This window comes from Myodes glareolus, chromosome 17 (genome assembly GCF_982192425.1).
Source record: "Myodes glareolus chromosome 17, mMyoGla1.1, whole genome shotgun sequence".
In the NCBI taxonomy this organism is placed as follows: Eukaryota; Metazoa; Chordata; class Mammalia; order Rodentia; family Cricetidae; genus Myodes; species Myodes glareolus.
The window spans coordinates 20,956,359-21,099,743 of record NC_142042.1 but is presented as its reverse complement, the minus strand read 5'-3'; the positions used below and the strand labels follow the sequence as shown (position 1 = coordinate 21,099,743).

At 43.8% G+C, this 143,385-nt stretch overlaps 4 protein-coding genes, 1 long non-coding RNA gene and 1 other non-coding gene across 9 annotated transcripts; 4 read left to right on the top strand and 2 right to left on the bottom strand.

Annotated features, from left to right (window-relative positions):
• Positions 1-53,869: 53,869 nt before the first annotated feature.
• LOC146891189 (uncharacterized) lies at positions 53,870-65,057 on the bottom strand. 2 transcript variants are annotated; one of them, XR_014997541.2, is made up of 3 exons: positions 64,919-65,057; positions 62,819-62,889; positions 53,870-54,265 (listed from the first exon to the last, which is right to left on the bottom strand). It is a non-coding gene; the product is annotated as an uncharacterized LOC146891189 (long non-coding RNA). The 2 variants fall into 2 exon arrangements; XR_014997540.2 differs by lacking the exon at positions 53,870-54,265 and adding an exon at positions 58,234-58,569.
• A 9,123-nt stretch (positions 65,058-74,180) lies between these two features.
• On the top strand, positions 74,181-76,408 carry H2az1 (H2A.Z variant histone 1). Its single transcript, XM_087897542.1, has 5 exons — positions 74,181-74,338; positions 74,754-74,831; positions 75,115-75,228; positions 75,590-75,719; positions 75,957-76,408. The coding sequence occupies exons 1-5, from the start codon at positions 74,336-74,338 to the stop codon at positions 76,016-76,018; spliced, it is 387 nt and encodes a 128-aa protein (XP_087753668.1). The 5' UTR covers positions 74,181-74,335; the 3' UTR covers positions 76,019-76,408.
• A 1,007-nt stretch (positions 76,409-77,415) lies between these two features.
• On the top strand, positions 77,416-126,906 carry Dnajb14 (DnaJ heat shock protein family (Hsp40) member B14). Of its 2 annotated transcripts, XM_085677659.2 has the most exons (8): positions 77,416-77,614; positions 91,502-91,673; positions 99,732-99,877; positions 111,446-111,631; positions 113,075-113,169; positions 113,860-113,969; positions 114,450-114,622; positions 119,473-126,906. In XM_085677659.2, the coding sequence occupies exons 1-8, from the start codon at positions 77,482-77,484 to the stop codon at positions 119,595-119,597; spliced, it is 1,140 nt and encodes a 379-aa protein (XP_085533785.1). In that variant the 5' UTR covers positions 77,416-77,481; the 3' UTR covers positions 119,598-126,906. The 2 variants fall into 2 exon arrangements, with proteins under 2 accessions (XP_085533785.1, XP_085533786.1); XM_085677660.2 differs by lacking the exon at positions 91,502-91,673 and having other exon boundaries at positions 77,418-77,614.
• LOC125414869 (U6 spliceosomal RNA) lies at positions 123,755-123,858 on the bottom strand. The gene has a single exon (XR_007236427.1). It is a non-coding gene; the product is annotated as a U6 spliceosomal RNA (small nuclear RNA).
• A 2,886-nt stretch (positions 126,907-129,792) lies between the features above and the next one.
• On the top strand, positions 129,793-140,460 carry Lamtor3 (late endosomal/lysosomal adaptor, MAPK and MTOR activator 3). Of its 2 annotated transcripts, none has more exons than XM_087897540.1 (7): positions 129,793-129,931; positions 130,147-130,192; positions 131,288-131,322; positions 135,306-135,364; positions 138,453-138,586; positions 139,033-139,096; positions 139,621-140,460. In XM_087897540.1, exons 2-7 carry the CDS (start codon positions 130,184-130,186, stop codon positions 139,692-139,694), a joined length of 375 nt encoding a protein of 124 aa, XP_087753666.1. In that variant the 5' UTR covers positions 129,793-129,931; positions 130,147-130,183; the 3' UTR covers positions 139,695-140,460. The 2 variants fall into 2 exon arrangements, with proteins under 2 accessions (XP_087753666.1, XP_087753667.1); XM_087897541.1 differs by having other exon boundaries at positions 129,819-129,941.
• On the top strand, positions 137,498-138,010 carry LOC125414706 (translation machinery-associated protein 7). The gene has a single exon (XM_048456839.3). It carries the CDS (start codon positions 137,555-137,557, stop codon positions 137,747-137,749), a length of 195 nt encoding a protein of 64 aa, XP_048312796.1. The 5' UTR covers positions 137,498-137,554; the 3' UTR covers positions 137,750-138,010.
• Positions 140,461-143,385: the final 2,925 nt, after the last annotated feature.

The following is a 143,385-nucleotide window of genomic DNA, read 5'->3' as shown; positions in this document are numbered from 1 at the left end:
TCTCATCTAGGAAGACATGGCCTAGGCTGGAAGGTCCACATATGCTGGGCTATCAAGAAATGACGTAGAATGAGACCCAAACTGCAGCTCATGCAGGGATATCAAAGCTAGGAGGTCATTCTCTCACCTGGCCAGCTCTCAACAGCCCAATTCCAGGCGGAGCCACCTTAGACAAGGAGGAGTGAGCACTCGAAACCTAAGAACTTTCTTTACTTGTAAAATAAAAATAATCGTGTTCTCACCTCATTGTATTGACTGAAATTGAGCTCTTGTGTGTAATGTTAGATATAAACGGGGCATTGACAAACAGTAGCCGCTATCGCTGGTACTATTTCCCAGGTACTGGACTGGGCACTGAACCCTAGTGGTCTTGGACATTAAACCCAAGGACCAAGCCTGCTCTCCTGGAATGTACCCACTGACTGTCTTCTGGTCACAGAGGCCAAGCGAAACTCTTGACAAGGGCAGAAAACCTTCAGCTAGCCCACACTTGGCCCTCCAGGCACCCACTTCTGCAGAGAAGCTGACCCATGTGTGGTCACAGACAGGATACACTTGAACACACTCTGTCCTGGGCACTCTGCCAGCCTTGTCAGCTCAACAACAAGGCTCTGGGATTTAGAAGAAGTTCAGAAGATTAGTCATGGAAACAGCTTAGAAAGGAAAGGCAAACCAAGGGTTCCAGCAGAAAGTACGCATGCGCACTCAAGAAAGAAGCACGGTGTCGTTGACACTATTGTGAAGAAGTGCCTGCAGACGCTGCCGCTGTGAGCCGGGTCTGAAGGAAAGCAGGGAAGCATGGAGACCAGAATCCTGGAAAATCCTGGGAAGTCTCGCTTAGAGCGTAAATGCAGTGGTTAGCTCCACATGGAGGGACATTCTGGTAAAGCAAAATACTACTAAATGTGTGTATTGTGGTATTCCTGAATTTACTGAGGATAGACAGAAATCTGAGGCTATGCTGCATGATAGAAGTGCTTCTTTCGTTTTCCCTCTCGAGAATGAAGTGGCCACAGGATGGCAGTACAAGCTAGGGGATAAGGCTTAGCCATGCATTCTATTAACTTTTTTTGTTTGGTTCGTTTGTGTTGTTGTTGTTTTGAGACACAGTCTCACTTGCCCAAGACTGGCTTGGAATGAACTGTATAGCAGAGGAAAACCTTGAAGTCGGAGCCTCTTCCTTCTACCACTGAGTGCTGGGATTGCAGGCTTAGTTTACGTATTTAGCTTACGTGTTGCTGGGGATTGAACCCATGGCTTCGGGCAGGCTGGGTGAGCATTCTATCAAGTGAGCCACATCCCTGAGTCTAATTCTGGAAACCACATACAGCCTACAAAACCCTAAATCATAGAGGTCTTTGATTAGAAGTAATTTCTGAACGGAGCATGGAAATCCTTGTCCACAATTCTGCTACTTGGGAAGCTAAGGATGACTGCAGCTAGTGGGGGTGGGAGGGAGGGGGGAGCCAGCAGGCTTTCCCTCTGTGAGGTGACAGCCCAGATGGAACAACAGAAGAGTAATCATGCAGCTATCACGTGGGACAACTACTGCCTGGGTAAGAAAGAGTGTGCAGTAAGCCCAAGAAAGTGAAACTGGGCCAGCTACTCTAGTTCACACCTGTAACCTCAGCACTCCAGTAACTGAGACAGGAGGATTGCCAGCAGTAGAAGCTACAAAAATGTGAATTTTGCACCAGTGGGAATTTAGGCCTGTTTCCTTGGTGCCAGAATATCTACATAATAGTGGATATTAGTGGGGCCCAGTCAAAAATGAAAACACAGGCTCTCCATGTAAAAAAAAACAATGAGAAAGAGAGAGAAACAGGGGAAGGGGGAGGAAGGAAGGAAAAAGAAAGAAAAAAAGGAGGGAGGGAGAGAGGAAGGGAGGGAGGAAGGAAAAAAGAAAAAAAGGAGGGAGGGAGGAAGGAAAATAAAGAAAGAAGGGAGGGAGGAAGGAAGGAAGGAAGGAAGGAAGGAAGGAAGGAAGGAAGGAAGGACGGAAGGAAGAACGGAAGGAAGAACGGAAGGAAGGAAGGAAAGACGTTCATTGCAGCAGCAGCAGAGAGCATGCGCAGAAGTCCAGGTGCGGGTCCTCATGAAGCCGGCCCCACCCCACTTCCTCTAGAACACTGACAAGCACAATAGGCTTGTAACACAGATTTATGGGGTGGGGTAGAAGGAGGGAAAGGAGGGAGGAAGAACAACAGGTAAAACAAATGTGACCCAGGATCTTGGGAAAGAGAACCTGCAGGCTGCGACCGCTCCAAAGACTCTAGGAACCCCTTCTCAAGTTAAGAAGGTGACAGCAGCGGAAGCTTTCCCGACCAAACAACCCCACCTTCGTCCCCCAACACAGAGCAAGACAGACTGCTTCGCAAAAGTCCAGGGCGCACAGGCCCATGAGGAGCTAATTGTGAGACTGCATTTCTAAGGACAAGGGAAGCTGTCAGAATCCACCCTCACTGTTTCGTAGCACGTGTGTCCACGGGGCTGCAGAAGCGCAGACACACACACACACACACACACACACACGTGGAATCGCACTGTGGGTCCCTGTGTTATTGGCTGGGCTGGAGTGAAGCAGTGTGAAAAGGCCCTAGCCCTGGGAGGGGAGATGTCGTGGGCACAGAACTGTGCTTGAGAGGGAAGTGTGAATCAGAGGTGGCCTTGGAATGACTTGGAAGCAGCCTGGGCTAAACATGTAAAAAGTCCTGCGTTCAGCCCCAGCATTGCGCCAGTCAGGCATGGTGGCACACACCTGTAATCCAGCGCCAAGGGAGTCAAGGTCATCTTCAGCTATATATTAAATTTAAAGTCAGCCTGGATACATGAGACCCTGTCTGAAAACTAAAAAAAAAAAAAAAAAAATTAAAGGGGAAAGGACCCAGCAATAGTTTAAGAGTGGCCATACAAAACTTTTTTAAAAATTTAGATCTGGGGTCATCTCTGTAGCTCAGCAGGTAAAGGTCTTTGTCACCAAGCCTGACAACCTGAGTTTGATTCCTAGGTCCTGCCCTGTAAAAGGACCTTTAGCTTCCACGTGAACACTTAGATTATGTAAAGGAGCTGCAGAGAGACAAGCGGTAGAGAGAAAGAGAGCCCTGGCCTGCCTTAGGCAGGACCGTGTTTATTATTCATGGCACGGGGACATCTTTGTCACCCACGTGTGCAGATGAGGATGGGATGTGGCCTTCACACAGGGTCAGAAGTCACTCCCATAGTACACAAGGAAAGCTAGGAAGCTATCAAACACCATGTTGTGTGTGCTCGCGTGTGCGCGCACACACACACACACACACACATCCCAAATCAAAAATTAATTATTTAAAACGTTTAGATCCCACACCATCTTCACATTTCACATGGTCATTTGTTTTTTCGTTTCTCCACATGAACTGATCAGAACTCACCCTCACCAGAAGCCAAAAAGGTGCTACCCATGTGTCATCTGTTAAATAAACTACTTAATAACCTGAAACAGAAAGTTGAGATGTCATTGTAACAGTGTGGAATAGTAAACATTTCAGAGTGGCAGGATCATACTGATTTAATAATAATATTATTAAATTTAATAATAATATTATTAAATTTATAATTTAATAATTATAAATTATTAATAATTAATAATTAATAATTAATTTATAAATTAATTATAAATTAAGAATTTAATAATAATATTATTATTAAAAATAATAATAATTGCATACTTTAAAAAAAAGAAAACACCTTCATGCAAATAAAAATCTCTAACTGCTCCCAACCACTTTTGGAATAAAACCCCACACGTGCCCCCAAATTCCTTCTAGACTTGAGAGTCCTCACGTGAGGTCCTCCCGCCCACGCCCAGCATCCTCTCAAAGCCTGTCCTTCCTCTGGGACATCATTCCACCTTCTCGAAATGGGAGGGAACATTCCTGTCATTTTACCCTTTGGAGGGTGAACTTCTACTCCACCCTCAGACCTCAGGTGGAAACCATCAGGGCTCCTCAGGGAGTCTTTCTCTGGACCCCCCAGCCCTTCCTTTATCCCTAGAGGGATCTTTAAAGCTCTTCACCCTTTGCATGAACACTGGGCATCTCTGACCCCTTTCACTTTAACCTTGTGGTGCTCTTTGGTTCCTGTTTGTTTGTGTTCAGGTCTCCTGAAGTAGCCTAGGCTGCCTTGGAATTCACCATCCTCCTGCCTCTTCCTCTCCAGCAATGGGGTCAGACAGCCGCCACCACACCCGGCTGTATGGTAGCTGATGGGTAAGCAGCCCAGAGCAGCATTCAGTAGACAAGTGGAGAGAATGGCTCTGAAAGCCTATGATGCGGGTATGCAAGGGCTGGATGAGGGAGGCCGAGCCACAGAGCGCTTTGCGATGTAAAACAGGTGCCCATAATTTTACTTGCCAACAACCGCAGCTTATCTGGAGGCCAGATTGCCTTCCTTGGCCTAGATTCCTTCCTACAGGACAGCATTACCATACATTTCCTTTTAGCTAAAGCAAAGGGAAAATCCCCACCCTGAAGACATTGCGCGTCTGAGCTCCTAAAGAGTGATGAAACTCTCATACTCATTTTCTCCGGGAAATGCAGGAAACACTTGGACACTAATGTTCTCCCACAGGCAGAGCATCAAAGTAGTTGGGTGTGGGGCAGGGCTCCTTTCTCAGTGAGTAGTTACCATCTCAAAAGGGTTAGAACCAACACCTCCTGATTTAATGTCTGTCCTTGAGAGCTTTCCGGGAACTTAGCTACTCCCTAATTGACAGAACAGCTCACCATGATGCTTCTCAAAGACCAGCCCTGGGGACCCCTGACTGTCTTAACGTGGGCAACAAGCCTGCTCAAAGAGTAGTGGGGGCGGGGAGGGGGCGCAAGCCCAGTCTTTTCCTCCCAGGAAATCTTACTCGGAACTTCAAGAAAGCTTGACCAGCTGTCTTTGCAAACTCCCCAGTGTTGGAAACTCCACACTTAATTACCCGATCCCACAGAGCTTGCCTTTCACCCTACCCTGCCTTCTTTCCTGTTGCTTTGATAAAATACCCTGACAGAGCAACTCAGGGAAGGAGGGACTTGTTTTAGTCGGAAATTCTAGGCTACAGCCTATTATCACGGGGAAGTCCGAGCAGCAGGGACTTAGAATGTGTCCACAGTCAAGACAGAGACAGTCTGGTGCGGTGGCCTGGTGTGGCCTTCAGTCTCCACAATCGGGAGGCAGAGGCAGGGAGATCTCTAGGAAGTCAAGACCAGCCTGGTCTGCACAGAGGGCTCCCGGACAGCCAAGAATACAGAGAGACCCTGTCTCAAAAAGAACTAAATAATATCAAAAAGATTTTAAGAAATTATTTTTTAAAAAAGGCAGAAAGAGAGGGCGGCGGAGAGAGTGGTTAAGAGCAATTCCTGTTCACACTGAGGATCTGAGTCCAGTTTCCAGAACCACACTGACATGGCAGCAAACTCCACCCGCAGCTACAATTCCAGGGAGATCTGACAACTCTGACCTCTACAAGCACTACTTTCTCTCTCTCTCTCTCTCTCTCTCTCTCTCTCTCTCTCTCTCTCTCTCTCTCTTAACATATACAGAATTTCAAAAACAAAAAGGGTAATGTTTTTAAAAGAAGAGAGAGGGGCAGGGGAGAGGGAATGAGTACACACTCGCATGCTTGCAGGCACCCGGGTTGCTTTCTCCTTTCTAAATAGCCCTACCCAGGTATTCCTTGTTTTCTTTCTTTGCTGATCCTTAGTATAAATTCTTGCTTGTTGCCTGGCAGTGGTGGCACATACCTTTAATCCCAGCACTTAAGAGGCAGAGACAGGTGGATCTCAGTGAGTTCCAGGCCAGACTAGTCTACAGCTAAGACTGTTATACAGAGAAACCATGTCTTGAAAGAAAATTTTTTTTTTTTTTTGCTTATCCACCTTTAAATCCTTTCTTCCTCTCCTCGCCTTGATGGCTCTGCTGAAGACCCCTGAATGACTGTGGAGTCTGTAACCTGCAGCCAAGGTTAAGGAACTTTGTTAAGGAACCTTGTTAAGGAACAAGAATGTTCTACTATCAAACCTGAACTCCTGTCATACACCATGTCCCCCAGATCAGCTGGGTGTCGCCCAGAGTGATGGTTAATATTGTCCACTCTACAGGATCTAGAATCAGTCACCTCGGAAGTGAATCTCTGGACATGTCTGTGAGGGAATGTCTAAACTAGGTTAATTGAGGAGGAGACACCCACCCTGAATGGAGCACCATCATTCCATGAGTTGTGGTCCCCACATCATTAAAAAGGGAAAAGTTAAAATAATGAAATACAATAAGAAGGTTTATTATTTGGGGGCAAAGGCTAACCGGGTAAAACCATCACCTTCCTCCCCCACCCCCCTCCCAGGTTCTGGGCTTCCTGGCTGTGGATACGGTATGGCCGGCAGCCTTGTCTCAAGTCCCAATAGCCATGACTTCTCCTAGCACCTTGTACTACATCTCAAACTGTAAGCCAAAATCAGCCCTGCCTTCGCTCAGTTGCTTTCTCAGATATTTGGTCAGAGAAATAAATATTTGGTCAGGTGAGAAAAAGTCAATATCTGGGCCGTACCACAGTATGCAATTCACCCCTCAGGAGCAGCCCCTCCGCGGTAGAGAGGAGGGAACAGGATGAACTAAGTGGGCAGCCCCATTGTCTGTTCAGAGAAGAAACAGAATAGAGACTGGAAATGGGCGCATGCTGATCTCAGTTCTCAGAAAACTGAATCTGTAGCTAGAGTTCAGCTCAGGGATGGAGAGCCACCTGGTCTAAGCAAGGCCCTGGACTCACCTCCGGGGACAGGGGGTGGGGTGGATCTTCAGCTTATATAGTTTATACAATAAAACTGCATTATGAGTCTTACAACGTCGGTTCAAATTTCTGGCATCATTTTACGCAAAATTACCTTTGTTTTGCTGAGTCCAAGTTCCCAGATTATTCCCACCCTCTCAGTTCACAGTACATGTATGGCCCTGTCCTGCTTGCTGACGACTCGACGGTGTCAGTAGTCAGCATTTAAACTACTGCTCTGAAAAACACGCTTTCTAGGAGAAATGTTTGCTGATTTTATGTGTGCCCTTGTCTACTCTGTTTCCCACGGTCCTGCATAGTGAACATGTGACAGATATGAGCAGGGAGTGGGGGCGGGGGGGGGTGGCTCAGCAGGTAAGAACACCTGCTGCTCTCACGAGGACCCAGGTCTCATTCCCAGCACCCACACAGAGGCTCCCAACCATTGGTGACTCCAGTCTGAGCAGATCAGATGCCCTCTTCCTACCTTCACGGGACCCAAGCACTGGGGAAGCATTCATTGAGGACCAAACACTAACACATGTAAAATAAAGATCAAAAAAAAAAAAAAAACCAACGAATCTCAAAAAGAGAAATGCAAAAGGAACCGTCAGGCATAAACACTATCTTGGGGCTACCAAATACTAACACTGATTTCTTTAAATAAGGATAAAAATCCAGATATGAACATACTACTTTTTAACGTTTTATTGAACTAACACCAAAAATAATTCTTAATTTTTTTTCTATGTTAATGGGGTAGTGGGGGACACAGATGACATAACCAGAACCAAGGGAAAGCCTGAATAAAAGCTACAGCTTCACCTGCTTTCAGTTGCTGGCTTTTATTTTCAATTTTAGTGGTCGCGTGGCTAAGTGATATAGTTCCATTAGCTTTGCTATCAGTAACATCTCTGCGATGTGGGTCACCATGGAAACAGCTGCCCAAGATGCTTCCCATAGACTTGGAGGTAAGCAAAACCAGCTGAAGCCATCCGCCTTTATCTGAGCCTGCATCCATTTGCCATGGACGCCTTTTGACACCAGATGGCAAAAGCTCTCTCCTCGGAACATACTGATGACATTTCCCAAAGGCTAAGGAACATTCTCGGGTTTAATTACAAACCTGGTTCCCATTTCCTGTTATCCTATTACTTTTCCTCAAGCCCTGGACCTTTCAATTTCTTTCCCACTATGGCCTCTCACTAGGCCGGCTTCAACCTCATGACCCTCCCACCTCAGCCTCCTCAGTGCTGAGATTTGTTCTGCTTCATCATCTCTGGGCACCCCTCAGCTCTCTCCTCGAAATAGGTTTGAGACCCTTTCTCTGGCTCTGAGGTCCCCTCTCTCGTTGGCAAAATCTATTGTTTCTGTAATTAGCATATTGAGGGACGTACAAAATGAGCCTGATTCCGTAGGGCAGTCACGAGGCGGCAGCCAAAAGAGTACAGTTTAAGTCAGAGTCTGGGAGGCCCAGTGCAAAGCTGCGGAATTATCATATGAAAGGCACATGCTAATGGGAGATGGGCTGCTGGAATCACACACACACACAACCCCAGACCTGAGCCAACTAAATCAAGCCCCTGGTACAAGACCACAGGCGCTACCCAGTGTCTAGAGGTGACCTGTGGCTCATTATAACACTAAAGTACGAACCCTGGGTAGAGATTGTAATATGCTAACGAGACATGTGACACTTGTTATTGCCCATAGAACCACGTGTGACAGAGCAGGACCGCACTATGCAAATACCCGGAAGTCTTCACGGAGACGTGTAACCCTGCCCCTATCCTTTGTTTGGGTGTGGCCCCTTAGCTTTTCATACTTTCCCCAGCTCCAGCCTGCTACCTCCTTTGGGAAAATCTTTTTCTAATAAACTTCCGCCTCCTGCTAAGACTGCTCCATTCCTGTGTCTGCTCCAGTACACGAGAACCCGGAACCTCTCCAGATGTGCCCACAAAACCCCAGTACCTGCTGCTAACAGTCAGATTAAACGTCCATCAAATATTTAGCACTGTTTTATGGCCAGCACTTAACCTTCCTGCTAGATTTCCTAAGCTATCCAGTGTGATAGGGCACACTGACTGCTCATGGCCACAGTACCCAGCACCCCCAGCCTCAAACATCATGTTCCCAAACCCCTCCTTCCTATACTCCCAGCCTGTGGTAACCACCATTCTGTGGCCTCTTCAGACTTTTCCATACGATGAGGTCATCAGTGCTCGGCTTCTGGTGCCTGACTTATTTCACTTGGCAAAATGGTTTCCAATTCCATACATGTTGTCATGACAACAGCCTTTTATTCTCCTTGTAGTTGAACAGTATCCAGTGGTTGATAGGTACTTTTTTTTTTTTAAATCCATTCATCAGTCAACAGGCAGGTTGTTTCCATTCTTGGTTTCTGTGAATAAGGCTTTAATAAACATGGGAGAGCAGATGCCTCCTCAACATATGGATCTCATTCCTATTGGCTCTAAATACCCAGGAGTGGAACTCCGCATAGTCCTATTAGTGTTTAGGGAACCTCCACACTGTTTTCCACGACGGCTAGACTGATTCACATTCTGGAGCCACTGTGACGCACTAAGGGCTCGCTCTCATCCACATTCTCACAGTACCCACTGTCTTTGCTCCTTTCGGTAGTACTCTTTCTTCCTAAAGCACAGTGACATCTCTCTGTAGCTTTGTTTTCTGTTTATCTGATCGTGATGTTGTGGGGAGCACGTGTGATGTGTGAGTACTTGTGAAATCCAGAAGAGGGTGTCAGTGAGCTACTCAGTGTGGATGCTGGGACCCAAACTCGGGTCCTCTACAGGAGCCATCTTTCCAGCCCGCAAATGTCCGATTCATGGTTTTTAAGATGTTCCAACAGAAAGGGAGAGATGTCTCAGTGGTTAAGGATGCTTGTTATGTATCCATAAAGTCCTGAGTTCGGACCCCGGCACTCATATAATGAGCAAGGTGTGGTCTTGTCTTTGCCTACAACCCCAGCACTGTAGGATGCTGACTGCTGGGGCTTACCAGTGGCCAGGTTCACAAAATAACGCGAGCTTCAGGTTCATGCTAGAGATGAAGACCCTGCCTCGGAGAAATTAGGCTGAGGGTGATAGAAAAGGATACCAGAAACAGTCCTCTGGCCTCTGTGTAATGTGTGTGTGTGTATGTGTGTGTGTGTGGTGTGCAATGTGTTTGGTGTGTGTGTGTAATGTGTGTGTGGTGTGTGTGTATGTGTATGTGTAATGTGTGTGTGTACGTATGTTGTCTGTGTGGTGTGTGTATGTGTAATGTGTGTGTACGTGTGTGTGTTTGTGTGGTGTGTGTATGTTTATTTTGTGTGCGTGTATGGTATGTGTGTGTTTGTGTGGTGTGTGTGGAGGAATTAGCTTCTTGGTTTTCTTGCACACAAATCTGTATTTTAAACTTAATTATAAATTTATAATAAACAACTTGAAATATTTCAAAACTCAGGGCTGGGTAGAAGGCTTAGTTGGTAAATCTCTTGCAGTGCAAGCATGAGACCCCCAGTAATTAGAACAGACTTTAGTTTCACCCCTTCCCAGTGCCTAGAGGAGGTAGAAACAGGAAGATCCCAAGGGCTTGCTGACCAGCCAGCCTAGCTAAATCAAGGAGTTCCAGGTTGAGGGTAAAAACCTGGAAAAAAATCCCGTGGAGAAAGATTGTGTAAGGCAGGCAACATATACACAAGCACTGGTGTATACTGGTGTCTATACATTGGTCTCTGTACACAAGCACACATACACGTCCATGCACTTGCAAGTGTGTGCACACATACACATGCAAACAAAATCAAAATTAATTGAATATTTGAGATATTTGGACAAAAAGGAAATTAAAAGAGTCTAATTAATATAATCCTAAGACTCAAAGACTTTCAGGAAAGAAAAGGGCTCCTCCACATGCTCTTTCCAAGTTTGGAAGCTTCTCTTCCCACCCTGTGCCCATTGTGTCTGCTCAACACAATACCCTTGTCCTGCTCTTGCTCTTCCAAGTCTATCACACAGGGTTAAAAGTCTTCAGTGAATAGTGTCTCGCCTGTGAGGAGAGAAGTTTGGGGATGCATTATTCAATCTCTTCCGACATGGATTATGTCAATGGAGTAAGTTTCTTGCCCCAGCTTGATTTCGCTCTGTTGTTCCAGCTCAGCTGCAATGGGTTCGCCATTGAGATCATGCCCGTCAGTCTGGGAATTGCAAAGATTCGAGTCAAAACAGCCTCAGGAAAGAGGGGGATTTCTTTAGCACATCCATATGTGGATACACGTGGTATTTGTGCTAGTAAAACACGTGGTCAAGCTTTTGACAAATGCTCGAAAGAATGCATACATATTCTGCGTATTTTCTTTGGTGTGAGTGTCCCGAGAGGAAAATGGGAGGAAACAGAGCAAAGAAGGAAAAGCATGAGAAAGTTTCAATTGTCTTAGTAACGTCTTCGAGATGGTGCAAACCAAGGCTGAACATCAAGCCGCTGCCCTAACCCCAGCCTCAGAGTTGACAAAGTCACCAAGACAAGTATGTTTTCATCTGTAAGATCCTGGAGTGTGACTGAGCACGGAAGCACTGTGAATGCTGGTACGCACCTGTAACCCAGCACTCGGGGGGTGGAGTCAAGGGTATCAGGAGACCAAGGCTATCCTTGGCTGCATAGCAGATTATGGGCCAACGCTGGCTATAGGAAATTCTGTCTCTCAGAGCAACAACGAAAATGAGTGAGAAAGAGTTAAGGAAATGCATCTGAGATCACGGCAAGAGGGTAGAGGCACAAACAAATTCGAGAGACTTTATCCTTGGGAGCGGGACAGCAGCTATTCTCTCCAGGCTTGTAAGATTTTAATTTCCCCACATCTTCTGCTATTACTGTTTCTATTCATTCATTCATGTGTGTGCACATATGTCAAAGTGGGTGTGTAGAGGCCAAAGAATAACTTGTTAGAGTTGGTTCTCTCCCTCCACCATGTGAGTTCTGGGGATAGAACCGCGTCATCGGGCCTGGTCACAGTGCCCTTTTTACCTGCCGAACCATCTCTCCAGTTCTGACAAGCTTGTTTTTTTCTGAATTATATTTATTTATTTGTATGTGTATGTGTATGTGCATGCATGCCATGGTAAACATGTGGAGGGAGAGAACAATTCACAGCAATTGGTTCTGTCTTTCTACAGCTGTAGGGATAGAACTCAAGTGTCCAGTAATATTCTTTAAAAGAGCAGCTGCGAGCCAGACAGAGGCTGCCAGAGCAGTACAGATTCCCCACAGCGAGCGGCAGAGCTGGCTGTGGACAGGCAGGCAGGAGACAGAGACATGGACATGTAAAATGAGATTAAAGTAATTATTCGGGGTTATGGAGAAAAGGGGGAGGGGGCAGAGAAAGAAGGAGAGAGAGAGAAAGAAAGTCAGAAACAGAAAAAGGGAGAGAGAAAAGACAGAAAACACGTGTGCACACGCCAAGAGAGGAAACAGAAAGAAAGAAAGAAAGAAAGAAAGAAAGAAAGAAAGAAAGAAAGATGGCCGCGAGAGGTCAGAAGTCGCTGGGAGTGGGCGTGGCTTGCCCCTTAAAGGGACCAGAGACCAAAAGGAATAACATCCAGGTTTGGTGAGAAGCACCCTCCCCCACCCCAGCCATCTTGACAGTCCCTCCACTGTTATCTAAAGGTAATGGAGAGTGTAATTTTTTTGGATGACGTTTCCTTAGGATTAAATGTTAGTTAATACATGCCATATGTGATATCTTTTCAGGTACTCTGCTGGTGCACTGGCCTCTAGAGATAGTTCTGTAGTTTACAAAGAAGACCTTCAGCAAACTGAATTTTCACAGTAAGAAAAAGGGAGACATAAGCCATTGTACCTTCTCCATGCTCCCTGGATCTTCAGTGTATACCCATTCCTATGCTAACCAGGCCTAAGATAACAATACAAAAGCACCATCCAAACACACACTCATTTTCTGTAAGATTCACACACACCTCCACAACAGCTTTACTTTATCACACCTTTACGTGAGCACACAGATAGCAATTCTGTTTGTATTGTTTGTAAAAACCCTTGGTTTAAAGGAGTCTTCCCTGGCCCAGTGTAAAAGAATGGCCAGCCTCCCTAGTGGGTCCGGAGCCCACACTTGGCCGGTCCTGGACTAAATGGGCTGTCAATCACCGCCCCTCGTTTACAAGGCACCAGGATGCAGGAAAAAGGTGTTATCTGCTCAAGGGCTGATCTACAGCTTAAATGTGTGGTTGGCTCCTCATATACTCCGCTGGGAAACACAGGCCCAGAACTGTGAGGGCCGCTCATCTTTCTGGGTGGGAAGCTAAAGCAGGGCATCTCGTCACCATAGTTACAGCCATTCTGTCAGTAGTCCTGAGCCCTCCTGAACCCAGAAGATCAGTTAAGAGGCCAGCGGGGACGGTGAACGGCTGCTCCACTGACAGCCGACAGCCACGAAGGCTGGCTGTGGCCCTAGAAGCTTAAAAACCCCTTCTCCCAGTTACTCGGGGTTGAACTCTTTCCTCTGCATGGGTTATGAGTCTCGGCTCCAGTGCACTGGTTCCCATCTTGTCGATTAAACCTCGTGTGATTGCAGCAAGGATGGTCTCTCGTGAGTTACTGGGGGGGGGGGGGGGGGTCGTGTTATCCCGAGACTTGAGTGAGAGTCTCCCCACACTGAGGGTCTTTCAAGGCCATGGACGTAGGAGATGCTGGGTCCTGGGCTGCAGGGGCAGAAGAGAGAATCAGAAGGCAGACTGGACAAAGCCTTCCTACTGGGCTTTGTAGGCACGAAGGAGCCAGTGGGATTCCAGACAGAAAGCAAGATTGTCAGGTTTGATCACAATTGTCTCTCTGGAGAACATACCAAAAACAGAGACCCGTCCCGGGACGGGAGGCGCATGCTGCAGCAGCGAAGCACTGTTTGTGTTCAATGTACTTTTCTTCTCCCTAATATGTATTCATTTTTTAAATTCCTGAAATTACAGGTTAGTTTTTGTTATGCTTTCGTTTCTAGCTGTTTTGTGGATAGAAAAGACAAGCCAGGTGATAATGATAAATACTGTCTTATGAGAGACCTAAGTTTAATTAGTCCCTTTTATAAGCGTCTGAATTGTAGCTGGATATTTGACTCAGTTAGTAGAGTGATTGCCAGGCATACACGAGGTCATGGGTCCAGTCTCCTGCATCAGTTAAACTGAGCGCGGTGGTGTACATGTCTGATCCTGGTATTAGGCAGGAGGATCCACTTCGGGTCATCCTCAGCTACATATGGAGGTCAAGGCCAGCCTGACACACATGAGACCCTCCTCCAACAAAAGAAGCACTCGAGAATCTAAGACATTTTTTTATTAGGCTCTCATGCATGTTTCATTTCAGAAACCTGAAGCCTGCCCATAGTGAGAAGTCAGATAGTCTTTTAAAGACTCCCAAGCAGAACGAACATCTATAGAACTCCCTTAGAAATAAATTAATTCAAGTAGTTATAATGTATTCTGGTGGAGGGGTGGAAAGGAGAAATAACACTACCAAAAAAGGGGGGAGGGGGACAAAGGGGAAGCCAGGGAAAGCTGGAAGCTGTACTGCGTGGTGTTCCCTGGGTAACAGAACATCTTTCTCAGCGACCTTGCACTGATGAGTCAGAGAACCTAGACAGTACTGAATCCCAGCAACATCCTCGTGAGTCAGCGATGACTACAGCCACAGTGGCTCCCATTAGCCAGGACAGCTGAGGAGGTGAAAGGAGTTCTCAAGAATGGCAAGGGCCCCCCCCAAAAAAAAACAAACAAACAAAAGAATGGCAAGCCCCCCCCCCAGCTCTGGGGTGACATCCTGCATCCTGCTAATTTGAGAGAAAGGCTACTAAATTTTATTTGGAAAAAGAGATTCAGGTCCTAACATCTTTAGGTACTATGCTAAAAAAAGACCCATTCCATACACTGTAGCAAAATAAGCTCCTCCTTTTCTTGTTTGGCAGAAGTGGCAACAGACCTAGGGGAGATAAGTTATAGTCCAAAATCCACACAGCTAATAAGTGACTCAATTAGAACTGGATACCAGTAAGTTTGGGGGAAGCGGATATCCGAGTGTGCACACACGTGTGTGTATGTACATGTATGTGAGTACTCTTACCAGTGTGGACATGTGTAGAAGCTGGAGGTCAGTGTGAAGGGTCTTCCTCTAATACGCTCCACTTCACTTTTAGAGTCAGGATCTCTCAGCCAACCTCCACTACACTGGCCAGTCAAGGAGTGTTCACAATCCCCCGTCTCTAAAGTCCATCATCACTGGGGTTAAGCTTATGCCAACAGAAAACTACCGCCGCTGCGGCTTTCTCTCTCAACAATATTCACAGAAATGGTCCATCTCCAACCTCGGTGCTTCACCAGCCTAGGGTTCTTGATGCAAATTCTGCTGAAATAAATAGCTCTAGGGTGGGAACTGATAGTACACATTGCCCACCAACCAGCTCCTGGATGAGATGATTCTGTCCTCCACAACATCATGATTAGCAAAGCTATAATGAGCAATACCACTATAGCTGTGAGTTCTATGTTATCATTCCCCACAAAGGATGTGGGATCAAAGCCTTCCACCTTGAGGGCTGGATTATAGTATGTGCCATAATTGTCTATGTGGTATTGTGGGTAGAACCCAGGGCCTGCCTCTTGCATGTTAGACAAGCATTCTACCAATTGTTATGTCCCTGACCCTATTTTTATCTTTGTGACTCACCCCCAGGGGTGTGTGTGTGTGTATGTGTGTGTGTGTGTGTGTGTGTGCAACTGCACACATACCTCTGCCAATCAGAGAAGGTCAAAAGACAACTCTGAGGAGTTTTCTTCTACATTGTGGGATGGAACTCAGGTCATTGGCATACAGCACCTCTACCTACCCAGCCACCTACCTGGCCCCAGTCCTCTTTTTAGTAAAAGAAAAACCTGATCATAGTAGCTTACACCTGTAAGCTTACTTACATCCAAGTAATCTGGAGGCTGAAATAAAAGGCCTGCCACAAGTTCAAGGGTGGTGTGGGCTACAGAATGAGACCTTGTTTCAACACTCAAAAAACCCAGCAAAGAAGAAGTATGCTGTGCAAAAAGGCAGGAGTGTGATGGATTGGACCTAACCAAGGACTGCAAAGGCTCTAAAAACCTGCTGCTTTTCTGTTAATAATGCTCCATGTGCACATGCTGGGCTGTATTTAATTGCAGTAGAATTATAACTGAGGACCTCAACTCTGACAGGCGTTGATTAGATCACTGTGGACTGAGTATTGAGCACTAGGCAGGCGTATGGTCTGGTTTACGGTGAGCAGGTACCAGAGGCCAAAGCAGAGGGGAAATGAGAGGGAAAAAGAACAAGCACCCGTTTTTCTGCCTTAAGAGCACTTTTTCTGTAACACATGCCACACAACAGCGTCTAAGAATAAAACGTCTCTTTTCAATCCACAGAGGATGAAAAGGGGCTTCGAGGACGGCGCTGCAGAGCCCACAATTATTCTTGAACAAAACTAACACATTCAGTCAGTCCTTGGTTTTAATTTAGCCTGTTGCCAAGGAAACATCAATATCCGAGTATATTCAAAGCAAATCTTTCTTCTTCCGTGGTTTTGAAGGGACTGTTTACTGAAGGAGCAGCCATCGAGTGACTCTAGCAGACAGGCTTAACACCACTCACTAGATGAATCCGTTGGGGCTCCCTGTGCCTTCGTTTCCTTAACAGACAACGTAACATAATTTTCCTACTGTAGTCCAGAGTGGATCATTATTGTTATGACCTGCTCCCTTTAATTGGCATATGGTTTGACGTCTCATTGGAAATGGTGAGGAACACATGGATTTAAACCAAATCTCCTGATTCTGCATAATGCAATAGAAAGGAATGCAGCAAGGATCCCCTATTCACAGGTGGCGTGTCACTTGCCTGCAGTGCCAGCTGTTGGGAGGTGGAGACAGAAGGATCAGAAGTTCAGGGGCAGCCAGACCTACATGAGACTCCTATCCCAACAATAAAAGAGAGCCTCATTTTCTCCTTCAGCAGCGCAAACATGATAGTTGGCAAGCTGAAATGAACTGATGGAAAGTGAGGCACAGAAAGACATTTTAGGAGGCCTGTCTTGGGCTGGCATGATGACTCGTTGAGTAAAGGCACTGGTGGGCTAAGCTTGACCGCTGGACTTCAGTCCTTGTGACCCACATGACACAAGTAGGGAACTAACTCCCGCAGACTGTTCTCTGACCTCCACACAAATGCTGTGGCATTGAGGACACACACACACGCACACACACACACACGCACACACACACACACACAAATTTAAATATCTTATAGAATATGTGTGACGGTACACATTTACCGTTCCAACCTTCCGGAGTGAGGGAGGGGCCTGATGAGAAGTTTAACATCATCCTCAGCTACAGAGGGAGTTTATGAGATTCTGTCTCAAAGGGCACAAAGGGGAAAGATGGCCCTGCAGTTAAAAGCACAGAGGACCAGAATCCAGTTCTCAGCACCAATGTCTTACAAACGCCTGGAACTCTGGCTCCCGAGCATCCAATGCCCTTTCCTGACTTCCTTGGCAAGGGCACATGAGTGGCATGCACTCACACATGCACATACACATAAATAAGCATAATAAAAATCTTCTAAAGGGAAAGAAAAGAAACATCCCTTTCAGCTTTGTAGCTTATTAGAGTGAATTTCATATAACCCTTTAGGGCAGTAGGCAACGTTGGGAAGACATGTAGTAACTTTCTTAAACACATTTACTCCAAGGTTTAGTCATTGTATCTAGCACATCCCATGCCACTTCCTCCCATCCGCATGCTTCTTTCGTTATTATTTTGTGGTATTTGTGGAGCATGCTCAGATCTTGGTGAGACTCTGGGTCTCAAAGAACAACTTGAGGGAGTTTGTTCTCGCCTTTCACCATGTGAGTGGAGGCATTCAGACGCCTTGAGTCCATCACCTGCTGGGCTATCTCGGTCCCCGTATTTCTGATGCCGATTACTAAATACAGCCCATGACTTGGCCCCATTTCAGACACTACAATCAAACACTGGGCAGTCTGAATTTTCTAGATTACATGCCAACAGTGAGACAGTTCGCAGCTATGAGCAAAACATGAAAGTCAAGTATAGCTCATGGGTTGACACGATGACCCTGGGTGGGTACTGTGGCCATGCCCACCAACAAGAGTTGCAGTGGCATCCCACAGGTGACAGGGATAAGAAAATCAATGTGTCGGATACATTCTGATTACATGTATTCCCGGCCCAGCTTCCCACGTGTAGCCTTTCCGTGACAGTTGATGTGAGAACAAATAAGACCGGTAAGAAATCAAAATGAGAACGATCCCAGCCAAGTGGAACCAAGACGCCTTATTTGGAGCATGTTTGCAAAGGGCCTCTGCTTGTGAGAGTTAAATGGCAGCAACGTTTAAACTCGATTTATTTACTTCCCTGTGAGTCTGCCTCTGACTAAGAGTGAGTGCTTTCTCGTGCCTAACAGCCTTCGCACAACCTCTTTCAGTGTGAAAATTCAGACTGCCCAGCGCTTGACGCAGTGTTTGTGTGAAAGACTGTGCTGTGTGTGGTTCTTAAGCCTTAGCTGGCGCACGCAAGTATGTTCTCCGGCAGCCTTGGGAGAACAGAGTAAGTTTAGGGCAGAGAAAGAGCAAGAGAACTTTCTCTGCTTTTTTTGGCATGGGGGCTCGTGCAGAAGGGCTGAGGCTAGCTCAGGGGAAGAGTGCTTCTCTCATGGAGGTGAGGCCTTGCATTCCAACCCCCACACTGCCAGAGAAAGTGAACAAGCACTATGAGATGCCGAAGTCTCCTGAAGAATAGAGCATGCTATGCCACGCTGCCTAGTAATGAATTGGACCCTGAGCTAAGAGTCTACAAGGTGGAGTCTTTAGATAATTTGCATAAATCAATCACCAAACACTGTCTCTTCAAGGTATTGGCAGATAATCCTTGATGACAAAAAAAAAAAAAAAAAAAAAAGAATCCAAGCATCAGAGCAGCTAAATGGGGCGGCTGGAGACACCCAGATGCCAGTCACCATGGTCTTGTAGGGGCATAGAGGAAGGGGCAAGGACAAAGGGCAGCCACAGGATGTCTCTGAGCCAACTAAATGCACACCAGTTTATTGCCACCCTCTTGCTCTCTGGATGTCCTGCTTTTCTCCCGCTTGGATTCTGTTGGCAGTTACCCCATAGGACAGAGAGGGAAGGAGGCTCCAATACAGCAGGACCCCAATCCATCACAGGCTGGCACTTAAAAGTGAGTTCCCTTTCCGTCTTAATGGACTGGTGAGTCACGCCAAGCTTGGTACCTAAGTACTGTCTTAGGAAAGCCAAACATCAGTGGCTCAGGCTGGGGATGTCGCTCCATTGTTAGAGTAATTGCCTGATATGCAAGACATGTGCATAAAACTGGATATGGCTGGGCACACCTAGGACCCCAGCACTCAGTAGGTGGAGGTAGGAGGGGACGTCAGTTCAAGGTCAAGTTCAACAGTTCAAGTCAACAATAAAAGGCAGACATGGAGTCAGATATACATACACCTGTAATCCCAGCACTTATAAAGCAGAGGTAAGAGGATTCTTCAAGCTTGAGGCCAGCTTCTAGACCAGCCTAGGACTATATAGTAAGACCCTATGTTTAAAAAAAACCAACAATCAACAAAACACAGGATTGGGCACGGTAGTTTATACCTTTAATCTCACCACTCAGGAGGTAGAGAAAGACTATCTCTATTATAAATTTGATGCTAGCCTGGTCTACATAGAAGTTCCAGTATAGCCAGGGCTACATAGTAAAATCCTGTCTCAGAAAATAAGTAAGTAAATAAATGTAGGCCTGGGCTACACAGTGAGCTCCTGATTCAAAGCAACCCCACAATCTACTTTGCCACCGGCTTTGTGACCCTGTGCATATGTGACCCTCTACATGTCTTCAAATACTTGTATATGGGGGTGAGGATACCACCCACCTCGTAAGATTTTTATCACTAAAGGTGATAAAATTTGGGGGGAAGCAGGTGTTGAGACAGTGTCTCATAGAGTGCACTGGCCTCAAACTTGCTGTGTGACTGAGAATGATCTTGAACTCCTGATCCTCCGCTTCCAACTGCCCAAGTACTGAGGTTACAGTGTGGTCCACCACCCTGGGCTACTTAGGAAGTGGTTAGAAAAATATCCTACGTATGGAAGGAGTTTGGTAAATGTTCACTCTTGGACTATATTATTTTCCCCTTTTTAGAATTTTTTTTATCATTTTAGAAAGTGTCTGTCTGTCTGTGTCTGTGTCTGTGTGCGTGTCTGGATGGGATGTGCAGGTATCCTTGGAGCACAGAAGTGGGCATTGGATCCCCTGGGGCTGTAGCTACAGGGATTATAAGCAGCCTGCTGTGGACACTGGGAACATAACTCAGGTCTTCTACAAGAGCAGTGTGCTCAGCATACTCTCTCTGCTGCTGATTCACCTCACCAGCCCCTACTTTTCAGTTTCAACAATGATCACAACTATTTCTCCCTCCTGCAAAAGACATTTTGCAATAGAAAGCGTTAATAGACTAGAATACCATAGAAACCTGATAGAGCAGAAATCGAAGCGCAGAGACATGAAAACAAGCCTATTTTATGCAGAACACCACATGCTACAGATTAGCTGATCGAGACTTTAAAGCCTTCGGTGGCTGCTGCTTAGCAGATCTAAAAAGCCGAGCAGTTCTCACAGACCTCTGTGAAACAGAGGCTCTTCTTCTCCTCCCACCACTGGACAGAACGCTGACTGACTGAATGAAGCTTAGCTGGAGAGAACAGGAAATGAGACAAGGAGAATATCCTCCGTGCAGAAGAAATCTCTCGGAAAACTGACAAACCACCTCACTTCAAGGGTTATGAGCTGCAGATGGTAATGTTGGAAGCCCAATGTCAACTACTACTCAAAGCAACTGCCATCCAAAGATCCACAAAAGGGTTGAGTAAAAACACTACCTACGAAACCAAATGACCTGAGTTTAAACCCCAGGCACTCCCGTGTTGGAAGGAGAAAACCAATACTCTGATCTCGACACTCACACCTGTCATACACACACATACACACACACACACCCTCACACATGCATGAACGCATGTGCACACACACACACAAGATAGATACATGCATACATACATACATATACATACATGGATAGATAGATAGATATACATACATGGATAGATAGATAGATAGATAGATAGATAGATAGATAGATAGATAGATAGATAGATAGATGTATATTTTTTTTAATTTAAAAGAAAGTTTCACAAAGCATTGCAAAGCCACTCTGGATAAGAGATATCAAAAGATCCTTGTTCTAAAGCATGCAGGATGTGAGCCATGGTTTAGAAAAAAATCTTTGTTCCTTTAGTTGTCAAGAACTTGCTCTCATATTTATTAGTTTGTTATTTATGTATTTATTTAGTTTAGACAGGGTCTTACTATGTAACCCAGGCTGCCCTGAAACCTGATATGGAGACCAAACTGGCTTTGAGCTCATAGATATCCTCCTGGTTCTGCCTTCTGAGTGAGGATTAGAGGCTTGCTTTTAATTTAAATGATGCTCTCCAGAAGTTCCTGGTCAACTGGGATTCCCCACTTGTAGCAACATGAAGAAGTCTCCACACCCGTAGGAGAGGGAGTGAGTTAATGATGCAAAAAGGCTAAACCAAGAACCCATATACCCAAAAGTCAGTGTCAGAGCCAAGAGAATACCTATTTAAACTCATTCTACAGCACCAAGGGGAGCATGTGCCACCTCACCTAGGATTCAACATGAGAGTCTTCACAGTAAAACCAGAGACCTCCAGAAATCATCTTAAAACATCAGGAGCCAGCTGGGTTTCTTATTTGTTTATTTGGTATTTATTTTGTTTGGTTTGTTTGTTTGTTTTTTGAGGCGGGTTCACCAAAGCAGAGGCTGGCTTTGAATTCCGTAAGTAGCTAAGAGTGAACCTGATCCTTCTGCCGCCACCTCCCAAACTATGGGATGTTTACCATATTCAACTTCCCTTATTTCAAGCCTCTAATCCTTTTTTTAAAAATGCATTTGTGTGTGTGAGTGTGTGCATGTGATGTGTTTAGCAAATACCTACCTTGGCGCACATATAGAGGTCAGAATACATCTCAAGGGAGTCAGGAGTCAATTCTCACATTCCAGAGATATGGGGACCGAATTCAGGCTCTCAGACTTGAAAGTAAACATCTTTACCCAGAAGGTCTCACCCACCCTCAAGCCTAGAATCCTATGTAACGCGGGATGTTCTCTTCGAGGTAATCCTAGAACATTTTATTTTTTATTTTTTGCAAGTTCCATAGACAACAAACCTGCCTTTCTGGCAGTTTCAGAACAGTGTGTGTTGACGGAGTTGCCCCCAGATGGGAATTTCAAATCTTCATTCGTCAAATAATCTGGGCTGGGGATATAGCTCACTAGCAATCGCCTGCTTAGATTGTAAGTCTCCCACTTCTATTTCCTGGATGTTGAGAATACAGGCGTATGTCACCATGTCTGGATAAATAATCTGCAGTTTTTCACATTTACATATGTATTTATTCTTTGGGTGTAGGAGTGTGCATGTACCACAGCATCCATGTGGATGTCGGAGGACAACTCTCTGAAGTCAGTTCTCCTTACCATGTGAGTTTCCGGAACTGAACTCGGGGGTCCAGGCTAGGAAAAAGGAGCCTTTACCTACTGAGCCATCTCTCTGGTCTTCCACACCCTTTTATATAGAAATATCTAAAATAAGAGTGTTAAGATGCAGTGAGCCATGCTTACGGCTAAAGCAGACGTGTCTTCTTAGTTTAACCTTCTTCTTTTTTCAGCTAAAACTACAATTTTCTGACACAAGATGATGGCCTTTGTTTATCATCAGAACATAGGTCTTAAGGGTCTTGGGGCCTCATATAGTAAGGATTTGTTTCATTCCTATGGATTTAAACTGAGTACTCTATACTCTTATTCAGAGAAAGAAGGGGAGTACAGAAGGAAAGGGAGGGAAGGAGGGACAGAGAGAGGGGAGGAGAAAGGAAGGAAAGAAAGAAGAAGAAAAGGAAAGAAGGGAGGGAGTGAGTAAGAGAGGGAAAGAGACAGGAAAAGAATTGCCTAAGGCAGCAATCATAGCTCATGCCTGCAATCCCAGGATTTGAAAGATGAAGGTGGGAGGATTTGTGAAGCTGGTTGGGGCTGCAGCAAAGAGAGACTACCTTAGAAAACAGAAGGGGAAACACAGTCCCTAAAATTACCTTAAACAATATCGTGTCAGAAGCTAGCGCCCACATTGGGTATTGTCCCCTTTCCTTAGGCAGCACCCTCCTCTTTAATGCCTGTGATTAAATCTATATTAAACCTGTTTGCTGAAGAACTCCAACTCTGCTTTCTACTGACTCATCTTGGAATTCTCCCTGTGTGGCATCGTCAGATAGTGTCTGAACCAACCAGGGCTGCAGCAAACTCAGTGAGGAGCTGCTGCCCCAGCTGCCGGGACAAAATGCCATCGTGGCTGCTCACCACAGGTTCATGGAATGACTTCAGAATACGGGTCAACGACTACAGTGCCCTGAACGTGCTCGATCTCATCTGATCTCAGAATTTGGTCCGTGGCTCCCTGCACACCCATGAACCTTGATCCCCTTGCTGTGTGACGTCGTTACTATTGCCGTAACTCCGCAGGGCAGAGTAAAGAAATGGGTAGAAAGTAAGCCACACAGAAAGTGGTGCCTGTCAGTACACGAGGACGGTTTGGAGAGAATGTCACTGCCCTCCTTTCAGGGATTTGCTCATTTGGTTTTTCTATAGGGATGTTAAAGGCAACCTTGGGTAGTCATGTCGTGAAGCTTGTCGTGAAGAAAAGAATGCAGGAAAGAAACCGGTACTAAGGAGGGTGGGAAAACAGAAAATGCACACCCGTGGAAAAGCATCCCTAGCCGGGCACAGTGGCGCATGTCTTTAAACCCAGTCCTCGGACGTAGAGGCAGACAGGTCTCTGTGAGCTAGAGGCCATCCTGGTCTCCAAAGTAAGTTCCAGGACAGTCAGGGTTACACACCGAGAAACCCTGCCTTGAAAGAAAGAAAAACAGCATCCGCATGCCAAGGAGGGTGGGAAAACAGAAAGCACACTGTTGAGGCTCTTTCTTTGGATGATCAACTCTCAAATAATGATCCAGAGACCTAGCTTAGGCTTGTGCCCAACTAGCCCTTTAAACTTAAATTAACCCATTTATATTCATCTGTGTTCTGCCTTGGAGGTCATTCCTTCTCCTCAGTACTATTATTCTTTTTAAAAAATAATAATGATGGGATGGCCCCGGGCAGCTCACGGAGCAGCTGCTAGTGGCTGTGGGTCCCCGCAAGATCTCCAGGGTGGCAGCGCCATGTGGCCGGGGGAGTCAGGGTCCCCGGGCGAGTGGCAGAGTCAGGCAGCTGGATGCGGTGGACGGAAGAGTAAATGGACATAAGGCTATACATAAAGCTAAGCATTTATTACTTAAAGAAGGGGAGACATAGACAAACATAGAGAGAGAGGGAAAACACATGTGCACAGGGTAAGAGATGGACAGGAAAGAGAGAGCCAAGATAGCGACGAGGTCAGAAATGGCTGGGGTGGGCGTGGTTAGTTCTTAAAGTGTCCCAAAGGAATAACAAGTACCTTACATCCAAGCTCCTCAAGTCCCACCCAATCTCCCGCCTCTCAGATTCCTTCCCAGAGTTCCTATGTCTGCCCAGAAGTTTCACCTTTCCTCTCTTTATTAAACCAATCAGATGGTGCCTTAGGCAGATAAGGTGAAACAGACACATCTTCACAGTGTACAGAAAGATCATCCTACAATAGCATGACCCATGAAAAGTGGCCCCTAGCAAAACCACACACTGAATCAGTAAAATTACACTCCCAGTACTGGCAAACATGACTCCCATATCAATTCATACCTAGACAACAAGCTTCTACCCTTGAAACAGCTCCTGTCAAACGAGCCAGGCACAGTGATACAGGACTGCTAACCCCAGTACTTGGGAGCTCCAGCCAGGATGATGAGGGGTCGGAAGCCAATTTGCACTGCATAATAAAAACCTATCCAAAAAATATTTTTTTTTTCTGAGTTGTAGCAGTACTTTTTAAGAAACGAATCACCTGTTTGTCTTAAACTCATTCTTCGGCTTTTCCAGATACTAATATCATTATTCTTTTCTCTTCAAAGCACCCAGGAAATAGAAACACAGGAAGGATCTTCTAGGAATTCCAGAGACTTGGTGACTTGTAACCTGACTCTCCAGCACTATTTCTGGTTGTTGAACGTGGGCATAAAGTGTCAGGTCTGCCCAAAAGGTCCTTCACCTAAGGCGGAGGTGACCTCGTGTCCTCTACCTGCATCACCCAACAGAATAGGCCCTGGGCTTACGAGGCTGTTGAAATGTGGACCTAATTTCACTCACTCATCTCGAGCTCACAATGGAGACAGGGTTGCCTTCGAACAAGCGACGATCCTCCTGCCTCTCACTGCCTCAAGTGCTGGAATTATAGGTGTGCACCAACATTACACCAGGCAGCTCATTTAAAATTCATATAACCTTGCGTAGTTCAATAGTCAAAATGGCACAGACTATGTACTTTTTAGCTTTTTTACAATTACATCCACAGTCGTTGTGACTAATTTAAAAATGGGGGGTTAGAAATAAAGATAAATGAATAAAATTTTACTCTCACCAATAAGCGAAACTTTAAACTCAAGAAAAGGCTCAGTGGGGAAAGGTGTCTACCACCAAGCTTGATAACCTGAGTTTGATTCTGAAAGACTCCCGCGGGCGTCTTCCTTCGGGAGAGACCCCGTGCCCAAAGATCAGTCGAAAACACGCAGCCGAATGCAAGCAGCAAGAGGTTTATTGGATACGCAGGTACCTGGGGCGACCAAGTCTCTCGAAGGACTTGCGTGCCTGCAGGTTGGGGGTGAGGGGTTTTTATAGGAGAGCAAAAAGCGAGGTTTACAGAAGCAAGATGCAGGGTGGTAAATTCTTAACCTAAATAACAATGAGGGGACTACTCAGCGGTTTACTGTTCCTCTTATCCTGCCTCCCCCTTTCCTGGCTGGCGACCAGATGTCTGATTGCACAGCCCCTGACTCGTGACGAGCCCCGCTTTATACGTGACTCAGGTCTCGCAATCCTCTCTTTCTTTGTTTCTATGACCAATCCATAAATCTCCTGTCTTGAAGCCAGATAAGGCTGTCCTTGCTCTAACCTCAGGTATCTTTGCTCAGCATTCCGGAGGCCCTGAATTCCGGAGGCCCTTAATTAAGCCTGTTATTTGCTCAGCATTCCAGAGGTCCTGAGCTAGTTATCTGTGAACCTTTGCAAAACGGTATAACTGTGGTTAAAACGAGGGGTCCTTCAATTCCTGGGAACCCATACAATGAGTGGAGAGACTTGACTTCAGAGAGTACTCTGACCTCCACAGGGGAACTATAGCATGGGTGCGCCCACACAGAAACACAAAGAAATAAAATATAAAAGGAAGCATGAAAACAAGATGGCTCATACCTGTAATCCAGGAGCTGGGAGACAGAGGCAGGGAGCGTGCAACTAACTCATAGTCAGCGAGCGAGACCACACAACATGGTCCAGGCCGCTAGGGCTAAAGAGTGAGACGCTGTCTTAAAACAAAACAAGACAAAAATGGGTGGAATGGATGTACAGACAACTGGCTAAAAGGAAGTAAAAACAGAGAGAATAGTTGAGTTTCACAAAGGATATAAAATGAGTTTTCAGAGAGTCACAATGACAATGATGAAGAATATAGTTCAAGAATAAAATACCTAAAACTATCTCTCAGCCAAATCTTAACAATCTTCTCTCTCTCTCTCTCTCCCTTCTCTCTCTCTCTCTCTCTCTCTCTCTCTCTCTCTCTCTCCCTCCTCCCTCCTTCACTCTCTCCCTCTCCCTCCCCCCTCTCTCTCTCTCACAGACACACACACACGCACACACACATACACACACACACACACAACACAGGCACACATGCTCACACACAGGCACCCGCATGTGCACGGCACGCTCTAGCTACCATGTTGTTCTGAGCTAGACTACATGATAAATAACCAATGTCTCCAGCCTCCAGTTAGCAGAGGCCCTGGCCTGCCTGCAGCCCTGTGAGCCTGGAGTCAGGCCATCCCTCATTCAGACCTTGAGAAGAAACAGCTCGTGAAAATACACTGACTGCAAACTCATGAGGGCCCTGGGGCCCAGATCCCTACACTGATAAGATCCTGCATGTTTTATTAGTAGTAGAGCGGGAAGTGACGACAGTTAGGAGGCTGCTGTAAAAAATGGAGGTCACAGTGGAGAGATGCAGCTGGATGAGCTGTGGAAGGAAGCAGCAGTGAAGTAGCCGGATTCTGAACGAACGTGTCGAGAGTTTTGCCGTTTGAACGTGGGATGTGAGAGGAAGACTGTGCTTTCTTTCCTATTTCTTTTGAGGTTTTGTTTCGTTAACTGCGTCTGTCTCTGCGACCTCCACTGTCAGCAGAGTAATGAACCGTGGGAGGCAGAAGGTAGTTTGGGTCGGCACCACTAAGTAGCCAGTGTTGGTTCAAAGTTCAGGAGTCTGACAGCAACCCCCCAGCCAGGTAGTTTATTTTAGGCATTTTTTTCTAATCTAAACTATTTTTTATTGATTTTATTGATCTATACATTTTTCTCTGCTCCAGCATATTTTAAGCACAACGCAATTTGGTAAAAACACTCCTGGAGATAATTAACTCAACCCTGTGTACCCAGCAAAGCATACATAGAGGAATAAAGTAAGCTAAACAAAGATTGAATATGACAACATCAAAACTCTTTGTAAAATACATGCGACATCATCTGTAAAGATGGGCTCTATAGATTGAGAAAAACAAGCGTACCATAGAGCCTGGGGGAGGGATCTCAGGGTCTCCACTACACAGATACTGAGAAAGTCACCAGGCTATTGATCACGTCTGCCCCCAGCCGTCTGGTTGGAAAACAGGTTCTGCAATCCTTCTCCTGAAGGGACAACCCTGTGTGTATTTAACATTCCAGGTTCCTGTAATGCTCATCTATGAGAACAAGGACCTCTGTGCCTCCTACAATTAACACCCAATTTATCTTTCTCTGCCTTGTCTTCTCAGTGTCACGAGACACCCTTACTAAAAGCTGAAACAATACTACACATCTTGTCTATTAATGTATATAACACAGCTGCGAGCACCATTAGTTCATTCAAGGACTTTGATATATTGGTTCTATTTCTATTTATAAATGACAAGTTAAGTAGATTACGGGCTTAATACGAGTTTCACTAAAATAATCTTTATAAAATAGTAACATTCTTTTTTAAAAATTTATTTATTATGTATACAACATTCTGTCTCCATGTATGCCTGCACACCAGAAGAGGGCGCCTGATCTCATTATAGATGGCTGTGAGCCACCATGTGATTGCTGGGTCCTTTTTGAGGAAGAGTCTCATGGAGCTCAGGCTAGCCCATAACTTGCTACGTAGCTGGTGACCTTTCGCTCCTGACCCTCCAACCCCTACCTCCCAAGGACTGATGTAACAGCAGATACCAACAACACTCAGTTGAATGCATTTTTTAATTACCTTTGCAGACATGGACCTGTAACTCCAGCACTCAGGAGATGAAGGCATTGGAATCTGGTGTTCAAGCCTAGCCTAACTAGAAAGTGAGTTTGAGGCCAAGCTGAGTATATAAGACCTTTCTTCAAAAAAGTATCTAAAGTCCTTTTAACTGTGATTTAGAGATGAAACTGACCTACGTGTGTTGAAGGCTTACTCCCTAGTTGATAGTACTATTAAGGGAAGTAGAGGAGCTTCGGGAAACAGCCGAACCTGAAAGCAGTAGGTCACTGGGGTCACATCTCTCTGAGGGTTTATCTTAGCCCTGGGCCCCGCCTGTCCTCACAGTGCTATCTTTGTTTCTCAGTCAGTCTCAAGTAAATAGTCTTCTCCTCTACATATCCTGCCACTGAGATGCCCTGCCTCTCCTCAGGACCAAAGAAATAAAGTCAGCCTAGCAAGGATTGAAGCCTCAGAAACCAGGAGCCCAACTCAATGTTGTTCTTAGAAGTCACTTCTCTCAGTTTTTTGTCATGGGGATGAGAAACTAATGTAACTCTCTGTTTAGTTTGGGCACCAGCATGTCTGCTTGACGTCTCAAGCCGCTGGTTCTGAAGAACGTGGCTACATCAGCAGTGTGTTGATGTTCCCTGGTCTTTTCCCTTTACCCTAGTCCTCTGCTTGTAACCCATTCCACAAGCCTATCCTGGTCTATGGAGTCAGTTCCAACCCAGCCAGTACTCCGTGGTAAGATTCACTATAGGAAACAACAGAAGACAGGAACTCAGTGAAGATTTACTTAAGCCCTAAGCTGTGTCTACCTCATTCGCTGAGCGGGGCTAAGAGAGTCAACACGTTCATGGCATCTAGATTTGAAAATCAAGTGTGGTGACGCTCAGAGCACTTAGTCTAGTGCCAGGCTGTGGTGCGGGCACCTTCTGCCGTCTGTGTTCTCTGGTTCTTCAGGACACCTCCTCCACTCAAAATATGTGCTGAATGCCTAGATTTGCTCAGGCACGGTGGCACCCATCTGTAATCCAGCACTCAGGAGATAAAGGAAGGGATGACCAAAAATGCAAGGTCATCCTTAGCTAGCCAGTGAGAGAGAGGCCAGACTAGGCTATATGAGATGGTGACAAAAAGAAAGATAGGTTAACAAGATGACTCAGCAGGTAACAGCATTTGACACCGTGACTGGTGACCTAAATTCAGTACAGATTGACTTATTTATTAATTTATTTATTTATTTATTTATTTATTATGTATACAATAATCTGTCTGTGTGTATGCCTGTAGGCCAGAAGAGGGCACCAGACCCCATTACAGATGGTTGTGAGTCACCATGTGGTTGCTGGGAATTGAACTCAGGACCTTTGGAAGAGCAGGCAATGCTCTTAACCTCTGAGCCATCTCCCCAGCCCCAGACTGACTTCTTTAAGTTGTCGTGTGACCTCCACCTAAGTGCTGTGACCTGTGAGTGCTTGTATACACACACACACACACACACACACACACACACACACACACACACGCACGTGCTTGCACTGATGGGGGGGATGCCGGACCCAGCAAAACAAAACCTAGACTTACTTTTAGCATTTGTTACCATAAACAAATTATAGTCCTGGGTCTCAGCCTTCTCATAGCAAAATTTAACCCCCACCAAAGAAAAGGGGAAAAGGTCACTTGGGCAACGAAGCCTCTCCTCACAGCTTGGCTGATTTTTCTGTGTTCAGTGCTGTAAATGATTGGTCAACAGATAAGGAAACAGGAAAGATCCCCCAAAGCCATAAAAAAGGGATTAAATAACAAATGTGTGTGTGTGTGTGTGCGCGCGCGCGTGCGTGCACGCACAAAACTGCAAGTGTCACAAAGTATTGTTCAAATGTAAGATGCTGACTTCTCTTGAGCTCCCATCTCCCTCATGCTTCTGATGGCTGCTAATCTCAATGTTTCCAACACCAAGCCTCCTTCTCTGACCTCTTTCTTCTTGAGTTGGTATGTTTTCCTCCTGGGATCTCAATTTATATTATATATAGATGATAACACGAACGTCTGTTTGAAAAGCGTGTTCCATCTGAGCGTTCAATTTGAATCCTTGATATTCCTCACAAACTCAAGATTTCCAAATAAAGTTCGCTCTCTTTTCCCTCCTGACAGAGCCCCTCCGCGCTTCCCCCACACTCAAGCGATTCCAAGTCCTGATTCCTAAATGTCTCTCAGATGTTCACACTTCCTCCCGTCTGTCACAGACCTCATTTAGACAGAGCTCTTGTCACCTGAATGACTCAGCAGTCTTTTTGAGACCAGGTTTTACATACCCCCAGGCCATCCTTGAAATATATATATATATATATAGGACAACCTTGAACTCTTGATGCTCTGGACTCCGCCTCTTGAGTATTGAAATCACATCATGCTTGATTTATACCTTGCTGGGGTTTGCACCCAGGGCTTTGGAAATTCTAGGCAGGAGCCCTACCAACTGAGTTACATCTCTAGACCCTTAGCAGTCATTTTCTTCTTTGTTTGCTTATTATTTATTTATTTATTTTGTATATTGTGCTGTGTGTGATATAAGTATAGTGTGTGGGGGTGTGTATATGTGGCGTTTGTATGGTACATGTATGTGGTATGTGTGTATGTGTGTATGTGTGTGTGTACTCTTGCATGTGCACAGGTGAGACCTATTTTTTTATTCCATGCTGAAATCCCTCCTGGTTTCATTTCTTTGAGGGGTAGCAGGTATACAGCGTCCACTAGCCATTTGATAAGAGAAGGGGAATTGCAGGGAGAGGTATATGTCAATGGAGCCACCAGGAACACTGAAAATCTGGACTGGCATCTTTAAAGGCGCTGGTGCTGTGTTTCTAGCTGCCACAGAGGCCTAACTTGCATTTCCCCATCTGTTGAGAAAACGCCATCTTGACAGTCACAGAAATCTTGGTGCTTGCTACCTGAGTCTGAGGCCCAGGACCCACCCAAAAGGGGATAATAGACTCTCAAAGTTGCCCTCTGACCGCTAGGGACAACCCACCCACCAGACATACATGATAAACAAATACATATAAAATGTTTTAAAATGAAGACAAATAAATAAATAAATAAAGGCAAGTAAGATTTCTATGATGGTCATGTAAAGGTGGCTTTTTCTCCGCAGATGGAAAAATACAAATCAGGCCTAGCTGAGGCCTATGTCAAGCACCTTCACCCTTTCAGCCATCTCTGTAGCCTTTATCTGTATCGGAAGATTTGACTTTTAATGCTTTAGGAGAGTAAGTTAAATAAGGGATAAGACAATTTTTAGCTATATACAATTTTTGTGTATATGGCTGTTTAGTCTGCATATACGTCTGTGCCTGATACCCAGGGAGACCAAAAGAGAACATTCGAGCCCCCTGAGTTATAAGCAATATGGGGTACCAGTGCGTGGTTGGGGTCGAACCTGAGTACCCTAGAAGAGCAGCCAATTCTCGTAACTGCTGAGCCATCTTTCCAGCCGCAAGTTTCAAAGGGTTTTAGATGTTTGATACAAACAAACACTAATTCTGCAAAAGATAGTCCTGTAATTATCCGGCCAAGTTGATGTATCACATGTGATTGCTGGTAACTGACTAACCATTGAAAATGTAACACTACACGTCTGTTATCAATTGTTTTAAGTGCATTTTAAGGAGTTTTCGCTTGTTTGTTCCCTAAATTTAATGTTTATCTGAAATACATTAATTGGCTGATTAGGGAAATGCAAATTTGTGTAAATACAAAATACTGATAAAGCCAAGTCTCTTGAGGCATTCCTAAAATCCAATACACCACATTTTGCCAATGAAGACTCGGGAGCCAGATGCTGGGGTGAAAGCCTGCTAGCTCAGAGAGGTAGAGAAAGCACCCGCCTGATCTTTCTCTTCCACAAACATCACAACAAGAGAGCTCTCACCTGTAAAGACTCAAACAAAACTCCTCCAACCACATGTCCCTCCCTTCTACTTCCTGTGTGCGGCTCTCCATCCTCCTGATTTCCTCTCTCTCTCTCTATGGCTGTTTCCTATCAACTGGTTGCTTGTTGATCGTGTTTACAGTATCCAAGCAGAAAGCTCTTGGATTAAAAGTGTGTGCTAAGGGCTGAGCCACACCACAACTAGAAACAGGGTTTTGCACTAAATAACAAAATCTCAGGGTTCATAGCATGAACAAAGATCCTACAGGGTTCCAAAGCAAGCCATAAAACCCGAAGGCAATGCTGGGAAGAATCCCACGTCTGCAGGAAATTCTCTCGTTTTCATTCCAGTGCAGGTGGTGACTGCAATAGCCTTAACCATCTGATGTGATTGGGCTAATCATTAAAGGTTAGAAGAGTTAAGTCAAGTCTTCAGAATGTACAGGAGTCAGGCAAACAGGCTTGCCACAAGATTGGGAAGGTTTGTGGAATATGGGTTCTTGGTGGGCTAACTACCCTTGATTTAAGAAAATGTTTCTCATACAGTTAAAGGCAAGGCTTGCAGTTTTTAAGCTTCGTCCCCGCGTAGCTCTGGTTCCTAACCAGCTGCCTGGCTCCCTTCTTTCCTTAAGCACACCAGTTTCCCCTTTGGAAACCTGGTCATGGATTATCAGTCTGCGCTGTTGAGAGGAAGGAAAGAGGCTTTCCAGTGGAAACCAGACCCCAAATCTCTTGCCCTCCCTTCCTCCCTCCCTCCCAGGACACTACATATCTCATGGTAGAGTTGTCCGGTTTCCAGCTCAGCCTTCTGAGCACCAGGCTAAGTTGCTTGATAATTTAAAAAGGAATGAAGGAAAGCAAGAAGGCAGGAAGGAAGGGAGGAAGGAAGGAAGGAAAGAAGAGGAAAGAAGGAAGGGGAAGACAGACAGACAGATCTGGACTGAGGCACAGTTGGCAGACTGTTTGCCTAGTTTGGACCAAGTCCTGGGTTGAACATCCAACCCTACATACACCAGGTGATGATAAACTAGCTCCCCTTAAGCAATAAGGCCCATGGTTAATCCAGAGTGACCACTCACGTGTTAGGTCCCCAAAGGCCTAGGGAGCATGTATAGACAGCCCCCAAAACGAACAATCCCAGCAAAGATCTCCTCCAGTTCCAGTCAGAAGATCCATAAAAGGTGCTGGTCAGGGCAGGGCAGCGCCTATGCACCCTAACCCCTCCCCCTCTCGGATGTTTTCCTCTCTTTCCCTTAATGAAATGTTTGTTATGTTCACTCTTGGTCTGTGCTTACTCATTCTGGGATGTGAGACAATGGACTGAGAAGCCACAGACTCAGGATGGCCCCGGTGACTGATCACTGACACCCTAATGCCCTGAGTTAGGTTTATCAAGAAGCAAGAAAGGCTCTGTCCTGTCAAGGAACATACTTCACACCCACGCCTGTAATCCCAGCACTTGGGAGGTGGAAGAGCAAGGGCAGAAGTTCAAAGTTTTCCTTAGCTAAATAGTAAGTTCGATGCCAACCCAGGATATGTCAGACCCTGTATGGAAAAAAAAAAAAACCACAAAAATCTTCAGGCAAAGATGATAAAGCAAAGAACTTATATAAACTCACTATTGTAATATTTTAATGAGTCATTCAAAGTACATAGCACATATCTAAATGTACTTAGGACACTTTTTATGTCATCAAGAGAGCAATCGGATCATGTTGCATAACTGCTGTATGTTAATATCAGAGTCCATCTTTAGTTATCATGTATTTTCCTTATAATTCACCAGATGTGCCCATACAGACTACCAAAACCATTCTATTCAGAGTATCATTCAGTTTGATTGTTTGATTCTCCATTAAAGATGTCAGAACGCCCAAGTTCTGGTCTCTTCCACCTGTAAGCTGTGGCACAATTCTGCAATCTCAGCACTTGGAGGTGGAGGCAGCAGGGTCAGGAAACAAAGCAAGCCTCAACCCCATTGCAAATCTGCATCCAGCCTGAGCTACATGCCCTAAAAAACAAAACAAAACAAAATAACAAAGCACTCCACTTGAGTCAGGGGTTTGGGGATCAGGCTTTCTTCTTTGTTCATAGAGATCTCTAAAAGGATTTTTTATTAAGCCTTAACTTTTCATTCTTTCAGCACGCTGCCATCGTGTGGTTGCTTTGCTCACTCACACACAAATCCTTCAGGGCCTACATTGCTGTACAGGGACCCCTGCTCCACCAGTGGCTGAGGAGGAGTTCCCCCAAACATCGAGACCAAATAGGATAAACACTTCCATAATTAGTCTAGGCTATGATCTAAATATGTGTGTAACTTGCTAACTTTGTTCCGTATGTATGGTTTGCTAAAATGCAAGACGGAATGTTAATACAAAATATGGAGACATTAAGATTATAAAAAAGACTTGAATGTAGTGTCTGGCAAGAAAGAACCCTGGAGGACAGTTAAGACAGGATGATCATCAATTCAGTCTCAGCTGTATAGGGAGAGCCGGTCTCACAAATGATGATGATGATTATGATGATGATGATGATGATGATGATAAAATCCAAAATTAGGATGTAATTTAAACAAAGCATTTCATAAAATACCGTGAGTTTTGAGATTTTGTTCATATGATAGGGCTTTATATATGATTTTGTATATTCTTTCTTGTAAACACACGAAAACTCAGAGAAATTCATAGAATTCAACTCTATCATATTCGTGGGTGTGTAGAACGGGTGAAGGCGGGAGGCTCAGAAATCGTCCTCTCTGGTGACTACACAGTGGGCTCCAGAGTAGACTGTATATTGTTCAGTAACAATTAGCTGGGCAGTGGTGGTGCATACCTTTAATCCCAGTACTCAGGAGGCAGAGACAGGCGTACCTCTGCGAGTTCAAGGCCAGCCTGGTCTACAGAGCGAGTTCCAGGACAGGTTCCAAGCTTCAGAGAAACCCTGTCTCAAAAAACAAAAACAAACAAACAAACAACAAAAACAAGTGAAAGAGACATTGTTTCGGGGTTAACTTCCTGTACTGGGCCCAAGCAGACCAGACAGAAAACCCAGTGTCATTCACATTCTAAATTTGTTTCTCCGTGCTCCTGAGACGTCAAAATTAGAGAGCTAACAGCCCAATTTCCCAAGCAAGTCTCGGCTTCAATCAAGAATTTCCTTCTGCTCACTCCTCTTACAAAGCAGAACCCAATGTCAATCAGTTAGCATTCTCTCGTTGGCCTTAGAAGGAAAGCAGCTTCACGACGGCCTGTCTGCTCTGTGTCCTCTTTTATTTTCTTCCTGCTTCCTCGGCCTTTCCCTGTTTATAAACCAACTCCTGCCAGGCCCACAGAGCACGGACTCTGGTTTGTGGAACACAGCGTCGCCCTGTTCCAGAAAGGCACTGCTATAATTTTGTCCTCGGCAGAGTTAGGAGGTCTCAGGTCTGCCCACGTTTAGGGGTGCTGTCATCTTGGTTCTCGCCACAGCTTTGTTCCCAAGGAAGTCAGTCCAGCCAATAGAATCGTTTGCAGTTTCCTGGGCACCCCTACTGCACACTCATTGTTTTAGATCACCCACGAGATTAAAGTCACGGTTTGATGGCATCGCCCTTCCCCCAAGTTCGTGTGCTGAAGTCCTCATCTCAAGCACCTCAGAACACAACCTTATTTGGGAATAGGTTCTTTATAGAGGTAATAAAGTTGAAATGAGATCATTAGGATGGGCCCCAATTCAAGGCGACCGGTGTCTTTATAAAAAGAATAAATTTGTCGCAGTGACATTTACAAAGGGAAGATGCCATGTAGACAGAGGGCAAAGGTGGCATCATCAAGTCCAGAGTAGAGTCCTGAATCAAACCTTCCCTCACCATCCCAAGGAACCCGCCTATCTCACAATTGACGGTGAATGTCTTCAACTCTAAGGTCATACATTTCTATTGTTCACTGTCTCCTGAGTCTTTAACGCAATTTTTGAAATTTCTGTGTACTTTTAAGTGTACGGATGTTTTACCAGCATGTATTTCTGTACCCCATGTGTATACCAGGTGCCCATGGAAGCCAAAAGAGGGCAGGCGATACCATGGAATTGTAGTTTACAGTAGGCGACGCTGTATGGGTGCTCAGAACTGAACTTGGATCTTTGGCATGAGCAACAAGTGCTCTTAACCACCGAGCCATCTCTTCAGCGCGGTTTCTCCAGACTCCTGAACATTTGTTAGGAGAAACTCGAGCCAAAGAAAACTGACACACCCAAAGTCAAAGAATGCAAATGCAGCAGAATGGGCTGTTTCCCCTCTCTATTAACCTTCAGCGCCAACTCCGGCACTCTGCTGTTCCAAGCTTCCTCTTCATTGCCTTCCTTTCCTGAAACAATCCTTCCACGCGTGAACAATTTCCTCCACCCTCCACAGACAGAAGACTCAGAGCCAAGAGAACTGTTTCCCTTTTTTGCTAGTCGCTGTTAAGTTTCTAAATTTTTTTTCATTTGAGAGCACTCCTTAGGCTGGCCCCCTGCTGGCAAGCCATGAACGTGTTAATGTGTTGTAGCCAAAGCTACTTTAAGTGTACTGACCAGAAACCAGCTCAAAGTAGCTGGGAGACAGGGAGGGCGAGCGCCTGGGGGTGCAGAAGCATTCTTCTTGGGTAGCAAATAACGCAAGCAGAAGAGAGAAGAACGCTTTGGCTCTCTATGAAATGGGAACCTGTGGGCAATTATGTTTTCTTTCCCCACTTTGGCATCTGACAGGACAAAACCTACAAGAGCTAGACTGAATATCCACGCAGTCGAATCCTTCAAAGCTGATACAGAGAAACGGAATGGATAAAGGGCAAACACGTCTCAGCCATCTGTTCCTCTTTTTAAAAGAAGTCAAACTTTTGGCTTAATTCTTTAATAAGAGCAGAAGACATTAGTAGAAATTTAGGGCTCGGAAGAAGGCATTATTTTTCGTGTCTATTACTCATAGCGTGGGTTAGAATATTGGGCTGCATTCTAAACACCATCGAGATATAAATCAACAGATAGTGTCTTTTGGCACTTGTCAAACCAGCAAAGGTGTTGACCTACCAGGAAGTCTAATGGCAGTGGTTAGCTCCTAGGTTACATGAGAACATTTAGTTACACACGTTCTTCTGTGTGGCTGGGACAGCACACTGGCATTCCCTAGCCCGAGCCCATTGGTCTGAGGCAGGATGGAAAGGCGATAGGTGTGCTTCAGGAAAAATCATTTATAAATACATCTTTCGTAAGCTAAAAATTGCTTTCTTAGGTTCCATCAGGAAAATATGTACAACATATTTTATACAACTTATGTACAACATAAGTTACACTTTTTTTTTCTTTTTTTCTTTTTTTAAAGACAGGGTCTCATTATGTAGCACGGCTTGCCTGAAACTCACTATGTTAAACCTAGCTAGCTTCAAACTCAGGTACTGGCCTGCCTCGGCCTTCTGAGTGCTGGAATCAAAGGTGTGTGTGTGTGTGTGTGCCACCAAGTCCAACATGGTTCCATCCCTTAACAAACAAAGTGTGGAGAGAGTCCGCCCCTCCATAGAGGTTACTGGAATTTACTATCTGATGTTTGCAAAGAGCTACCTCTCTTCCACCGCTCACACTGGCCGCCGCTGGAGCTAGCTCCCGAAGGTCTGTCTTACACAGGCTCACAGCGTTCTTTAAACCGCTCTGCAGGGCAGCCCAGGAAAACAGCACCAGAAGCAAAGGCCTGGCCAGTGACGCTATCAAACGAGCTAAATGTTCTTTCCACGCAAACTTTACCGCCGTCGTTGGTTGCCCTGGAGACCCCGCCCCCTTTGTAATCACTCGGCTCTGCTCGTAAAGATTCTAAAGAGCAACCAAGCGATCACAAGCCAGCTGTCCCTGCTCTTCCAGCCCCAAGCGAATCTTAGATCAGCGTGAGTTCACTGACAAGACTGCAACAGTCTGTGTGCACCTCAGCGGTGTTGCTGCGGGGTTGCTAGAGAGGCACAGTCACTCAGCATGTTAAAATCTCTGCAACAGTAGGATTCCTCTCAATATTTTATGAGAAAATGTCCTATATATTTTGTTTTTAATCCCCAAAACCCAACATTTTTTGTGTTTCATCTCTCGCTGTGTGTGTGTGTGTGTATGTGTGTGTGTGTGTGTGTGTGTGTGTGTGTGTGTGTGAGAGAGAGAGAGAGAGAGAAAGAGGGATATATTTGTGTAGTGTATATACACACACATGCTCTCTCCTTCTCTGCCTTATTCCTTTGAAACCAGATCTGTCAAAGAAGCTGGAGACTGGTAGTCAGTAAGCCTCATAAATGCTCTTGTCTCCATAAAGTTGGTAAACACTAAAGTTAATAACAGTAACAATGGTGATGATGATACTTGGACAGCAATAGAGGAAACACCTAGTGTTGATAGTATTTACGCATGTGCTTTCAGGCAAATAGACCTCCACACACATGAAAATCCCTTCAATTTGAAATACCTTATTATTAAGAATGTTACGATTTCTGAGAAATAGGTTGATGGTTATCAAGACAGGAAAGAAGTGATCTTTTCCCATAACTGAAAATTAAGCTCTCAATAAGCACAAATGCTTAGTTCATTTGGACCGTCAAAGTTCTGAAGATAGAATTTAATGTATGGCGGAGGAGGCAGCAACAGATATGGCCCAAAATGCATGAAGAAATTGAGAAAGGATATTTCACTTTTAAAATATTAATTTGAATTATCTATCAAATGTTTTAAATATTTCAGAAAGAAAAGTGTTTAATGAATCGCAGCACATACACACATTAAAAATAATAAAAATTAATTTTTAAAAATTTATTGATCCTAAGCCCACATGGGAAGAAAGAACCAACTCCTGTAAATAGTCCTTTGACCTCCACAGGCACACTGTGGCGCTTCAGCATACACATGTGCACGCGCGCATATAAACGCACACAAACACACACACGCACACACTAAGTCAATGAGTGATTGTAATTTGAAAATACAGTTATTTTGTAATATTTGAAGAATCTTCTATAATTAAGGGACCGGTTCTACACAAGGGTAAGGTGTTTTGGTGCCTGTAGAGTTCCACATTAAAGAAGTGGAATGCCAAGGACAGGGTGGGTTTGACTTTGGGCTAGGCCCATAGAACATGGAAAGTTCTGTATCTCACATTAACCCCAGCCAAATCTGCAGAGCTGGGATGGGGACCGTATTTAACTGTGGGTAAGACATGCAGGCCCACAGATGAATGGAAAGTTCCACAACCATGAGAACTGTAGATCCAGGCAGGACACACAGGTGGAGACTAACCCTCTGATGGAGACTTCAGATAAAGCCTCCAGCCCTAAATACTAGTCCCCTGGAGGGAAACCAATAGTTCAACTCTACTATGTCTTTATCCTTTACCAAACATTGAAAATACCACCACTGAAAGAAAAAAAGGGGGGGGGTGATGAAGAGATGACTCAGAGGTTAAGAGCACATATTCTTACAGAAAATCATTCTTTGGTTTTTTGAGACAGAGTTTCTCTGTGTAGCTTTGGAGCCTGCCATGGAACTTGCTCTGTAGAGGCCAAGTTGACCTCGAACTCACAAATATCCGCCTGCCTCTGGCTCCCAAGTGCTGGGATTAAAGCGGTAACTGCTCAGTTCTGAAGACCATTCTTAACTCCAGCTCCAGGGGACCCGATGCCCGCTTCTGATCTCTTGTGTGCACCAGGCATGCACATGGTACACAGACATACATGTAAGCAAAACACCTATATACATAAAATGAGTAAATAGGAAACCATTTTATAAAAATGAATCAAGGAGAGAGAGGCTTGAATTTAAAAGAGCAAGAGAATAATTTAATCAAGAAACTAGCAACATCTGAGCAAGTCCCAGAGAAGAAGCTACAACAACACGAAGGTCTGAGGTAGCGGAGCTCCGCACCAGTCCCTAATCCTACAGTGATGGCACCTAAGGCAATGAATGACATAGAAGACCTGCTGGACAAATCATACAAAAGATTGATAAGTATGCTCAAATGATAGAAAGAAGACATGAGTACATTCCAGGAGAACTGAAGGACCAAGCTGGATGAAAGAAGGAAGCCAATCCAAGATATGCAAATGGAATTCAACAAAGAGATAGAATTGTTAAAAGAAACCCAAACTGAAATGATGCTGTAAATGAAAGAGAAAAACCAGAGACTATCATAGATTAAAAACGCAAAGACTCTTGGGAATTTTTTGATTTATGATTGATGTGAAAGGGCCCAGTTCAGAGCCGGGCGGTGGTGGCACATGCCTTTAATCCCAGCACCAGCACTCGGGAGGCAGAACCAGGTGGATCTCTGAGTTCAAGGGCGGCCTGATCTACAGAGCGAGTACCAGGACAGCTAGGGCTACACAGAGAAACCCTATCTCAAAAAGCTAAAAAAAAAAAAAAAAAAAAAAAGAACAAAACACGGGTGTGGGGGCCACAGCCCATTAAACATGGTGCGTGGTGCTCTCTGGGCAGGTAGTCCTGGGATGCGTAAGAAAATTGAGAAAGCGATGGGAAGCCAGCCAATAAGCAGCATTCCTCTACAGTCTCTACTTCAGTTCCTGCCTCCAGGAGCAAGGCAAGAGTCTTGACTTTTCTCAGTGAGATATGTGACAGGGCAGATGTAAGCCAAATAAGTCCTTTTCTCCACGAGTTGTTTTGGTCGTGATGTTTTATCCCACCAACAGAAACTCCCATGACAGTTGACCTTTTTTTGTTTTGCTTTGCTTTGTTTCTTTAAGGCAGGATCTCCCTATATAGCCCCACCTGGTCTGGAACTTATAAATCCTCCTGCCTCAGTCTCTTCCTAGGTGCTGGGATTGTTAGGTATGTATCACCTATGGGGTTTTTTTTGTGTGTGTTATAAATTTTTTATTTTTATCTCAAACATTTATCTATGTATAGCTTATGTATGTGTTTGGGCACTCATACATTCATACCCCTGTGTGCCTGGAGGTAACAGAACAACTTGCAGAAGTGGGTTTTCTCTTCTACTGTGTGGGTTTGGGGAAGCCCACTCAGGTCGTCAGGCTTTGACAGCAAGCACTTTACCCGCTGAGCCACCTCCCTGGTGGCCCTGTATTATCATTTTAATGTCCCTAAAGATGATCAATTAGCTAATAATTTTGCCCAAATGTGGTTTTGTTGGCCTGTGGTTTTTGCAGGCTTGGGGGTTGGGCTGGTTAAGTTTTTAGTCAGCTTTACACAAACTAGTCTCCAGGAAAGAGGACATTTTATTTTATTTTATTTTATTTTGAAAGTAATTTTATTAAATTATAAAAGTTTCCATTTCCGCCCTCTTCCCAACACCCTCCCACTCCCCCCACTCCCTCTCCTCCTCCCTCTTCGTCCCTTAGGGCAGTCAGGGTTTCCTGACCTGTGGGAAGTTCAAGTTCCTCCCCCCCTCCCTCCAGGTCCAGGAAGGTGAGTATCCAAACAGACTGGATCCCCAAAATCCAGTATATGCAGAGGAAACAAGTCCCAGTGTCATAGTCAATGGCTTTTCAGAAAGACTTCGGGCCAGCCACATTCAGAGAATCCGGCCAAATTCCGAGAATCTGGTTAGATCACGTCCTCGTTCAGTCCCAATCCAACTGGCCTTGGTAAACTCTCATTAGATCCGTCCCCTTGTATCAGTGGGTGATAGCATCCCTCGCAGTCCTGATTTCCTTTTTCATGTTCTTCCTCCTTCTGCTCCTCATTTGGACCTTGGGGGGCTCAGTCCGGTGCTTATCACCATAGATCCTTCATCTGGCGAAGGACGGCGATACAGACGGAGACCCACATTGGAACACCGGACTGAGCCCCCCAAGGTCCAAATGAGGAACAGAAGGAAAGAGAACGTGAGCAAGGAAGGCAAGATCAGAGGGAACCTTCATCCAACGATGGATGGCGATACAGAAAGAGGACATTTTAATGGAAGGATTGCCTTCATCAGATTGCTTTTTGGACATACCTGTGAGGTATTTTCTTGATTAACAATTGATATGGATCAGTGCTATGGGTGACGCCAGTCACCCCTAGGCAAGTGCTCCTGGATTATTAAAAAAAAAAAAAAAGCTGCGTTAGCCAACGGGAACAAGTCAGCAAACAGCACCTCTTCTTGGTCTCTGAGTCCATTCTTGCCTCAAGATTTCTGTCTTAATTTCCCTCAAGGATGGACTCTACTTGTAAGCCAAAATAACCCCTTTTTAGCCAGTGTTTTACCACAACAATGGAAAGCAAGCTACACTAGGTATCAAACCCAAAGCCTAGTGCATGCTAGACAAGCCCTCTACCCTGTGAGCCATCCCCAGGCCTGATCAGAATTTCCAGTAGATGAGAAGGGAGATTTGATATCATCTGAAAGCTGTCAAAAACTTTCTCAAAAAGCCCAAATGGCAAATCCTTGAGGCTTCCTGTGCTCTATGGTCTCAGTTATTACCAACTGAAGCTACTTCCACACTCTCGAGGCCCGAGGCTCAGCTCTAACAAGCCTCCTTTACAAAGCAGGTTTGTAAAGCAGGCCCGGCAGAAGCCTGAAGGCAGGTGGTCTCCACCAAAATTCCCGCTAAGACTTAGGCCACAAAGCATCAGTGTTGAGGGGAGGCCCTTTAAAGGGATTGTTACTTTTCTCCTAAAAGTGAGTTCTCATTCTCACAGGACTGGATTAGTTACAAAGAGAAAGAGATTGTGGCAAAAAATAGCACACGGCTCCCACCAGACGTGGCTGCCCGATCACACGCTCTGCAGCCTTCCGGAACCATAAGAATCAAAAGTAAACCTCTTGTCTTTATAAATTGGTCTCTGGAGTTCTGCTAGAGCAACAGAAAACAGGCTAAGAGTGAGGCATGGCTTCACACTCCCTATTACAGGTGATAAATAAAAGCCAACAGAGATTGGAGGACAGATCCTTAAATGCCCATCACAACAACTAGACAGAGTGCTTAGAAATCAGGTGGAGGGGAGGTCTGAGCAATAAAACCACTTCCTAGGCAGCAGGGACTGCGTGAGTCAGGGCACAAACCCCGCGGTGACAGCTACAGGCCCTCTAAATATGCCTGTGCAAAGGAACAACGCTCTCGGGATCCTGGATGAAGAAGCTGCAGGATGTTTAGAGAAGGGTTTTAAATCACGGTGGCAAATGACCAGCCGTCTTGATGCTCTGTTTGCGTTGGAACCTTGCAGATCATAAACTCCCTCATTACGCTATTGTTTCGTTAGATGGAGCAGCAGAGGCTCAGGGATCTCTGTGAAGTTCGCTGTGCAACAGCCTTAAACATCAACTAAAATCCTAAGAGTTTTCACAACTCCAGAGATCCGAGAAAGCCCAAAAGCAGAGGTGAGGGAGAATCGCAGCCCAGCTGCTTTCAAGGATATTCTGGCGTTTGGGAACCACCTTATTGAGGTATGACTGACACACAAAGAACTGTGCATCCTTAATGTGCATAACTGGATGAGTGTGCACTTGCCAGCCATTACCTTGGTCTATGCCAAACATTCTGGGACCGTTTCCTCCTGCCTTCTTGATAAACAGCCATTATCGGTTTTGTTTCACTAGCGTTGTTTTCAAAGTCATCCAGACTGCATTCTCTAATGTCAAAAGCAACGTCAAAAACCTGCTCCAGGTGTCGGAGAGACCCCTGTGCCTCTGCCTCTTCATTTCCGACACTCTGCACGGTCAGATTCTTGTTGTGTAGCAAATGACAGAAAACGATCCCTGTCATAGTCAGCTTCAGCTGCCAACTTGAAACCAATCTAGAGTCACCCAGGAAGAGGAAACCTCGGGTAATGAATGGCCAAAACCCAAATTGGACCACGGTCAGGTTGATGAGGCTTTTTCTTAGCTGCTTATTGATGTAGGAAGCAGGTGGGTCTGGGCTAGATAAGAAAGGACGCTGAGCAAGTCAGCAAGCAATGTTCCTCTATGGTCTTCGCTTCAGTTCCTGCCTCCAGGTTCCTACGTGGGTTGTTCTTCTGGCTTCTCTTGATGATAGATTGTAATCTGCAGGCTTGAAAAAAGAACCTTTCCTTTCAAGATGGTTTTGATCAATGTTTTATCACAGCAATGAAAAGCAACTAGGACAATCCCTGAAAATGTGGTGGGTTTTTTTTTTTAAGATTTATTTTTGTGCATGTGTCTCCGGGTAAGCATGCCATGTGTGTGCAGGCGATCACAGCATCCAGAAGAGGGCTGTCGTTGTTTTGTGGTTTAACACTTTGCTCTTTGGGGGCCCGCCACTCAGCTCCCAGATGGACGCTCAAAGACGTTTTTTTACTCACGAATGGCCGGCCCTAGCTTGGCTTGTTTCTAGCCAGCTTTTCTTAAGTTAAATTATCTCATCTACCTTTTGCCTCTGGGATTTTACCTTTCTCTATTCTATATTCCTTCCTTTCCTTCTTACTTTATAGTTGGCTGTGAGGCCGGTCCTTGGCATCCTCCTCTCCTTTTCTTCTTCTGTTTCTTCTCTCTGCCTGCCAGCCCCACCTATTCTTTCTTCTCTGCCTTGCTATTGGCTGTTCAGCTCTTTATTGAACCAATCAAGTGTTTTAGACAGACAAAGAAACACAGCTTCACAGAATTAAACAAATGCAACACATCTTTGTATCATTAAACAAATAAACCACAGCCTAAACAAATACTACAAATCTTCAACTAATATTCTACAACCAAGGGCATTGGACCCCCTGGAGCTAGAGTTACAGGCCACAGTGAGCTATTCAGCATAGGTGCTTGGAAGTAAACTCGGGTCCTCTAGAAGAACAGAAGACACTCTTAACTACTTGGCCATCTCCCCAGCTCCTGAAAGAATGGTTTTAATCATAGCTGGTCTTAGTAAGAAAGTCATGCTATACTCTGGCTCTAAAAAGCCCATCTGAAGCCCAGCCTTGTTCTCCAGCCTTTGGTGCCCTTAGGTGGTGGAAACTCTGGAAGCCTGGGTCTAGCTGGAAGTAGTTAGACCACGAGGAACATGATAGTGAAGGGCATGTTGTTATCTTTATCCTTTTGCTCTGCACACTTCTTGTTTACTTCCCAGCTGCCGTGAGGTGAACAACTTTTTCCACCAAACACAGCAATCATTATGCGCTGCCTCCACGCCAACCTGACCACCAAGGAGTTCAATGGCCACGGTCTGAGGTGTCTGAAACCATAAGCTGAAGTGAACCTCTCCACTTCTTAGGTTGATTCTGTCAAGTATTTTAATACAGCTCACAAAGCCACTAACCATTTGTTTCCTATTATAACATAATGCCTGAGACCATGTATTTGACGAAGACAGCAGGTTTGGACTGGTGGGATGGCTCTGCAAGTAAAGGTGCATGCCACTAATCCTGACTGCCTGAGTTTGGTCCCTGAGACTCACACTGTGTTAGGAAAGAACTGACCCCTGTCGGCTATTTCCTGACCTCCACATGTGCACCGATACACACATGCACAAAGGAGTAATGGGATCTGAGCTGGAGACCTCACAAAAGCCAGATATGTGTTACGCTTGTCTAGCAATCCCCCTGCTTCTGCCTCCCCAGTAGCTGCGAGGTCAGGCTTATAACATACCCTTGGTTTTTTGTTTGTTTGTTTGTTTGAGGTTCTCTTGGAGCTAGCAGGCTAGCATGGATCTCTGCGCCTCTACAACCCTCCCTACTTTGAACAAGCTACTCTTATTGACTTCCAAATGTTCCACTTACAAAACCCACCTCCATAGACTCTTGGGGTTAAATTTCCACTACATAAACTTCGGAGGGACACATGTAAACTATAGTAAGCATTTAACACTCATAAAATCTACCCTCTTGTCAAGGCATATACTCTTTGTGGTTTTTTTTTATGGCACTGTTAGGAGAACTAAATGATAAAAGAAATCATATCACTGTCTTTTTATCAACTATTGAACACGGAAAGAAATAAGATACTTAGGCAGTACTAAAACCAACTCCGTCCAATAGGGGAAGCCTTATGCTTTGAACAGCACTTTGCAGACCTGAGGATCAAAGAAATTAACTTCCTTCAAATCACAGGCGAAGAGCAGAACCAGAACTGAAGTGCCAAAATTAAATTAGACGCCAAAAGGTTAGTAACCCCAATGACTTGGGGAACCCAGTCATTCCTTTTCTTCTGATTGGTCTCTTCATTCCTGAGCCACTGCTGACGACAATAACTACCACACAGCATCTGGGAAAACAAATGGAGGTGATGCATGCGTCTCTACTCTGCCAGGCTCAGTTCCTTTCCCCTCTTCCCTGACTGTTTTACTTTGCTTATTTTGTGTAGCCCAGGCTGGCCTCAAACTCACTACATAGCTGAAGATGGCTTGAACTCTTTCGTTTTTCTGCCTCTATCTCTCCGGGGCTGAGACAGCAGGCCTGTGCCACCATATCTGACGTTCAATAATTTTTGAAAGTGTTATTTTATTGCTGGAGAAGCCCTTAATACACATGCTACTATCTGAACCAACTGTAACTGTACAGTGCAACACTGTTGGCTAGAGATAGGATGTTGTACAGCACATCTCTACAGCTTATTAGCTTGCACAACTGAAACTCCATGTCCAGCAGTTGGTCATTCTCACTACCTCTTCCTAATAGCCACTCAGAACCAGAAAGTCCCTGGGAAAGGATATAGCAGGGTCCGGGAGACACATCTTCATTGGTGAAGTACTTGTCTTGTAAGCACTGGGTCCAGCGTTTGATCACCAGCTGCCGTGATTAGTTTGTTTGTTTGTTTGTTTAAGCCTGGTATGGTGGTGCCGTGCTTGCAACCCTGGTGCTGAGGAGACAGAGACAGATAGGTTCCTACGCCAGCCTAGCCTAGTTGGCAAACTTCAGGCCAGGGAAAAAGAGCTGTGTCAGCAAACAAGGAAGATGTGCAGCACTGAATGCAGGACTCCAGCCCCGGCTTTAGTCAGGCCGTACACGTGTGCTCACGGGCACACCAGAAGATGCACGAACGGACAGACATATAAATCAATGAACAGAGCCAGAAATATGCTTCCATGGCTAAGGACAAACCTAACCACATGAGTTAGACGCCCAGGACTCGTAAGGTAAAAGGAGAGACCTGGTTCTCAAAGGTTGTCCTCTGACCTCTACACCTGCTCCATGCAAGCATATATACATGTACATGCAGGCATATATATATATATATATATATATATGTATATATATATATATATATATACACATGCTCAATTAAAAAAATGCAATAATTAAGAGAGTTAAATAAACAAAGGTAGAAATCTGGTCCATATGTAACCTTCCCTTTCTTTGAGACAGCATCTTAAGATGTAGCCCAGACTCTCCTCAGTATGGTGAGTTTTCAGCCTCCATCCTCTCCCCCACTTCCCCCCCACCCCCGTCTGGGACTGCAGGTGTGTACCACCCTGCCCACCCTGTTTGACTCATTTGCCAGTCTCCTTCAGTTTGGCATCTCAGGTAAGGCAACATGATTGGTTTAGGTCCTAGAAAATCTCAAAGACCAATTGGAGCTGCCAGACCGAGTATGTGCACTTTAAATAGGAAGAGGGAAGGGAGTCCTGATCTCAGAAGTGCTGTACCCAACCAGGCGCCACTGGTCCTTCGGTGTGCAGTCTTCTAATTGGCCAGACACTGAGAAAGAAAAACACTGGGAAATTACCTTCTGGGGAATCCCAGCAGCCTACTTCAAATGCTAATTAGTTCCTGGACTCAGTGCCTAGTATTCAGACGCAGTACCAGTAGAAAGAAAGCCACGCCTTATTTGTAGAGTCCTGTGGTGTCTTGTGATTAGATCTCACTTCTGGCTAGTTCCTCTTGCCCTCATTGGAGATTCTCCATATAAAGTATTTTACACTTTACTGACATATGTATTTCAAGTTCTTTTTTTTTAGGAGATAAAATGCCCCACCCCTATGATATTAGATTATAGAGTTAGCAATTATGCAATTATCTTTGAGCCGATTTAGACCTACCCCTTCTCAATTTTTAGGTGAGAAGCTATGAACCACAGTGATTATCCTGGGCGACAACTTGATTTTTGTTTTTATGCATCTTAAAAAGAAAAAAAGGAAGGTCACTGTCTTGCTCTAAGGAGGAAGATGGTCCACCTGAGATGGCTGGGGTGACACCGTGTAGTGGATGCAACTCTGAAGAAGTAGGAAGGGAGGATGGGGGAAAGCGGAACAAAGAAAAGACGCCACACCCGGGATCTTCGAGTCAGGCTAGTGACCCGTAGCAGTAAAAACACAGGATGCAGCAGATGAAATGGGTTTATGTTTGATCTAGTTACTTCTCTGCTGCCGTGATAAAACCCTCTTACCAAAAGCAGCTTGGGAAGGAACGATTTGACTTAGACTTCCAGGTCCCAGAGCATCTTGATGGAAGAACTGAAAGTCCTGGAGGAATGCTGTTAGTGCCTTGCTTATTGCCGCATTCTTGCTTGGCTAGCTTGCTTGCCTTCCCTCCTTTTCTTCCTTCCTTCCTTCCTTCCTTCCTTCCTTCTTTCTTTTCTTTCTTTCTTTCCTTCTTCCTTTCTTCATTCCTCCCTCCCTCTTTCTTTCTTCCTTCCTTCCTTTCTTTTTTTTTCTTTTTCTTTTTCTTCCTTCCTTCTGTGAGAGCCAAAGTTACCTTTTAAGTTTTAAGTACTGTACATTAGAGATCCTTGATCTACCAATCCCTTTCCCAGGGCAGATATGTCCTGAAATGCTGGAGGCTGTTGTTTATGGGAGATAACAAGCCTCATGTTTTCACTCCATTTAACAAGTTTGCTTGACCCTTCTGCACCAGACGTGCTTGATCACCCGCAGGAAATAAGACAGGACATACTCTTGCCCCCTGACTGGACATAGGTTGGAGGTGTGTCAGGATGTGAGCTTGCCCATAATTGGACCTGATGGGAAATGCAATAAATTATGGGTTTTCTTTCTTAAGCTGCTGCAAACTGTGGTTAGGGCCATTTCCCAGGAACCTGGGTGTAGACCTGGCCAGAGCCCAACCACCTGATCAGTATTTAATTAAAGCTTACTTCGAATTTGGCTTTAAACTGTGGTAGTGGTCTTATTCTCGATTGTGGAATTAACCCCCCCCACACACACACCATTTTGAGACAGTTTCACTATGTGTTCCCTCAAGCTCAAAGAGATAGATACACCTCATCTCCTTTCCTAGTGCTGGGATTAAAGAACTGCATCACCATGCCCGCTTAACTAGCTTTTGTATAGAGCCCAGGACCACCTGCCTAGGGATGGTGCTGCCCACAGTAGGCTAGGCCCATGTGTATCAATTAATAATCAATATACAATCCATAGATGTGCACATAGGGCAATATGGTCTAGGAAGTTCCTTACTTCAAGCTGGCCTCTCATATGTGTCAAGTTGACAGGTAGATCTAACTGGACAGTGTTATATGAATAAATAAGAGACTGTACAGAAAGTTTGATGAGAAACAGTGTGTGAAAGAAAGTTTCGCCAGGTGTGACAGCACATGCTTTTAATCCCAGCTCTCAGGAGGCACAAGCAGGCAACTGTTAGAGGCCATCCTGGTCTACAGAGCAAGTACCGGGACAGCCAGAGTATGTAGAGAGACTGTCTCAAAAACCAAAGCAAAAAAAAAAAAAAAAAAGAAAAAGAAAGAAAAATAGAGACACAGAGAGAGAATTCTAAGCTATGTAGAATGTGATGAGGTTGCAACATTCTTACCAAAGATGGAAAACACAGGACAAATAGGAATTGAAAACCATTTGAAAAGATGTGTCAAAGTCCGAAGAAGCTTAGAGGTAGTCCCAAGTGGCTAGACATAATAGACAGGCACTCCACGCTTCAGAACTGGATGGATTCTTCTGCAGTAAAGTACATTAGGAGGACAAATGTGGACCCTTGAATGGAGTCTGTGGGCTTGACACAGATGGTCGGGCGATAACACAGAGTCTAATTTCCTAATGGCTATGCTGTGGCTTAATTAGGGCAGCACTGGCATTTGCCTAACATGCATCAGGTTCTAGTTGTGATCTCAGGCACACACACACTTTCCTAGTGGTTTTCCTGAGCATCTACTTGTTTGCAAAAGTGTGTATATCATTAGCCACAGTTGTGTGTACGGCTGAGGAGCCATGCTGGGCAATCTGCCCCTCATAATACAACTGGATCTAGATACAGCCCTAGTCCAGTACGCTGCTGTCTCTTTGAATTACTATAAAAATTTAGATATTACTTAATAGGCAGTACAAGTTATGTCATGACATGGAATAACTATTATAAGCAACCCATTATAATGTATGAACTTGATATGTAAAACCAAGTTTCAGTATTAAATCAGAAGATCACTTAAGCAGTTTTGCTAAGGGTAGGGACGTAGTTTTGGGGTAGAGCACTTACCAAGCAAGTATACAGCCCTGAATTCCATTCCAATGCTGCAAATAATTTTAAAAAAGAACTTTACTTAAATTTCTAAATGTTGTTGCTTTCCCAAAGTGAAATTTGAGTCAATTAAAATTACTTTAAATTTTTTTTGACACTTTCACACTTATATTTAATGAATTTTAGTTATCTTTGCCCCTATTACCCTTCTTTTTGTTTTGTTTTGTTTTGTTTTGTTTTTCAAGACAGGGTTTCTCTTTGTAGCTTGGTGCCTGTCCTGGCACTAGCTCTTGTAGACCAGGCTGGCCTCATACTCGCAAAGATTCACCTGCCTCTGACTCCAGAGTGCTGGGATTAAAGACATGAGCCACCACTGCCCGGTCCCTATTACTCTTCTTTTCAGTGACTCTAGATTGTATCAAGTTGACATAAAACTTGCCAGCACAGTGTAAAAGTACATTTTATTCAACTTTTTGTAAACTTTCTAAACATAAACATTCAGCAATATAGTGTCGATAAGTAAACTCACCAGAGAAAAATACATGAACACGCTTAATGTTGAAAGAAAGTCTTTATTTGAATGGGGAACTTGCCTGAATTGTGCAGCCCCAATATCCTCACAGCACTTTGACTTTTATGCACAAAAGCCATATCCTAGTTGACATAATTCAGTTAACAAGAACAGTTATCAGGCAGCAGAACCACAGAAGCCAAAAAGCAAAGTTAGTCGTTTAGGGACTTCCCTAGGTACTGGAGCCATGCACTGGGTCTTTGATGGATTAGGTCTTTGTTCCCATTTTGGCAGGTGTTGGAACCCACATGCTGGGTTTTAAGGTCAGAATGGTGCCTCTAACGTGGCATCGGTTGTGCCAAGGTCTGGGAGCCTGTCACAACCTTGTGCTAATGGTGTGACCCTTCGAAGGTCCAACATACTCCAGAACAGTCCCTGCTCCCAAGACTAAAGGGGAAACACAAGTTGGAGTCCATGGACTTTTGGGGGGGGAGGCAAAGCAGATATTGTTGTTAGGTAAGGAGGGGGTTGGAGGAGAGAGATAGAGAGAGTGGATGTGAGAGAAGGAGGAGGTGAATATGATCAAAATCCATTCTATGAAATCCTCAAAGAATTCATAAAAAATATAATTACTTGTCAGCTCTATACTTGCCAGTATAGATCCAATTGCTTCACTGATGAAGAAATGTTAGTATCATAAGATGTGGTTCTTGTTGACCGATTAGAGAAAAGGGTTTAGTTTTATCTCCAAGATACTTTATAGTCAAGTCATCAATTAAGTAAACACATTTTTCTTTTTACATTTTAAAAAAATATTTATTTTTTAAATAAAGAAAAGTATTTATGTAATGTGTGTGTGTGTGTGTGTGTGTGTGTGTGTGTGTGTGTGTGTGTGTATGCACGTGCATGCGTGCACCTGCCTGAGTTCCTCTGTACCATATGTGTACCTGGTATCCAGGGAGGCTAGAATAGGGTGCCGAATCCTCAGGAGTTACAGGGGGCTGTGAGTTTGCTACAGTGGTTGATGTGTGGATGGGGTCCATGTGGAGATGTGGGGTTTTTTCTCCTACTCTATGGGGTCCAGAGATCGAATTCAAGTCATCAGGGTGGGCAACAAGTGTCTTTCCCCACTAGGCTATCTTTCATGCCATAAATGAATATCTTCACAGATGGTCAGAGTCCCACCTGTGGTCTCTTTCTCCAAGAGGGTATGGAAAAAGTTTAGGTTTTCTTATGATGACTCAAAATTATGTCGTAAGAGCAACTTTTTCTAGTATAGAAGGTTAACTAAATATCTCAAGCAATTCCTTAGAAATCTGAGCAGAAATAAGTAACAATACTGAGTATTTGCTTCAAACTGAATTATAGAACACTACTCAAAGCAGCCCAAAGTGCAGTTAACATGGCCTGGGGTCAGTGGGGGACACAACTTATCTACAAAGTTTTTAGGACATAAAACTATATTTTGTGCTGGAATTAAGGTGAACAAAGAAATCCGGGTGTGGTGGTATATGCCTTAAATCCCGTCACTTGAGAGGCAGAGGCAGGTGAATCTCTGTGAGTTCAATGCCAGCCTGGTCTACAGAGTGAATACCAGGACTATCAAACAGAGAAACCCTGCTTCAAAAAAACAAAACCAAAAACAAAGCAAAAAAAAATGAAAACAAAAAACAACAGTCAAAAAAAAAGAAAACGAGTCAACATCGGTACTATATTAAAAATAAGGGATTGCTGACACTATACTTCATAACTCAGACACCTGGGAGGTAGAGGCAGGAGGATCAGAAGTCCAACGTCTTCCTTGGCCACACAGTAAGTGCCAGGCCAACCTGGGCTGCTGGAGACCAGAACAAACAAGGAAAGACTGAGACTTTCAGCATCCTTGGATTATTTCAGGTATATTTTAATGGAAATTTTGTGTTTAATTGCTTGATTTTAAGAATGAATATGGCATCTGAATAGTTGGCTGAGAGGTTAAGAGCACTTGCTGCTCTTGGAGAGGATCTTGGTGTGGGTCCTGGCAGTCACACAGGGGCTGGCAACCATCGACCTCTCCACTCCTAGAGGTCTGACACCCACTTCTGGCTTCCTCAGGCGGCAGGCATGTGTGTGGTGCACACACATACATATAACCAGGCAAGCACTCTTACACGTAAAATAAGTGAATCTAAAAGATTTTTTTAAAAATCAGTGTGAATAATTCTTTACCTGTATAAAATAAAAATTTGTAACCTTTTCAACATTCTTTCAGAGTGGCTTTGTTTTGGGCTTTGTTTTGCCATTGATTTGATTTGGCTTTGGGGCAGCTCTCGCTCACATCAGCTGTGGGGCTTTGGACACAGTGATGACAGAGACATAGATTATTAAAGCACAGAGCCTGTTTGTTGGATCGTTGCCACTGTGTGGGGGACAAAGGCTCTCAGAAAGGACATGGAGCAGCCCCCATTCTTGAACCCAAACAACTTTGTTGTACCTGTTGTCAATACACACGGCCGAGGTTCCCACCATCTCCTTTGTGGCAAATTTCCAGACCTTTGAGGGCCTGAGGGGCATGCTTCCCCAAGCTCACAGCATGGAGTCACCTGTGAAGTCACTATTACATGCCCAGGACGGCATCACTGATGTCAGAGTAGCCACTCTATGTCTCTCCACCCTGCTGAGAAGGAGCCACTCTGCCAGCTCGACTGTGTATTCTTTATTTACTTACTTATTTTTGAGACAGGATCTTACTATGACGTGTCCCAAGCTAGCCTCCACCCCGTGGTCCTGCTTCCATTTCCCGAGTCCTAAGATCACAGATGTGTCCACCACACTCGCCTACTGCTCGTTCATTTTGCTATTTTGTCTTGGGATGATGGATGCTTTCGGGCTGACAAAGCACTTCCTGTGGTTGATGTAAACATATTTTGCTCGACAGAGGTATTCATAGAGGCTAATTAAACCAGTGTGTCTTAGCCGAGAAGTGTCAACGTCAGAACTAGGTCGTCTGAATTCTATTTCCTCTTGTGTTTCTTTGCTGCACCATTTCTTCTTGTCGCTCATGCTCCATGATGGTTCCCGGTGAATGCTTGCACAAGGTTCCTGTGTGTTAGTTTAGTATAGCTCAAGTTAAATAAAATTTGCAACAAATATATTTACACAGATAAATGTAGCTTTTCAAGACGGTTAACCCAGTCCCAAACAATAAAATATCCTTTATGTGGTAAAACCAGGAAGGGCTGCAAAACTAGCCAGACTGGTTTAATTCAGATATTGAGGCTGTTCTTCATAAGGGAAAAGGAGGAGGAGGCTAATGAGGAGGAAAGAGGAAGAAAAAAGAAGAAGGTGGTCAAAATGCCAAGAAAGGGCAAACTTGTGACCATGTGGCAGAGGTTTTTTTTTTATCCATGAACAATACGTCTCCAACAGTTTCACATCTGCCCCTCCATTCTGAACTCCTCTGAAATTTTTAAATCATGAATATAATACTCAACAGTCATCAATAATTTGCCATGTTCTTACTTTTCCTGCACCTAATTTTTTAAGTTGGCACATTTGTTTTCTTTTTGAATATAATATTTTAATTGTTTGAAAATATCATACTGAAAGACCTCCAGGGTGGGGAGACTCTCACTCAAGTCTCAGGATAACACGACCCCCCAGGAACTCACGAGAGACCGTCCTTGCTGCAATCACACGAGGTTTATTGACAGGACAGGAACCAGTGCACTGGGGCCGAAACTCATTTCCCACGCAGGGGTAGAGAGTTCGACCCCGAGTAGCTGGGAGAAGGGGTATTTAAGGGAAGAACCATCCAAAGAGGGTAGGAAAGGTGTTATTGGAAAATTCCAAAAATACCAGTGATGATCACAAGGGGGTAACTCCCTGTTTCTCAAGATTATAATCTAACTTTATTTTCAGCTAGTTCCTGAAATAGAGTCACTGAACTGGTTAATCTAGATTTTTTGATTCTTCTCTCCCTGCTTAGATTTTTGGCTCTAATTTTTTCTGCTAGAGGGGTCTGAATTTTTCCAGGTCTTTCAATACAATGCATTTTGAGCATATTCTCTCCCCACTGCTCACCCCAAGTCCTCCCACAGTCAGCCCTGCCTCTTTATCCCTCCACCTCTGTCCTGGCTGGATTTTGAAAACATAACACAAGCTAGCGTTATCTGGAAGAGGAACCATGACTGAGAAAATGCCTCCACTAGACTGGCCGGTAGACAAGTTTGTGTGTGTATGTTCCTGATGAATGATGGATGTGGGAGGGACCTAGTGCTGTGGGCCATGCCATCCTGAGTTAAGGAGGCTTAGGACATGTGAGAAGATAGCGGAAGTCATGGGAAGCAAGCTAATAAGTAATGTCCCTCCGGTGTCCAGGTTCCAACCTTAATTCTTGACCTGACTTTTCTCCACAAAAAACAACAATTTCACTGGAATAAAGCCTTTTCTCCCCAAGTTGCTTTGGGTCATAATGTTTATCACAGGCATAGAAACCTAAAGAATGTGGCCTCCATGACTTCTTTTTTAATAGGTTGCAACATTTTTTTTAACTCTTTTGAGGATATATTGGATATAATTCTTACCCAGGTGTTAAACAGCACAAACACGGTTTCCCACATTGTGAGTCCTTACATTTTGTTGCTCGGAACAAATACAACAAAGGACTTTTTGAAGAAAGGACAGCGAAAGTCTCACATCACTGTTGAAGGTGACTGCATTTTGATATCCTGCCTGTGTTCTTTTGCTGTGCGTCTTACATGACTGTGGCGATCCCGGGTTTGTCATTCTCTGTGTGGTTTGTCCTGTCGGGCCTTTTCTAGGGAGCAGAACCTTTCCGTGAACTCCCAGGCTGCAAACAATGTCAGAGGCTCTGAGCTCCCTGGCAAGAGGATTCCCTTGTTCAGGCTGCACACTTGCTGCGTGCTGTAACTTCTTTCTCTTCGTGTGACTTAGCACTTTCACTGTGTTCTCAAACTATTTGAACTATTTCTTGTTTTCTTTTGCATTTGAGCTGCCATCTTGTGCATGGTCTAGACTAGGTCTGAACTGGACTCAACTCAACCCTTTGCCCCAGACTCTGGAGTATTGAAGTCACAGGCTGGTCAATCCACATTACAGGAATTGTCTGAATCTTCAATCATTATTTCTCATAGTTCTTTCTTATTCTTCTTTGTTCTACATTGTCCTTAGCTCTACATCGTTCCACCCATTACAAACGTTCCCGGTCATATATACCCTCAAAACCTGAGCAATTTCCCAGCCCTAGCAGGACCAGAATTATTTTGCCCCATAGAAAATCAGATAAGAGTTTTTACAAATATATATACACACACACACACACACACACACACACACAAACATACATGCATGTGTGCATGTCTAGGTTGTAACATTTTAAAATAAAATCAAGAAGTTGTTTGATCTTATCTTTAAATATTTTTAATTTTTTTCTTTTTTGGAGGCACAGCCCTGTTGTGGAGCTGGAACTCACAATCTTTCTGTTCTTGTCTCCAGAGTGCTGTGTGAGCTATAGGTATCAATAAAAAATTAACAAATGCCTGGTGTGCTAGCATACACTTTTAATTCCAGCATTTGGGAGGCAAAGGCTGGTGGATCTCTGAGTTTAAGTTTAGCCTGGTCTTCATAGTGAGTTCCAGGTCTGCTAGGGCACCACATAGGGAGACCCTGTTTCAAAAATTGAGTAAGTAAATAAATAACAATATTTTTTAAAATTTATACTGGAGGTTGAACCCAAAATTTCAAGCATGAGGTTTGAATCCTGATAATAGTGTATTTCATAGGTACAAGTCTTCCGAAACTACTTTGACATGCTTTATTAGTTGAGCTAAAATGCCATAACCCACAAAATCCTCGTTCTCACACAATGGAAGGGTTGTTGTTTCTGCTTGTGAGATTTCCTTCTGTGACCTCAGTCTGTGCCCTTGTCTGCTGCTGTTTTGCTGACTTCTGTTCTTTCAGTGGTAAAATTCCCTGACACACCACTGGGAGGTGGAGGCGTGTTTTGGTTCAGTTCACGGGTACACATCCATCACAGTGAGGGAACTGGAAAGCTAGGATCGCAGCAGCTGAGGGGGCTGGTTTCATGGCATCCAGTCAGGAAGCAGGTTGCTAACAGTCTCAACCCACTCTCTGATTTTTACTGGATCTCAGATCCCAACTGTGAAATGGCCCCACCCATATGTCAGATGGGTCTTTCCCACCTCAGTAACCGTAATCTAGACAATCCCTCACAAACAAGTCCAGGCTTGTTTCCATGGTGATTCTAAATCCCAGCAAGTAGGAAATCAAGACTAACCACCGCTTCTGCCTAGGGAGTTGCATGAGCACCTCTCTCAAATGCAAAAGGGGCAGGGAGGCATACTTATCTCCTAAAGCTTTTGATGGAGAAACAACACATTGACTCCACGCACATCTGATGAACCAATCACATGCTTCCTGTCTCTGCAAGTAATAGACACCAGGAAATGGTTTGCAAGAGGACAGGGGGTTTGTTAGCAATGATCCGGTTTCAGCTACTCAGGACTTTCATTACCTGGTTCCCATTCTCCAGTCTGTTTACATTGGCAATTATGTTCATAACCCATGAAACAATCTTATAAGTGAGAATGTGCTTTGTCCTGTATTCAAAGTAGCTCATGGAAATGTGTGAAAAAGACTGAGCCAGGAAGGTTATGACAGATATAATCTCATAAATATATGCATTTCCACACCAGCAACCATTCAAGACGGGGTTCAGATTTGTGAAGAAGAATTGTGGGGAGATTTGGCCTCCTCCAGAAAAATGCAGTATGAATAAAAATGCTTGGTAAATGTATTTCAGTACCTGCCCCCAGCCTTTTAGGCCATCGCCACAGGCAACCAAGAGTAGAACGGCACTGCTCCAGGTCCTTAGGTGAAATTCCGATGGCATTAGAAATGGATCGTATAGTGAGAGCTATCCATAAACAACTTAATAGAAATCAGAAGCCAACTTAATAGAAAACACAGCAGATAGATACCATTTATTAATCTATAAATTTTATTTAGTGTGTGGTATGTGTGTGAGTTCAGATGCATGTGTGTCTCTGGCATTGGCATGACACAGCAGCTTGTGAGCAAAGGTCAAAGGATGTAACAGTTCACATGAAGAAGGTCCTCAGAGTCTAACGCATTTGAATTCTTGGTCCCCGATGGTGGCACGGTTTGGGTAGGTATAAGAGGTGTGGTCTTGCTGGAGAAAGTATGCCACTGGGGGGTGCAGACTTTAAGAGTGAAAAGCCTCATCTGCTTTTCACTCTTTTTGCTCTGTCTGCTCCCTGCTTGTGATTGGAGATATGAGTTCTCAGTTTGCTACCCTGGCAGCCATGCCTGTCCCTTCTTGGTCATGATGGATTCTTATCTCCCTGGAACCAAAAGTCCAAATTAACTCTTATTTCACAAGTTGTCTTGGCCATGGTATTTTATCACAGTAATAGAAAATAATGAATATAGAGAATAACTTAGGGGTTGGCTTTCTCCCTCCACTGTTCTGAGGAACTCAGGTCACCAGGTTTGGGCAAGGAGAGCTTTTATAAGCAGAGTCATTACACCAGCCCTAGGCAGACATTTTTTAAAGTTCTTGAGCCTTGATAAATATATAAATTATGCTACTGTAAACACCCTTTTAATTTAATGCTATTGTCATTAATCCCTTTTCTTTATCAGTGTTTCTTCTCGGCACTAACATTGTTGCTTTAGATGAGTGGTTTTCTGCTGTGGGACAATGGTCTTTTAATAAAACACTGATTGGCCAGTAGCCAGGCAGGAAGTAGAGGCGGGGCTACAAGAACAGGAGAATTCTGGGAAGAGGAAAGGGCTGCAGTCTTCACAGAGAAAGCCAGACACAGAAGAAGCAAGATGTGACTACCTCACTGATAAAAGGTACCAAGCCATGTGTCTAACATAGAAAAGAATAATGGGATAATTTAAGATGTAAGAATTAGCTAATAAGAAGCATAATAGGCCAACCAGCTTATAATTAATGTAGGCCTCTGTGTGTTTCTTTGGGACTGAATGACTGTAGGACAGAAACCTCTGTCAACAGTTCTCAACCTGTGACAGGTCACAACCTCTCTGGGGGTCAAATGACTCTTTCACAGGGATCATCTAAGACAGATATTTAAATTATGATTCATAATGGTAGCAAAATTACAGTTATGAAGTAGCAACAAAAAAAATTTTATGGTTGGGAAGCACCATAGCATGAGAAAGTGTATTAAAGGGTCACAGCATTAGGAAGGTTGAGAGCCACTGCTGTAGATGGTTGTATGCGAAAGTATACATTTATTATTTATTTTTGTTGTTGTTATAGGGTTTCTCTGTGTAACAGTCCTGGCTGTCCTAGAACTCACTTTGTAGACCAGGCTGGCCCTGAACTCACTGAGATCTGCCTGCCTCTGCCTCCTGCATGCTGAGATTAAAAGTGTGCACCACCACCGCCCAGCTAGAAGTATACATTTATACTATGTATCTCATATATACATATAGTCTGTCTTCAAGTTTTCTGTAGTTTATAATGTTAACTGACCAATCCCTTTCTTCGAATGGATAAGGTTTTTACAGCATCACAGAATTGGGGGTTAGGGAGATGGCCCGGAGGTGAGGAGTTCTTGCTGCTTTCCCAGAGGACCAAAGTTCAGCTCCCAGCACCACATCATGTGGTTCACAACTACATTGTGCTCCAGCTCCCAGGGATCTAACACCCTATTCTGAACTCTACAGGCATCTACACACATGCAGATGTGTGTACATTCATGCAGATACACACATGCACACGTTAATACAAATAGAAAATGAATCTTTTTAAAAAGTCACAATCTAATGGCATGAAATAGGCACTTCTACATTAGAATGATACAATAGCACGTACCTGGTTTTTATAAAACTTATGAATTTTCAGCATAGTTTGGAGGAAAAAAATGAATTGTTCCTTGTTTTTGTTTTTGCTTTGGGGGAGAGGAGAGGTTGGCATGGTCTCAAGAGTCCAGGCTGTCCTTGAACTTTATACAGCTAAGGATAGCCTTGAGCTCCTCATCTTCCTGCTTCAGTTTTCTAAATACAGTGATTGAAGGCAAGTGCCATTGTGACTAGCTTTGTTCATTGTTATTTTTATTTTATTTTGAAGATAGGATTTCTTTCTGTAGGCCTGGCTGTCCTGGAACTCACTATGTAGACCAGGCTGGCCTCAAACCTGGAGACACCCCACAGTCTCCCAAATGCTGGGATTAAAGGTGTGTGCCGTAACTGTCTCACTCATATGTTTTTACTTTCTGAGACAAGGTCTGTCCACATAGCCCTGGGTGGAGTGGAACTCACTCTGTAGATCAGGCTACCCTCAAACTCACAGAGATCTGCCTGCCTCTGCCTATGGAGTGCTGGGATTAAAGATGTGTACCACCACACCCGTGCTGTTGTTTTTTTGAAGATTTTTTTGATTATTTGCTGAGACTAGGTCTCACAGTGTATCCCTAATTGACCTGAAACTCTCTATGTAAACCAGACTGATGTTGTACTCAGAGATCCTCCTGACACCTGAGTATTATACTTAAAAACATATGCCCCTCCAGTAGTGGTGGCACATGCCTTTAATCTCATCACTCGGAGGGAGGCAGAGACAGGTGGATCTCTGTAAGTTCCAGGGACAGAGCTAGTTCCAGGACAGGCTCCAAAGCTACAGTGAAATGCTGTCTCAAAAAAACCAAACCAAACCAAACAAACAAAAACCATTAAATAAAATTAAAAAATAAAAACATATGCCCCACTCTAAGCATTTATTTTAAAAAAAACTTGTGTGTTCACGTGCACGTGCATATACACGCACATGAGTGCACATCAGTGCAGATACCTTGGAGGCCAAAAGAACACACTGGATCCCCTGGAGCAAAACTTACAAACAGTCATGAACTGCCTAACACAGACACTGGACACTAAACTCTGAAAGTGCAGCAAGACATCTCAACTTCTGAGCCATCTTTCCAGCCCTTCGGTTTTTTGTTTTGTTTTGTTTTGTTTTGTTTTTTTTATAAGATAAGCATACTGTTTTAAGATAAAGATATTAAAAAGGAAACAAAGAGAGTGTAATTTTCCACATCCTGTAGTGGGAAATGATCAATGGTCTGAACAGTTCCTGCCTAAAGAAGTTGGACCAGTCTATTAATGAAGGAAGAAACCTCTGCTTCCAGTTAGGATTCTGAGCAGTCGAGGTTTGCTGAAAAAAAAAAAAAAAAGTGAATGACTGCTTTGCAAAATGTTAGTAGGATGAACACTAGAGGACAATGTGCACAATATTCCTCTGAAAACCGGCGTCCATCTCTACGATGCTGTTCAGCGATATGTTCTGCAGATTTTGTTTACACAAAGAGGGCTGGGCTTGGTCTCTCTCTCTCTCTCTCTCTCTCACACACACACACACACACACACACACACGCACGCACGCACACGCATGCACGCACACACGCACAATGCACTCATGCACGCACGTGCACAAACACCCCTATAATCCCAGGAAGTGGCAGGTGTAAGTAGAAGGATCCACAGTTCAAGGTCATACTTGGGTCCTTTTACCAGGTTACAGGTCTTGTGTGAGAAGGAGGACTTCAGTCGTAAGAAGCAAACATTCTGCCACTGAGTTGCAGCCCTGCCTCTTGGCTTTCCTATAGATGGTTTGCTACTATATACACTAGACCACCAACTGTTTGCTCCGTCCTGAAAGCTTGTGAAGACTTTGAGAAGGTGAACTTGACAGGAGAAAGCGGACCACAGGAAGAGGTCTTGAGGAGTATGGGGCACCCCTTTTTATCTTTTCTCCCCTTCCGGATCTGAACCATGCAATAAGCTGTCCTAGCTGTAAACTTCCTTGGCCTTAGGCAGCCAAGTCCTCCCTGCCATGATAGACTGTATCACCTCAAGCCTTGAGCCATAATGAAACCTCCCTTAAGTGGTTTCCTGTCAGTTATTTGGTGAGAAAAGTAACCAATACACATTATAAAAACTAAGCAATTGGGTTTAAATGTTTTTGGCCCCTCTCAACTCACTATTGGAATTTAATCTCGGTAGTAGTTAGATTTTGTCAGCTTGACACAAAACTAAAGTCACGTAGGAAAAGGAAACCTCAGCTTAGGAACAGTCTCCACCAAACTGGTCTGTGGGCATGCCAATGGGGATTTTCTTGATTAATGATCAATATGAAAGGGCCCATCCCACTGTGGGCATGCCACCCCTGGGCAAGTAAGAAAGCAAACTGAGCCAGACTTCAGGAGTGAGCCAATAGCCAGCATTCCTTCATGGTCTCTGGGTTGGCTCCTGTCTTGGCTTCCTTTAATGATGGACTATGATAAGCAAGTAAAAGCCAAATAAACCCTTTCCTCCCCGTGTTAGCTTTGGTTGGATGTTTATCACAGCAACAGACGTTGAATTTGAACAGACCCTAGTGCGACTATGGGAAGCGATTGTGTCATGCGGGTCTGTGCTCATGAATAAGATCAAATGCACCTATGAGAGGTCTGACTGAAGAAGCTCATCTACGTTCACTCCTTGTCACCCGGACACAGTGCTCCTTCCTACCAGGGGGCGCAACATGGTGGGGCCGTCTCGGTATTAAGAAGTTTCTCTTACCAGATAATTTAACTTCCTGGAGTCTTGCTTCATCTTGCTTCATCTTCCCAGCTTCCAGAACTATAAGGAATCTAGAGGAAGACATGTGGAAGGAAGTGGGGAGCTAAACAGGAGCAAACTACTACATCTATATAGATTTACATATGTATGTATATATGTGTGTGTGAAAATGTCATAATGAATTAATAGAAAGTCAGCCTTTGATAGGAGATTGTCAATAAATAAAATAAAATGAAAAACAACAAACCCATTATTTTGTATAGTACCTTAAAATATTAACACAATTAAATTTTTCAATCTCAGTCATTTTAATATAGCAGCAAGCAGTGGATGGAAACATCCTATCTCTCAGTTATAGTGATATTTTATTTGTGTTTTAATAAATAAAGCTTGCTTTAAGATCAAAGTGCAGAGTCAGGCCACTAGAGGCCAGGGTGTGGTACCACACCCCTTTAATTCTAGAACTCAAGGCCACCCTAGGCTAGGGATTTAATCTGTCTAAAAGAGAAACAGATTTCACACAAAGGTGCTCCCAGCACTCGGGAGCCACACACCCTTAATCCCAGCCCTAGGGAGGTGGAGACAGGAGTGGTAAGGCTGGGCAGAGAGGGGAATATAAGGCAGGAGGAGACAAGAGCTCATTGCAGACTGAGGTTTGGAGAGCATTGGAGTCTGTAGTCACTCTAAGGACAGGATCGCCGTTTTGTTTGTCTGAGCCTTGGAAGAGGTAAGAACTCTCTAATGGTTAGCTACTTTGCTTTTCTGGTCTTCAGCTTGAACCCCAGTATCTGTCTCTGGGTTTTTATTTATTTGTGCTACACCTAGTTAAGTATGGTGGTGCTCTGGCTGTAATCTCAGGTTTGGGAGACTAAGGTGGGAATATCAGGAGTTTGAGGCCATCCTGGGTTACATGAAACCTTGGCTCAAAATACAAACATACCTTATGTCCTGCTGAAAACTGGAAGTTTTAAGGCTGAAGGAGATAGGAAAGTGGACAAAGAAAGACTCAGAGAATGAACACCGTAGCCATGTGTATCAGGGTTCTCTAAAGGAACAGACCTGATCAACTGAATGTGTGTGTGTGTGTGTGTGTGTGTGTGTGTGTGTCTGAGTAGTCCAACAATGGCTGTCTCCTGATGGGAAGGCCAAGGATCTGGTAGGATCTGGTAGCTGTTCAGCCCTTGATACTGGATGTCTCAATGGTCTCAATCTGGTGCTGGAGTCCCAGCAAATCCTAGAGAGCTGCCAGTCTTCCGTCTCTGTTGGAATCCTGAAGAAGTCAATTCTAACAGCCATGAAGGGATGTCTCGGGACCTGGACAGGTGAACTTGCCAGGGAGAGTGAGGTCAAGCAGGCAAAAGGCAACAGCTTCCTTCTTCCATGTCATTTTATGTTGGTTGCCATCAGAAGGTCTGGCCTAGATTTAGGGTAGCTCTCCCAACTCAAATGATCCAGATTTAGGGTGGGTCTTCCCACTTCAAATAATTCAATACTCAAAAAAAAAATCCTCATGGTATAGCCAGGTGCTTGGGTTTTATTTATTTCCAGAGACGGTCAAGTTGGCAACCAAGATTAACCATCACACCATGCTTTCAGTCTCGAATGAGTGAGTTTATCAACTATAGGGCAAGCAAAAGTAAAAGAACAAATAGCAAGTAGCAGACAGACAGCAAAGCATCATCAAATCAAAGCTTACTGCATCCAACAGAGAAGCCTGGGAAAGCCTAGTTAAGACAGCCATGCCAGAGTGTCTGACTGAGAGATGATACAGTCAGAACGGAGCACTTGCTGGATGAGCTTCAGGATTCCCAACTCCACATAGGTATTTTTATACCGTGGGATGAACAGTGGTAACCTCATTAGTAACCATTTGCCTTCCGGCTGTTTCCAAGGGTGCAATGTTTGTAATAGCCTTCATTGTTTGCTGTTCTTTCAATCTGTTACAGAGCCTGGGGCCAGTCTGCTCCAGGACAAGGCAGATTTAGAAGCTACTTGAAGTAAAACCTATTTGCTTGTTCTGAGTCAGCCCTCAGTAAGTATACACAGCTTATGACAATTTACCAATTTATATTACAAACAGGAAATCTCTGCCACGCCTACCTTTCAACTGCCACTTCCTCAGACCAACCTGCCACTCCAGACGCTAATCCAGTTAAACATAGAGTCTTCAAAAGCACCCCTCTACATTTGCTCTGTTCTTTAAACTCGAGATGTTGCCCACTTGGTGTCTAATCAAGTCTGTAGTCTGTAACAGTGTAACAGCCTTGGCAATATGGTCTTAATGTCTGAGTCATTGTTTGCAGTTTCCTTCTGGTCTGATACTCTCAGCTAGACTAAGGAAGGACCTATGACCAGTTTGTCCTTTCTCCCAGCTGCTGTTGCTTGGCAGAATGCCTGACACAGAACGACTGGCTACCCGTGCTTTGTGGTATCAGACTGACTGGCAGAGCCAATCTGGTGCTGTCATATATGCCACTGCTAGGGAGGGTTACAAAGCCTCTGCTATAATGTCCCTGGGTTCCATCTTGATTATATGGAGACAAAAGGAGACAAGCAAACAATCAGAACATGCTACGAATATACAATCAACTCCTTGTCATGTTACAAACATTGTGCACAAGGTTTTGTTAAATTATCTGGAGAAAGAAGAGTTATAAAATACTAACATAGGTAGTTATGATCCTATTTAAGAATATCAATGTATAGACATATTTCCCTATATTCCATAACTCTTAAAGATCAACATTAATATCTATCTATAATATTAGATAAATAATAGAAGAAACACCATTTATTTTTGTTAAAACAGTAAATGTTCCAAAATTCTGAAACTCTAATTTGATTTTTTTATAATTTATTTACTTTTACTTAATTTACATTGGTATTTTGCTTGCATGTCTATCTGTGTGAGGGTGTCAGATCTTGGAGTTAGAGACAGTTGTTAGCTGCCATGTGGGTGCTGGGAACCCGGGTCCTCTAGAAGAGCAGTCAGTGCTCTTAACCACTGAGCCATCTCTCCAGCCCATAAATTTATTTTTTTACTTAGCTAAAAGAGATGTTAGAGGGGGTTGTAGAAATGGATCAGAAGGCTAAATGTACTGATTGCTTTTCCAGAGAACTGGATTCAATTCCCAGCATACACACAGTGACTAACAACTATCTGTAACGCTAGTGCTAGGGACTCAATGCCATCTTCTGGCTTTCATGGGTACAAGGCACACACATAGTACATGGCCATACATGCAGACAACACTCCCATGCATATAGATAAAAATAAAATTAAGAAAACAAGTATTTTAAAAAAAATTAAAAAGATACAACAGAGTCCATAACCTGTGAAAGTCTGGGTTAAGTAGATTTTGCTGGTTATGCTTACAACTTACACCCTGCATTTGTGAACTTTGTCAAGTCAGTAGTCAGGAGAAGTGTGCTATAAACACATGGCTTTAGTTTTACCACTGAATTAAATGGTTCTCTTAGGGCCCAAGGCATCTCTTAACTATGTTTATATGAGGAATTTGGAAGAGCTATGGCTACTGTGACATGGATATTAATGCATCAGTGTGTATGTGCTCACCTTAGTAAGCCTTTGCACATTAAGCAGTGTTGGCTTGTTGGATTCTGTGAGTTATTTAATCAATGCAGAGACCACGGCTCAGAGTTCGCTTTACTCGAGGCCATGTACAAGTGAGCGGCTCTCTGCTTGGTTTATTCTCAGTCAACATTCTGTATTCTGTCACACTGGAATCCAGCTACTGACAGATGAATGAGTCTTTAAAGTCCCTCCACCCCATGTCCTAAGTGAACCACGATTCTCACAGGAATTTTCCGGTTAGAAATTCTGTCATTGTCTATAAATGTTAATATCTTTGGAAATAACTTGGGAATCTGAATAGGCATTTAAAGCAAGATGTAGTTGAGAAATTTAGAATTTCCAAGTGTGACATTATCTCAGATTCTTTACATGAAAAGCTAAGGACAGTGCTGGCACCTGAGGGAAGATAGTAACTGCTAATAGAAACTCACCTGTTAAAGCCCATAATAGCAGGACCATGTCCTTCACGTTACTTTATCTTTTTTGTGATAAGAGTATTTATTACATTGGTGACCGTGGGGCTGGGGCTGTAGCTCTCTGTAGAGTACTTGCCTACCACAAGGGAGGCCCCAGATTTAATCCCCAGCAACACACTCTACAAAACTGGTATCGCATTGAACAAAGGACACATAAATACATGTATTATCAGGATCACAACGACAGCAAAGATAACCCAAAATAGTAACACATTGCATCGTATCATTTTCAGCCCAGGAAAGGGACTGGGAAGCTCACCACACAATTACTGTGAGCAGAAGATAAACGAATACTGTCTTCTTCTTTGAAAGAAAAGGCAAACTTCTGTGGCTGTGTTAAACTAACTCAGAGTTTTAGTTGGGAGGCTGGCTGACTTGGTTGTATGTGTAAGCTACGCTCCTGATGCTGCGATAGAAGACCACGACCACAGCGGCTTATTTAGGAAAGAGTTTGCTTTGGCTTACAGTTCCAGAGGGGTAAAAGTCCATCGTGGTAAGGAAGCCTAACAGCAAGGGATAGGCATGGGCAGGGACAGGAAGCTGAGAGTTCACACTGTCAAATGCAAGCATTCAGCAGAGAGGGTGACCTGGAAGTAAAATGCATGAAATTTTATTCTCGAAATTCAGCCCCACCCCATGACATATTTCCTCCAACAAGGTTGAACTATGTAAACCTCCCCTAACAGCACTACCAACCTGGACCAAGTGTTCAAATGCCTGAGACTGAGGGCTGTACTGGTTAGTTTTATGTCAATTTGATAAGGCTAGAGAAAAAGGATTCTAAATTGAGAAAATGCCTGCAGGCAAGTCTATAATGCAAATTAGTGATTGATGTGGCAGGGACCAGCCCATTGTGGGTGATGCCAACCCTAGGCTGGAGATCCTAGGTTAAGAAAGCACACTGAGAACCAGATGGTGGTGACACACAACTTTAATCCCAGCACTCTGGGGGCCGAGGCTGGTGGCTCTCTGTGATTTCAAGGCCAGCCTGGTCTACAGAACGAGTTTCAGGATAGCCAGACTGTTTCACAGATAAACTCTGTCTTGAAAAACCAAGAAAAAAGAAAAATTAAAAAAAAAAAAACAGGAAAACAGCACATTGAATAAGCCATGGAGAGCAAGCCAGTAAGCAGAACTCCTCTGTATCGGTTCCTGCCTCAGGTTCCTGCCTTGAGTTTCTTCCCCGACTTCTTTGGATAACTGATTAAGCTGAAATAAACTCTTCCCTCTCCAAGTTGCCTTTGGTTGTAGTGTTTTATCACAGCAATAGAAACACTAAGACAGGAACATTTTTATTTAAATCATAACATTCTACTTCCTGGTCCCCGTAGGCTTGTGGATAAATCATAAGGTAAGTTAAGCTTAGTCAAACGTTCAAGGTCCCACAGTCTTTCACAGTCTCAACACAATTTAAAAGTCCAAAGTTTCTTCTAAGACACAAGGAAATCTCTTACTTGTAATCCCCTGTAAAATTAAAAAGCAATTTTCATACTTCCAGCATATAATGGTACAGAGTATATATTACCATTCCAAAGGAGAGGAAAAGGGACATTGTGAAAGCTAAAATTATGTTTTAAATTTAAATTACTTTGCATAAGAGAGCTATACAACAAAAATGCCTCTAACCAGTAAGTCCCAGTTGCCCAAGGGCAGATAATTTCCTGGAAGGCTGGGGGCTGTTGTTTACATAAGATAATAAGCCACGTGTTTTTCCTTCTGTAAACAAGTTCGGTTGCTCCAACTGCACAGGATGTGTGTTTGATCACATGGAGGTGACAAGTATATAGACAAGAAGTATGTCAGGATGTATGTTTGTCCCTGACTGAATGAAGCTGGGAAGTATGGAGGTCTGTGGGATTTGCCTGCATAAAGCCCTGACCAATGTAATTTGCAGCCATACTCCGGGAATCCCAGCTATGGATCTAGCCAGTGTCCATTGTCCTGGCCAGTATTTAATAAAGCTTGCTTCAACCTTGGCTAGAAAACTGTGGTAGTGGTCTTCTTCTCACCCAGGGGGATTAACAACATAATGAGGAAATGCTGGCCCAAAGCAAGACCAAACTCAACGGGGCAAATACCAAATTCTGTAGTTCTATTTCTAGTATCAAAGGCTCCACCTCTCCAGCTTTGTTGTCTACAAAACACAGCTCTTTCTTGGGCTGGCTCCATGCCATGCATGCAGATCTCCTTGGCAGGTTTCCCGTAGTCTGCATGGCTCTCAGCACTACTGTCTTCTAGCTTCCTAATACGCTGGTCTGTTAGGCTCTACTTATGCCATACGGCCACATTTATAGCTCAAAGACCCAAAGACTTCTACACGCCTCCAAAAGATATGGATCCGTTCTTATAGCAACACCCCATTCTCAGTACCAACTTTTGTATCAGGAACATTTCTCTCCTTGCCACCATGACCATGGCAACTTACATAAAGGGGTTAATTTGACTTACAGTTCCAATGGGCAAGTCTCTATCAACATAGAAAAGCATAGAAGCAAGTGGCAGGGATGGCAGGAAGAAACGGTAGCTGAGAACTCACATCTTTAGTTGTAAGCATTGTGAACTAGATGGAACTTGGGTGAAGCTCTCTGGCCAGGCTGCATCACCCAAATCTCCCCAAACTTGGGAACAAGTGTTTGAATGCTCAAGACTATGAGCAACATTTCTCTCATTCAACTACTCTTTGGGTGGCCTTTAAGCTTGCTGTTTCTACATCAAAAGAAGCAAAATACGAGTCAGGACAAACAGTTTAGAAATATAAATTACTTTGTTTATGCTTCTGTTTTATTTTCCTATTGCTGTGTGAAGAGACACCATGACCAAAGCAACTCCTACCAAAGAAAGTATTCAATTGGGGGCTTGTTTACAGTTTCAGAGACTTAGTCCATGACCATCGTGACTGCAGGCAGACAGGCATGGGGCTATTAGAGTCTGATCTGCAGGCACACAGGCAGAGAGAGAATATGGCTGGCATAGTTATATGAACTTCAAAGTTCATCTGGGCTAGAGAGATGCCTCAGTGGTAAAGAGCACTGGCTGCTCTTCCAGAGGTCCTGAGTTCAATTCCCAGCAACCACATGGTGGCTCACAACCATCTGTAATGAGATCTGGTGCCCTCTTCTGGCCTACAGGGATACATGCAGACAGAATACTGTATACATAATAAATTGGAAAAAAAAACAAAAACCAAAACCCAGCTCATCCCAAGTACACACCTCTTCCAACAAGGCCATACTTCCTAATCCTTTCCAGTTTCACTAACTAGGGACCAAGTATTCAGATATATAAGCCTATGGGGAAAATTCTCTTTCTAACCACCACACCTTCCTTGTTATCCTTGTATGTCATATATGTTATCCTTGTTTACGAAGCATTTACTGTGTGCCAGTCAAGCACAGGCTACCATGGACTTTGTGTACCCTTTTCCTTAATCTTTAAACAGCTATGTGAAAGCACTGTGAAACTTTAGTTTTCAAAAAGTTAATAACCTTTAATATAAGCTCAACATAGAAGGCTGTTATGATAAGGCTGCTAGTTAGTTCCCGGCTGCCCAGAACCAAAATAATCACACAGAAACTGCATTAATTAAATCATTAATTTGGCCCGTTAGCTCTAGCTTCTTATTGGCTAGCTCTTACATATCAGTTCAACTCATTTCTATTAATCTGTGTATCACCATGTGGTTGTGGCTTATTGGCCAAAGTTCTGTCTGGCTACATGGCTTCTCATTCTGACTCCACCTCCTTTCTTGGAGCATTCAGTTCAGTTTTCCCCACCTAGCTCTGCTCCCCTATTGCTCTGCCATAGGCTGAAAGCAGTTCCTTTATTAATCAATGATATTCACAGCATACAGAGGGGCATCCCATATCACCTCCCCTTTTCTGTTTAAATAAAAAGGAAGGTTTTGTGTGGATTTTAGTTAACCATGTAAGGTGCCAATTTGCTATAAGGAGGTTGTTTGTTCGTCCCGGCCACCCAGAACCAAAATAATCACACAGAAATTGTATTAATTAAATCACTGCTTGGCCTATTAGGTCTAACTTCTTATTGGCTAGCTTTTACATCTTAATTTAACTCATCTCCATTAATTTGTGTCTCAGCCCAAGGTGGTGGCCTACCAGCAAGGGTCCAGTGTCTGTCTTTGGCTGGGCTACATGGCTTTTCTCTTGACTCTGCCTTCCTTCTCCCAGCATTCAGTTTAGTTTTCCCTGCCTAGCTCTGTTCTTCCCTATCAGGCCTATCAAGCCAGTTTTCTTTATTTACTAATGGTATTCACAACATACAGAGGGGAATCCCACATCAGAAGGCAAAGGCAGGGGGATCACAAAGTTTGAAAGACTGGTCTTTATAGAAAGTCCCAGGCTACCCTAGACTACAGAATTAAGATAGAGGGTTTTTTTTTGAATTTTTAAACAACAACAACAAAAAGCCAGGTGTTAATGTGGATATTTGACTCTTTTGGCTTTTTGAGGGGTCCAACACTCAGCTCCCAAATAAATCCCACATGGAGGTTTATTTTTATGAATGTCCGGCCTTTGCTTGGCTTGTTTCTTGCCAGCTTTTCTTAAATTATACCGACTAACTTTGCCTCTGGACATTTATCTTTCTCCATTTCTGTATATCTTTCTTTCCTTCTTACTCAGTGGCTGCCTGGGTGGCTGCCCCTGATGTCCTCCTCTCCTTGTTCTCTCCTCCCAGAGTTCTGTTTATACTTCTCTGACTGCCAGCCCTGCCTATCCTTTCTTCTGCCTCACTATCGGCCGTTCATCTCTTTATTAGGGCTATCAGGTGTTTTAGACAGGCACAGTAGCAGCCTCACGGAGTTAAACAAATGCAGCATAAACAAAAGTCACACACCTGAAAATAATAGTCCCCAACAAGGTATGGTGGCACACACCTTTAAGCCCAGCACTCCTGAGGCAGAGCCAGGCTGATTTCTGCAATTTCTATGCCAGCCTAGTCCATAGAGCAAGTTCCAGGACAGCCAGATGGTTACACAGAGAAACCCTGTCTTGAAAAAAAAAAAACAAATAAAAACAAAAGGGGGGGGGGTGAGAACTAGGGTGATACAGTGAGGAGGCCTTGCAGAATTCATGTGTACTTGATTATGAGCTAATTTTGTTTACCATGCTCCAGTGGAGAAACAGTACATTCTTAGCTGGATTTTATAGCAAAAAACTTGCACAGAATTATCTGAGGAAAGGAATGAAGCTGGCTGTGAGGTAAACAGCAAGAAATCTCATCAGAAGTCAACGTTCAGTGTCATATTGGGTTTGGCTCAATAATTCTCTCTCTCTCAGCGCTGGGCTGTCAGCTCCTGACTTTGCAAATTGCTAGGCTGTTATTGCTCTACCAACGAAACTACTTTGAGGTATTTGGTTGTGGTTTCTTGTTTTGTTTTTTAGACAGGGTCTCACTCCATTACTCTACGTGGCCCGGAACTCACTGTGTAGACCACGCTGTCCTGGGATTCACAAGGATCAGCCGCCCTCTGCCTCCCCACTGCTGGAATTATGGATGTGGGCCACCACACCCCTTTACCTTTCTGAAACAGACTGTGTGTATGTAGTTCAAACTGGTCTTCTGTTTGTGAATCTCCTGGTGAGCCTACTAAGTGCTGGGGTTGCAGGAGATTTAAAGGTATTTTTGTTTTTGTGTCTTTTTTTTTGCATCGTATAATGGCATCATTATAATTCTTTAGTTCCAATAAGCCTTGGCATCAAAATTTTTGGGATCCTCTCTTCTAGCATTAATCTGGCACCAGAGAGGGTCCCAAATTTCATAAAAACTGAAGCCCAATATTATGTACAGTTTATGTTTCAAAATTCTTTCACATTGCTATACCATGACATAGAAAGTGTAATACGCTGTTGAACTGGTGGTATGACGCAAAGGGTAAAAATGCTCCCTGTACCAGCCTGACTACCTGCGTTCCATCCCTGCAGCCCATGCTCAGGTGGAGAGAACCCACTCCACAAGCTGTCATCTGATTTCCAAAGAAATCCTATGGCGTGTGCACCTGCACCCACCCACATGGCCACACAAAAATTTTTTATTTAAAAGTGTTACATATTAAGTACTATAAATATGAACGCTTTAGATCATTATGGTCTCCTGATGACACAGGTTTTGTCAAACTGCTAACTGCATGTCTAAGTGGTTGGCATCAGGACAGTACTGTGCTTAAAGTCCCGAACAAAAAAAGAACAAAAAAAGTTCTGTTTTTTTGTTTGTTTATTTGTTTTTCGAGACTGGGTTTGTAGCTTTGGAGTCTGTCCCGGTACTCGTTCTGTAGACCAGTCTGGTCTCGAACTCACACCAGAGAACTCTGGTCTCTGTTTCCGAGTTATGAGATTAATGGCGTGTGCCAGCACCGCCGGCTCAGTCCCACTTCTTTTAAACCCAGCATTTGTACTTGATTACGTGGACCATCTGTAACTGCTTGTGAATCATGTTACGGTTACCCCACTGACATTTACCCAACATTTTTCTTGTGGCAAAATGTTTAGTGTAGGAAAGCTGACACATAATAGCTTTGATGTTTCAATAAATCAACTTTCGATACTAGTCTATGAGGCGCATCCCATTGATGTGGAGTCTCCGCAAAATTATGGCTGACGATTTCATTATAATAACGCTCCATCCTAAGCTTTCTGTGTGCGGACAAAATTATTTGTTATCACCAAGGTAAGTTGGCCCCGCTGCTATTAGGAGACAGGATGTCCAAACAGGTGGACAGAAGTGGGGGGTAAGAGTCAGTCTATCAGGGAAGTGGTTCACCGAGCAGAGGCCGACCTGAGCCACCTGTCACAAAGGAGGAACTGGAGAGGACCTGAGATCTGCGGAAAGGAGAGGAATGGCCCGGCCGGAGGCGAGCTGCGAGGCCCAGGCTGTCAGCCAGGGGCCAGGCTAGACCGGGAGGAGAGCTCACGTGGTCGCCCGAACCCCGCGGGGAATCGGGTGGGGGGGGGCTGCGGTGGGGAGGACGTGAGCGCGCCCCTCCCCAGACGCTCGGCTCCTCCCTCCGGGCACGTGACGTCTCCGTCCGCTCGCTCGGTGGCGGTGGCGCAGCGCTCTGTTTCTGCCCTCCCGCCGCGGCGCCCTTCTTCTCCCCGGTCCGTCCCGCCGCCTCCCCCACTCGTCCCCCGCTACCCCGCACGCGCCAATCACCGCTCGAGCTCGCGAGCGCCCGCCCCCCCGCCCCGCTCCGTCCTCTCCCATTGGCTGGAACCTCAAGGACGCGTCCCGAAGGCGGGCGGCAACCATTGGTGGGCCGAGCCAGCCGAGTTCCCGGATGAGGGAACATTCTGCGGTATAAAGGGCGCGAGGAAGGCGGGAGACGGCGCAGTTTGAATCGCGGTCCGACGGAGGAGTGGGCGCTGGGATCTCGCTGCGCGTCCACCTGGCCTCGACTCTTTCTCGCTTGTCCGATCTTCATCACGGTCCGAGATGGTAACGTGAGAGTGGACGCCGGGCGGCGGCGAGCCGCGGGCTTCGAGCGGGCGGGGCCGCCGTCCCCGGGGCTTGGGGCGAGGCGGCGGCAAGTGGGGAGCGTGTGGAGACGGGGTCGGGACGAGCGGAGGGAGGTGTTTTGTGAGCCCGGAGCTCCGGGCGGGAGGCGACGGTTGGGTGGCGCGCGCGGCGCCGCTGGGAGCCGGCGCGGGGGCGCGCAGCCGCTGCCGCGGGGGCGCGCGGCGGGGGTCGGTGGGGGAGAGGGCGGGGGCGAGCGGCGGCCGGGAGACCCCGGCGGGCGGCAGCGAGCGCGCGCTGGCCCCCGGGACGCGCCGCCGTGGGGGAGGGGCGCGCCGCCTTGGTAATTCTATCCTCTCCGTCCCTCCCGGGCTCGCGGGCGTCGGCGGCGCCGCAGGCTGGCGGTAAGGCTGGAAAAGACTCCGGAAAGGCCAAGACAAAGGCGGTTTCCCGCTCGCAGCGAGCCGGCTTGCAGGTAGGTAGCCGCTGCCGCAGCCGCTGTCGGGGTGACCCGGCCTTTATCTCTGCACCCCTTTGCTTGTTTGTCGGCGCCTTGCATGGGTGTTCCATCTTTGCGTGGGTGATGTGTCGCGACTTGGCTTGCAGAGACTGAATATTGGGGCGTGTGTGGGGGGGCGTCGATCGCGCGTGTTACTGCCAGGGCGCAATGGTGCACCACCGTCCTTGGCTTTGGCGCGCACATCATCTTTCCGTCTTTGATCTTTGTGCATTTTTGTTTGTGTGCATAAAAAATCAAGTTCCCTGTGGGCCGTATTCACCGACACCTGAAATCTAGGACAACCAGCCACGGACGTGTGGGCGCGACCGCCGCTGTGTACAGCGCAGCCATCCTGGAGTACCTCACCGCAGAGGTAAACGGGAGTGTACGCCTGTGAGCTGGAAAAGGTTTGGGGGGCGGGGGGAAAGTGGCGAGAGGGAAGGAGGAAAGTGATGCAAGAAAACTCCCAGGCCTTCAGCGCGGCGCGGAGGCCGAGCGAGCACTAGAGGGAGCTAGTGTTCAGCCAAGGATCCTGCTGAGCCGGAGTTTGCTGCTCTTGCAAAAGCAATTGCGTGCCCCTTCAATTCTTTGCATAATTTGCATAGTTTTGTCATTCAGGTAGTGGGGCGGGGATGACGACAGTTGGTAGATTAAAAACACCGCTGAGGTTTGGCCAGCTTCATGGATTTCGACTGAAGGGAAGTTGAGAGATTGATCAGAATTTTGCCTTTTAGGTACTAGAGTTGGCAGGAAATGCATCAAAAGATTTAAAGGTAAAGCGCATCACCCCACGTCACTTGCAGCTCGCTATTCGTGGAGATGAAGAACTGGACTCTCTGATCAAGGCTACAATTGCTGGTGGTGGTATGTTATCACTGAAACTCCTTGCATCTCCACTAAGAAAATTATACTTTCATTGCTTCTAGAAGGAGGATATTTAAGTATATTTTGAAAAATCATGGTTTAGTTTACATCACTCAGTTTTTCTCTATTTGGACCTCATGGTTTTTAAAGACCTTCCAGTTTGTAGAGTTACCTGCTTTGATTTTTAGTGTTTTAAGAATGTTTAAACAGTAGAATTAACCCTTGTCGCTCTCCTAGGTGTCATCCCGCACATCCATAAGTCTCTGATTGGGAAGAAGGGACAACAGAAGACCGTCTAAGGATGCCTGGATTCCTTACTATCTCAGGACTCTTGTTCTTAACAGCTGTCCAGTGTCAGTGATTCCAGTGGACTGATCTCTGTGAAAAACACAATTTTGCCTTTTGTAATTCTATTTGAGCAAGTTGGAGGCTTAGTTAGCCTTCCAAACCAACCAAATTTCTGCATTCGAGTCTTAACCATATTTAAGTGTTACTGTGGCTTCAAAGAAGCTATCGATTCTGAAGTAGTGGGTTTTGATTGAGTTGACTGTTTTTAAAAAACTTGTTTGGATTTTAATTGTGATGCAGAAGTTATAGTAACAAACATTTGGTTTTGTACAGACATTATTTCCACTCTGGTGGATAAGCTCAATAAAGGTCATATCCCAAACTAGTTTTAAACCTGCGTACTCAACGTGTCTCCTAGGTCTCATTCTTTGCTCACTAATTAAACAGTCCATCTGCAGAGCAACAAGTCGTAGCCAATTTTATCATATAACGAGCTGTTAGGACTTGCAGGAGGAGCATGCTGTTTATTTGTCCTGTGGACAGTTACAGTAATGTGGGGCAGCTGGACCTGTAGTGACCCTCGGGGTACAACGAAATAGCTCTACGGAATGAACTTGAGATGTGGAAGATAGTCATGTTTTCAGCGAACACTGCTGCGTAGTGTGGCATGCTCGTAATGGGTGGGGGGTGCGCTAATTTCCTAGACTAGGGTAGCAGGATGACAGCATTAATGTTCTATACATCAGGCATGTTCCTTAGCTTGAGACCCTTTCCCTAGCCGAGACAGTGCATGTTACTTCGTGAGGCAAAACCAACATGGGAGCAGGAGGTGCTAAACAGCCTATGTAGGTGAAAGAACCGCTTCCTGCTACAGAGTTACAGCTGATTCTAAGTGACCAAAAGAGCTGCATTGTACCTGCGGCGGCGCAGCAGGAGAGATGTGGGTCAGAAGTGCCACTGGAAAGGGGGGGCTGGGGTGGCGGCGGTTCACAGCCCTAGACTCCTAAGTCTCGCCTGTGGGACCCATACCGCAATGTTCCCCCTACCAGGCCTGAGGCCTCGCCAGACCTATATGCCCAGGGGCGGGGCCTCGGGTCCTTGGGTATCGAACTGAAAGTGCGGGTCCCCTGTCCCCGCCCCGATGGCGCGGGAGGCGGGCTCCGGGGCCGCGTCTGGGGTTAGGGACCGGTCTCCTCTCCAACGCCCGAGCTACCCGCTCTGGCCGGCTGCGGCCGCCGGGACCCGGAGTTCGGCAGGCCCGGGAGGGACGCGGCTGGCGCCGCTGTGGCCGCGGGGGGCGGGGAGGCGGCCGTGAGGAGGCGGAGCTGCGAGGCCGCCCGTCGCCGGGCCGCCGCCGCCGCCGCGGTGCCCGCTCCTCCCCGCGCCGTGCCGCGCCCCGCCCGCCCGCCTCGCCTCCTCCGCGGCGGGCCCCCCTCGCAGCTGCGCGGCCGCCGACACCGAGGAGGCGCGAGCCATGGAGGGCAACCGCGACGAGGCGGAGAAATGCGTGCAGATCGCTCGCGAGGCCCTGAGCGCCGGCAACCGCGACAAGGCCCAGCGCTTCCTGCAGAAGGCCGAGAAGCTGTACCCGCTGCCGGCCGCGCGCGGTGAGCCCCGGCCCCCGCCGTGACCCCGGCCCCGCGCCCTCCGCCCCGCGGGCCGCGGCCGCTCCAGCCCTCGGGGGGACACCGGCTGGGCGCAGTGGGGTGCTGGGTGACGGGTCCCCTCCCCCGATCAGCCTAGGCCCCTGTGAAGTGACAGGAGCGGGACTCCAGTGGCTTATCGGGCTTCCACCATTCCTGGGCTCTGTATGTAGCCATTCCTTAAGTATCTTCGAATACCTTAGATGACACTGCTTTTCCCAGGGAGAGGGAGAGAGCCCTTTACAAGACAGCTCCACTTTTGACAGGGATGGTGAAGTTATTAATGATTTCTAGTGTCTCATTTGATATGACCCCGTAAGTACCCGCAAGTTCGGTAAATCGCTTAAGAGTAGGGTTTGGACTTACCCCACTTTAATTCTCCTTATTCATTGTCTAACTCTCTAGGCTTCGAGGTAATACAGTCCACACAACACTCCCAAAGCGCCAAGAGTTGTGTCTAGTATTTTATAGGACCCTCATTTATTCCTCCGAACAGTCCCATGTACAGGTACAGGATTATTTGACCAGGTTAACCCATTTGCAGAGACTCTGACAAATGAATGAATGAGTGAATGAATGAATGGGTGGATGAAAATACCTTGCTCAAGGTCGTACAGAAAGTGGGAGAGTCAGAAGAGTAGCAGGGTTTTATCTCCAAAAGGTCTTTATTTAACTGCTGCTGTTTGCCTTGCTGATGGGGAGATATTTTACCGTGGTCTCAAATATTTCCAGGTTAAGAGAAATAAGAGGAAACTTAATAAACAGGGCCTCTGTTTGACTTTACTGTTTTCTTCATTCTTCTTCCATTGTTGAAGCCATTTGTTTCTGTGCTTTTCGCTTTATCTTTTCGTTGCGTTGGCTTAGGACAGGAAAAGAGAGTGAAAGAAAAGTTCATTTTAATTGTAGAGAGTGCAACGTAAAAGATTTGTTATTCTAATTTTTTTGGGGTGTACAGTTTAGTAGTGTTCAGTATTTCCACCTGGTGCGCCTTGGAAATCTGCGCTTTATCTTACACCCTCGAAACCGTACCAGTTAAATAGCCCCCTTTACTCTCTATCTCTCGGCAGCCTTCATTCCGAAGTCACTTTTTATAGATTAGACTAATAAGGTACCTGATCTAAGAGAAATCATACAGAATACTCTGTGTGCCTGCCTTATTTCACTTAATAACTTCATATTTCATCTGTATTGCAACATTTGACAGATTTCTTTCTTTTTCCTTTTTCTTTTTTCTTCTTTTTCTTTCTTTCTTTTTTTTTTTGATTTTTGAGATAGGATTTCTCTATCACAAGATCTTCTCACAGAGATCACCCTGCCTCTGCCTCCCAGTTGCTGGGATTAAAGACGTATGCCACCACCACCAGGCCAGATTTCCTTTAAAAAAAAAAACAACAACACTAAAGAACATTTTATTATTTATATACACACGTGCATTGGTGTGAGTGTGCACATGCACATTCAAACATCACATTTCCTTTTTGGGAGGAATACTTATTGTGTGTGTGGGTGGAGTGTGTATGTATGCGTGTGCCATGGCGTATGCGTGAGATCAGGTGACACCTTGTAGAGGAAAGAGTCTCTCCACACGTGGGCACGGAGCACTGTTCTGAGCCCTCTCATTGGCCACCACAGGTTATCCGTTCACCCGTCAGTGAGCCTTGGGTTCCTTCCCATCCTGTACTGTGAGTGATGCTCCTACCACCGTGAGTGTCTACAGACCTCCTTTCAGTTCTGCGTATATACCCAGAAGTGGGGTTATTGGGTCACGGAGTAATTCTAATTTTGGGTTTTGAGGAACCACCACATTGTTTTCCAGAGCAGTTGCACCATTTTGTGCGACATACACGGGGGTTCCAGTTCCCTAGTGTCTGATACAACACAACACTCCCAGTTTTTTGTTTGTTTGTTTTGATAGTGACTATTCTAGTGACTATCGGGTGATCGCTCACTGCAGTTTTGATTGCATTTTCCCTGATGATTAATGATGTTGAACAATTTTCATGTGTTTGGCCATTTGTTTATTCTTTGGAGATTTATATATTCTCTTAAGTTGCTTGCCCAGTTAAAAAAATCAGACTGTTTCCATTGATATTGCTGTAGGACTCTTAATATATTTGGGGCATTAACTCCTTGACATCTAGCTTGCAGCTCTTCTCTTTCCTTCCCTAGGCCATCTTCCCTCCCTGTGAGGTGTGCCACTGGGAGCTTGAGCTTTGTGTAGTCAGTCTCATTTGTCAGTCTTCGCTATGCTGTCTGGGCTTCTGGTGCCATACCCGAGAACTCATTGACAGAAATTATTCTCGCATCCCTTCTACTATGTAGATAGATTGCAGCCAGCTGTCATCTGCTGCTGGAGGGACAGTTCTAACGTTAAAGAAGTAGAAGCTCTAGGCCAGGTCACCTGCTTTGCAGGCCTGGTCTTCACCACCCAGCTCCCGTTCTCAAGGTAGACACAGCCTCTTGTGCTTGACTTTTCGTGCATGCAGCAGGGGCAGTGTACAGATCCCATGGTACTCTGTGGACAGAAACGGGCTGCGAAAAAGCATCGAATACATTTTGTCTATCCTCTCTGTTTCACAAGTGAAACCATCTCAGCATCCTTAAAGCTAGCCCAGATTTACAGTCGGTCATGTTCTATCATGTAAGCAGCTAGGATGAATCTTCTAACAGACACTGTAAAAGTACAGCGTCGTTGTTGCTCTGAAAGCCATGGGTACAGGAACAACGGAGAAATGGAGGAGAGAAAGTCAGGTAGAAAGATATTAACCAGGATGCTGGGTAATTATCAAATAAAGTGGTAGGGTATAATCGTGGAGTAGTCTAAAAACAGTTCAAATGCAGACTTTGTCTGCCATCTCTAGAACCAGGGATAAGATATTTAGCTATTCTAAGCTTTAATTATATGCAAAATTAAGATGTCATCACAGAGTTGATGTGACCCAAAATAAAACAGTGTGACTCTGTGAAAAACTGTCTTTTAGAGTATTCCTAGGAGATGTTTATGGGAGTTAAATAAGACCTCAAATGAGAGAAACATCTGGAATGTTCTTGAAGCACCCTGATAAAGGTTCTATATGGGGGAAAGTGGAGTTTCTGAGTGACAACTACCAAGCAACTCAGGAAGTTGACTGGATTGTCTTTGTATCTACTTGTACTATGGCCATTATTCTTTTGATGAGTGGGGAGCCACAAGATTAAATTCTAGTTGTGTTCCAGGATTTTTGTCCTCTTAGGATTTCCTATAGAGTAAGAAGGTAATCTGATAAAACACGTTAATAAACTGGCAAGTGCTTTCCTTGATGAAAAGTTTGATATTGAGATGGATGAAGGACACTATCACTTTCCATGTTTCACCTGAGACCGTTCTTTTCCGTGAGGTCATCGACTTGCAGAGACTTCAGATGCTCACCTCGGAGTTACCTTTGTCTGCTTGCAGAGTTGATGTGGGTTAGCGTTGGGTAGAGGGTACAGCGCCTCCACTCTGAGGCTTTGTTCAATTGCTTGTGTCGTTTTAATCTATTTAGTGTTTTGCCTGAATGGTCCCACAGAGATAAGAAGAGGTCATCAGATCCCCTAGGATTGGATTTAAGGATGGTTCGTGAGCCATTATGTGGGTGCTGGAACCAAACCCAGGTCTTTTAGCAAAGCAACAAGTGCAATGAGCCACTGAGTCATCCTTCCGGCCCCACACTTAGATTTTCATAGTAACTGGAGGATAGTTTGAAGTGTAGATTTTTTCTTTATATATTCTCCTTTTTTTCCTTCCTTTTTTTCCCCCTTGGTTTTTTGAGACAGTAGGATTGCTCTAACTCCCAAGTACTGGGATTAAATGTGCACTGGCACTGCCCGACTCTTTTTTCTCTTTTTAATGAGATAGGTCTCACTGTGTATCTTTGGCTGGCCTAGTACTCACTATGTAGACCTTGCCCTCAGAGATACACCCGCTGCTGCCTCCCAAGTGCTAAGATGAAGGCGTGTGTGCGCAACCATCATACTAGCAAACCTGGCTAGTATAGGTTTTTGTTTCTTTGTTTGAGAAGAACATTTTTATTCTTTTCAAAAACGTGGTAGCAATTTGACTCAGATGATGCCATACAACCACAGAGAAGCCCATTCAGCATTTGCTGTCATGAGTGAACAGATAGGTTTACGTGCGTGGATAGTCTGTACATGCTACCTGCTTAATAACAGTTCAGTAATCCTTTCAGTTTATTTTAGCCATAGGAGAGGTGATGCATGTTCCTCTGCTTTTTTTTTTTTTTTGTCTTGTTACTTTGTATTTAATACAGAACTGAAAAGCGTTCCTCCTTTTCTCTCACCTAAACTGGTAAGGTTTTTAAACACCATGTGTATCCTTATCATTATACATCCTATTCCCTTTAAGATCATGCCATTATAATTGACTTAATTAAAATTCAGTGATGAGAACATTTAAAACAATTATTTCTGTATCATCCAGTTAAGTGCTAGGAAATGACTTCCGAATTTCCACTGGTAGTGAAACTGTTTTCAGATGTTAGCGCTGAGGAAAGAGTTGAGATTGGGTTTAAACTTATGCCTTAGATAGAAATCTCCACTTCCTGAGCTGCAGTTTTCTCTTCTAAACAACGAGAGTTTATCTATTCAACAGATGTTTATCGGCCACACACTTCTCTGTGCCAGGCAGAGTTTTGTTTTATTTTTATTTTACACGTTTAGATTTTTTCCCATTTGTATGTCTGTGCACCATGTGTGTGCTTGTTGCTCTTGGAGGTAGGAGGAGGGCATTGAATCCCCTTGAACTGCAGTTACAGACACTTGCCAGCTGAGCCATCTCCCTAGCCCCAGACAGTGTTTTAGGTACTAGGGAGTAAGTCGATAATGTGACAAAAATCTTCTTCCATGGCATTTCCGTTCTAGAGGAGGACGAGTGTCTGGTGGAAATGAAAGTGATGGTGTGATTTCTATAGTTCCGTGTTCCTTTTTCTTTTTCTTGAGATAGGATCTAACCTCCAACTCTATAGGTAGGTAAGGATAACCTTTAACTTCTGATCCTCCAGCCTTTGCTTTGCCACTGCTGGGATTATATGGGCAACGCCACAGCTGGTTTGTGTGGTGCCGGGGCCAATTTAGAGCTTCATGCTTGCTAGGCTAGCACTCTCCAAGCAAGCTATGTTTCCAGCCCACCTTCCCTTTGAGAGCCTCATTTGTCTTTATAAAATTATTTGCTTACTTAGTTTTGTGAGTTGCCCATGTGTCACAGTGCATGTGTATGCGTGTGTAGGGCTGAAGAGGTCGTCTGGAGTGACAGATGGCCGTGAGCTGCCCTTTAGGTCCTAGGACTCAAACTCAGGTTTCTGGGAGAGCAGCCAGTGCTCCTAACTGTTTGCCATCTTTCCAGTCCCAAATAAAACTTTTATAGTTACATGTGGTTACATGTAATGTGTTCTATGTTGATGCACCCAAAATTAAATTAACTGTAAATTTCTCTTTAAGGAATGTAGATCTCTACAAATGAGAATTGACAAAACAAGCTGCATTTCCCCCGTGAAAATGATGATTAGGACATACATTTATTGCCGTAAAAGGGTGTCTTCAGCATGCCAACAACAGAATAAAGTTTATTATTTACTATTTAGTTAGTTACTTACTTGAGATAGGGTTTCAGTATATAGCCTTGGCTATCCTTGGAACTCACTACTGATCTTGAACTCAGAGATCTTCCTGTCTCTGCCTCTGGAGTGCTGGAATTAAAGGCATGCACCACCAACACCTTGGCCTGGCTAACCTTATGACTTGTAATCTTGGTTTCTTTTACTGGAAAGTGGTGTTTCAGCATCACAGTACAGGTACTAGGGACACTGAGACTACTAGGTTGTTCATTGTTTGGGACTCTATTCAAAGCACAGGTTTGGGAAATGCAGTGTGTGTGTGTGTGTGTGTGTGTGTGTGTGTGTTTCTTTGTCTGTTTTGTTTTCGTTTTTGTTTTTTTGAGACAGGGTTTCTCAGTAGCTATGGAGCCAGTCCTGAAACTCGCTCTGTAGACCAATCTGGCCTCAAACTCACAGAGATCCACCTGCCTCTGCCTCCTGAGTGCTGGGATGAAGGTGTTCATTACCGCTGCCTGGTGTTCGTTTGTCTTTTGAGGCTGGTCTGGAGATCTGCCTACCTCTATCTCTTGAATCTCCTGAGTGTTGAGGTTAAAGGTTTGTGCCACTGTGCTAGTTTGTTCTTTTTTGTTGTTTGTTTATTTCTGAGGCAGGGTTTCTCTGGGTAACAGGCCTGGCTGTCCTGGAACTCACGTCTCTGTAATTCAGTGATGCTGACTATAAAATAATGCAAGGCTATCCTGAATAATAATGAACCCCTCCAACGTTAGGTTCAAGTTTTTATGAATTCTCTTTGCTATAGTTATCCTCTGTTTTATACACACACAATTTGTCTATATCCCCTGAGCCAATTAGAGTGGTTGTAGATAGATGGTCTCATTGCTAAATAATTTTACATATATTTTATAAGATGAGGACATCCATACATAACCACATGATAATAATCACATTTAGGCTATTAGTTCATGCATTCATTTAAATTCTTACAGTGGACCCATTGTATCCCTTATGATAAAAATTGGGGGTCATTGTTGTGTTTTAACATTTAAAAATATTTTTATTAGTTGATATATATATATATATAAACACATATAAGCTTATGTGCACCATATGTGTTGCGGAGCCTTCAGAGGATAGGAGAAGGTGTCAGATCCCCGGGAAATGGAGTTACAGGCAATTGTGAACAGCCATGTGGGTTCACAAACCCAGGCCCTCTGCAAGAGTAGCAGGTGCTCCCTACTACTTACTGAGCTAGGCCGCTGCAGCCCTTTTAAATATTTTAAATAGATTTATTTATCCTTATATTTTTATGTACACGAGTGTCTTGCCTACTTGAATGTCTGTGCATCATGGAGTACCTGCAGAGACTGAAATGTAACATCGCATCCTCTGGAATGAGTTATGATGGTTCTTAGCCATCTTGTGGGTCCTGGACCCAAATCTGGGTCATCTGTGAGAGCACCCTGTGCTCTCAACCTCTAAGTCGCCATCTCTCCAGCCCTGTGTTTTTTTTTGGGGGGGGGGTGGAGGAGGGCATGAGATATTATGTAAATCTTGTCGCACTTTTTGCTTCTTGATTTTGACATTTTTGATGAGTATAACTAGTTATTTTGTAGAATTTCCTGAAATTTGGGTTTGATAGATATTTTCTCATATCAGTTTTTTGCAGGAAGACCATAGAAGTGATGTTTTGTTCTTGGTGTAGCTTATCAAGAGACACATGATTTTGATTGACCTTTCCTAGTGAGATTACTTGATCTCCCAGTTAAGCTGCTGATTGCCAATTTTTCTACTATAAAGTTGACTGTTCCTCATTGTAATTGATATATCATGGGAGAAATCATTGCAACCATACAAATATCATATTCCTCAACAAGCTTTCCACCTCTTTGTAATGTACAACAATGATTTTCCCCCTTAGTTAAGTTCTGGTAGTTGTTTTAAAAAGTGGGGTTTAATTCTGTCATTCTCTTTAGATTTTTTAGTTGTCCCTCAGTCTTTCCGTCCTGGATGAATTCATGGATTCCCATTTAACCTTCATCATCATTGTTTTGGCGTTCATGGTTAGTCAGTGGGTGTCCATTTAAGGCTGGCTCCTGAGTCTTTCTGACATATCTTCATCATTTATTGAACTTCTTTACTTTGTAGCCCAAAAGAGTTTTATATTTTCTGCCCAAAGGAATCCGTTCCCCACCATGCCTGACTTCTTTTAGTGCAGTGTGTACAGACACCGAGATAGATGCTAGATAAGTTCATTGCTATAGCAATAGCATTGTGTCCGGTCCTCTTAATAGACAGAGCTGGGAAATACATAGATAAACATGAATGTGTATCTGTTGCTTGTGCTGGCATTCCATTATGAGTAATGATTATTTTAAATTTATATATGCCCTGGTGTTTGTAACACACGTATACATGTACTCACCTCTCTTTTTCAGTCTAGTGCAACATTGTTCATTCCCATTGTCTTAGTCACTGTTCTGTTGCTGTGAAGAGACACCATGACCGCGGCAACTCTTATAAATAAAGCATTTAACTGGGGACGTGCCTACAGTTTCAGAGTCTTAGCTCATTACCGTAATGGTGGCAGACATGACAGGCATAGTGCTAGAGCAGTAGCTGAGAGCTACATACTGATCTGCAGGCAGAGAAAGACACTGTGGGTTTGGCATGGGCTATTGAACCTCAGAGCCCACTCGCAGTGACACACTTCTTGCAGCGTGGCTGCTCTGATCCTCTGATCCTTTCAAAGAGTGCCACTCCCTGGTGACTGAGCGTTCAGATAGGTGGGCCTGTGGGCCGTGCTTATCCAGACCCCACACTCACGTTCTTCATTCCCAGTCACTGCTGCTGTTCGCCGAGAAATGCAGCTCCCACTTATTTGTTATTTTTATGTGTTGTAAATCGACTCCTTCACCCCATAGATGCAGGCTATGTCAAACTCAGTCTTGTGCTTGGCAGTGATTGCCAGTTTGATCCCAAAGTTGTTTCTTGGCCCAAGCCTGTAGGCCCTGCAAACCTTAGCTGACAAAGGGAACGGAAGGGATGAGAAGCCTCATAGCTTCCTAGCCCACTGGTTAAAGAATATTTAAGAATATTTCTAGCATCAGAACACAGTATTATTACACAACATCCTCTCTCAACTATAATTCAGTCTTAACTCTACAAATATCCAGCGATGTTTGCCACCAGTCCTCATGCTAGGGTATATGTCATTATTTTGGATTTCTGAAGCTTGTTTCCTAGTGGGTCACAGGGTGAGTTTGTAGAACTATGTTCCCTAACTTCTAGAATGCTGAAAACAGTTTACTCTGACTTTACTGTTGAAGTTTGGTGGCTGTGTTGTGACTCTACGTGTTGCTGGGATAGTATACCCAACAAAAGCAATTTAAGGAAGGGGGCTCATTTTGTCTCAAGTCAAGCCCACCGTTGTAGGGAATCCTGGCAGCGGGAACTGGAGGTAGCTCAGTTACGTGTATCGGGAAGCAGAGCGAGATGGATGCTGGCGCTCAGCTTGCTTTCCCCTCCTCACAGAGCGCAGGACCTGAGCCCATGGCATAGAGCCGTGCTGCCCAGATGTTTGCCTACCCCAGTTAAGCTCATCTGGAGAACCCCTCACAGACATGTTCAGAGACGTGCCTGTCAGTCATCCTGGAGCCTGCCAAGTGGATCATCAGGGTTAACATGTCAGTGGGTCGTGAGTCTTTAGCTCACGCTTCATTTTCTGGGGTATGCAAGGAGGATGCTCTAGGGTCTTGTGCAAGTGCCAGTGATGGAAAAAGTCCGAGGACGGTCTAACTTTTCTTCCATATAAATCATTTGATTGATTGATTGGTTTGTTTGTTTGTTTTGTTGTTGTGTGGATACACTGCTAACTTTACTTGAGTGTATCTCGGGTGACATTTACTCTTAGGATGTCTGGTATTTTATTATGTCATGTAGATGTTTTGTTTATATGTCAGAAATCACCTAATTACTGTTTCTTTTATTTCTCATTATATTTTTCTTTGCGATGTCTATTTCCATATGTTAACTTTTCTTCATTCTCACTATCCACTACTTTCCTTCAACATTTTTATTTTTCAATTTTGAAGCTTTCAACCTTTATATGTCTCAGTCATCTGTATGATACTATCTGTTGTTTTAAGTAACTTTGTTTTCTCCAGGTTGGCCTTTTTTAAATGACAGGGTAGTGTAGCCCAGACTGGCCTTGGACTTGAGCCACTCTTGCTGCAGCTCCCCAGGCACTGGTGCTACAGGTCTGCCCTCACACCAGCTTAGCTGACTTCGCCATGGTCTCATGGTCTCACTGTTAGCCTGGGCTGGCCCAGAACTCACTACGTAGACCAGGATGGTCGAGCAAGTGGTAGTTTTCCTGCCTCTGGCTCTGCTGCCTGAGTGCGGTGTTACCGTTACAGACCTGACCCATCATGCCCAGCCAACCCTATGTTTTTGAGTGGATTTTTTTACCCTTTGATTTCATATTCTTTGTGTGTGTGTGTGTGTGTGTGTGTGTATGTGTTGCACGCATGTGTGTGCATGCATGTGTGCTTGTGCATGCCAACTTTATGGAGTTGGTTGTCTCCTTCCACCTTCCTGTGAGTCTGGGATTTGGACTCGGGTGATCAGGTCGGTTTGGCTGCATCTTCATCTGCTGAGTCATCCTCACTCCTTGCCTGTGTCTCCTCACCTGGGATCTGGAGAAGTGGTTCAGAGTTGCTGTTCTGACTGTTCCTTAGAGCAGTGTCTCCTTCACCCGCTGGCTTGACAAGGCCGTCTGGTGCACACGGTTACTTTAGAGGTCACACTTAGTGACTTTTTCTCATACCAATCGTTTGCATCATTTGAGCACTATCATTTTCTTTTGGTATGTATTTATTTTACTAATTGCTTACATTACTTACTTATGTAGTGTTTGTTATTTAGCCTTTCCAACTATACAGAGACCCTTCTGTCTGTCTGGTGTTTAAAGTATGTCCCCTGGTTAGGGAAGGCATCACTCGGCCTGTCCTCCCCACCTCCCGTTTCATTTGCTGACTCAGTGTGGGTCCTGGTCACCGCAGTTTCATTGTAAGTGTGGACCAGGCTCTCCTGCTCTTATGAGTGGGTGAAACCCATCCTGTCAGGTGTCTCCTCGGCTTTATCTATAATGCCTGTTGGTTATTTGGCTTCTCTTTTTCTGGTCTGTGAGCTTGGCAAATGCCCATGTACGGTTTTGTGCTTCTCACACAGACACTTAATATCCGCACACACCTTTTTAGCAGTTGATGGTTTGTTCCTGTCATCATATATTAGGGGATTTTGTGCATGAGGTTATGATTTTGGTACTTAATTCTCTTTGACTTTATTCAAGATTTAGAGAGATTTAAATTTTAAGTTCCTGACCTGGTATGGTGGTACACTCCTGTAATCCCAGTACCAAGGAGCAGAGGCAGGAGGATTTGGGTTTGAGATCTTCTTCATCTGCATTAGATTTTTTTTTAAGTTTTGCTATTTACATGTCATGGATCACCACTTGCTGCATAGACTATACTGATTCCACTGTGGTTATATTAAATGCAGGCTGAACTCCTACTGGAAGTTAGCTATATGGTAGGTCTTTTATTTTTCTTGTTAATAACTATTAGATTACTATATCACCTACAATTAGATTGTCATAAAATACGGTTTCTTTCTTTGGTGACCTCTTATCTGTTAGCCACAGTAAAAGAATTATATAAGTAATAGATACGTTTTTGCAAATCTGACAACAGCAATTGGAGTTTTTAATATATAACTAAAAATTATATATGTATAGTAGCTTTCTGGATATAATCTGCATACTAAATAATTGACTCATTGAAAGTACAGAGTTAAGTGGGTTTTTTAGTGGATTTACAGAATTGTGCAACTCGTGCCATAATTTTGAAACACTTCCAAACCTTGGAAATAAAATGGCTTATTGGATGCCTTGTGTCATTTCAGCTTCCTCTGACCCACTAACCCCCGCCCTTGGCAGAAACCAATCTGCTTTCTAAGTGTGTGTTTACCTGCTCTGTTTGTTTTCTCTCCTTCCCTTCTCCTCCCTCTGCATCCCCAGCCTTCCCAGGCTCCCACCCAACTCCAGTGTTTCTGGAGACTCAATCCAAGGCTAGCTAGGCCAGCTCTGCCTATGAACCACATCTCCAGGCCTTGTGCTTTTCATATCAATGGAACCACGTAGCATGTGGTCTTTTGTGCCTGGCTTCATTGGCTTAGCATAATGTGTTCCCTGTCATCTGTGTGATAGGCAAGTTAATATTTAGTGTCATTTTATTTCCAAATAGTATTTCACTGTCTGAATGGTTCATTTTGTGATAAATATTTGTCTTTTTTATCATTATGCGTGATGATTTTTGTTTTTGCTTTTTAGCCTACTTGTGACTTAAGTTACTTTTTCTCTTCCCTTTTCCTCCCTCCCTCCCTCCCTCCTTTCCTCTCTTCCTTTTGAATCAAGGTCTCACTTTGTAGCCCTGGCTGGTCCAGAATTTGCTATGTAGACCAGACAATAGTAAGATTAATCGTATTGCACCATTTGTCTTTAACCGCTGGGAATGTTTTGGCCGACCTCACCTCGTCATTCCTTCTCCCCTGCCATTAGCCTCTGTTTCTCAGACGTTACTGCTGTTCTGTCTTTGGTGCTTACATTTATTCCCACAGTGATGGACCACTGCTCATGCTTGCTAGAGGCCCACATGGACAGCTTCCTTCTGTCTGAAATGGAAACAGTGCACTTTCTTTCTTTAGTGCATGTGTCTGAGTGATGCATTTTCTCAACGATGTGTGCAGGTTCCAGAAGGTGGTGGATCCTCTAGAACTGGAGTGTAGGTGACTGTGAGCCACCTGATGTGCGTCCTGGCAGCTGGACTCCTAACTGCCACGCTGCCGCTCCAACCTCTTTGTGTATTTGAAAGAATCTTACTGCTCAGCTCAAGTTGACAATTGGTTTTCTGCTTTAAAGATTGTATTTAAAAAAGAAAAAAAAGATGTATTCTAATGTCCTTTGTTCCCCTTGTTGCTGCTGAAAAGTAAACAGAAATCTAATTTCTGCTTCTTTTTTTGTTGTTGCTTGCCCCCCCCTAACCCCACAGGGTTTCTCTGTGCATCCCTGGCTGTCCTGGAACTCACTCTGTAGACCAGGCTGGCCTTGAATTCAGAGATCTGCCTGTAGCATGAAGGGGCCGGCTAGTTGGGGTTTCTGTCCCGCTCAGTACCCCACAACCGGCAATTCCCAAAGAAAATCACACACAGGACTCCATAAGATTATAAACTGATTGGCCTATTAGGTCAGGCTACTTATTAGTTCTTATGACACATATTACCCCATTATCCTTATCTACATTATCACATGGCTTGGTACCTTTTTCAGCTGGGCAGCTTACATGTTGCCTCTTCAGTGGTCTGCACAGGAATGGCAGAGGAACCTCCCTGCTTCCCAGAATTCTCCTGTTCTCATTGCATCACCTCTACTTTCTGTCTGGTTTTCCCGCCTATACTACCTGCCTGGCCAATCAGCATTTTATTAAAATATGATTGACAGAATACAGACAATTCTCCCGCATCATATGCCTACCTTTTTTGTGTTTTTAATAGTCTCATTAATTACTTTGAAATGTTATCTTTTGGGAATTTCTTCAGTTTTACTGTGTGATAAGCATGTCATGACAATTATATGATAGTGATTTGTAGTTACTAACGTCACATGTCTTTGAGCTCTCCTAAGTGACAGTTACTGTTCTGCAGACCGTTATGCACTAGGAGAATCACTAATGTTTACTCTTGGTTTGGTTTGGTTTTGAGACTGGGCTGCCCTATGTATCTCTGACTGGCCTGGAGCTCACAGATCTGCCTACTTCTATGCCCAAAGTGTTGGATTAAAGGTGTGTGCCACCACACCTGGTAGCAGGAGGTTTGTTATTTAAAGAGACATTGTAGAGCCTGAATTGGTGGTTTGTGCCTGTAATCCCAGCACTGGGAAACTCAGGCAGAATTGAGAGTTCAAAGCCAGCGTGGGCCACATGAGTCTAGGTCAGTCCAAATGAATAACAAGATACTGTCTAAATAAAGGGGAAAACAAAACAATGCCACCACCACCACCCCTCCCCACCCTAAAAAAGGAGGAGGAGGCCATGTTAAATCTTTTTGGAAGACATCATTGCAGTTCGTCTGCTTTCTTTGCTTGTGGAGTTGCGTATCTGTGTCCTGATGTAAGCAGGTACAGTTCCCTTTGTCTGTCTTCCCACAGCATTATTGGAAATAATTATGAAAAATGGAAGCACCGCTGGAAACAGCACACACTGCCGACGACCTCCAGGGGGTGGGGACCAGAGCCAGCCTACCTGCACAAAGGACGGCACACCGAGTAGTGCTGAAGGAGGAAAAGTCTACACCAAAGACCAAGTAGACGGAGTTCTCAGGTAATGTGATGATGTCATCTCCATGAGCGTTGATTCTGATCGAACTTAACTGATGTCATAATGCCAGTTGCATAGAAAGGAAACAAAGGTGTTCCCGGGGCATCCGGTGCTTCAGAGTCTTGGTGAGGTCAGCCTTTATAAAGCTCTGTGGAAGGTTCCATTCTTTTAAATCAACGATATGGCCCAAGTGTAAAGTGATGACTTCAGCGTTGATTCTATGCGTTGTTTGGCCGGTAGGAGGGGGGAGATGAATTTCTGTGCTGGCGTATACAGTTGAAAACGGGAGCGTTTCATAGGAGGAAAATTGAGAGTCAGGGCAGCCATGCTTTACACTTCCTGCCTCTACATCCTCTTTTTCTTCCCAGTTTTGCAAGGCTGCCTTTGTACACAGACACCACAGTGCTCCATCCGGTTGTCCCCTCTGGTCCTCTCTTCATACACGCCTGTATGCAACAGAGTGGGTTGGAGCTGAGCAGCGAGAAACTTGGTTTTAGAAATACTGTGTTACTAATCTTATAAATAAGAGAGGGTTTTCTTGAAAAAAAGGCTAAGCTAAGAGGTATGAAATACTTCAGAATAGATTGTTTTGTTTCCTGTTGGAAGTTTTTGGTTTTTAGTGGTTTTTTGGTGACTTATTTATTTATTTATTTTGGCTGTCTGGAACTCGCTCTGTATACGAGGCTGGCCTCAAATACCCAGAGATCTGCCTGTTTCTGTCTCCGAAGTGCTGGGATTAAAGGTGTGCACCACCCCTGCCTGGCTCCTGTGGAAGCTAAGGAAAGTGTTCTGATGCTGCTCTTCCTGGCAGCTGGTGCTGGCAGCTGATAGACTCTGGAGGTGACAAATCGGGAGGGCGGATCCCGTGGCATTGTGACCTGATGTGAGGAAGCACAGGAAAGCAGCAGAGTGGGTCCAGCATAATTTCTAGAACATATACTCTGAGACTCGGATCTTATCAGTGATGAAAGCCGCTTGTCACAGTGTTCTGAATCTGATATTGAAATATTTCTATCGTATTTTTCCCCTTTATATGTGCATGCTAAAGCTCCATTGTATCCTTGTGTCTGAAATCACGATGAAGAAAACGTACTCCCTAGTCACGGTGCAGCCGTGAAAGAGGACATGACTGGTGTGAGTGGTAGCAAGCATTTCAAAGCCTGCCGACCACTTCCACAAGGCCGCACCTTGTCAGAGTTGACTGAATAAGTGAGAGAGAGATTGCTCCCGACTTTTTCTGGGGAAGAGTGATAAGAAAGCAGTATGCTTGAAACTGTATGCTGAAACAGGTTGTGTTCTCCTGTAGGCATTACATTACACCGGGAGAGCACACCCCGTGAATCCTGTTTCTCTCATTTTGGATTTATTTACTTTTGTTTTATATGGATGAGTGTTTTACATGTATGTATATATGTACATTACATGCATGCCTGGTGCCTGTAGAGGCCAGAAAAAAGTATCTGATCCCCCAGGAACTGGAGTTACAGAAGGTTGTAGGTGCTTGGAACTGAACCTGGGTCCACTGGAGGAGTAGCAAATTCTCTTAACCACTAAGACATCTCTTCAGCTAATCCATGAATTTTCTAATTACAAACTGAATTGTATTGTATGTAATTTTTGTGACCCTTCCCCCCAAATAGAATTACTTATTTGCTTGGAAGTGTCACCAACAAGCACAACTGCAGCTGCATATTTTAGAAAACGGTGTTCTTCCAGATGTGATGTTATTGCTTTTTTTAAGTCTATAGTTCCTCTCCCTTATAGGGAGGGAGAGCACACATGCGAGAGCCCCCAAGAGAGGAACTTCAATGAATAAGGGAAGCATATTTGTTTTAGCATTGGTGTGAGTGTGCTTCTGTGCATGCCTGTGTGTATATGTGCTTGTTTTCGTTTTCCCCATAGGTGAGGGGATGTGCTTCTGGGGACACCCTGAGAGTGAAAGAATGAGCACTAATGGGGAGCACGCATGCTATCAGAGTTGGGCAGGCGGAGACTTGCAGGAGGGAGGGCCGTTGAGGAGGCTGGGAACTTGTGGAGACTAGTAAAAGTGTGGGCTTCTTTACAGGGGGAATGCAGTGAATACAGTTAGCTTTGTCTGAGGGTCCAGCCATATTTACGATCACATTCCTTATGGATAGATGAATTTCTTTAGAAGCATCACCTCCAGCATTGCAGATTGATTCTCTAAACCAATAACTCTACTGTATCTTTTAATTTCTATATAATATAAACTATGTGTATCTAATATAAATTGTATATATAAAAATTCTGTGACTAATTATGAAGCATTCTTCTAGGTGAAATCCCTAAGTTATTTGAAATATTTCCATCAGTCCCTCGTATGTCAGTTGCCTAGTTGCGTAGTGTGTATGTTTGCAGCAGGCTTCACACGCATCTTGCGAGGTGGCAGGTGAGAGGCCAGAGCTGCACCGTGCCATTTTGTGTTTTGTTTTATTTATACACAAGGGATTTTCCTCAGGAAGGTACACTGTCTTGATAGAGAAGATGCTTATATGAACAAGTTGCTCAGTAACAGTATGGCTCAATGGGGAGAAGCCACGCAATGATGCCACTCCCGTTGCGTAAGTGCGAGGCTATAGTAAGACTGAAGAAAGCTTGTGTAACTCAGCGAGCAAGCAGTCAGCACCATGAGGCTGTCTGTCTCTGAGCTGAATTAGGTTTTAAAAAATTGAGGAAAGTGAATTTTATTTGAAGTTAATACATCATTGTAAAGCCATTTAGTATTAAACATGGAAGGTCCGTGTGGAGTCTAGCAGGCAGGCAGGCAGGTATCGTCAGTGTCCGCAACTGCTCCTACACAGATCCATCTCTTCGGCATCACAGAGACCGGACCTTCAGATTTGATTTAAGCATCAGTGCCCCTTGTCTTCCTCTACCCTTTTTTTGTTTGTTTTTGTTTTTGTTTTTAGACCAGCTCTTGCGGCATAGCCTAGACTGATCTTGAACTCATGTTCCTTCTGCTTCAGTTCCCCAGCAGTGTGCTGGGGTTGCAGGTGTGAGACCACAGTGCCTGGTCTTGTTAAATTTCAGTTCTTTAAGTTAGAGGAAGATAAATTACAGTTGTTAGACACATCAGAAGGATAATGCCTTAACTTGGAAGTGTTTCCCTAAACACCAGTTAAATCTAAAGCCTATGTATTCATTTGAGACAAAGTCTCACATAGCTCAGGATGGTCTAGAACTCTCTCCAGCTAAAGATGACCTTGATTTTCTGATCTGCCTCTACCTCCTGAATGCTGGGGTCATAGGTGTTTGCCACCACACCCAGTATGGAGACTGGACCCAGGGCTTCATGCACGTCAGGCACCTACCGTACCAACTGAGCTACAGCCCCAGTCACTGGGATCTATCGAAATGAACATCTGTAACACAGTTAAAGAGAGAGAGGAAGTTGAAAAATAACTCTTCGCTCCTGCCATTATATTTCCAGTCCAGCAAAGAAGGGATAGACAGTGGGCCAGACAGGCCCTGAGGCCTCCATTGTACAATATTTGCTTCCCAAGTTGTTCAGAAAGAAGATTTACTTGGGTTTATGTTTCTGGCCCAGGGTTAGGAAGTGGGTGGTGTGTATCTACTTGTGATCTTCTTGTTGACAGAGTTCTAAGACAGCACAGGGGAGAATGCATATGTGTATAAATGAACTATGTCCTCTGAAATTTCTTTTTAAAGATTTGTTTTATTGTTAAGGATGCAGAAAGTTTGGATCTTTCAGAAAAGAACAAACTAAACACGCAGCAAACGCTTCTTTTAACTAGCAGCATGACAGGACCTAGACTCACCCTGGAGACAGCTGCATCTGGGCACATCTGGGAGGGATTTTCTAGTCTAGGTTGATTGGGGTGGGCAGATCCTCTCTGGATGGGCAGTGCCCTTCCGTGGGCCAGTCTGCATACAGCGGAGAAGGCTGAGCTTAGCAAGCACTCATTGCCCTCTGCGCTTTAGTGTGCGCCACATCTTCCCTGCTGTGGTGGACTTCCTCACCGGTACCAGTCAGAATAAACCCCCGATGGTTTCTAAGTTGCCATAGTCAGGCATTTGGTCACAATAACAAGAAAAATTACACACAGCTTGATGGAAAGGCTGTGATGTGAGAAAGTAGGGTCTCATTGTCACTGTTCTGTTGTTGTGAGGAGACACCATGACCACAGCAACTCTTATAAAAGAAAACATTTAATTGGGACTGACTTATGATTTCAGAGGTTTAGTCCATGGTCTTCACAGTGGGAAGCATGGCAGTACACAGGCAGACATGGTGCTGGAGAAGGAGCTAAGAGTTCTACATCCCGATCTAAAGGCAGCAGGAAAAGCAAGACACTGGGCCTGGCTTGAGCATCTGAAACCCAAAGCCAACCCTTAGTGACACACATCCTCCAACAAGGCCACACCCACTCCAACAAAGTCACACCTCCTAATCCCTGTTAAGTAGCACCATTCCCTAATGACCGAACATTCAAATATATGAGCCTATGGGGGCCATTCCTTTTCAAACCACCACATATGGTAAGAGTATATGGTAGAGCATTACTTGAAGTGTTTAATTTTCCTGGCTAGTTTGTTTGGCCAACTTGACACAAGCAAGAAGAAAGAGGGAATCACAATGAAGGGTTTGCACAGAATGATTGGCCTATGGCCATATCTGTAGGAAATTGTCTTTATTTTTCATTGATGTGGGAGAGCCCAGTTGTGCTGGCTAGTTTTGTGTCAGGTTGACAGAAGCTAGAGTAACCTAAAAGGAAGAAATCTCAATTGAGAAAATGCCTCCATAAGATCCAGCTGTAGGACGTTTTAAAATTAGTGATTGATGGGGAGGGTCCAGCCTATTGCGGTGGTGCCATTACTGGACTGCTGGTCTTGGGTTCTCTGAGAAAGTAGGCTGAGCTAGCCATAAGGAGCAAGGCAGTAAACAGTCCCTGCCATGGCCTCTGCATCAGCTTCCTGCCTCCAGGCTCCTGTCCTGCTTGAGGTCCTGCCCCCACTGCTTTTGATGATGAACTGTTGTTATGTGGGACTGCGAGTGAAATAAAAACCCTTTCCTCTCCGACTTTCTTTTGTCCATGATGTTTCATCACAGCCATAGTTATCCTCACTAAGACGCCAGCCTTCTGGGGGCAGTGCCACCCCTGGGCAGGTGGTCTCAGGTTTCATCGTGAAAGCTGGCTGATGGTGAGTGAGCCAGGGTGAGTGAGCTAGTAATCAGGGTTCCTGTGTGGTCTCCGTGTCAGTTCCTGCCTGAGTGCAGGATTTCCCCTGTAACAGACTTACCTGGAAGTGTAGGCTAAGATGAACCCTTTCCTCCTCAAGTTGCTTTTGTTCCCAACAGCAGAAAGCAAACTAGAGTGACCATCTGCAGCAAGTCCATATCTTGGTCTGTGTCCTCATGACTGCACCTGGCTTAGGAGATTCTCTGCAGTGCCGCCTTCCCCAACAGAGTTCTTTCTATGTGTAGGAGAAAGAATCTCCAGAGGACTTGTGTTTAGCATGTTGCCTTAGTTCGGGTTTCTGTGACAAAGGCCCTGACAAAGAGCATCTCGGGAGGAGAGGTTTTATTTCACCTCATACGTTTGTAGTTCATTGTCTAGGGAACTTAGGCCAGGAACTTGAAGGCAGGAGCTAATGCAGAGGTGTGGAGGGATGCTTCTTACTGGCTTGCTTTTCATAGTTTGCTCAGCCTGCTTTTTTTATAGAACCCAGGGCCACCAGCCCAAGGGTGGAACCATCACAGTGACCTGAGTCCTCCCCATTAGTCAGCAATCAAGAAAATGTACCACAGGCTTGCCTGCAGGCCAGTCTGTGGGGACGTTCTCTCAGTTGAGGTTCATCTTCTAAAATGACTCCAGATTGTGTCAGGTTGACATAAAACTATCCAGGACAGTTGACCCTTTGTCAACTTAATGCACAAACACATCACTTCAGCTGTAACTTTTCCTATTGGCACCAAGATATCATTACTATCAATATCACAATATAAAGCATATTACAAACTTTAAGTGTCTCAAAATCTTCAAACGTTCAAACCTTAAAAATTCAGCATCTTTAAAATATCCAAAATCAACCAGGCATAGTGGCAAATGTCTTTAATCTTAGTACTCAGATGTCAGAGGCAGGCAGATCTCTGTAAGTTTAAGGCCAGCCAGGCCTGTACAGAGAGACCCTGTCTCCAAAAACAAAATATTCAAAGTCTTTCTATGGTGCGGGAGAATTATCTGTATTCTGTCAATCATGTATTTTAATAGAACGCTGATTGGCCAGGCAGGAAGTATAGGTGGGAAAACCAGACAGGAAGTAGAGGTGATGCAATGAGAACAGGAGAATTCTGGGAAGCAGGAAGCTTCCTCCGCCATTCCTGCCCAGATCACCGAAGAGGCAACATGTGAGCTGCCACGCTGAGAAAGGTACTGAGCCATGTGGCTAACATAGATAACGATAATGGATTAATATAACTTACAAGGACTAATAAGAAGCCTGACCAAATGGGCCAATCAGTTTATAATCTTATGGAGTCCTGTGTATGATTTTTCTTTGGGGTTTGCCGGATGTGGGGTACTGGGCGGGACAGAAACCCCAGCAAGCCAGCCCCTTGTGTTACATTTCTAAAATACCAAAGTGTCTATAAAAGCTCAAATTCTGTCAAACGTGGGCTCCTGTAAAATAAAAAAATAAGTTCAATATTTTCCTTACTCCACGAGGAAAGAGTCAGGGCACAGTCAAAATCAGATCAAAGAAAAATCGAAGTCGCTCCCACACTGTGAAGTTCAGTATCAGGGTTCTGGGACTTACAATCTTGTAGGCTCCAATGAACTTGCCACAGCACATGTCGGGAGTCTCCTAGACTGAGACCAGCTCTATGCCACAGTGGCTGCTGTCCTTGGTGATCATCCAATAGCATTGTGTAATTTCTGTCATTGTACCCTTCTCCTGTCTCCTCTCCATGGACACAGTGCATCGTGGGTGCTTCCATTATGAAGGGGGAGTTAAGGGGGCTGTCGAGGTACCAAGTGTTGCGATGTTAAAACCTGCCTCAGCTCTTTGTGAATTGATCTGTGAGGTTTTTCCCTCTCACCCTTTCCCATTTCTCCCACATCTTTTCCCAGTTTTGCCCCTAGTTACCAGTGCTTCCAGTTAGTTTACCTGTTGTCCTGCTCTCAAAACAGAATATGGAACACAACTAAAGTTACAAAATATTTTACAAAGAAATGCACATCTGCTAAAAAAAAAAAAAAATGAGCCCAGAGTTTCATCCACGCGTGCTGTGTGCTCCCTGGCACCAAGCTCCGCTGCCAGCCCTTCCACCCACCTGCCTTGGCTCTTGGGATGTCAGGTGGTTTGGTTGTAGGATGTTGTCACCCTAGAGTTCTCAGTGTTCTCTAATCCCGTCTGTATATCTCTGCTATTCCTGATATGTATTCAACACTCCAAACTTCAGTATGGAAACCTTTGAAAGAACTGAAGAACCAACGGTATTAGGTGATTTCTGGGAACGGACTGATGGAAATTGGATGAACAAGTATTCTTTAATCCCCACTACTACTTTTGACTGTTTTATTAATACAGAATCCCTGTGCTTTTCAGAGTAACTCAGGTAAATTCTCAGTAGCCATGGTGTGGAGCTAGCCTGTGCTGGCTTCGTCTGGGCGAGCACTGCGGTTCCCGTGTGGACAGTAGCCCAGCTCCTGTGCTCAGCACTGCAGTTCCCGTGTGGACAGTAGCCCGGCTCCTGTGCTCTGTAGGTCTGCGCTGTGCACTAATGCTCTCTCCATGTTCACTCCTTAGTTGTGGCACATTTTGAGGGGTTTCTTCCGCTCTAGCTGCAGTCAGTGCCCTTCATCTGTGCTCACCATGGCCTGTACTTCCCTGTAGCTTTGATAAACTGTGATGTGGACGTTCTCATGGGTGGAGGAATTGTCTGTCTACCAAAGAGAGTGGCACAAACAGCCTGGATAGGTCATTACAGCCACAGATATTCCTCATTCCATTCTGAGGAATAGAGAGTAGCATTGTGCTCTTGCTTGAAATTCATATCATACCCTTTCTTGTCCACAGCATAAACAAGTGTAAAAATTACTATGAAGTTCTGGGAGTTACAAAAGATGCTGGTGATGAAGATTTGAAAAAAGCTTATAGGAAGCTTGCTTTGAAGTTTCATCCTGACAAAAACCACGCCCCTGGAGCCACGGATGCTTTTAAAAGTAAAGTAACTTATAAAACTTCAATAAGGTCTTTTTTAGAATGCACTTTACAGTGTTTCAGAATGTGAGATTCTGCTTTCTTCTGGTGCATCTAGAAACCAGTTTACAAACTGTCGAAAATGCCTTTGAAACTGGCTTTCACTACTCAGCCAAGCAAATGCAGTGTGGCTGGTCTTCACAATCCCAAGTAACTTTCCTAGGTAGCATGAATGTCTTCTAGGTTTGTTTGAGGAGTGATGGTTTGCATTCCCTTCCAGCATTGACATCTTGTGCCAAGTCAGCTGAAAGGGACATTTTTAATGAGTTTTTCCTGGACACGGTCTAGAATGATGATTTCCTAAATAGTCTATTCTAGGGATGTTGGTCGTGTTCTTATCTTTCTATGACACCTGGTCAGGTTTGATGATGCAAGAGTTCAAACCCAAGGCCTTGTACATGTTAGGCATGCATTCGGCTGCTGAGCTGCATTTCTATCCCTGGGGTTTATGAGCCCAGGTCTTGCTATGCAACTCAGGCTGGCCTTGTATTAACAGTCTTCCTGCTTTGCCTCTGAGTGCTGAGGTGCCAGGCATGGACCGCCAGGCTCAGCACAGTTCTTCCTTCTGTGTGCCTGTCTAGTGATAGGATTCCTTTTGCTTCTTCAGCATTGATTTCTTATCTCCTGTCTGTGTTTTCTATTTTACTTTAAGTTTTAGTGAGTTTGGTATTATATTAAATATGCACGAATATTGGGTAACTGACTTCATAATTTCCTCTTTCGTGTGTTGTAATGAGAGACACGACTATCTCTTGTCTGCATTACCCTTCCTTCCCCATGTTTGCACATGCTTCCTTTAACTTCTTCTGTCCAGGGAAGCACTCTCTGGCTTCTCTCTGCAAGATAGAGTTGCTGGCAGCAGGACTGACCCCTGTGCTTTGGGCTTATTATTAAGTAAAAGATCAATAGCAATGATTTCATGTTTTGTTACTGTTTCATTGTAGCAATTAATGTATTATACACGTGAAATGTAATTTTGTGATTGTTGATTCTTGTGAATTTGATATTCATAGAGTCAGTGTTTGGTGTTTTCAGTAGCACACTGGGGTCTTAGAGTGGAACAAAGGAGGTACTTTTATTTTAAATGTTTCAAAAAAGACTTGATTGGTCCTTCAAAATAATACCATTAAAATGGTTTATAGTCTAAGCATTGTGGAAAATGCCTATAACCCAAGCTTTCAGGAGGCAGAGGCAGGAGGATCACACATTTGAGGCCAGCCTGGTCTACATAGCAAGTTCCAGGCCAGCAGGGCTATATACTAGAAAATTGTTTTTGTTTTCTTCTGGCTGGAGAGAGAGGTGGGTAGGGAGGGAGGAGGATATTGTTTATAGAACAGTCTTATTTGTTGAAGGAAGTTGCCAAGGAAAGTACATTTGGGAATTAATAATATATTCCAGTGAAAGCCCTGCCAAAGCTGTGCTTGTGAAAAAGCGAAGTGGCATTTCCTCAAGTTCACAGTGGTGTATCTGGAGTATAGGAAACCTGGGTGAGCGAGATGGCTCAGCAGCTAAAGGCGTTTGCCACCAAGCCTGGCGTCCTGAGTTTGAGTCTGGGACTCAAAGTGAACTAATTCCCACAGGTCAGCCTATGACCCGCATACATGTGTGTGTATGTGTGTGAACACGTGCAAGGGACACACACACACACACACACACACTCACTCACAAATAAATAAAAAGTTAAAAAGAAATTATAGAAAACATTTTAACAGTTCAACATTATGGGTTAAAACGGTTTAATTTAAACCTTTTCCTGTTGTCTCATAAGCCCACCAGGCTCTGGTGGCTAGTTCCAACCCCATGGTCACACAAGTGCCCCAGGTTAAACTCAGTGGGTTACACACAAGAATTAGTATAGGCTTTATAGAGGAGGAGCACAGGAGATGCTGGGGAGTGTCAGCGCTCAGAATGGATCCTATGCGTGCATCAAAGTGTCAGGACAAATTTAATATAATTGAAGCAAATCTTTTGTTTCAAAATGCTTAGAAATATTTGTGTGATCCAAATGTCTGTGATCGCCTGGTGCTGTCAATAATTCTTCCTGGACTGGAGAGGTGGTGCTGTTGTTAAAAGCACGTGATGCTCTTCCAGAAGACCCAGGTTGAAGGACTATCTGTAACCCAGCTCTAGGGGATCTGACGCCCTCTTATGGTCCCCATAGGCACTGCACCCATGTGGTACAAGCATCCAAGCAAAGTACTCATTCACATAAAAGTAAACAGTAGTAATTCTTCGTAATGTTAAGAATGTTAGGATTGACACCAGGTATGGTTGTGAACACCTGTAAGCCAAGCATGCGAGTTGTACAGCAGGAACAGGAATTCAAGGTCTCCTTGGCTACTAGTGAGTTCAAGATCAGTCCGAGCTACTTGAGAAACTACTCCGAAAATAATGAACAAGCCAGGCAGTGGTAGCTCACACCTTTATTGCAGCACTCAAGAGGCAGAGGCAGGCAGATCTCTGTGAGTTTAAGGCCAGCCTGGTCTACAGAGACAGCCAGGACTACATAGTGAAATCTTGTCTCGAAAAAAGAAAAATAGGGAGCTGGAGAGATGGCTCAGAGGTTAAAAGTGCCGACTGTTCTTCCAGAGGTCCTGAGTTCAATTCCCAGGAACCACCACCAACTACACAGTGGCTCGCAATCTTCTATTCTTCTACAATATCCAGGTTTAAGTCCTAGAACCTGTGTGATGGTTCATAGCCCATATGATGGCTATAACATCAGTCTTATGGTACCTGATGTCCTCTTCTGACCTCTCTAGGCACAAGGTACAGTTACATGCTTGCAAAACACTTATACTCATAAAATAAAAGGAACTTTAAAACAGAAGATCGTTAGGCTGTCTGTAGAATGCCTAGTGTGCACAGGGTGTTTGGTTTCTAGTCACACACACACAAACACTCAAAACCCCCAAAGAATGCTAACCTGGTTTCTCCCACTTGTGCATCAAGGTCATGTAAGCGTTACTGGCCTTATAAAAATACTAAGAATATAGGTGCTTGTATTGCAATAGTTGCTGTTGTCCTTTTGAAGCAGCAGACAGCATAAGTGTCCCAGACAAAGCCAGCCATACACTCAGTGGGGTCTCACAAAGATGGTTTTCAGTTGGACCGTGGTGGTGCACACCTTTAATCCCAGCACTCAGGAGACAGAGGCAGAGGCAGAGGCAGATGGATCTCTGTGAGTTCGAGGCCAGCCTGGTCTATAAGAGCTAGTTCCAGGGCAGGCTCCAAAACTACAGAGAAACCCTGTCTTAAAAAATAAATAAATAAAAGCAAACAAACCAAAAAAGATAGTTTTAAAGGTTGGGTGTTACATATTCATGGTTTAATGCTCTACTTTGTAAAGGAGGAATAATATTTATTGATCAACATGGTAAGAGATGATCTCTAGGAAGAGGCTCACACAGCCAGTATAAGGGTGGTCATCTATATATAAGAATGCTAATTTATTAGTCCCAAAGGGATCAGAATTGGGACTTCAGGAGCCAGTTTTCACCCAGTAGAAACTGTATAGACACTTCAAGCTGTAGCCCACACATTTTCAATGACCAAATGTAGTTCACTGTCTTGTAGCCTGTTCTGTCAGACAGACATGGCAGGCTCATTTGTGATGCACTTCCTAAATGTCTGATTGCATTCTTAGCCAGTCTTCCATTTGGATATAAAGCCGTTTCTCCCTAAGCAGAGGCAATGTTTTGGTATTATCTTCTTTTTTTAAAAAAAAATTATATTTATTTGGGCTGGAGAGATGGCTCAGCAGTTGAAAGCACTGACTGTTCTTCCAGAGATCTTGAGTTCAATTCCCAACAACCACACGGTGGCTTACAACCATCTGTAATAAGATTTGGTGCCCTCTTCTGACCTGCAGAACACTGTGTGTGTGTGTGTGTGTGTGTGTGTGTGTGTATGTGTATATACACATGTATATATATAAATGAGTTAATTTTTTAAAATTATATTTATTTATTTATGTGTGTGTGCTTGCACACACATGCCTGCATGCATGTTCAGGTCTGCACAACTGATAGGTGGAATCAGTTTGCAGCAGTGGATCTCTCCTTCCACTATGTGAGTCCTGGGGATTGCGGCAGGTACCTTACCTGCTGAGCCTCCTTCCACTGTGTGAGTCCCAGGGATTGTGGCGGGTGCCTCACCTGCTGAGCCTCCTTCCACTATGTGAGTCCTGGGGATTGTGGCGGGTGCCTCACCTGCTGAGCCTCCTTCCACTGTGTGAGTCCTGGGGATTGTGGCGGGTGCCTTACCTGCTGAGCCTCCTTCCACTGTGTGAGTCCTGGGGATTGTGGCGGGTGCCTTACCTGCTGAGCCTCCTTCCACTGTGTGAGTCCTGGGGATTGTGGCGGGTGCCTTACCTGCTGAGCCATCTCACTAGCCTCCACTCTTTCTTTTATGTTGTAAGGAGAGAGCTGCTTGTTTGTCTCGGTCGCCCAGAACTGAAATAATCACACAGAAACAGTATTAATTAAATCATTGCTTGGCACATTGGCTCTAGCTTCTTCTTGGTTAACTCTTATATTAATTTGACACATTTCTATTAATCTGTATATCGCCACATAGCTGTGGCTTACCAGAAAAGTTCGGCATGTCTGACTCTGGCAGCTCCATGGTTTGGCTTCTGTCTCCGACTCCACTTCCTTTCTCCTAGCATTCCATTTAGCTTTCCCTGCCTACCTAAGTTCTGCCTTGCTATAGGTCCAAAGCAGTTTCTTTATTCATTAACCAATAAAAGCAACACATAGATACCACTTTTATATGAAAACTAAAGTCAAGTTTGATCACACTGAAACATTATTTTATAGAAAGTGGAAATCATTTGCATATTATTTTCTTCATGAATAGAAAAATAAACATGATTAGATTAGGGACTTAAGTTAAACACTACATTTGTGTTTTTGTAAGGCAGACAATTCTCCCAAGGACAGCAGACTAAATGTGGCTGTTTTGTCTTTCCATGAAGCTTGTCCAGTTTACTAAAGCAGAGAAATATTCACTATGACTTTTAAAACATACCTAAATATACTTTACAAATTATTCTAGTGGCTTCGATTCCCTCTGTTCTCTCTGATATAAATACCATTAAAGCATACTTGTGTTTGAATTGGGTGTAACTCAGTGGTGCTTGCCTCTCATTCACAAGGCTTTAGTTCATTATCCACTATCTAACAAAACACCACTACCAAACAAGCAAAACATGACAAAACAAAAACCCCACCAAGCTAGTACAGATCATCCTCAAAGACCGGGGTATGTCAGAGATATTTGAGTACACTATTACACCATCATATAATGTAATGAGTGTCATAGCAGAGGGCATTAGCCGTTTGTTTCATAAATAGTTATGGATCATGTGCTGTGGCTGGTAGTTTAATATTAACGTTGTAGACTCAAGAGCAAGTCTCTCAGAACAAAGGCGTTAATTCTACCTCTGGGACTTTTCCTTATCTTAAGTGAGGGGTTTGAGATCCCTTCATCCTCACAGAATTTGTAACTCATAGAAGGGAGCTGTGCCTCACACAGAAACATTTGCAGTGTAGTGAAGTCTACGATCTGGCAAACATTTTGCAGGTTTTTTTTTGTTTTCATATAATATTCATTAAAATTCCCATGAGGCCATACGTACTTCATGACACACGTCTATAATATCAACACCTGGGTGATAGAGGCCGGAAGATCAGAAGTTCAAGGCCACCCTCAGATACATACAGGCCACCTTAGGTCACATGAGGCCTGTCCTAACCACATCTTCCCCAACAAAGTATCATGGGGCTAGTGCCACCCTTGTTTCATAATGAGAAAATGGAGACTCAGAAAGATTTTCTAACTTACTCCATTTCTCCAAGGAGACTCCCTGTAACGAAATACCTGAACAGAAAAGGACAGCTGAGGAAAAGTCAGAAAGACAAGTAATGGTGGGCCTGGTTATGAAAACTGTGATTACAGGTGCTCGAGGGATGAAGGCAGGCGGTCACAAGTTCAAGGCTTACTTAGACTGCAGAATGCAGCATATGTTCAAGGAGGCTTAGGTAACTTATTGAGAGTCCCCACCCCTTTGTATTTTTAAAGAGCTGAGTCTATAGCTAAGTGTTCTGTACCTATCTAGCATTTTTGAATACTCTATCCTCAGCAGCATAAAAGAGAAAAGATGAAAAATGAAGTAACATTAGAACAAGAGTTGTTGGAGAATCATTCATATCGTAGGTGAGAACTTTTTTTGTGAGATGTTTGATTTTTTTTTATGGTTAGAGAAGGGGGCGGGATAAAGGCTTGGACGTGAGAGTGAGGCAGAGTAGTTTAAACTCCAGTGGCCTTTTGGATAGGATAGTCAACTTTGACCTTATTCTCCATACCAGGTAGATGGAAAGCTTACACGTTATCCAGTGAACAGGTCAGGTGGACCCTGGAAGACCAACAGGTGGTGAGAAGATCTGTAAACTCAGGACTCAGGAGCAGTGTGGCAGGGGACACTTGAGAGTCTGGTAGATCTGTCCTTACACCTTCCAGATTAGGTGATGGGGGACTTGGCAGCCCCAGAGCACTGAGAAATATGGGAGAAAAAAAACCAGTAATGACTATTCCATTGTGCTCAAATACTACAGAAGAAACTGGCCCCTCAGTGGCCCACACTGGACCACACACCTTTCTCTGGAACTGAACCCAGATCCTCTGTAAGAGCAAGTGCTCGTCACTGCTGGACCATCTCTCCAACCTCAGGAGAAGCTGCACAGTCCTTTACCCCTACCATCTTCCACAGTGTCCGTGGAGTGCTGTGGGGCTGCACCCTGGCCTCCCTAGAGATGAACAGCCGCTCTCCTCCCCACTGGGGTGGCGAATTAGTTACTTTCACACCAGCTTGACCAAATACTTGAGACAATAGCTTAAGGGGAGGTGAGATTTGTTTGGGTATGTGATTTGAGAAAGTGTCTGTCTGTCATGAAGGGAAAGCATGACTTGGCAGGCTAAGACTGTTCACGTAATGGTGGATAGAAAGCACAGGGAAGAGATGCAGGAAGGAAGCCAGGATAAGATGTAGCTCCAAGGGCATAACTCACATGGCATTCCTCCCCCAGCTGGGCCCCCTTCTACCCTCAGCGCCTACTAATGTCAGCACGTGACTCCATCAGAGGCTAATCCACGCATTCAGTCAGAGCCCGCATGTAATTGTGGAAAGCCATCAGATACTGGTCACCAATCTCCTAGGCGATTTTCAGTGTAATCATGCTAGCAGCTTGGATTTACCATCCCAAGGGGGATTAGAGATGGCATGGTAACCACCATCCAGAAGTGACAAGGGTATAGCTTCATGGTGTCAATAAGACCACATGGAGAGCAGCAATAAGGCACCCTTCTCTTCCTAGCCAGGAGACAACTATATCTTATTACGAATCTGGAAACCCCATCTATGTCTTCCCAGTGTTAGTGAGGTGTCATCAGAGTCTGAGGGGAAAGGAAATGTGCTCCTGCCTGAAAGTGGTGAGGCAGTGTCCCCTACACCATTGGAATGGCACAGGGGAAGAAGCTGAAGCACAGTGTTTAAGACGCAGAGCCTCGCAGTAGACAAAATAACAGAATTGTATCTGAAAATCTCTTATCATCCCAAGAACCAGGACCTCACCTGGAATTGTGGAACTCTGTTAGACACCCACATGGAAGGACAGAAAAGCCAGAACTGTGTAGAAAGATGTTACTGTAGCAATGATACAGCTGTTCCGAAGAACCAAAGTAAGTGAGCTAAAAGCAAACAAGATCAGAAAAGAAATACAGAAGCTGACCAAAGTGGAAATTTATTATCAGAAGTAAAGATCTGAAACACCTGCTAATGAGTGAATGAAAGAAAAGGCAGAATGAGTAAAGAACGGACGAACTAGAAAACAGGAAAGTAGCCACTGCCCGTTGGACAACCAGGAACTAACAGAGCTGAAGAAGCAGCCTAGTAGAGCCTGAAGCTGTAACAGAAGATCTAATGCTCAGGTCTGGGGACTCTGAGACCGGGAAGGGAGACAGAGCGTGAAGTGCTAACAATGAAAGTTTGGAGACTTCTCAAACTTGGCCAAAACAAAGTTTTTATATGTGAGAAACTGAATGAGCCCTAAGCAGTTAAAGCAGAAGAAATCTTCAGCAGAGACATCTCCCATCTGGAAGTTAAAGATGTAAACAGAGTTGTCCTCTGACTTCCACATGTACCTCTCTCTCTCTCCTCCCTCCTTCCCTTCCTCTCTCTCTCTCTCTTTCTCTCTCTCTCTCTCTCTCTCTCACACACACACACACACACACACACACACACACGAATTACATTAAAAGAATTTAAGACATGAAAGTAGAAATGGGGCCAGTTGCAAAGAAAAAAGATTAGTAGGAGTAACTGGGGACAAGGGGAAGTGGGAGGGGACAAGAGGAAGTGGGAGGGGACAAGAGGGAGTGGGTGGGGACAAGAGGGAGTAGGAGGGGACAAAAGGGAGTGGGTGGGGACAAGAGGGAGTAGGAGGGGACAAAAGGGAGTGGGTGGGGACAAGAGGGAGTAGGAGGGGACAAAAGGGAGTGGGTGGGGACAAGAGGGAGTGGGAGGGGACAAGAGGGAGTGGGAGGGGACAAGAGGGAGTGGGAGGGGACAAGAGGGAGTGGGAGGGGACAAGAGGGAGTAGGAGGGGACAAGAGGGAGTGGGAGGGGGCAAGAGGGAGTGGGAGGGGACAAGAGGGAGTGGGTGGGGACAAGAGGGAGTGGGTGGGGACAAGAGGGAGTGGGTGGGGACAAGAGGGAGTGGGTGGGGACAAGGAGTAGGAGGGGACAAAAGGGAGTGGGTGGGGACAAGGGGGAGTAGGAGGGGACAAGAGGGAGTGGGTGGGACAAGAGGGAGTGGGTGGGGACAAGGAGTAGGAGGGGACAAAATGGAGTGGGTGGGGACAAGGGGGAGTAGGAGGGGACAAGGGGGAATGAGAGGCTAATGGGGACGAATATGATCAAAATACATTATGTATGCACATATGAAAATATCACAGTGAAACCCATTATTATGTATAATTAATGTCTGCTAATAAAAGCTTTAAAAATTATCATTAAAAACGATGCAGAAGGGGCTGAGGAGGTGACTCAATAAAGTGCCCTGGGTTAGATCCCGGGAACTCATGGTAAGAAAAGCATGGCTGACAGCACACACTCAGCATCCCTGCAGGATCTGGGCTCGCTGGTGTTGATTGAGTCCAGCTTACTTGGGGAGCTCAAGTCAATGAGACGATCTCAGAACCTAAGGTAGGTTGTAGCTGAGGAAGCAACGCCCGAAGGTTATTCTCTGGCCTTTACACAAATGCGAACACAAATATTTGCATATACACAGATACATCCATACATGAACATGCACACACATGTCACACAACAACTCATACACACACACACACACACACACGAGAAGACATTTTACTGGAGATAATTTGCCCATGGCAAAGGAGCCCATGAAAAGACTTCCGCATCATTAGCCACTAGAGAAATGCAGAGTGAAACCAAGATATCAGATAGTGCTCTGCACCTATCATCATGGTTGACATAGAAAAAATGGTTAAAGGCTTTGGGTGCATGGGATGGATTATTCATGTATTGTTGAAGAGAAGTAAAATGAGAATCATTTTGCAGAACAGCTTTGGAAGTTGATCAAAAAACTAATTCTGAGCTACCGTACAATTGAGCAATGCACTCCTGGCAGTTATCCCAGAGAAATGAACATTTTCATTTATACATAAACCTGGGGTAAAGGCATATAGCAGCCTTATTATAATAGCCCCAAACTAGAAAGAGCCCAGCTGTCATGGAGAGGATGAGCAGTTAACCCAACAGTGCTGTGTCCTTACCATAGAGTACTATGTAGTAATAAAAACCAACACCCTTCTGCCATGCGACTAGCTGGGTCTGTCTGGCTACTGTGCTCATTGAAATGAGTCAGTTCCAAAGAGTTTCATTTATATGAAGTAATCCTATTTTTATACTGTGTTATTTATACAACATATATATATATATGTATATGTGTGTATATATATATTATATATATATATTTGTGTGTATGAGAGAGAGAGAGTTAGAATGAGTGAGTCTCAATATGTAACCCAGGTTTACTTTGAACTCAGGGTTCTCTGTCTCTGCTTCTCATGCATCCCCGACTCTGCGTCTGGTCTTCAACATCCTAGAAATGGTAAAGATAGAGAAATGACTAATAGTTCATTAGTTGTCAGGGATTAAGGAGCAGCAGGATGGAGCAGGAATTGAATGTGGTTATAAAAGAGGACCCCTCAGTGCCAGTGAGTTCAGCTAGTATAAAAGTGCTCGCCATGCAAACCCAGTAACCTGAGTCCCACTCCCAGAACCACAGAAAGGTGGTCAGAAAAAACTGGCTTGATCAGGGTGTAGCCATGGCCTGCGTGACCACAGCACACACCTGCACACACACAAAGTGAGGAATTAGAGTACTTGAAAGAATGTTCTATGTTCTGTTGACATAATTAGTACTTAGTCAGTACTCCATTTATGATATTTTGCTGTAATTGATATTATCACTAGGAGAAATTAGGAAAAGGGTGTAGAGTATCTCTATTGCGTATTTTAAAATTGTGCATGCATCTATAATTATCACAAAGAAAAAATTTTGAACACCAAAATAAGATTTGTATTTATTTCTCTAAATAACTAGGAGCTGCAAGCATTCCTGAATTTTGCACATGCACTAAATGGTTGAATAGTTCAAGGCTAGCCTGGGCCATGTAGTGAGACCCAACTACAAAACCAAAACACAACAGCAACAACACATAAAACTTTGCGCTGGACCTTTGAGCACTGCAGCACAGCGTAGACAGTCCCTACTCTCACGTGGGGTTTTCTGTCTTATGGAAAATAAGTTGTTTAGAAATAAAATAGGTGGTAGTGTGCAAAAAGAAAAAGATTTCCAGCAGAAATGTCTTGGGTTATGTATTGGATATGTATTCATATTGTGCTGAGCATTTGACCTCAGACAACTCACTCACCAAGTAAGCTTTGGATCTTATTGCGAAGGAGAAACTATTAACCAGCGAAGGGCGGAAATGGTAGGGTTCTTCAGATGTGCTGGATCATTGGGAGTGGTCTTGTTTGTCGGGGTGGCCTTGAACTTTAAATCCTCCTGCCTTGGCTTCCCAAGTGCTGGGATTAAAAGTGTGACCTCCATCCATACTGTGTAGTTTGAACAATCTTGAATGGCTCACTCTGAGAACACAAAGTGGGGGACTGTGTTTTAGAGGCCATGGTGCTATGTTGCAGGGGAGAGATGGCAATTCCTTTGTTTCAAGGGAGTGGGAAGATTTGACTATTACAGAAAGCTATATTGAGATAACATGATGCTGCAAAAATATACATATAATATTTAAAAGAAATTGTTACCATTTTGTAATTTTTCTCAGTTGGTTTCAAGTAATATTTAAGTTGATGCTTCTGTATGTGAGACAATCTACAGACTGAAGATGTTACTTTCCAATGCTGCTGCGTGTTGCTTTTTTAGAGATTGGAAATGCTTATGCGGTTTTAAGCAATCCAGAGAAACGAAAACAGTATGACCTCACAGGCAGCGAAGACCAAGCTTGTAATCACCAAAACAATGGCAGGTTCAATTTCCACCGAGGCTGTGAAGCCGACATAACTCCGGAGGACCTGTTCAATATCTTTTTTGGAGGTGGATTTCCTTCAGGTACTCTGAGCTTATTTTGTTTCCTCAGCTAGACTTCGTAAAGATTTCCAGTGTTCTCATCTGGGCTTCGTTCTGTTTTAAGACAGAGTTTCACTCGAGTCTGGAGCTCACTATGTAACCTGGGGGTAATCTCTAACTTACTGCAGCCCTCCTGTCTCAGTCTCCCAGGTGGTGGAGTTACCGACTAGAGCACAAGGTTCTCGCCTGTGTTTCCCACAGGCTTTCCACCAAAGGAGGGAAACATCAAGGGTTACCATGGTTACAGGCCCTGTCTTTAATTAAAAGGTTGAAGGATGTAGATGACTTGTCTTAGAGGAAGCTGAAGGAGAAGAGTGTAGGCCAGAGACCGTGTGTCATAGAGGTTACAATAGGGGAAGCAGCTGGTGCCCGGGTGGAGTGGTCGGCATTAGTGCCCTAGACTCTTAATGCCAATGTATGTAAAGGTCCTCATCTGTATTTTCACTGAAGTAGTAGACAGTCTGATTGATACATAAACTTTTTAGATAGCTTTTTATTGTGGTAGAGTAGGAGCAACCACTTAAACGAGGCTGACAGGAAGTGTCGCTTCCCACTGTATGAGACGATCTAACAGTGCTGGCATAAACAGTGTAAACTCTTATTTTCACTTACTGTGAACTGTTTATGTGGAAATGAATTTAAAAATAATTTTGTTAAGCTCTAGGCTTGTTTATGGCCGAGTAAAATGTCCCATTCAACATGAGAATCTGACTTAGTATCCTAGAGAAAGAGAGTTGTCATTGGTGGGACATTTTTGCAAAGCATCCCTGAGTTGTAAAAATAGAAGTGAATGATCAAAACTCTAACCGTGTTTTGACAAATTGAAGTTTATTACCTCCAAGGAAAGTTACTAAAACTAGGAATTTTGACTTAAAATATGTTGGCAATAGTCAGAAATCTTGGAAACAAAACTTTTTTCTTAATAGTTAATTTGAAGCTCTCAGTTATAACATGGTTTACTCTGTCAATAGTAGCCATTTCTGGCCCTTCACTCCATTTGAAAACAACTAAATATGTCCATCTGTGATTCACTTATAGTTTAATATATTAGCATTTTAAAAAATCAATTGTAATGCTCTCTTTGAATTTCTAGATGTATGTGATATACTTAAGTGCAGAAATCAGAATTTTCAGAATAAAGACCTAAGGTTTGTAGGAACAACCACCAATGATGGCCCTTCATGTGTAGAGCATTGTTAAGGAACTTTCACCCACATTTTCACACAGAAGTTTAGAAAACTGGGTACGGTAACTCATATCTGATTTGGAAGGTGGAGGCAAGATCAGACAGTAAACATTCATTGTTGAAAACAAACATCCAGTAATTTAGTTACTTTCAAGAAGGGTGGGCATGATGGCATGTACTTCTTTGTCTCATCAAGGCAAACGGGATTCACTAATTTAACCTCGTCTTTAATTTTCTAGGTAGTGTACACTCATTTTCAAATGGCCGGGCTGCTTACAGCCACCAACATCAACACCGACACAGTGGCCACGAAAGAGAAGAAGAAAGAGCAGATGTATGTTTATAATGTGATTATAAATCTCAAAATGACAAATTCTAGTTCAGTAAAGCAATTAGAATTGACTAAAAATAGGGCAAGTTGTTTTAGGAAATAATGAGTTTTCTCTTAGCAAGTGTTCAAAGGAGACTCAGACGTCCTATGAGAATAATTGAGACACAGGAGTAGAGGTCAGGGTAGGGTGGTGGCAGTGTGGGCCTTTTGATTTGGTATTGCATAATTCTGATAAAGGTATGTTTGTGCGTTCTGAAGGTGGCTTCTTTCTCTTGATCTGGAAAGATTTAAAAATGATGCTGAAACCCTTGGGTAGGGAATCTTTGCCTTTGCTTGGTTCTAATGCAGGCATATCTGATTGCCTATGTTAATGAACTAACGGTGTAGAAAGCTGCATGGAAAGGACACTGGACGAGACAGGAAGGGGCCTGCGCCCAGCTCCTGCAAACCCGGGTGACTCGACTCGGTATGCATAGCAGGAGGAGGCTTCCTTATCTCTCAAAGGAGGCTGGATTAGTTTTCAACCCTGGGGAGTTTGTATTTTAGAGATTATAACAGAATGTTGAGATTATTCAGCAGGTTTGAAAGCACTGCCCTAGATGGCCACAGATGTCCTTTGTACCTGTCAGAATGTGTGGCAACCACTGGATTGCTGGGTAGTCATTACACTGCTGTTCTCTGCTCTTTTTATAGGGAGGGTTCTCTGTGTTTATCCAACTGATGCCCATTATTGTGCTGATCCTAGTGTCCTTGTTAAGCCAGTTGATGGTCTCCAATCCTCCTTATTCCTTATATCCCAGATCGTAAGTAGCCAAGTGAAATTTTACAAAATTTAATTGTTGCTGTTTTATTTCTTCTCTTGAAGGGTCCTTTGATGTTTTTAAGTGCTAACTCTTTTACAAGAAAATCTCTAATTCAAAAAATAGTGATACATTTATATGATTGTTTCTGTTGTACACTTGTCCCACTTGGGTCAGGACAAAAGAGCTATGTTTGAATTTGAACTAAATGTAGCAGTTAATACATTGACATGAAAGGCAGAAAGGGGAAGGAGAAAATTGGTCTTAGGCTTGTGCCCTTAAGTGGGAAATGACATAATTGATGGGAAGACAAAGAAATCTTAACCAAAAAGTGTGTATTCTGTGCAAAGTGGTTTGGAGCAGTTTTCAGGAATGTAACCAATATTGATGTTAACTTTAAACTGCTTTTATTTTTGCTTCTTGATTTGCATATTAGGATATAGTCTTAATTAAAAGAAGAATGATCCTATTTCTCTTTTGCAGTGGATCAGGACAAACTATTAAAATGCAGACAGAAAACTTGGGTGTTGTTTATTACGTCAGTAAGGACTTTAAAAGCGAATACAAAGGAGCACTATTACAAAAGGTGGAAAAGAGCGTGGAGGAAGATTATGTGACGAATATTCGAAATAACTGTTGGAAAGAAAGACAGCAGAGTAAGTCTGTCGAATATTTTTTAGAGTCTTTGGAATGATTGTTGTAGATTATGCTACTTAAGGAGGGAAATTACCTGGTTTATAATTGGAATCCAGTACATGAATGAGTTCAGTCAGCCCTCTATGTTTGATGCGTCCTTCATCCATGGATTCATTCAATCAAAACTGTGCAGAAAAAGAGCAGTTGTGTCTGTCCTGAACATGTGCCAATGGTTTTTGTTGTCATTGTTCTCTAAGCCATCCGCTGTAACAACTCTCTGCATGACATCTCCAACATATCAGGCAGCGTTAGTGAGATGGAGGCAGCATGCACAGGAGGGTATGTGTAGGACATGCAAACACAGATGATTTGTGTAAGAGACCTACATATCCTTGTGTCTTAGCATCTGGAGACCCTGGAAGCAACCTAACATGTCTATTGACTGTAGTGATTTACATGGCAAAACATAATAATTGGCACAGTATAATAACTTACTAAGTGGTTCTTGTCTCACTGTGTTTAATGAGCATTTTTGTTGAATAGATAGCTTCTTCCAGCCACACATTATCTAGAAGATCAAATTGCTTCTTGCTAAACAAGTTACCTTATCATCATAACATATTATCCAGTAAGCATTCAGAATAGCTTGTGAATAGCGGCTTGTGCCAGTGTTGAGTGTTATTTATTTTTGTTAGCATGTGTATTAAGGTTTCTATTGCTGTGAAGAGACACCATGACCACAGCAACTCTTTTTTTTTTCTCCTGAGGCAGGTTTTCTCTGTGTAACAATCTTGACTGTCCTGGGACTCGCTTTGTAGACCAGGCTGGCCTCGAACTCACTGAGATCTGTCTGCCTCTGCCTCCCAAGTGCTGGGATTAGAGGCGAGTGCCACTATCTCCTGACTCCAGCAACTCTTATAAAGAAAAACATTTATCTGGGCATGGCTTACAGGTTCAGAGACTTAAGTCTGTTCTCATCATGGAAGCATGGTAGCATGCAGACAGACATGGTGCTAGAGCGGTAGCTGAGAGTTCTACATCCAGATTGGCAGGCAGTAGGATGAGTGACCCTGTGCCTGACTGAGCACTTGAAACCTCAAAACCCATCTCCAGTGACACACTTTCTCCAACAAGGTCACTTCCTCCAAAAAGTCCATACATACCCCCTCCAACACCATACCTCCCCCAACAAGGCCACACCTCCTTCAACAAGACCACAATTCCTAATTGTGCCTTTCTCTATGAGCCTATGGGGGCCATTTTCATTCAAATCACCATACATTTATTAATTGCACATAATATTGGGTTGTTGTAAAGAGGCCGCTTGTTTTGTTCCTGGCTGCTCAGCCCGGAAATAATCACACAGAAACTATATTAATTAAATCACTGCTTGGCCCATTAGCTCTAGCTTCTTATTGACTAACTCTTATATTAATTTAACCCATTTCTATTAATCTGTATATCACCATGTGGCTGTGGCTTACCCGGTAAAGTTTCCAGTGTCAGTCTCCAGTGGCTCCATGGCTCCTCTCTGACTCTGCCCTTCTTTCTCCCAGCATACAGCCTAGCTTTCCCTGCCTAGTCCTGTTCTTCCCTGCCATAGGCTTAAAGCAGTTCTTTATTCATTAACCAATAAAAGCAACAGTAGACAGAAGGACCTCCCACACCATTCCCCCTTTTCTGTTTAAACAAAAAGGAAGGCTTTAGCTTTAACATAGTAAAATTACATAACATAACAAAACAGTTACCAAGCAAGAATTACAGTTATATCTATTTTATCTTTTATCATACCTAAGGAAAACTATAACTATATATGTTGGTTTAGCTTTGCAGTCCCCAGAATCAAATGTCTCCCTGCAGTCAAAAAATTCAAAAATAACATAATAATATATATAATCTAGACTCTCTGTGAATTTTCCATCTTTACTTGGCTTGTTTTTAGTCTATTACTTTTTCTACAAGTTTAATATTTATTTTGTTATCTTTGCTTCTTTAACCTATGTCTGTCTGTACTCTGTCTCATTAAAGTCTTTGTTTTTTTTTAATTTATTTATTATATATACCACATTCTGCCTCCATGTATGTCTGCAGGTCAGAAGAGGGCACCAGATCTCATTACAGATGGCTGTGAGCCACCATGTGGTTGCTGGGAATTGAACTCAGGACCTCTGGAAGAGCAGTCAGTGCTCTTAACCTCTGAGCCATCTCTCCAGCCCAAGTCTTTGTTTTTTTAAAAAAAATATTTGCTTCTTTTTATAACTCTCTGTACCCTTTTTTTCTCTTTCCCAAGCCTACTTGCATTTATCTAACAACGTGACAAATTTAGAGGCCTGAATCTGTTTTTATTGTGTATCTATAAGCCTTTTCTGACCAGGACGGCTTCTTAAAATGCTAACCACTTCTTAAAAACTTAAGCTGCATCATTGCTAGGGGTAATACAGAATTTTCTGCTTGCCCTACTTAGTCTAGCATGGTGGAGCTGCTAGCCACCTCTGAGAGCCATGCACACTGCCCCACTTCCAGGCACACAGCCGGTCCAAGTTGCCATGAAGCAAGCCGCAGCGCACTGCTCACAAACCCCATCCAAATACTTGGCCTCCCAAAAGACATGCTGGCAGAATGGCCCAGAAAGCTGGCATTTCAAAATGGCAGCTTTTTTTTTTTCCTGCTACCACTGAATCAGGAAAACCCCTCCTAAAGGAGCCTCAGTGTGCCACCAGCAAGTAAAGCCCATTTGGAATAAGAAAATGCAGTTAAACTTTGTCTTTTAGTGTCTAGAATTCCTTTGCAAGCCTTTTCAGGTTTTAAGTGGATTTTAGTTGGTCATGTGGGCACCAATTTGTACATTTAATACATGTATATAAAGTATTTTGATCATATTCACCTCCCAGTACCACCGTGCTCTCCTCACACTCCTGCTGATTCCTCCCTCTTTTCTTCCCAGTTGTCTTCCTGTTTTCATCTCTCATTCTTCTCTCTCTCTCTCTCTCTCTCTCTCTCTCTCTCTCTCTCTCTCTCTCTCTCTCTCTCTCTTGTGTTTAACTAGGGTAGCTTTTGGGAGCATGGGTATGTACAGGCACATGGGCATCTTTGTACCGGTTCTGTAAACCACTAAAGAAAATCTTCCTTTTCCCCTCAGCAACTACTAACTGCAGATAGCTGTAGGGTCCCATGATGCCCTCCCCCTGCCAACTGTTAACTGGGTAGAGATCCTTGGAGAGGGGTGAGGCCTTCCTACTGCTCCATGCAAGAGTACTGATGACCCAGCGTTGTGAAGATCTTGCAGATCACAACCACTGTGATTCCAGAGCCTCAGTGATGTCATTCCGGGTGGACATCGTTCCACAACCCTCCAGCCTTTCCAGCTCTTCATTCCTTTCAGTCTCCCCAAGCTTGGGAGGGGATGGTGGGAATGCCCCAATGGGGTGGAGCCTTCAGCACTGTCACTCACAGTCACAGTCTGCAGAAACCACCACCCACCGCAAACGGGAACTTTCTGTTCAAGCTGGCTTAGACAAGTGTTTAAAGACACGCTTATTGTGTCCATTTAGCAAAACAATAGCCTAGCTTCTCCAGTTGGGCCTATGTTCTCAAAGCCTCAGGGTTTTGACCAGGTTTAAAATACCAGGTGTGAATTCTTTCCTGTGGAGTAGACCTCAAGTTCAATCAGAAAGTGGTTAGTTACTCCATAACAACCATGGCGCTGTTGTATAATGGGCACATACTGCTTAGCAGGGTAGAAGACAAGCACCCAGCATCCACAGCTGATGATAGTTTTCCAACAGTCTGTGTCGCTCCTTTTGTAATTATGAAGGCTGTCTGGGAAGGAGAAGGCGTCCAGCTTTGCCAGTTTGATTCTCCTATGACCAGACCATGTAATGTGTTCAGCCGTAAGGTCTTATCTAATTCTCCCAGGCAAAATTGTGGTTATTTTTCAAGTTGTGTGGGGGCAGTATTTGCGTATATGTGGGGGACTGCTGTATTTTCCAGTTTTTTCCCCAAGTGTGAAAACACACACAGTCCTGGCACTTAGGGCGTTGCTGCAGAAGGAGCACAAGTTCGAGGCCAGCTTGGGCTATATCCTGAAATCTGTTCTCATGAAGTAAAAGAAAGTGGAGGAAGAGGGAGAGGAGGATTTTTATTTTAATTTGTGTCTTTATTTGGGGGAGTGGTTTTTTGAGACAGGGTTTCTCTATGTACTGATGTCTGTCCTGGAACTAGCTCTGTAGATCAGGCTGGCCTTGAACTCATCCACCTGCCTCTGCCTCCTGAGTGCTGGGATTAAAGGTGTGTGCCACCACCCAGCTTAATTTGTGTTCTTAACTGTTGGAATTATCATAAACCACACAGAGCCATGGGAAGCCCTGGTTTCAGGTGATATTTTAGAAAAGGCTGAGAAGTTATCCCAGTACCTTAGCTGCTGGGCTCTGGAGTAAAGGGGAGGGACTCTGGGAGGAGATGGCAGGGCTCTAGCCTTATTCCCTGTTGGTGCTGGTTTTGTGTGCTAAGTCACAGTAAAGTTATATATAAAGAAAAAGCCTGATGAGGTGGTGGTGCACACCTTTAATCATAACACTCAGAGGCAAAGTCAGGAGGACATCCAAATTCAAGGCCAGCATGGTCTACATACTGACCTTTAGGATAGCCAGGTCTGTGTAGAGACCCTGTTCAAAAATTTTTTTTAAAAGAGAAAGTCCTAGTGAAATGGTTTATAGGAATTGTACTTGGTTCTTTCTTTAAAGTCAGTTCAGAGAAATTTTTATATATATATATATATATATATATATATATATGAATTCTCTAAAGTGTTATTTAAATTTAATCAACTAAGGTAATGTAAATTGTTAACTAACGAATATTTTGTATACAGAAACAGATATGCAGTATGCTGCTAAAGTGTACCGTGATGAGCGGCTGCGGAGGAAGGCGGATGCTCTAAGCATGGACAACTGCAAAGAGCTGGAGCGGCTGACCAGTCTCTACAAGGGGGGATAGGCCGGAAGTCCCGCCTACTCCTTCCCATGTACTCTGTCTTTTCTGTACATTTCATTTCGCCGTGAAGCCGAAGAAGATTTGATTAAAGACTAAGCTGAGTAGTTGACTCCTGAGATCTTGGACTGTTAATGACCTACTGGCGCATTCAGTAGTAAGAGCGGACAACTAACTATTTTAGTATGCTTCTGCACATCCTGTCCCTTTGAAATCTTACATGCTTCCTTCCGATGTCTGGAGAGGATTCTCACACCTGTAGCGTTGCCAGCTGTAGTGATTCTTCATTATTCCTTTGCCATGTAAATATTTTTAGAATCATTTTGTGTATATATGAATGCTTGCCTTTTATTTAAATTATTTTAGCGTTTAGCTCCATGAGGCGCTCCGTTTGGGCTGATGGAATGAATGTTTATGACACAGTACCATTTTCCATTAGATATTTGGGTGAGTGAAGTTTAAACAATGAAACTTTTTCAAAAAGAAAAGACAAAACTTTATGTAAAAGCTTATAACAGTGTAGAAGGAATTGACATTTTTAACATTGTTCTTATATTCCAGAATATGTAATGAGATAAATGAACTGGTATATACTATCAGTATGCTCTTTAGTTTTATGAATTGCTAAGCCATACATAGGAACAAAATGCTATAAGATAGATTTTAAAGAAAATATGATGATAAATATTATGCTAAATGAGTTTTCAATGGTAAGTTGCAATTATGACATTCACAATTCTGGTAATTAAAAGTTAGCCCCAAATGTTCATTTATATATCTTTCAAGGCTACTAAAGCTTATGAAACAAAAGATGAACTTTCTTCCCATGGAAATTCAATTTCATGGATATAACTGAAGCAGGACCCCAAAGCAAATGGATTCTTCTACAAATACGTAATAAGAACAAAATGACCACTAACACCCAGCTATGTGCCTTTCCAACTGCTGCTGGCTTACCTGACAGAGCATGCTCTGTTGGGCCGCACGCGGCCTTGCGCAGAGGTCGAGCAGCAGCTGGAGCTCATCTGAGCTAAGCTCACCTGTCCCAGGCAACTCATCAGATCTTTAGACTCAGCTTCTTCTAACTCTATCTGTATTACACGGTGGGAAAACACAGCTGGGACTTGAAGTTTTGGTGCTTTCTGGGTTTGAAACGATTTCTGGTCTTCTATGTTTAACGATAGTGATGGCGTCATGGTTTTGCTTCATACAGGTAAGGAATTACAAACATAGTTTTGGTAGTTTGTTGTCCTATCCCGTCCTCCCCCTGTCTTTCGCAATCCCTTGCTCAAGAACGAAAATGTTAGGTAGAGAGACTTTGTGGTTTTGCTTACGGATTCTTTTCTAAATATTGCTGTTTTATCATCTGTCTGTCTTGAAAATGGTCTCTTGTGTTCTGTTGTCAGAGTCTTCAGTAGAATCACCTGATTGTAATTACACACATGGTTTTAGGTGTCTGGACAGCCCCACCATGCCTAGAAATGGGACCTTTAACAAGAGGAGTGCCACAAAGAAAATGTCATCCTGAAGTTCTCACACCATACATTTAATATAAAACTATTAAAGCGCTGCATGTCTAGTCATCCTTTGTAAGAGTCTTTTACTCAACATCATCCATATTTCTTTCACTCTCTAAAGTAGAATCTTGACTTTTCTAGATTCCGAGGAACACCTTCAAAGGACCATGTACCACAGTGGCTGCATCTACCTCCTCAGTATGTGTCTGTCCATGGCTTCTTCTCCATGCTCTCACGAAGGCCGAGGGCTTGACGTAGGCATCACTGCTCTTCGCTTGTGATAAACTGGGGTTGAGTTTTATACTAATGTCACATTCACAATTCCAGGGCACTCTGGGCCTTGTTCTCAGCCTTCCAAGTTCTGTTCTGCTTCCTTCAGCAAACTTCCTGTCTGATGATTAGCCTGAATTAGTAGTTTAGTTCATGTGAATGGCTCCCTAAAGTTGCATGCCTCTAAACATAGCTGTTTATATTTTTCTACTTCTCTTTCATTCAAATCTTCTTCAGCTCTCATTTCAGCATTCAGTTTGCAGATTTCTGAATTACATCTAACCATTATTATTTCTTTAATTTCTTTGTATTTCCTTCACCTTTTGACCTTGTTCTCTGGAAGATGATAAGACTTAGTGCTTCTCTTCCCAGAGTCCTCTGGTCCTTGAGGAGGCTGCCATGCTGCTTTTGTGATGCGTTTTGTGCTTGCTCAGTGTTTCACTTTCTTTCTGTATTTTGGGTCTCACTATGTAGCTCTGGCTGGTTGGAACTCTCAGTGTAGACCAGGCTGGCCTGGAACTCACAGAGATTGGCCTGTGCCCCACCCCCACCCATGCTGGGATTAATGGAATGAGCTCCCATACCTGGTAATAAAGTGGGCCTTTTTTTTGTTTGTTTTCTTTTGATTTTTGTTTTGTTTGTTTGGTTTTTGAGACAGTGTTTCTCTGTGTAGCCCTGGCTGCTCTTTAGACCAGGCTGAATCTCTGTAGACAGAGATCCACCTGTCTCTGCCTCCCGAGTGTGGGGATTAAAGGCTTGCACCACCACCACCTGGCTATAATGTGTATTTTCATTCAGAAGAATACATAGTTTTCCATTTCCCATGAAGATCATGGCTCTCATGTTTAACATAGGCATTGAAATATCCATTTCAAAATTCTCTTGTTTTTAATGATCTGTGACAACTAAATTCTTAAGTTTCTTGTTCATGTAAGTCCTTTGCTCTTCATTGTAATAGTTTCTTAAGTCCAGCACACTTTTGTAGTCTTATTTCGTCTATGTTTGATCTGAAAATGGCGTGTTGTACAAACTATTTCAACTCAGTCACTTCCTTAGTTGTCCCTTTGGTCTCCAGCCAGATTTGCACTGATTGTCCCAGTCTGTTCAGCTTTCTGCCTTGCTCTGTTAGCACGGCCTTTAACCTGGAACATTCATCTGCAAGCTTGTGAGGGCTTCAACCGCTGGTTATTCCTGTGGTTCTTGCGACTGTTCGAAATTGTTTTATTATAAATTTTATTTATTCTTCTGTTTATGTTGTGTGTGTGTGTGTGTGTGTGTGTGCGCGCGCGTGTGTGCGCGTGCGCGCACCAAGGTGCACATGTAGAGGTCAGAGAACACCCTGCAGGAGTTAGTTCTCTTCTTACGCCTTGTTCAGCTCTGTGGATTGAACTGGGGTCCTCAGACTTGTGCAGGCTGTATTTTATCACTGAGCCATCCCAGCAGCCCTCAGATTCTCTTTTCTATCTTAATTCCATAGGCGGTGTCTTCAGAGACTCCAGCCTCATCATGCTATAGCTCTTTCACCTCGGCGACTAGGTTTAAGTTTTTCATTTTCTCTCTTTTTTCAAAAGCTGTATTTTACTAGTGCATATTAGTTACATATGGCAATGGGTTTCATTGTGACATGTTCATACACATGAATAATACATTCCATCATCTCCCCCCCCCCCATGTTCCTCTCTCCTTCAGTCTTTTGTTGGGGTTTTCATTATGGTTGCATGTAGAGAATAGGTGAGGGGTTATTTACAGGAACATAGACACATTACCAGTGCCTGCAACCCTGAAGGGAACATCTCCCTCCCTCATCAACCACTAACTGCCTATAGATAGATAGATGCTCAGGGCAGGGTGTAACCTCTTGAGCGACCCCCCCCCCCCGCCCCCCACGCAATGGGATGTGGATAGGCCCGACCTTATAGAGACCATGTGCAGAATCACAGTGTGATAACTGTGTCATGGCCAGAAAGCAGTGTTCCGGAACACATCGCCACTTCTCGCGTTACTTCCAGCCCCTGCTCTTCAGTGTTCTCTGAGCCTCAGAGTGGGCAGTGCAGGTGTCCCCTTATGCTGAGCACTCAGTAGTCACGTCTCATTACTGTGACCATTATGAGCTCCGAAGTCACCTCTGCCCACCACAGAAATCAGTTTGTCTGACCAAAGCTGGCGCTAGCCCTCACCCGCGAGCACAATAACAGTTTGCTGTCTTTGCATTTTAGTGGAAACCTGCCGTTGGAAAGTTCTGTCTCCACCTCCATGTGGCCCGTGAGCCTCATGGTTTTACGTTTGCTTGACTTCCCCGATTTACTTCCCACTTTTTTTTTCTTCAAAGGAGTTCACTGTGCCTACTTTCTGTTTCTGTTTGCCTTTCATTGAATTAAACCATATAGAAACGTCGTGAATTTTCATGTCGTCCTTGCACAGGGGGCATGCTCTTCTCCATACTGTTCTGCCGTTAATACATGTGCTGCAGAAGTGAGCACACGCCACAGAATTTTAAATATTCTCTTGAGCCTGTAGAATAAGTCACTTAAAATATAGCGAGCGTTCTAATTAACTTTGAAAGCTTGTATCTCAGAAATTTGTAGGAACTTGAATGAAAATCTTTAAGCTATTTTTCCTGTTTCAGTGGGAAATTTACATTAATGTGATAGAATTTACACAAACCAAACCTACTTAAATCCCATCCTTAAAGGGGTAGAGAAGATAGGTCGGATTGAGAGACACTAACACAGCATCGAGTCACACATGGCTTCGGACAGTATTGTTTCCGGTTCTTTGCTGCATCCCATCATTTTTATGACACTATGGGTTAGATTAAACAGAACTTGGAATTAGCTGTGGGCATGGCTGACTGACTGACTGGTATCTTAAGCTACATATAAAGTGTATAAGCAAAGACTGAATTGTTAACGATGCCTGAATTGTGGAAGGAAATAGTTGGTGGCTTTGAATTTAACTTCATGTGTATTTAGATGACGTGAGCTGAGAGATTTTTTTTTTTTTTGCGTGCTTGCTACTCACGCTGTGATACAAAGCCCGATATTTTCCTGCCTTGTAGCTACATGACGTTTCACAATTTCATTTGCTCATCTTTACCCAGCAGCTCTTTACCTTTGCATATTAACTAGGGAGTTTGGGAGAGGTAGTTACACTGTTAGTAATTGACGCTTTATCTCTTTACATACAGAGAAGCATGCACACACGCTCATCCACACTCTGGGAGGAAGGAACACCGCACCTTCCCCCCTTTCATTCCCTTCTTCCTGAATCCACTAACATTAGTTATTTAGTTATCTTGAAGTCTTAGGATTTTTTTTTTGACCAAATAGGCTAACTGAACATTGAGAAACCTCAAGATTTCCATCTAAGAAGTGAAAACAACATTTTGAGACCTGATTGCATTTGAGTGCATGGTCATTTCATAACCACTACATGCTTATTCATGATTGTCAAGTAGTTGATAAGGAAAATCAAGGTCCTTACAGTATATAGGATGTCTCTGTGTGCGTGCATGTGCTCATGTGCACGGGAGTGTGAAAGTACTCAGTTTTGTTCAGCTCAGGTGTTCCCAAGAACAGGAATGTGGAATGCTTGCCCTTGACTTCAAATGCACTTTTATGCTGAATTTTTCTTGCTGTTCAAACTTTTACACTGATATGTAAAGTAAATGAGTTTTTACTCTCTTTATCTTTATTAGTAACATTGAATGCAGCTATTTCACACATGATACAGTTGTTGCTGTGTTCTGAGAGGTTTAATTTTATCCTGCTTTTTAAAGCGGTGAAATGATGACTGGTGGGTCCGAGGGCCGCATGAGCCATCCTTTCAATTAGGCAAGTCTTATAACAAAGGACCAAGTGGTTTAAAGAGAAATGAGTGTCTTTGCTTAGCTTCCCCACTTGACGCTTGAGCTTAGTTCTGGATGTCTTACTATCTGTCTTTTTATCGAGTGAGGCGAACTGAAAGGAAACCCATAACATTTTTTTTTATTATCTACATAGAAAGTGTATGAAAATGAACATCCTGAATTTTAATTCATGAGATCGCTAAAAACTTTTGTCTGCTAGCCATATCAGAATAGGTGGAGTCTTTAAAATTCTCTGTAAACCAATGAAAATAAAGGAGAAACCTGACAGTAACCTCTACGTTTTGTTTTTCTATAGATCCAGTTTTCCATTACAAGTAGAAGTCAGGCGTGGTAGCTCATACACGTCGTCCCAATACTTAAACCACGAAGTGAGGTAGGGGATTTATGGACTTGAGGCTAGCCTGGGTATCTTGTCAGACTGTTTCAACTACAGTAAGAAACAGAAACAAAAGCAGAAAGAACCAGGTTATTGAAGCAATTCTTGCACAACCTTTAATAATCTGGTCGGCTTCACAGTCCTGAAGTCAGGCTCCCTGTTTGGTTTCACTTCTATAAAACAGATACTTTCATATAAGTGGAAACATTTTTTTCCTCAAAGCAATGATTCAAAACATGCTCCTTATATTAAGGATTATGTAACCACATTTTTGTAAATGCCCGCTGTGTAACTTTTTCCTATTACGTGATTCTTTTTCAATTAATTTGATCTTCTGCTGGTATAGGGGCCAATAGATCTGTGAATATTCTGTGGGTGTGTCCATGTATAAGTGTATATATAATGTATATATATTCCAGCTAATACCTCAGATGTGTGATTGTTTAATAAATACCATACTGGTTGCACAGAGCAGGGCTTCCATTAGCAGTAGGTTCTTATTTCAAAATTTGATCATAAGTGAAGAGGATTTCATTGATGTGAATCCTTTCAGTTTATGTCCATGTTTTAATGCAGATTCCCAATTTAAGGCCCATGCATCAAGCAAAATTGTATCTTTCTGAGTCCGGTAACCCAGAAGTGGTCCTTGAAGTGTCCTAGTTTAGAAGTTATTAAAACTCGGGGTGACTGCTTGCTGAAATGTCTAGTAACTGCATAGAGGCAACAGACACCTGATGCAAGTGCCAGCAAGATTCTGCTTAGCCCTCCAGTGGTACAGTGGACATTGGAAGGGACTTTTGAGTGACATTACATAACATTTTCACATTACCTTCAGAATGAATTGGTATTTATAATTTATTTATATTAAAAAGTGCTTTATTTTTTGTCTTTAGGTTGCTATGTGAAACTTTCCACTTAAAGTTCTTGTTTGTTTGTTTTGTTTTGTTTTGTTTTTCTTTAAAGCTGCAGGTCATTTCCAGGGTGTGATACAGATTTTCAAGGTCTGGTGAGATTTGAATGGAAGCCTTGTGTTAGGAAAATGAAGTACTAATTGGTAAAGGAGAGCTTCATAGTGCATTCAAGATCACATAATTAGGTTTAAAAATGAAAGGTCTGATTTGTAAAAATTTAATGTTATATCAGACTTATCTAAGATTTCCTGTGAGAACTTAAGCTGCTTTTGATTTTTAATGAATGTTGTAATGAATGATTTATGAATTTTTGTCTTTCAGTCTGTAATTTATCTCAACATATTAATAAAAAGAAGGGATGTTCTCACCATAAGAGGCTTGTCTTCATTATATTTTATTCTTTTGTTTTTTGAGACAGAGTCTCACTCTGTAGCTCTTGCTGTCCTGGAACTCACCCTGTAGACCAGACTGGCCTTGAACTCACAGAGATCTGCCTGCCTCTGCCACTCGAGTGCTGGGATTAAAGGCATGCGCCACCACCTACTGCATATTTTGTGGTCTTCATGTGTTCATTCTTTCATTCATTCAATCATTCAATAAATGTATAAATCCCTGCTGTATTACAGGTCATGAGCTGAGAGCTGGGAATTATTCACTGATCAAGACAAAGCTCTAAATGTAAATTTAATCAATAAAATATTGTCAAGGAAATTAATGTAGTTTTAATCTTGATACATGTGAGAGGATCACAAAGGACAATGGGAACATTTACCTAGAGCACCTGAACTGTCCTGGAAAGGTCAAGGAAGATTACACCGAGAAGTAAACTTAAGCTGAAACCAGAAAGGTGAAAAAGGAGCAAGGGGAAATACTAGAGAGAAACCTCACACGGTGTGTGCCAACTGTGCCATCATGATTCATGGCAGCTTAGGTTGCCTGCACGAGGTCAAGCCAGTCAACATTCTAGCATGGAGTGGGGAGGGGTTCATGGGCCCTAACTGAGGAGTTATGGACAGTTGATGGCTTCTGAAAGAGGGGGGTGTCAGTTTTCTGTAAGGGTGGTCCCATGTAGGTTGACTGTGCTCCATTGGATAGTCCCACAGACCCAGGAGTATTTGAACAGCACAAACTGGACTTGATAGATTATTGGGAAAGGGGAAAAAGGACGCCATGTTTGGGGATATGAAGATGGGGGTGGACCTTGGAGGAGTTGAGTCTTACCAGAATACACTGTATGAAATTCCCAAAGAATAAAAGCACTAAAACTTTATGGAAATGAGAACAAACTTATGGGATGATTTAGTATAAAGTAGGTAGAGACTTAAGATAGGGCCCTAATCTTCAGAAGACGATATACAAATCATGGTGATGATATTACACCTCAAGTCAGTTCTCAAAAACCTTAGATCTTTAAGGAGGGAGTCATAGGATCCGATTTGGGTTTCTAGAGTATCATTTTGGTTCTTCTTTGGAGGCTACGACGATATATTCCTAGCAACTTGCTGAGCACCTGGTCATATGCACACTTTCAGCGGCTTTGTTTGCATTATTAAGTGGCGGTGTAGCTTGTGTCTTCAGTATCTCTCAATGGTTTACTTGAACACGTATCCCCCATCTTGATGTGCCAAATGTGAAGTAATGGAACCAATTAGTCGTGAAAAGAAACTTCTAATAATGAGCCCAAACTAAGTTGCCTATTAAGCTGATAATAAGCTTAACACAGATGGATACTGATTTGGTCTCATTGACGAGAAGTGAGGGCTTCAATAAAGAACTGAAAAATGGACATGTGAGTCATTGTTAGAGAAAACAGGGTGCAAGCAAAGAGGTCAACAAACACAATTGTTGGTTTACAGAGTCGGAATTCCAGGAAAGTATAAGGAGAAACGGACTCCTTGGTGTTTTGAGAGCTTCTGGGTTGGAGCAAGGTGATACAGGAAGGACATTTTTCAGCTTTCAGTAAGCAAGAGCAGATGAAGACAGAACATAGATGAAAAGGGTAGGTTCAGAACGGATTCATTGTGGAAGGCGTAAAACTGCAAGATAATAACACAGGTGCCATCATTTGAAGAGTTAGGAGACCAGCGAGAATGGGACCTGAATCACGTTATGCAGTATCCCACAGGTAAGAAAGAAATTAGTCAGCCCTTTAGAGCTGGTACCCAGGAGACAAACACAGGTAGATTTATGTGAGTCTGAGGCCAGCTTGGTCCACATAGCAAATACTAGGCCAGTCAGATATACAGTGAGACCCTATCTCAAAATAATAATTTTTAATTGAAGTACTTTAATAGTGAAAAGGCAAAGAGGGAGTGACTTTTAAGAATGTCCCTTTCAATTTCTCATGTCACTTGAAACAATCTGAACTGATTAGGCAGAGGTCATTTGTTAAACTGAGTAGTTAACAGTGTCATCCTCCCAGGCAATTGTAGGTAATACAACATTTCCTCTATGTCTTTGAGTGTTTGCGCTCCTACTTTTAGGGATCGGAAATGACGATTAGGTATTTATTTATTCCCAGACATCTGCCTTTTTTTTTAAAGGTACACTATTGTTAAGAATAAATGAGATAAGAGAAAATCTGTAGCAAAAGCCACCAATTTCATTTTTCCTGAGACCATCATACAGTAGTCCTTCACATTTCTGTTTGTCTCTGGGATTCTACAGGAGTCCACTAAACTGACCTCAGTGCAGCCATTTACCACGAGGAATTACCAAAGCATCACTAATGAGAAACATTGGGCCAAAGCAATTGGAGTCTTCTCCTCTTTTGCTAGCATTCTAGTCTTCCCCATACGGTAGGCTTTCTTGAATGTACAAAACACTAAACAAAAGATAGTTTTTATAAGACACAACTAATGCAGACCCAGAGCCTAAGAGGCAGCTTAGTACTTGCATGTTTAAAACAAACGTGGCAAACGAGCCTACCGCTCATGGCTCCTGAACTGACTTTAAGTGAAAATTCAAAGAGTACGAAAATGGGGTCATCTAGGGACCTGAGACTTCTAACAAATAGGCTGTTCAGTCCGTGCTCCTCAAATGTCTTCATTCATAAAATTATGTGTGTGTGTGTTGGGGGGGGTATTTAAGGAAACGGATTTATAGAAAAGGTGTGCATACTCCGCACAGAAACATCTTCCGCTGTTGGTGTGATGGGTGAAAAAGAGGGTGATGGGACCTCAAGAGCAAGCCGGGCGGCAATTGGCGCAGTGCGCAGGCGCGGTTTCCGCCACTACTCCCCGGAACTTCCGAATCGCCGGAAGGAGGTTATAGGAAGTTCTTCCTGGAGCGCCGCGGAGGTCACGAGTCATGTGACAGCAGCTTGACAGGCGGCTTCCTATAGGCGACTGAACTGCGGGGACACCCGGGCAGGTCGCCCCAGGCTGGAGCGCGCGAGGGTCTGCAGAGGTCGCCCCTTCTCCCGCGCGGGGACCCCTTCTGTCGGGGCGGGCGGAGCTGGGCCGTCGGGGCTGGCCACCTGGCTGGGTTTCAAGACCGAGACCCAGAACTACGGCTCTCGCCGGGCTCTGGCGAGGGTGGATCCCGTGATGCTGGGTCTGGGAAGGGAAATCAGCCCGGGGTGCTGGGAGAGTCACCGAAGTTTCTCTTCCAGGCGTACAGATTGATCCTGCGGGAGAAAGGGGTTCATCATGGCGGATGTGAGTGACACCCCTTCCCGATAAGAAAAGGGATGTGGGAGGAATGCACGAGGCCACGGAGAGGGGAGAGGTAGAAATTGGTTTTGTTCTGAGCCCTGCCCGTCTTCCCGAGTCCGTTGTAAGGGATTGACTCGCAGGGTCCGTGGTGTCTATCAGGAACGGTTGTGGTGAACCACTAATGTGCCCTAGCCTGAGAGAACTGTATTCTTCCCACCTCCCAATCCTATTGGGGAGCACAGGAGCTCCTGGCAGTTAACACTTACTTCTAAAGGAGGACTGGCAGCCCTCCCATCAGTGCCTGTTCCGTTGGTATTGTTCACGGTTCCCACTAAGTCCTCGTGATGTCTCGTTAGTTTTATTGTTGGGATCTAAAAGGATTTCTAATGGATGCCCCTTTTGCAACCTTTGTTCCGTTTTTGTGTGTCTGTTTAAGACGAGAGCAAAAGTAAGTTCGTGGCGGTGACATTGGAATAAGATACTCATTCAGGGTTGGAGATAAAGGTTCAAATCAGCCCTCGTTTAGGGTGGAGCTCATAATTGATACCTCGGTTGTCAGTGATTGTTTCCAGATGAGTTTGTAAAGAGAGAGATCATTCTGTTCTCTTAGTCTGAACCATGTTCTGTGTTAAATGCATCACATTGTCGTTGTCTTTGGTCAAGAATATAAGAATAGTTTATCTAATTGACTTAGGCTCATTAAAAACCGGTTATGGAAAATCTCTATGAACATGGGAGGAAGTTCGTAGACTGTTACCAAGTGAATACAGTGTTATCAGGGCGTAAATTGTTGTGAAACACATCTCGCTTTATGGCAAGTGTGTATTTGTGTTTCCCAGTGCCAGGTACACTGACATACATACTGTAGTAAAATTTTCAGCATTCTTATCATGTAGGTTGTGTGATTATCCCTGTGTACATACAATGAAACCTAATGAAACTGAGGCCTAGCAAAAAGGTTAGTTAACTTCTTCCAAGTTACACAAGTAAAAGATGAAACACCAGTTAAAAATGGCGACTTCATGTCCTTTCAGGGGGCTATGGCAGGACTACAAGAGCGGACTGTAATATGATCTTTAAAACATTATTCTCTTTCAGGATCTAAAGCGATTTCTGTACAAAAAGTTGCCAAGGTAAGAAAATACTCGTTTGTTGCCACAAATAAATTCTGTGTAATATTAACCTTACAAAGTATTTTGTTTCACCCTTAGGGTTAGTATTTTATATTGGTCATTGGTGATTATTTCCCATATTTAAATTCATAACTAACCCCAAGTATCATAAGTGATGGCTTGAGTTTACAGATGGATAGCATAAAACTAGAGCTGTCACATGACTTGTTTATGTTCATTAGGAAATACGTCCCTGGAGCCCAGAACTTATCATAGTTGTTTGTTGGGTCGTAGGTTGGATTTTTAGGTTGATAAAATGAACGTTAGCTTGGCCTCTTGCTTTAATTGTTGAAAGTGTTCACATATTAGCTTCTGCTTTTACTCTGATTGTAGATCAGTAGAAATTAATGACAATGTGTTCTGGTTTTAATTCATATGTTGTATTTTTCTTTCTTTTTTTTTTTTTTTCCTCTTTTCTTTTTTTCTTTCTTTGGTTTTTTAAGACAGGTTTCTCTGTAGCTTTTGAACCTGTCCTGGAACTCTTGTAGACCAGGCTCTTGTAGACCAGGCTGGCCTCGAGCTCACAGAGCTCCTCCTGCCTCTGCCTCCCAAGTGCTGGGATTAAAGGCATGCGCCACCACTGCCCAACTCATATGTTGTATTTTTCTTATGCCGTCATGAAGAAAGCACTATTGTTGTGTTAAACGAAATAATGGGAAATCTTTAAATTAATTTTAATTATCTTCCTCTGAATAAATGGCCAACTATTGAGACTAGCTGCTGGTCTTTTTCACACAGATGGCCAACATGATGACAGTTATAGCTTTACATGCTAACACATGACCACAGAAACAATGGTACAGACTAAAACCATGCAGGGAATCTTTGGTGACTAGTGGGAGAACTAACAGTTGCTTTCTGACCTTATAACTCTTCCAACATTAAAACTTTTCTCATTGCTACTTACAGATAGTTTTGTGAATGCAGACGGTCCTCATTTGCGTTCTATTTTTGTGATAAAACACTGGCTAAGAGGAACACAGGGAGAAAGGATTTATTTCGTCCTGCAGACTACAGTTCATCATAAAAGGCAGGGTTGGGGCTAAAGCAGAAGCCGTGGAGGAGTGCTGCTTTTTGACTTGCCTCCCCACGGCTTGTGTGGAGGTTCCCTCTTCCCACGTGGCCCTACCTTGTATCTGCTTGCCAAAAAACTCACCAGTACACAGACTGATCCACTGACTGGTGTTTGCTTAGTTTACTGAAACATTAGAAGCACCATGAAAATGAGCTGGGCATGGTGGGTAGGCCTGGAATCCCAGCACTGGGAAGATGACAGAAGTGGAGGATGGTTAGATGTCTCAGTGGGTAGAGGCAGTGGCTGTGACACCTGATGCGGGTGCTGTGACACGCAGTTGAGGTACAACACTGACCACACATTGTCCTCTGACCACATGCTTGCACACGTAGATAAAAACATTTGAAACAGCAGCTGACAAGCGAAAGAAACAGGTGGATTATTTTATTTTATCAAGAGTCATTTCAGGGTGACTGTTTCTTTTGTTTGCCTTCAGATAAGGAATAGGCATCTTTTCTACTCTGTCCGTCACCTCTGATCAGCTTCCATGTTCATCCTTTGTGTTTTCTATACTGTGAAGTCCCTGAGATTTCCTTTGATGTTTGTGTGTGTGTGTTGTGATGTTTTCATTCAGCTGCTTTCCTTATGTCAGTAAGTTCACCTCCACTGAGTACCTACCCGGCTTCCTCTCCGAGCAGTTTTAATGGTGCCCATAGTTAGTTGAAAGTAAATGCTTGTTTTCTTTTTGAACTCTGACAATTTACCTTTTAACCAAGCGGAAATCGCCATATGGTAAGACCCATACAAAAGATAATGTGCAATTTAAGCATGCTGTAAAGGGCTGGGAATGTATGTCAGTGATAGAGAATTTGCCGTGCACTGGGAAGGTTCAGTCTGCAGCACTTCCAAAGGGGCAGAAGAATATTTGCCGTAGCATAACGGCAGGGAAGGGACTAGGCCACCCTTTTCATAAGGACTGAGTCCACTTTGATTCATATTTGCAGTTTATTTCTTGAAAACAGGTTGATTGTATGATTATACCTTAAGAACAGAAAGAGAAAGAGCGAGGAACAGCAGTGTTACGAAAGTCAGATTTGCTGCTAGAAGTGTGGGTTTGGTGGGGTTCATGCATTTGTGTTGTTTTGTTTATTTTTAAATTTTTATATATGTGTGTGGGTGTTTTATGTGCACGCTTGCTTTTGCACCATGTGTATGACTGGTGTCAGGTTGCCAGGAATGGAGTTACAGATGGTTGTGAGCTGATATTTAGGTGCTGGGAATTGAACCTAGGTTCTTTGGAAGAGCATCCAGTCCTTTCGACCACTGAGCCATCTCTCCAGCTTCATAGGTCCATGGTTTTAAGTGCTTTATCTCTATACTACTCAACAAATCCAGACTAGTTCCAGGTATCAACAAAATGTAATTTTAATTCCCTGTTAAATATTGTTCTTGGGTTTCTATTTTAAAATCTAGTTGTGACCCCCCCGCCCAACATCTCAGGCTTTCCATGTTTTAAAACAGCCGATGTTTTATAACTGTTCTTTATATGAAGAACAGTTTGGTTGGTTTTGTGGCAGGGTTGCTGAGATGGTGGGGAGACTGTTAGGGGCTGAGTCCGGGGTCTTATGTGTGCTCCGCAAACACTCAGCCGTACCGTAGACCCCAACTGATATCTAGAGGAAGAAACACTGTTTTTAGAATGAAAATAGTTTGTTTAGTAAGCTTTAGATTTTTGCTGATTAATAAAATTTACTTCTTATATGTCTGTTGGTGGCCCAACAATTACTAGTAAAATCTATTCAGATTGTTCTTGGTCTGTTGCGTGCAGAATTGAAAACAGCTTCTCTGTGCCTTGAATTCTAGAAAGGAGTGCTTTAAGAACGGAGCTGTCCTGCGTTCTTAGGCTGTGTCTCCATGGATTTGTAATCCAGTAAAAAAAAACGAACACCCTACTTTTTCACCTCCTCTTTTGGTGCATTGGTTACTATGTAAATTAATTACTATGGCAATTACAGAAATCTTACTTGTGTACAGATTTTTCTAAGCATTTTGAATAACACGTATAACATATTGAGCATTTGTCTTTTTATTTGATTTTTTTGAGTAGACAGTATATTTATAAAATTCAGGATTTAGAATCTTCCTCTGCTTGTCGTCCAGTCATGTAGTTCTGCTGCTAGAAGCATCTGGTGACAGAGGCATTTATTCCTTACAAACAGACACGGATATGAGTGTGCACTTGTGCATATGTGTGTGTGTGCAATACACAGTACACACAAGGTTTGCTTACACATTTTGTTATAGAATTTGTTGCTTATGTTACGTTTTCCAAACCTGAAGTTTCTTTTTCTCTTAAGAATATAAAACTTTGAGGGGCTGGAGAGATGGTTCAATAATTAGGAGCACTTGTTGCTCTTGCAAATGACAGGGAAAGGTTACGTTCCCAGCACCCTCACTGGGTGGTTCAGCTGCTTTTAAGTCCAGCTCCAGGGAATTTACTGCTCTCTTCTGACCTCAGAACTCACCTTCCTGCATGTGGTACATACACAAATAGGCACACAGAATAAAGAAATAATAATGAGAATATACGGCGCAGTGGGTGAAGACCCAAGCTTGGGTCCTCAGAACTCACCTGGGCTCGGTGCTCCTGTAGTGAAGTGGGAGAATCCCTAGAAGCTCATGGCCAGCTAGTCTGGCATATGCAGTGGTGGACAAGAGGCCTGAGGTTGTCTCCTTCCTTCCACATGCACACTGTGTCATCTCTCTGTTTCTGTCACTGCGCTCTCTCTCTCTCTCTCTCTCTCTCTCTCTCTCTCTCTCACACACACACACACACACACACACACTTGAGAATTACCATCATGAGTCTGAGGTACATGTTTGTAGAAATCAAAATGATTTTGTAATACTGAATTTTGCTTTCTTGTAGTGTTGAAGGGCTCCATGCAATTGTTGTATCAGATAGAGACGGGGTGCCTGTTATTAAAGGTAAACTGAGTGCTTCGTGCATTTTACTTTGGACAAAAAAAATGTGTTTTAAATAATTACAAATGTATAAAGCTTATTTCAACAAATTGGGAAGACTGTTTTAGTTTTTAGGAAATATGTACTTTTGTCTGTTGGAGACTGGGTGTGGAACCTGTAGTGGATTCCATGTCTGCAGAACCTAGAATCTGCACGAATTTACCATTTACCGTAGATATCATGTAGAAAAATGCAGCCTGAGAGAGAAAGATGCCATGTGACAGAACTCACATGAAGAGGTTTTTTTTTCTTTTTTTGGGTGAAAGTGAATGGGAAAAGGGGGGAGGGAAGAAGGGAGACCGGCCCCTGGGGAGAGAAGCAGCAGAAGAGACAGACAGACAGACAGACAGAAAAAGGGAGAAAGGGGAGGTGGGCAGGGCCCTTTGAACAGGGAACAAATATGCACAGGAGGTGCTCTACGCGGCTGTGGCTGAGGATGTGGCTATCAGAACCCCAACAGCAGGCCGGTACATGCCTGAATACTAACAACAGTAGGCCCAATTTTTCATTGAAGATGCTTATGGTATAATGGAAACTACTAAATACATCTTTAGTATTGAGTGTACATGGCAGGCAGGTGGTCATCCTTGTACCACATCACTAGTTCAGATTAGTGGTGGTTTTTAAATCTTACATGGGTTTTTGCTTCTTTATTAGAAATATTTTTTAGAACATTTTATTTTATTTTATTTAACCTTTATTTTATTTATTGTTATGAAGGTGTCAGATTCCCTGGAATTGGAATTACAGACATGTGTGAGCTGCCATGTGGGTGCTGGGAATTGAACCCGGGTCCTCTGGAAGAGCAATCAGTGCTCTTAATCACTGAGCCATCTCTCCAGCCCTAGAAATTTTTTTTTAAACTTTAATGTCATAATTACTTTAGTTGATCTGAATTTAAGAAGTTTTAGAAAAGGCATCTTTATTCCTGAGACTGTCATATGTGTACACAATGTGTTTTGATCCACCCAACATGAATTTGGCTGATTATCAGCTCTTTTTAACATGCATTTGCTGTAACAGAGTCAGTGTGTACTCAGATTGCTTACTTTTGTGTCATGTGACGTGATCCAAGTGGATATTTGTAGGTGGTGACTGTTCACTTGTTTTTGGCCAAGACCTGAATAATCACGCAGAAACTATATTAATTATATCATCGCTTCGCCTATTAGCTTAGGCTTTTTATTAACCAACTCTTACATCTTAAATTAACCCATTTTTATTGTTTTATATTTTATCACGAGGCTTATGGTTTACTGGTAAGGTTTTGGCTAGTGGCTCACGTTTTTGTTTTTGTTGTTTTTTTTTTTTTGGTGGCTATATGGTGTCTCTGACTCTGCCTACTTTCTCTCTATATCTTTGTTTAGATTTTTTTGCCTGGCGTCACTTTGTTAAGCCATTGACTTAAAGCAGCTTTTTTTATTAGCCAATGGCAATAAAAATATTAACAGCATACAGAGGGGAATTCCACATCATCTCCCCTTTTCTGTCTAAATAAAAAGAATGGTTTTAACTTTAACATAGCAAGATTACATACAGCAAAAAAGATATCAAGCAAGAATTACAGTTACAATATTTATATTTATTTTATTTTTTATTATAACTAAGGAAAACTGTATTTTTCTTCAACTCTTCAAAAGACCCCAGAAGGATATAATATTACTTAAGTTAGCAGAAAGTGCATTGTAAGCAACTTTTAAAACTCTAGAATTGACAGGGACATCTTGCTGCCTGTACAGTCACCCAAAGTTCTTCTATATCATTGGGACATCCATCTTCAACCTACAGGCCCATATATATATATATATATATATATATATATATATATAGAGAGAGAGAGAGAGAGAGAGAGAGAGAGAGAGGTCCTGTAGTTTACAGGGTTTTTTTCCACATCAGGACAGACAGACTATAATTTTATACATTAGGATTACAACCTTCTTCTTTAGAGGTCACCTGGGTTAGTTCTTCCATTTTACACATTAACCTGTCCGGAGCCGTGCACTGAGTTGGTGACAAGCCGTGACAGAGTCCATTGTCCGTGGGCGGCTGTAGACAGGTCACCTGCCTTTTCTCACCTCTAAAGAGGGCTCGGGAGTAGTAAGCTCCGTTTCCGGCTTAGATCAGGGTCTGGAGAAGGGGGTGTTTGGAGGCGCCATGTCGGGCCGGGAAGGTGGCAAAAAGAAGCCCCTGAAACAGCCCAAGAAGCAGGCCAAGGAAATGGACGAGGAAGATAAGGCTTTCAAGCAGAAACAAAAAGAGGAGCAGAAGAAACTCGAGGAGCTAAAAGCCAAGGCCGCGGGGAAGGGACCCCTGGCCACAGGTGGAATTAAGAAATCTGGCAAAAAGTAAGCTGTTCCTCATATCTGAGATGATGGTGACCCTCTTCCATTCCTATTTAAACATCTGGATTCCCTGCCATAACATCTTTGCCATCTACAGCTAGAATGAAGTGTTATCCTGGAGCCTGTTAAACATCTGGATTCCCTACTATAACATCATTGCCACCTACAGTTAGAATGAAGTGTTATCCTGGAGCCTGTTGTACATTGTAATAAACTTTTGTAAAAAAACAAATAATAATAAAATAAATAATAAAAAAAAAAAAAAAAAGAGGGCTCGGGTGACTCTGCAGCCCTAGGTTCATTTCACAGAATCCTTGCTTAGCTGATACAGCTAGCCTAGTCCAACCTTTAGTGAGCGAGGGGACCTGAAGCAGGCAGCCAGCTATACGAGAGACACTGCTTCCAGGGGTTTTATGAGAGCAAACAATTTTGTAGTTTTTCCCATTTTATTCTCACATATCCTCAGATGACCAGAATAGTCACTGCATTGTGGAAGTCAGCATATCTTCCCTGAGTTATGAATACTGAACTTCTGATTAAGTAATTTTTTCTCATCTGAGTTGATGAGACCCAGGTAGTAGTTGTGGGGTTTTCAGCACTGTAAATGTACCTTTGTATCTAGGTTTTTATGGTCTTATCCTCTTTTGAAAGTTGCTGTTAAACTCTTCCTGCCATGTTCTGCATAATTTTATTTACCGCTCATTCCACAGTGGCTAACGACAGCGCTCCAGAGCATGCCCTGAGGCCTGGCTTCTTGTCCACCTTCGCCCTTGCGACAGATCAAGGCAGCAAACTCGGACTTTCCAAAAATAAAAGTATCATCTGTTACTATAACACCTACCAGGTTGGTATATTCAGTGTATAGCTGCCAGTGCTTCACTGGCTCACCTGTCCTTTTTATATCTTTTGTATGAGCTGTTTTTGGTATAATTCTAAATTTTAATATGAGGAACACAAATTTTTTAAAAAAAAAAAATTTAACCTTCAGAGTACTTATATTAAAACTAGGGTTTTTTGATGTTTTTATATCAGAAAATAATTGTTGTGGAAAGATACTTAAAACTTTAAAAATTAAGAGCTTAGCCTGTGAAGTGCGCCTTAGGTCACTGTCAGCTCCAGTAGATGGTGCCATTAGCTGGTACAGCTGGGGTTCCTCAGCATGGTTCCTCTGTTGTGACAGAGACTTGCCTGGAAAGCTCAGTGATCAACTGTTTAAATCTGTTGTTCCAGCTGAATCATAACTGTGTTTTCACCGTGCAGCATGCGATTTAGAGCTTATTCTCCTTCCAGGTGGTTCAATTCAATCGTTTACCTCTGGTGGTGAGCTTCATCGCCAGCAGCAATGCCAACACAGGTATGTTAGAAGGATGGCCTGCGCATGCGACTGTATGCTTTACAGTACTGTCCTGGAGCCGGGCCTGGTGGCCGCTGTTGTCAACCACCTGCATTTGTGCCTCTTGAACTTGATTCCTAGTTCCCATGTCTGCAGAACCAGGCCTTCTCCATCGTCCGGGGTATTTCCATATGCAAATGGGATGGTCAAGAGATTGGTTTGGTGCAGTAGAAGCTAGTCAGATCCGCATTATGGTTCGTGTGTTATTTTATAGCTCACATTAAAACAGCCCACAGAAATGAAGGGTTACAGAACATAAGCAGGCCACATTTGATGCTAAAAATGACTTCATTCTATAGACCCATCATTTAAATTACAATTTTAAGATTTTGAATACTTACAAACAAGTTGAGCATGACTGAGAATTTAGTTTCTTAGTTTCTGTTGCTGTGGTGAGATGCTCTGACAAACCCTCACGAGGGTTGATTTTTAGCTCAGCATTCATAAGAATTTTCTAACATTCTAATTTCTTAAATCTCTTTTAGGACTAATTGTCAGCCTAGAAAAGGAACTGGCTCCGTTATTTGAAGAGCTGATAAAAGTTGTGGAAGTGTCCTAACCTAACAATGGATTTGATGTCTTCCTTGTCTTCACCGCAACAACACCCTGCCAGTCCAGCAATCTTTAGACCACAGTAATACTTGTATCTATCTATGTGTCCAGAGGGCCGCTCTTCCACCTTACACTAAAGGAGAGCCTGGAGCTGTAATTTATAGACAGATCAATTGTTATATTTATGTGTATAAAGTCTTTTCTTACTTAGTGAGATCTGGGAACGCCACAAAAATGGTTCATTCTAGTGCAGCTCCCATGGAGTTAGTGTGGATGTTCGATAAAGAGTGGCGTCTGTCCCGTCATAGGGATCAGAATGGCACACGGATGCTCTGGAGCCAGCAAGCACACCTGCTGCACAGAGCTCCCATGCCACAGGCCACAGAGACGCTTATGAGAATAATAATGAGGGCGTATTTTTCTTAAGATTATATTTTATTTCTTTGTATTGAGTGTGAGGAAGATGAATGGCTTGGTAAAATAATAAAGTAAGTACAATCACTAACCTCCTCTGTCTGTGATCTCCAGTAGATGAGTGTTACTAATGGAGTTGGTTCTTCTCCGAGGGTGCTGCTCTTGAGTGAGACTGCGAGTCACTGCTCATGCCGTCTCTTCTCTTCCCGTAACAGTGCGTTAATGACTGTGTTCTTTCTACATCGGAAATGCCATGTTACTGAGTTCTGTTTCCAGTATCAGTATGTATATGAAAATGACAGTATAGCCATTTTTTCATACACAAATATAAATAAAATAGTATTTTTAAAAGTACAGAATGAGCTTTGTATAGGCCTCTTCTTTCAGACTTTCAGACTGTAATGGACATAATTAATTCTGTCCTCCAGCCACATGAATAAGCAGTGATTGCTTTTTGTGGGTGTTGTATTGGAGACTGTTTTACCTAGTATAAACTGTCAAAGCATCATCCATGGGTCTGACTGAATCACGAGGAACGAGGTTTTATCTGCTAGATATGCCTAAGAGGTTCAGGAGTGGCTCAGCCATGACTCTCCTTGTCAGTTTGTCGCTGGGGTGACTCAGTTCACAGGCACTGCCCGTGCGCCAGTCTCCAGCGCTCCCACTGCACAGCTGTAGAGGCGACGTTGGCCTGGAATGTCTGCTCTTGGGACGGCTTTCCACGTTGGAGTTGGTGCTAGCACTGTCCTCGGATTCCGCATGAAGCAGTCCAGTAGGAGATGAATTGTGAGGAAAGGAACCAGGCGTGCAGAGTCCTGTGAGAGAGTGGGGCAGATGCCACTCCACAGCCACAAAGCAGGGCTGCTTAGGGCACGTGACAACAAAGTCAGTCTCTGCTGAGCTCTAACCTGTCAGCTATGAGATGCACCCAGTAAAATGCAGAATTCTTACTGTCTGGGTTACCACTTGATGTCTGGAAAGTTCTTGCCAGTAATGTGGTGCATAAAACAAAGAAGAATAAAGTAGCAAACTTGTTATTGAGGCGATCATTGTATAAGTGGCCAACTGTGGGGACGGCTGGAGCAGAAGGATGGAAAGTTTAAGGCCAGCCTGGGCAACTCTGGCATTCTCAAACAAATTTGTTTGAAAGGATAGACTTGCTGCTCAGCGACAGAGCACTCACCTGGCGGGCGTAAGGCCCAGGACTCGATCCTCAGTACTGCAGGAAAGAGTGGTTGCATCATCTGAACACCCCAAAGAAAGACGTGCGAGTAGGTGTGTGTAACCTGAAGATCATTAACTGTTTATGCTACTGTAGAGTTTCTGTCTCAGGGAATGTCTGGATACATTATCAATTATTTGTAAAGTCAGGCAGATGGGAATTGCTAAATATTCTTTTGCAAAGGTAACATAAAACTAGAATAACTAAAATCCCACCTATTTAGTGTTGTGTGTGCATACACACCTGTACATGTGTGATGGTCAAAGGACAACTTGGAAGTCAGTTCTCTCCTGTGGAATTCTGGGGAGCGAGCTCAGATTGGCCACACTCACAATAACAATAAGTAAAAAAAATTTAAAGTTCTTCAAGCAACAAGAAATGAGATACTTGCGGAGAAAGTTGTATCGGTTCTCGAGCAGATCAATGGGGCTTATGTGTATGTGTATTCATTATAAGGGTTTGGTGCAAGAACCTGGGAAGTGCAACTGTGGAGTATGCCCAGAGATGGAGACCATCTCCACCCAGGCCTCTTTCTCTCTGTAGAGATCTGTCAGCTGATTGAATGAGTCCTGCCCAACTCTGTTAACTACACATTTGCATCCCAATGTCTGCCAACCTCACAAAGATTCCTTCCCAAGTGGGCTCTCCCTCTTTTGCATGCTGAACAGCTGAACCTGTGCTACTCAGAATGTGGTCCATAGCCCAGGCTGTTCTATACTGGTAGAAAATAATAGATGCTTAACTACTACCTAGCACCAGTCAACACCACCATCATCATCATCATCATCATCATCATCATCATCATCATCATCTATACTAAGTTGATGTCTGCTGAATCTGGTATTTCAAATCAGATTTATAATTTCACTTGATTTTAATTTATTATTTATGGGTATGTGTGTGGTGGGGGGAAGGCATGTGTATGGGTGCCTGTAGAGGCCAGAAGAGGCATTGGAGTTACAGATGGTTGTGACCTCTCTGATGTAGGTGCTAGGAACCTCTCTCTGGTCCTCTCTCCAGTCCCCTTAAATCATTTTTAATGACTTATAGAAGCCCTGTCTGATAGGCCAGAAACTTTTTTAAAAAGTATAACCAGTCCTCCAGCACAGGCGGCTAAACAACTCTACTTGACGCCTTGAGTAGACAGCCTGGCCCTCCACTGTATGATTTCCTTGGTGAGGAAGAGCTTAGTGATGATCTGCAGTGTGGAAGGAGAGGGAAGTAGGCTCTTATGTCCTCAGTCACAGTCTTTATAGTCTCGCCCCAGCGGGTTCACATCATCAGGATGGGGACAGGGAGGCTAAGGCACTGCCGCATACCACCTGAGTAGGGATGAGGGGGATAGAGAGGGACCCCTCAGTGCTCCGATGCCCAGGGGCCCTGGAGCAGGGGCTAGCTTCTCCAGCTGCGCTAGTCTTCCCTTGCCCAAGGGGAGAGTTTACTGCCCTACTAGGAATATGTGGGACAAGATTTTCCCAGAAGGAATTTTGACAGTAATGGCTAACGTTTGGCTGTCTTAGGGGAACTTGGAGAGACATACCTCATTCATTTTCTCCCACATCCCCCTGCTCTCTGATCTGCCCTCTGCATATAACACCTTCCCTTCTGCTATTTTGGATTTGGGAACCTAGCCAAGAGCGCCCCCCTACCCCCTGGCTCTTCTCTGGAGGTAAAAGCATGACACTCTCACTGGACAGCCAAGAACAGACAAAGTGTGTGACCAGGTCCTAGGCAAATAGGTGTGTGTGTGTGTGTGTGTGTGTGTGTGTGTGTGTGTGGTAGTTCCCCCATTTCCTGTCAGTCCCTCTAACAGATGGTCTAGGGCCCTGCCCACTCTCCTCCACTGCTTTCCAGACCCCCTCACAGCATTGACTGCTGTGTGTGCGTGCACATGTGTCTCTGTGTGTGTGTCTACTGCTCTTTTCATATTCCACTAAATCCCTGGAGGAATGTCATATTTCCCAAGCTTCCAGTCTTCTGTGAAGTGCCATTGCTATTTAGGATATTAATCAGTTGTATTTAAATTTTAAAAGTCTATGGGAATCTTTCTGGAGAAAGCATT

What these genes read in the sequence shown, in the direction of transcription:
- H2az1 (XM_087897542.1), top strand. An exon ending in CGCAGCGAGCCGGCTTGCAG is followed by an intron (nt 74,832 to 75,114) that starts GTAGGTAGCCGC and finishes TAAAAAATCAAG; the next exon opens with TTCCCTGTGGGCCGTATTCA. An exon ending in TGGAGTACCTCACCGCAGAG is followed by an intron (nt 75,229 to 75,589) that starts GTAAACGGGAGT and finishes TTTGCCTTTTAG; the next exon opens with GTACTAGAGTTGGCAGGAAA.
- Dnajb14 (XM_085677659.2), top strand. Translation starts at nt 77,482, where the DNA reads ATGGAGGGCAACCGCGACGAGGCGGAGAAATGCGTGCAGATCGCTCGC. An exon ending in TGGAGGTGGATTTCCTTCAG is followed by an intron (nt 111,632 to 113,074) that starts GTACTCTGAGCT and finishes TTAATTTTCTAG; the next exon opens with GTAGTGTACACTCATTTTCA. An exon ending in TATTCCTTATATCCCAGATC is followed by an intron (nt 113,970 to 114,449) that starts GTAAGTAGCCAA and finishes TCTCTTTTGCAG; the next exon opens with TGGATCAGGACAAACTATTA.
- Lamtor3 (XM_087897540.1), top strand. An exon ending in CGGGGTGCCTGTTATTAAAG is followed by an intron (nt 135,365 to 138,452) that starts GTAAACTGAGTG and finishes CTCATTCCACAG; the next exon opens with TGGCTAACGACAGCGCTCCA. An exon ending in CAGCAGCAATGCCAACACAG is followed by an intron (nt 139,097 to 139,620) that starts GTATGTTAGAAG and finishes AATCTCTTTTAG; the next exon opens with GACTAATTGTCAGCCTAGAA.
- LOC125414706 (XM_048456839.3), top strand. Translation starts at nt 137,555, where the DNA reads ATGTCGGGCCGGGAAGGTGGCAAAAAGAAGCCCCTGAAACAGCCCAAG.